This window comes from Myotis nattereri, assembly GCF_964212035.1.
Source record: "Myotis nattereri genome assembly, chromosome: 8".
NCBI classification, from domain to species: domain Eukaryota; kingdom Metazoa; phylum Chordata; class Mammalia; order Chiroptera; family Vespertilionidae; genus Myotis; species Myotis nattereri.
The window spans coordinates 25,427,948-25,545,708 of NC_138083.1; the positions used below are offsets into that span (position 1 = coordinate 25,427,948).

At 41.4% G+C, this 117,761-nt stretch overlaps 1 protein-coding gene across 4 annotated transcripts; it reads right to left on the reverse strand.

Moving 5' to 3' along the window:
- Positions 1-1,453: 1,453 nt before the first annotated feature.
- SNAP25 (synaptosome associated protein 25) lies at positions 1,454-83,659 on the reverse strand. 4 transcript variants are annotated; one of them, XM_081097382.1, is made up of 9 exons: positions 83,257-83,377; positions 74,391-74,483; positions 31,957-32,092; positions 30,010-30,051; positions 22,440-22,488; positions 15,742-15,859; positions 11,967-12,092; positions 9,392-9,536; positions 1,454-2,733 (listed from the first exon to the last, which is right to left on the reverse strand). In XM_081097382.1, exons 3-9 carry the CDS (start codon positions 32,026-32,028, stop codon positions 2,665-2,667), a joined length of 621 nt encoding a protein of 206 aa, XP_080953508.1. In that variant the 5' UTR covers positions 32,029-32,092; positions 74,391-74,483; positions 83,257-83,377; the 3' UTR covers positions 1,454-2,664. The 4 variants fall into 4 exon arrangements, with proteins under 4 accessions (XP_080953508.1, XP_080953510.1, XP_080953507.1 ...); XM_081097384.1 differs by lacking the exon at positions 15,742-15,859 and adding an exon at positions 16,024-16,141; XM_081097381.1 differs by lacking the exon at positions 74,391-74,483 and having other exon boundaries at positions 83,257-83,659.
- Positions 83,660-117,761: the final 34,102 nt, after the last annotated feature.

Consider the following 117,761-nt stretch of genomic DNA (forward strand, 5'->3'; position numbering starts at 1 on the left):
CTTACAGTGTTCCTCCTCATTATATTTCTAATGTACTTCCTGAGTTGGCACATTATGCAGAGCTGATTCATCCCCGGGGAATATGTTCTCCTTTAGCCAAAAGGAGCTGACTGCATTAGAGCTGGAGTTGAATGAACTCAATTATCTAAGAAATATGCTTCAGGATGAATTATGTGATGGATCTTCAAGCAGAATACCCATATCTTACCTTTCTTGTATCCAGTGTGGGATTTTAATTACTCAGACGATGAGGCGAAGGAGGTAATGGTGGTGTTGGTGAAGGTGGTGAAAGAGATGGAGGTGGAGGCAATGGTGGTGATGGCAATGGTGATGAAGGTGATAATGGTAATTGGGAAGGTAGCGGTGATAAAGGTGGAGGTGGTGAAGGTGCTATTTAAGATGGAAAGGTAGCAAGAGGCAGAAGAAAGGTGAAGGTGGTGGTAGTCGAGGCAGTGATTATGGTGGAGGTACAGGTGCTAAAGGTAATGGTGATGCTGGTGGAAGTGTTGGTGGTAGAGACAATGATGGTGGAAAAAATGATAGTGATGTTAAGAAAATTGAAAACACATGTCCACACAAAAACTTATATATATGAGTGCTCATAGCAGCACAATTCATAATAGCCAAAAAGCAAAAGTAATCCCAATGTCCATTGATGGATGAATGGATAAACAAAATGTGTTTTCCATATAATATTATTTGGCCATAAAAAGGAATGAAGCTCTGTTATATGTTTCAACGTGGATGAATTTGAAAACATTATGCTAAATATAAGAAGCTGGTCACAAAGGATCACATATTGTCTAATTCCATTATATGAAATGTTCAAAATAGGCAAATCTATAGAGACAGAACATAAAGTAGTGGTTGCCTACGGCTGGGGAAAGTGGGATGGGAGTGATGACTAATAGGAATCAGGTTTCTTTTTGGGATGACATTATTCTAAACTTAGATTGTACAACTCTGAGTATACTAAACACTATTGAATAATATACTTTAAATAGGTGACCTGTATCGTAGGTCAAAAAGCTGTTAAAAAGTTGGGGCAGCAGTGGTGGTAGTTGTGGAGGGCTCAGTTTTGGTGGGAGCATATTGGGTGGAGGAAGGAAGAGTAAGAGTTGATTGACAACTAATATTCCTAAATCTATGTAGGGCCAAGTCTGAGCACCGCAGATTTTTTTCCATTCTTTTTTCTGTTTTCTGGAAAACTATATATCCTCCCACAGCCAACACTGAATCTACACACACGGATTTCTGAAAAAGATTATAAAAATCAAGCCACATTCCAACTGCCATTGAAATTGTATCTAAAGGAGACACGTTTGTTTTTTCCTTGCAGTGTCCTCAGCACACAGAATTGGCTTTTTAGGAGCAATCGGACAGGGGAGCCAGGTCTCCTCTTCCTGTGTGAGTGCAAAGTCAGATGGGGTCCATGAAAAAGTGAAAGCAGACATTTGGTGTCTATAATTTTTAATAATTTTAAACTAGCTACAAAATGTCAATCACTTCACAAACTGACAGAGGAGACAGAAGGAATTTAATATTACATGCTATAATGATATTTATCTCACAGTTTATATTTCATTCATATATATTATTTTTTAAAGGTTTATCAGCTACTAAACATCTCAGCAATTTGGTGTGCATAGCTCTAGATTAAGCAACAGAGAACTGTACTGATAACAAATCACAGGGAAAACAGTGATTAGTAAGAGTCAGCCTTATAAAATTTACATCTCCACACTGTTTCACAGCAAGATTGCTTTCTCCAAAACACAGCCTTCAAAAGCAGAAAACAAACCCTATATTACAATCATTTGACATAGTTTCAGCCAAATGTTTATTTTGCTGGAAATGATAAAATGGTGAGTGTGTCAAATTCATCTTTTTAAAAAATTCTTTTTTTTAAAAAGGATGATGATGATTAATAAGTCTCTATATTGACAGAAAGAAAGTGACACTACTGCAGTTTTGCTGGTATAAATTAATCTTGACAGTCTCGATACTGAACATGCTTTGCTGTTTTGTTGTTGCTGTTGTTGCATGTGTGTGTGTGTTTTCATCAGTATGCTACTGTCATGGAAAGATTTTATTAAGTAGGAATCTAAACTCTATTTAGTTCTCATGCATAAATGCATAAATCACATCACTTTTAGTGCAATGCCTGTTATGTAATTCCACATTTGTCTAATCGTGAAATCATAAAGACAGATGACAGCCAGGAGGAATCAAAGACAGCAAATTTTGAGTTTCAGAGCCCAACACCCAAAGAAAGGACCGTGGCAGTAGCTCTGTGGAATGTCACAGTTTTACAAGAACAATACTCTGTATTGAAAGAATCAACAGCACATTGAGCATTCCTTAATTGTTGTCATTCAGCAAACGCCACTGAGGAGAAAAAAAGAAAAATGAAACCCAAGACATCTTACATTGGGAGTTAGAGCCACCAAATGACCACTATATACAACCTTTGGAAAGAGAGAGACTCAGAAAGAACAAAAGACACAATATTTTTGGGAAGTTGATGGATGAAACAAGACAACATTTACAATGGAGATGGACTTGTGTGTGTATGTATGTAGACCTACTAGGTAATACCATGAGAAAAGCATGAAGGTGCTATCTTGCCCGACAGCATTTGGAAGAGAACACAGGTGGGCACATTTAACCGCTCCCCAGCATCTTTGTTGCACGTTGGTTGGCCTCATCAATTCTGGTTTTGTTGGAATCAGCCTGGGAAAAAGAGAAAGAAAAGAAAATTGAGGTTACCCATGAACATTTCATTCATCCTTGTAGGGCTAGTTCAAATGCCCCCTTTTGGGTGAAGGCATCTTGAAACTTCAATCAGAATTGACGATCCCTTTGTTTGTGTTCCCAGTCATTGCTTATGACTGTAAATGGACATGATCATAGAAACTTGATCTTAGGTCTCATGACTGTTTTCCCCACCAGAGAGTGTCCTTTTGAATACGGAGTTATATCATTTATTTTTCTCTCCTGAAATGGTACCTGATGACTTCTACGGTAGGCAGTCACATCTGTTGGATTGAATTGGATTACTACCACTAGTGTTGTTCGGTTCAAATCATGGATAATTTATTAGTAGTGTCACTTTGAGTAAATTACTTAACATGATGGGGCCTCAGCTTTCTCATCTTTAAGCCAGGGGCAATAAAGACTACAGCTAATGAGAATGAGTGTCTACTATGTTTCATGCATCCAATTTTGGTAACATCAAGACTGACATCATCTATGAGGTGTATACAGTATTGTTATTAGCTCCTTTTTCCAAGTGAGAAAACCAGGAAGAGAAGATTTAGGCAGTTTGTCTAAAGTCATAAGTCCCCTTAAATGGGGACACCAGAGTCAAATGCAAGCAGCCTAGAGTCTGAATCCACACTGCCTATCACTATGTTGCTCATTTTACTTCTTAGGTTTGCTGTGAGGATGAACTGCATTTATACACATAATGTGCTCAGAACAAGGTTTTGCACGAATTAAGTCCTTGATACAGCTTATCTTGCTATTATTGTTATTTGGTGAAAATTTGGCTTGCTTTTGAGATGTCTAATAACTTTTCATCCCTATTTCTGAAGATTCACTCCTATGAGTTTGATAACTGACTTATTTAAAAATGGATACATTTACCATAATTTTGTACCCAGATAAATCTCCTCACTGCTTGAGTTAGCTTTGCTGAACAAACAGAATGAAACCCAGGGCTGCTACCAAGCTAGACCTTTAAACACCAGAAAATAAATTATTTCTAACGTCACTGAGAAACATATGAGGCAGCAAGTAGAAGCAAAGACAAAGATTCCAGGAAAACTGACCTGTTTTTCTATCAATAGTATTTATTCAATGATTACTGGTTTTGCATCTACTACTGTGTTTGGTGAGTTCCAATTTCTATCAAATTGGGTCTTCTTTATTCAGTTTAATTGTGAATTCCTAGGACACTAGAGTTATCCATATTCAAATAGCAGTTTGTGAGTGGAAATATAAATATTTCTAGGTTATTCATAACTCTGAATTATCTGGCAATGATTCCTTACCATATGTTTGGATTATCAAGAGTTGACTTTCAAAACAAGTGAGTGCATTAATTTTCCTTGATTGTTTTGATCTATAGAGTCATATTTTTGGCCTATGGTTCCTAATTTGGAAAATGATATTCTCTCCTATTTTACTTGGCTCTCAAATCTTCTTTCTTCAGCTACAAATCCTATCAGAAACAATGACACTTGGATACAAAGGAAAATTACAGGCTCAGACCAATGTGCAATGCTTCTGTAGGTTGAATTAAACTATTTTTCCCAGCCTGAACTCTGAGAAAAGCTCAAATGAAAAAAAAATTATCCATTTCAAAATAGGTAGCATTTCTAGAGGCAAATGTTCTAGGACCTCTTGCATTAAAAATGCACTAGTGAGCTTCACATGGTGGGGCAAGAGGATAATTTGAAGTAGAGGACAAGGCCACTCTGGATATCTTTAAAGGATTTGGAAGGATCTGGAACAGACCTGTGTTCAATGAGCATCTGAATTCCACTTAATTCTTTCTGAAACATATCAATATTCCAGCCCATATGATATCCGACACAAAGGGTACCATTTTATTATTGGTGTAACAGAAGTAGTACTTTCTCCAAAAAAATCTTGAGATAACCTTCGCTTAGGTGTCTTCCTGGTATTTGGAGAATGCCCTGTGTTTTTCTATTTATACTAGAGGCCCAATGCACAAAATTCATGTGAGGGGCTCGGCCCTCTCAGCCCCAGCTTCGTCCGGAAGGTTGTCCGGAAGGTTGTTCGGCTGTCTGGTCTAATTAGCATATTTTGCTTTTATTATTATAGATGCTTTAGAACTGTGTTTATGGAATCCAGCCCACTCATCTTCATATTTCTATTTAGAAGATCCTGAACTTGCTGGCATGCCCAAGATTTGCCTTTGTGGGAAAGCCAAGATGCCCACTGGAAAGCCAGTAAGAGAATTAGAAGGCGCTGTTTAGCCCACCCTTCTGAACACTCTGGAAATCTCAACTTCAGACCATGGCAGATAGTTTTTAGGCCACAGCTGAGACTTGCAGAACTGGAGGCTCATTACCCATCATGGCAGTCAGTTCTGATCCCAGGTTTGAAGTATTCTCTTATTATCTTTCAGAGGAGAAGACCAGGTCACAAAGCAGGAAAACCCTGTTGGACCCACGATCTTAGTTTTCAAACACTATGTTTGCTAGTTGATAGGAGAATCTGAGGAGTGCTGAGGCAGCCTCACTATATTTCACCGGGTGTGACATCTACCACTGACAACTTTATTTATTTATTTTTTAAAATATATTTTTATTGATTTCAGAGAGGAAGGGAGAGGGTGAGGGAGAGAGAGGTAGAAGCATCAATGATGAGAGAGAATCATTGACCAGCTGTCTCCTGCAAGCCCCCTACTGGGGATCAAGCCTGCAACCTGAGCATGTACTCTTAACGTAATCGAACCCGGGCCCCTTCAGTCTCCAGGCTGATGCTCTATCCACTGAGCCAGACTGGCTAGGGTTCACTGATAACTGTAAACTGAAGTTTGAATATAAGTTTTTCCTTGACAACAACTCCATAAAATATCTGATATAATCTTGCCCCATTTTAGTTTTCTGAAAGAATGGTACCTTTTTAACCTTATAATAGTTTATACAAGAGTGGGCAAAAGTAGGTTTACAGTTGTGAGTTCACATAACAGTTTATTCTTGTAGTATTTATTATTGTATTACTTTCCATACAAATGACTGTAAACCTACTTTTGCCTACCTGCATATATAAATATCCTAAATTAGAAAGCAAGGTTTTTTAAAAAGGCAAAGTAATTTCTTGACAGCCCTTGGGGATATAGTGAATATTGCTTTGTTTTGAATTCCCAAAATTTCATTATTAATCCAGATGATAAGAAAGGATCATTACGGATGGAATTGAATGAAGGTTGTTGTTGGGGTCATGAGAGAATATGAGAGAGATATCATAAAATTCTCTTTACTTCTACCATGTGATTTTAATTTAATCTTAGTTATGGGAGAGACCTTTGCACAACATTTCCTATTAACAGAAATTCAAACATACATGAGAAGGTGAAAGTCTGTTAATAATTGTGAAGCCCATATAACATGTATCATTTCAGGGCCATGCTGAGTTAAAGTGGGTTCTAACTAAGTCATGTCCAGATTGTAATTAGTTGGGGTTTGGGCGGGGGGGGGGGGAGCTAGTTATTCAAAGGCAACTAGACCCCTCCCCACTTCTTAAGCAATTCAGCATTCAAGGAACAATACAAACCATAATGGCTATTTCCCATCATGACTTTGGATTAAACCATGTAGCTTCATATGTCTTTGTCCTTGTGGTAAATTTGGCCCAGAATGACAGGGTTTCCCTGAAGAATAAAGCTAGAATTGCAAAGTAGCAGAATTAAAGTGCCACTTGCCTTTCCAGGAACACTTTTCCGTGCTTCAAGTCCAATTCTATCCATAAAGGTTGACCCCTCTCTCTTAGTATAAGTTCTCCTCTGGAACGCTAATTGAGTTAGAGATACATTATCCCCCTACATCTTTGAGTGAATTGAGTCCATGAATAGAAAATGACTACTTGTTTTTTCAAATCATTTTTCTGTTGGAAGGTAGTTCAGCAATTACTTCTTAGTTTATTTTTCTGGGCCATAATGGGTTAGGTCAGTTTGTGTTAGCTCCAGTGCTTTATGAAGCTCTCAATATCATTCTAAAATCTATTGATTTGCTCAGCCTTAAAAGCTTCAGCATATCAAAGGCTCTAAACAATGGTAAATATGTCATGACTTGTAAAAGTAAGTAAAGCACAAGAATTTTGCCAACCAGCACTGACATTTGTGTAGCTCAATATTGATCAGGCAAAATATTATGCAGTTAGATACTTTCAGTATGGAGCCCTTAGAATACAACAAGGCAGAGTGTTTCCTTTGTCTATGCATTCCTTTTTCAAATCAGTGGAGACTGCTGGGGTAGTAAGAAACTGAGTATTTAGCCTTATGATTCAAGAGATCTCAAAAACATCCTTCTCTGTTCATCAAAGTAGAATGACTTGTTAAAAGGAAATTCAGGGGCTCAGGTGGAAAACTTCAATATCTTCCAGGGAATAAACTTATGCATTTTAAGATCAGCCAACTAGAATTGACACACAATTATGATTAAACCTATAATGTGTCTATTTTTTTTCTTTTGAGTTCAGGTATTTTAAGAGATTTTAAGCATTAATCAAGATTCTACTGATTGGGGAGGGTTGAAATACAAGGATATAGAAACAATGTCAGATTTATATAATGTGGAATATTAGGTTTTGGTTTCCTTTTTTAAAAGCTTGTGGAATATTAGGTTTTGGTGTCCTTTTTATAAAGACTTTCCAATGTTTCTTTCTCTTCCCTTCTAATCTCAAGCCCCCAGACCCACCCCTTCCCATTCTACCCTTGCCGCTCTTCCTTAAGCCTCTTGGTGACCCTATGGGCTCAGTCATAGAGCCATATCTGGTGTCCTTGTGTGAATTCAATCTTGTCACATTATGTTCCTCACTTTGAAATCTGGACATGTTTATTGTTGGACTGGAAATGGAATCTGAGCCTTTTAGAACTATCATTAAAACTTTGGCATTTATAGCAACAAAATCTCAGACATATGCCAAAGCAATTTCTTCACTGATACAGCTCCTAGGGCACTTGAAACTAAAGAGAAAATGAACAAATGGGACCACATCAAAATAAAAACTTCTGCACAGCAAAAGAAACAATCAACAAAACAATAAGAAAGCCCACTGCGTGGGAAAACATATTTGCCAACGTCATATCTGATTAAGGGCCTAATCTCCAAAATTTATAGGGAACTCATACAACTTAACAAAAAGAAGATAAACAATCCAATCAAAAATGGGCAAAGGATCTAAATAGACACCTTTCAAAAGAGGACATTCAGAAAACCAAGAGACATATGAAAACATACTCAAAGTCACTAATCATCTGAGAGATGCAAATCAAAACAACAATGAGATACCATCTCACACCTGTCAGAATGGCTATCATCAACAAATCAACAAACGACAAGTGCTGATGAGGATGTGGAGAAAAAGGAACATTCGTGCACTGCTGGTGGGAATGTAGACTGGTGCAGCCACTGTGGAAGACAGTATGGAGTTTCCTCAAAAAACTAAAAATGGAACTCCCATTTGACCCCGTGATCCCACTTCTAGGAATATATCCCAAGAAACCAGAAACACCAATCAGAAAGGATATGTGCACCCATATGTTCATAGCAGCACAATTCACCATAGCTAAGATCTGGAAACAGCCTAAGTGCCCATCAGCAGATGAATGGATTAGAAAACTGTAGCACATCTACACGATGGAATACTATGCTGCTGTAAAAAAAGAAGGAACGCTTACCATTTGCAAAGGCATGGATGGAACTGGAGAGCATTATGCTAAGTGAAATAAGCCAGTCAATGAAGGAAAAATACCACATGATCTCACTCATTCATGGATAATAGAGACCATTATAAACTTATGAACAATAATAGATACAGAGGCAGAGCTGCCTCAAACTGATTGTCAAACTGCAGCGGGAAGGCTGGGGAGGGTTGGGGGGCAGGAGGGAGGGGGGTAAGAGATCAACCAAAGGACTTGTATGCATGCATATAAGCATAACCAATGGACATAAGACACTGGGGGGTAGGGGAGGCCAGGGGATTGTCAAGGGGGGGGGGAAGGACACATATGTAATACCCTTTGTAATACTTTAAGCAATAAAACAATAAAAAAATAATATTTAAAAAAACAAAAACCTTTGGCATTTATAAAAATCAAAGCTTATATTCATCTTCTGCCTAAACTAAAATAATTATTGTTTTCCTCATTTCCTGATTTTATTCCTAAATCATATCCACTGACTAGTTCCTAACCATCCTTTAAAACTCAGTTCAAGTTCAATTCTTTTTTTTCCCAGATTTTCCCATCCTCTGAACCTGGAAATCTTCCTTCATCTAACTTTCTTAGCATTCTATGCGTGGCGCTCTCAGTGAATTACATTTTCTGTGGCAGTAAATTCATCTGGAGGCTAACCGTCTCTCCTTGGCTGTGAGTTTCTTGGCAGATGGATGGTATCTTTCTCATCTTTATATGTTCTGTGATGCTGAGCACACTGCTGGAAATAGAGGTGCCCTGAGGAATATCTGCTAGATTAAATTCTATCTTCTACTTACTTATCTGTTGCTGAATTTTTGTCTACCAGTGTGTCTGAATCCAATGCCATGGTTTGAGGGTCTCATTATGCCCTTCACACTTTCTCAGTGTTTAGTTCAGAAGTAATGAACAATGAAAACTTGCTGACTGCCACATGCTTACCTTCTCCATGATCCTGTCGATCTGGCGATTCTGTGTATCGATTTCATTGCCCATATCCAGGGCCATGTGACGGAGGTTTCCAATGATGCCGCTCACCTGCTCCAGGTTTTCATCCATTTCATTTTCTCGGGCATCATTTGTTACCCTGGGAGTGAAACAGCAATTTTTAGTGGGTAAGGATGAGAAAAAAACACACCTTGAATATCAAGGATCCAAACCTTAGGAAAAAAATCTATCGACCTCTAGATATCAATCTTATCTACCTGAAATCTCCATTCAATATGATAACATGATTTAGCTTTTATACATTAGAAAGGAATTTTTATTTATTTTATTGTATTAGAAAACAATTTTAAAATGCATTTTAAACCCTTGAATTTCCATTTTTAAAGAATTTCGATTATTAAATAGATTACCTGTTAAATTTCCACCAACACATTATTTTCTCCCTTCAAATATTTACCCCAATTTTCATCTTTAAAAAAGAAAATTATTTTTAGTTGGGATGTTTCTTGGTCAGAGAATGAAGATGGAACTAGTTAGAAACTATATTTTTCTTTCTGAAATGTCAACCCAAATCTCCAAGAGTCAAATTCAAAATGAGAGAAAAGCTCATTGCATGAAATCAGTAAATTTCTCTGCTCATCTTCTTCCCTATTTGGGACCAACATCAATGGGAAGAGTAATGTCCATTTCAATCTGCCCCTTAATCCCACTTGCTCCCCAGAACTCCACAGGGAACTACTTGTTCAAGATGACTTTTATTTGCTCAGATTTCAATGCTATGGGTTTTTTGGTGGCATTGTGAATGGATGATTTCAAGCGAAAACAACTGTGCTAAAAGGTTTTGTTCCTGTTTGAGTGGGGAGAAATGAGTAAGTTCTCAAAGTGCCTTACCATCTTGCCATTTCTTTTTTCTATAGCTCAGCTTGAAAGTGAAAAAGCAGTGAAACAGTAACTCTTTATTGCAAATGGTAGGTACTTACTCCAGAATATTCTGGCTAAATAACATTTTCCCAGTACAGATGGTGATGGGCTAAAAATGATCAGAAGGCTTAAAATCCTCCCCCCATAACCACTCCCAATGCAGACTAGCCTGCTAAGTGTTTGAAAGCAACCCATCCCAGAGAAAATGAAAGGGGGGGCTTCCTAGCTTTTTTAGAAGAGAAGCTTATTTAAATGATCATCAACAGCTAAGGCATATTAGTACTTCCCATTCAGTGTTCTCAGCCCTGATTAGGCATTTTCTAAAAACCTGCAGATGCCTGGTTCCCATTTCTAGAGCTTCTGATTCAATTGGTGTGGATTAGGTCCAGGCACTTGTATTTTAAAAAAAAATCTCCTTCAGTCATTCTAATATGCAGCCAGGACTGAGACCTCCATCTAGTTTCCCTGGGAGCAGGGAGAAACAGGAATAGAATTGCCACCTGTGAGGCTCTAGGTAGATATCTAGACCTTATACCTAAGTGAGAGTGACCTGTCACTTGAACCTGGGTTACTGGTAGGCAACATTAGTGGCCTGGGTGAAGATAACTGTACAAGCAACTACCCTAGTTGCTGCTGAGTCCTGGTATAGTAGCCTATAAAAAGAGATCGTTTTGTTTTTTTCTTTGCAACACGTGGAATATTTGTTACTGTATTTGTTTTCTGGTCTCCTGAAAGCTGAGTTCTGTGTAATTGGCAGATCTGTGTAATTTAAGATTTTTAAAAATTGATATTTAAGTTGGCTTTTGCTTCCAGATCTCGAAGGAAATGATTAATAAGAAGCCAGGTATGCTCATTATTGTCTCTTTGCCCAGATCTGTTCCCTGACCATTTCTCTCTGCCCCAAGAGGCTGACCTCTCTACAATGGTATCACCCAGGTTTTCTCACCTTCTGACTTCCAGAGGGCTTTGAAAATGGCCAGTGAGTGACTGGAAGGCAAGAGGAGGGAGGGGTTGGCACATCTATTGCCTGGCAGTGGCTGCATGTCTCTACCCACAGCTATCACTCTTGTTGGGTTCTGATAACAGCTCTCTTCTGTCCTGTCAGGACTCTTCCTGCTATTGCTAATCCATAAGTGCTTTACCATTACTTGTCATTAACCTTGTCCACACCGCTGTAACCAACCTCTTTAATAAGCTCTGTTCGATTAAACTCATGGAATGAGGTGCCTGTTTGCTGCTCATGTGATCATGTGACTTGCTCTGTCTGGTGAGACTTTGGCAAACATGACACAAGCGAAGGCTTGATAAGTGCTTGTGAATTGGAGCCTGCCCCTTAAAATGCTTTCACCACCATGTGAGACGCCTGAGCTCTTCTGCTGGAGAGACGACCTGAGTACAGAGGCGCTCTGCTGACATCCCCTGCCAACCCTAGCAGATGTTGACAGCCACAAACAAACGAGTGGGCCATGTTGCATCATTCCACACCCAGTTGCCTATAATGAATGAACCTAGGCTCTTGAAGAAATACCCAACCAACATACAGATTCATAAGTAATAAAATGGGTGTTGTTTAAAGAACCATTCAGTTTGGGGTTGTTTGTTACTCATAAATAGACAACTGTTACAGTGTTGACTGTGCAAGGCTCACCTGCGAATAAAGCCACCGCTAATGGCCATCTGCTCCCGTTCGTCCACCACACGAGCAGGCTGGCTGGCCACCACTCCATCCTGATTGTTGCCCCAGGCTTTTTTGTAAGCATCACTTGACTTAAGCCTATGCAAAAAAGAGGGTGAGTGACAAGGCAAGATGGTGGAACGTCAAGCTCACAGCAACGGTTATCTCTTCAAGCCAAGAACCGAACCAAGCGAATGAGTTTTAAGTTGAGGCATTAGAGAATACCGATATATCATAATATGGACCCAAACAGTTGGCCACCACCATGCCTCAGCTACTCAGCATTTCATGTCCAATTGAGTCAATTGCAGTTGTCAAGACTGTAACCTTTGCCCGCAATTTGTTCTTGTTTTGGCATGTTTTGGTAGTTTAGTTAGATTTAAGACAAGGATTAAGGTAGCTGGAGGACATTCAGTTCTATTTCAGTGACATGGTTATATTTTGAGACACAAAACACACAGGAAAACATACTGGCAGACAGACACAAAACAAGACTGCCAAGTAGAGTGTGTACATCACACCACAGCAACACACTGTCATCAAGAAAAACATACTCAACCAAGTTTTTACACACTATCATGCAGAATTCCGTTTAATTTCTCCCCCCCTCCCCACCCCCAACACATGTGCGGAACTAACCATTCCAACTCTGCATGAAGGACATAAAGGATTGGTGGTTGGCCAAGGGTGACGGTCTCTGAGTTGCCTCTAGCATGATCTGAATTAGATAATATATCGGTACTTCCAAACAGTCACCATACATCCAGAGTTGATGTACAAACCTTTGTCCACAGAGACAAAAAGTAAAAGAGGCGTAGTGAAATGAATGCAGGAAAATAGAAGAGAGAACAAGCCATCTAGCACCAAAAAGGGAAATCCCTCTATGTCTTCTTCATGCACCAGCTACAGGCATGAGTAGAAAGTGAAGCATTCTCATTTAAGCCAAACTACTCCAGAAGTTGACCATTCTCGAAAAAGGCACTAGCAGGGCAGTAATAGCCTTCATGAGGATTTGAAACGCAGTTTCAATAGCTTCTTTGTTGGGCTCAAGGGCAGGGTGGGAGTGAGTACAAACTCCTACTTCAAACTATCCTGGGATGTGGCAGGGGAGTGGTCTGGAACTAGTGTGGCCTCCATGGGTCATATTTCACTGAGCTGCCTTGGAGAGAAACTTAAAATCCAGGCATACCTGTTGTGCCCAATAGGAACATGTGCAGCATATTTTGGTGGGTGTGTTGTTATTTAAGGCAATCAAAGATGTTTTTAGGTTCTTTGCATAGTAGAAACCACACTTTTTAGTCCAAAAAAACAAAAGAACTTCCTTTGGTCCCATTTTCACAATTTCTATTAAAGATATTTAATCCCCCACCCCCCATTTTTACTTCAGAGAACCACAGCCATCTGTAGCTCTAATATTAATATTTGTAGATTGGGGATCAAACAACCCTGGAGACAAATTAGAAAACCATACAAATGAACCCTCAGTAGCTCCCACAATCTAGCGTAGAGCCCTTAGAGCAGTCAAAATTTACTGCGCTAAAGAACCGTGGGCCCACTCAGTGGGACAGGATGAAAAAACTAATTTAATGGAGCTTAGCATCTGGTTTTGTTTTTTCCCCCACTCCCTATCCCCTCCCTCTTCACATTAAAAGAAGTTACATGGACCTGGTGATGTTTTCTGCTATGTAAATGTCTGGTATACCATCTTTGGCAAAGTCAAGAGGGTAGGAAGGTTTGCGTTTCTGAAAGAAGGCAAATCACTGCACTCACAATGCTGCACATAGACTCACATAACTGCCGTACATCTATCATAATCCTTCGAAACATGCCGAGACAGGGCGAAGCCCCCAGAGAGTCCAGGGCACCACCAGACACTGCATTGTGACACATGGTTTTTACAGCATTATTTACACACAATAGGGAACACTTCGGTCAAGCTTTGAAGCTCAGTGAGGGTCTCTTGTGCAATAAGGAATTGGTGCCAACTAATATGTGGAATTCACAGGGGCCATCATCTCATTCAAACATTAGAATACATCCTGGGGGTGGGGGCCTGCCTCCACCCTTTCTCCACACACAGTTAGTTGATGAATGGGAAAAATGCATCTTTTGCAATTATCACAAAACAGGTGTAAATCTCACCTGGTGGCAAGTAGCCACTAAAGACTATACAGTTAAATCTTGACTAACTGGAATGCTTTGAAATGAGTCATTTTTGTGAATTATATAACTTTCTTCATTAACAGTGGGCCATGGAGGAAAATTTTGTTTCAGGGGTGATTGTTGATTATCAGTTGGATTCTTGAGCCACTTTCCTGTCTTTGTCTTAGGGTAGTGAACGTGATTGAATCTTTTATTGATTATGCCTTCTCTTGATGTATCTGATGGCCTTTACTCTGAAGATCAATCAACTCATTGTTTGGTCTTCTTAGATGTGGAAGTTATAGAATGGAGACTGAGTGTGAGAATCCAAACTACCTAGATTGCCCATTTTCAATCCCTGTTGTGATCCCTCCCTCCCCTTGCCCCCCTCCCCCCAATTTGTTCATTTGTCTCTTTTTGCCAGATATGGAAGCAAAAATGTAAATACATTTGAGGGTTCCAGTTAGCTAGATTCCAGTTAATCAGGCTTTACTGTAAATCATTCTCTTTTTAAAAAGTTTTGAAATTATTTGTAAATTGAGCCCCTCCCCCTCCTAAACAGGAAGTGGGATATTTTAAATCAGCCTCAAAGTTTAAAGGATGTGAATGGTCATATAATCAACTAGAAATGACATCGATTTCTATTCTAAAAGTTAGGACCAGGAGAGTTTGTAGGAAAAAAGGTTTCTGTTCAAAGGGAAATGGGAGGGGTGAGGGAGATCAGGTAATGGGTTTAATTTTCCAAATGCATGTTGGACAACCCACTCATGCATTTTTTCCCACTGCTAGTCAAATGAAACTATCTTCCAGAACCCTCATTTTCAGGTTCCTTCTGTTGCAAACCTTTATAACCACATGTCACATTTCTGCTACATTCCAAAAAAGCGTTGCAGAACCTTGAGAACAGTTGAATGTTTTGTGATGTTGTGCATGCAAAATCTACACATTTCAACATTTTGGCCAGTGTACAGGTAGATCTTCCAAGAGGAGGAATTTGGGAGGGATGGGTCCAATTTGGGTAAGGCTTGAGCACTTCTTGCTGAAGGACTCCTCGCCTCTGCCTTGAATAAAACTGTGGCATCTCTTGTCCAATCGCTGATCAGGTTTGGCAACTGGTGGGCAGTTGAAAGGGTGAATCATTGTCATAGACTAATTTATAGAATGCTTACTTGGGCCAAATTACCTGTCTTTTGCTTCTGAAAAATCAACCCTTGATATATGTGCGTCTCTTCTCCAAATTTACCTCCAGTCTATTCTAAATCTGCAATTTTGGCTTTTGAGGTCGGGAGAAAAGAAAATTCATTGGGTCTCTCTTTCTTGAGGCTAGTCTCTGTGTCAAAGTACACTTTCTGGAAAATGTTGAAATGTTCGTCTATAAAAGTTGCTGACAGTGAAGCTTTCACTGTAGTATGCCTGATTTTTAATGCATAGACAGTAACTCCCACTAATATCATCTAGGCTATGAGATGAATGCATTGGAGACGGTATTGATCTGTTCTGCATGCCACATGCTCATCCTGCCTTTGTGCCTGGCGGGAATGAGCTTGTCAAGGCTTGGAGATGGGCCTTGGGAAACCAAAGCTTCAGGCAGGCAGGCAGCACCTACTTGTTACAGGGACACACACAAAGCCCGCAGAATTTTCCTAGGTCCGTCAAATTCTTTTCTGCTTCTTTCATGTCCTTATTGATTTGGTCCATCCCTTCCTCAATGCGTTCCAGTTGTTCTGATTAAATACAAGTATTTTATCCCCACAGAATGAAGCAGATGGAAAAGGACAAAGAAAAAAAAGACAAAACTTCAGACATTCACTTTGACATTAAAAAAAGGAAAAGAAAGAAAGAAAGAAAAACTGGACGCCACAGATTAGAGCTGGTACCCAGTACCTACTTGTTACAAGGACATATGAAAAGGCCACAGCATTTCCCTAAATCTTTTAAATTTTTCTCGGCCTCCTTCATGTCTTGGTTGATATGGTTCATGCCTTCTTCGACACGATCGAGTTGTTCTGGTTAGGACAAAGGGATGACAGTGTGGAATGAATTTTTTTGGGGGGTTTCCAACACAACATGAGAAATGACTACGTGAAACAGAATTTGAAAGAGAAAGATATTACAATGCATTGTCTGAGAGGATGCATTGCTGTCAACTGTTTCGGGCTGCCCTACACAGGCATGGGTGGAAGGAAACGAACAAAAAGAATGCTCAAAATAGTTTGCAATTCAGACATGACAGGATGGGGTAGGTAGGCCTGTTTGATTCTGAATATCCAGGAAAAAAAACACAGCGACTTACTCAGATGCCAGTGGAATCCAAGAGAATGAAAAACGGTGTTATGTTAGGCATTCAGATTTAATGCTACTAGACAAAGTATTTGTTTCAACCTTAAAAATGTCTCTATCTTGGTTTTAAGCACCCTCAACCAAATAAGGTTAGGAAGTAGGATCCATCTTTTTTCTTTGGGGAAAATAATAACTAAAGTGATAATTAGCAGTGGTTTCCAGATCTCCCCCCCCCCCCACCCCCCAGCAGTGGCCATCTAGCCAAAGGCAGCACATGGGAAGCTCTCAGTTTTGAATACTTAATTCATAGCAATTCACAGAAGATATAAAAATGGCACCATCAGCACACAATGTTACAAGTACTGGGACATTTCAATTCATCCTCTCTTCCTATGACTTACTTGCTATTAAGGCTTTGGAAGGCATTTCACATCTCTGCCCCCGGATCTCCCTTTCTCTACCATGGGGGACATGCTAGATCCCAATTGCTGGCAGAAAGCAGGGAAAATGAGTGCATGAGTCTTTGGAGGAGTGATGGATGGGAACATAGAACAGTACTGAGTCATCGCTGCCAGCAAAGCTGACCTTGGTGTATGAGAGACATAGATCAATAGCCATGGAAGCGAATTGTGCTTCTAGGTTGCCAGAGTTACATACACGAACTTGGTTAATTTTTCAAAAATTGTGTCACCAAATTGAGTCAACTACAAATTCAATGAAAGGATTTTTAAAACAGCTTTTAAGACCATTACAGGAAGGCAGAAATTGGTTGTCCAATTACAAAACCTAATTATCCTTCCTTTCCTCTTTTCATCTATACTTGCATGTAAGCATGCCTATGCTTCCGGGAATAAGGGCAGGATTAGAATTAAACTGATAAATACATTTCTGGTCTATAGGCATAAATACTCACTTAAAAACAATTTCACATTAAATGGTACAGTGGAATTATCATCCTGAAAAACAAAGGTTCATTAGTGACCCAAACTGAGGAGACTGTCCATTTGGAAAACAAGAGCCTGTTGTTTTCTCTTTTGTGAGGTTGAAGAACAGAATTCAGATGATTAGAGATGTGCTGTTTCTGCTATGCTTTTCACATGACCAATAAAAACAAAATTTCAATGTTCTTCAGCATTGAATAGTTGGAAGAATAACAGTGTAGTACTGGCGACCTTTTGCTGAATAAATACAGATATAGTAAGAAGGTCTTTAAGAAAATCCTAAAAAAAAAAGGCCAAAAAAGAAAAAAAGAAAAGCAATTCTGTACATCCCAGAAGATTTTGTACTGTTTAAAAGAATTCATTCCAATTTCCTTTTAAAAATGCAATAAATTAGTTTGTAGGTCAAATTAACTAATAAATGAAAAGATTGATGAGGGGGAACCAATCAACATCATCAAAAGAAAAGCCATGTTAAGTTCAGATGAAAACAGGGGTACCAAGTCCCAATGGGATACTTGCTAATGGCTTCCTGGTATGCCGGGTTGAGATGAGATTGAAGGAGAGTCTGGGCTCAGAGGGAAAAAAGCCTGTTGGACTCAATTAATGACAGCTGAAGTACATACAGATTTGTATTTGCTCTTAATCAAAATATTAACTCTCTGACTCTATTTCAGGAGCCCCACTCATTGTGCCTTCTGGGGTTGGGAGATAACAGAAAAATTGGTCCACCAGCATTGGGCTTCTGAAGTAAATAATTCAAAATAAAGATAAAAACAAGTGGGTCCAAATCTATATTCTGAGAGCTGGGTCCTGCCTTGGCTGCTGGCTTGCTCAGCAAGGTCATAGCTAAGAGAGGAATCTGAAGTGCTTTCAGAAAAGTTGATTCAGAAAACTATTTTATAACTAGCTATATTGGTTGAGTATATCTTTATACACAATTGTTAAGTCAAACACTTAATTTAAAAAATATTATGGAACCATTTTCTCACAGATGATTCTAATATTAATTTTTAGGGTGTACTGAATTATATTTCTGGATATGTTAGGCATATTGTGACTTCATAGCACACTAATACTTTCTATGAAGACATTTCTTGGGAAATTCTTGAAAATAACCAATATCCTCACTCCATTCTGAGGGGCACAGCAGCATCTCGGGAGCTGGTGCAATGCATTGTCCAGGGCTGACTGCTCCTTCCCTCCCTAAGTTTGCTTTCTGGCTTGTTTTTCTTTATTCTTAGAGCTGGGGAGGAGAATAACATTTTGGGTCAGAAGAGGTATTCCAGGAGATAACACTATTTAGATAACACTTGTTGGGGCAAGAATTTGAACTTTCTTCTGCCATGTTTGGATGACTGGTGATTTGTGATAGATCCACCGATGGCAGGATACTCAGGGATCCAAGTTTAGACATCTGTTCTACTAATCTTACTTAAGTAAGGCATTATGGGGCCTTTAGAACCCTCAACCTGATCAGAAATAGTGGAAGAACAGCAAACTATCAATGCTATTGGCCAGTATGCAAGCATTCATGAGTATATCCAGTTAGAAGATAGATGCTGCCTGTATGATTTTCATCTTGCATTGATGAGCATATGGAAACCATTTAAATAAATTTAAATAACCACATGTGGCTGCCGCATTGGACAGTTGCAGCTTTAGTCATTCATTACACATTTGTGAGTGGACTTTAGCAAGAGGAATGTTCTCACAAATGCTACCTTGTAGTGTCATGCATCTTTTCAGAAAGTCAGCAAGTGCTCGGAACGAGGCTTGACTTTGCCTTTACTCTTCCAGGCAGCGGTTAATAATTTTACTGTTTAGAGTTGACCCCATGGGATTTCCCCAAGAGCTGCAGCTTTAGCATTAAAACAAACATAGAACCTAGCAAAGACCACCAAAAAGAACAAGAGATAAGGAAGTGAAAGGTTAAGCCATCCCACATTAGTGTTAAGGTTGTTCCATGGGAATTTCTCTTGGAGAAAAGAAAAGTCCCAGGACTGAGGACATTTCCAGGGCCGTCTGTCATGCTCCTTGGTGACTTCTGATACCTGGGTATAAAACAAGAATCCAGTAAGGAATATCTGAGTGCAACCATATAACTGGACAACCTGGGATGGTTCTTCAGAAGGATGGCTGTTTCCAGAGACTCCTGTGCAGCTGCAGGATTGAAAGGGCAAACACCTTTGGTGTTCAGGCATAGACAGAAGTACTAGAGCATCACTGGAGAGAAATTTTAAAGCAGTTACTGATCTAAAAAACTAAACACAGCATATGCAGAATTAAAATGCATTTATGATGACAGTGAAGACAGTTGTTGCCTTATGCTCATTTGTCATTTTAAAAGGTGCTCATCTCCTATTATAGCATAAATGGAATGTGTGAAGTACATTAAACTGAGGAATTCAGCAGTTACTGTGGTATAGCCACATTACTAAGAACAATATATTTTTGCATTTGTATGACAATTTCGGCAACGTTTTTCTCTATATTTTTTTCATCAAAGTACAATGAACTTTGCAACTGAAGTAAGCATGCTATTACCTTTCTCTCTTGTTGACGCCAGATGTGTATATGTTATTTTCCATGTTTTTATGTCAGTGCTTTATAGTTAGAGGGATAAGAGAAATTTTCCTACACTTTTGCCCAACCTTTCCTCCTACTGCAATGCTCCCTTTCCCATCCCTTCACATACAAATTATTAACTATAGAGTTAATAAGGTGGAACTCCTAATTACTTAAATGTGTATGTATCACCTTAGCTCTGGAAATGAGGTACCATTCTTCTATATGAGCATCTACTGCTTAATTTAAAAACAAACAAACAGTGTTTTGATGCATCCCGAGTTTCAAAGTCTGGACCACTGTTACAGAGATCAAGCCAGTAAATCTTACAATTATAGCAAATTCATTGGGGTAGTTCTGAAGACTGCCACCATCATTTCCTCAAAATACAATCCCATTAGACTCCTTTATTTGCATATATATATTTTGACAATTTGTATATCAAAATTGGTGGGGTGGGGGGAGCTTTGGGGTTGATTTTCAGAAAACTTTTTTTCTTGATTTTTATGGATTGATTAGTGCATATTTATTGAAACACTTGAATACAAGTAAATAATATAGAACGTAAGTCCTTACATGACAGCCATGAGGGTTTGCCCCTCAGATGTCCCTTTACCAGGGACCCTGCTGGGAGGAGTGTAATTAGCTGACACCTCCAGCTGCTGCACCTTTGGAATCTGCCACAGCATTTACATGGAAGCCATGCTCTTCCCAGGATGCTTCTTGCCAATGGCTGAGCACAGTGGGTTTACTAGAGCTGAGGCATTCCTGCCCAACATGAGGCTGTTCTCTAGGGAGTCTTTGCTCCTGGGCTTCACATCCACCTGGCTGAGATGTTCTCAGAGCAGAACTGCATTTGAGACCCTTCCTACCCAATCCTGATTCCTTCCTTCTCTTCTCTTGTGTCAGATCCACACCATAATCAGAAGGCTCTCCCTGCCTACTCTTCCTCCCTCTTTCCTTGACCCATCTTCCCAGAGGACCCCAAAGATACACCTTTCCTCAGACCCTGCCTGTCCACCAGCCCTGTAATTAATGATTGCAGAATATGCATTTGTTATGGTCATACCGTGATTCATTTGGTTGGTCTCCTCACTGACAAAGAGTTGGGCTGTTTCCAGTTTTATACGATGACAGGTAAGGCATGTAAATTTTTCTTTATATATTTGTCAATGTATGCCGGTAGTGTACAATGCTGAGTGGAATGCTTTGGTCAAAGATGGGTGCACTTCACAATTTGAAGATATTATCAAATTACTCTTCCAACATTTGTTATTAGTCTGTAGTGCCCATCTGTAGAATGAGAGTTTTTGTTTTCCCAACATATTCACAGCATTGGTCATTATACATTTTAAATATTTGGTTCAGTCTGCTACAGAATGGTACCTCATTGTTGCTGTTGCATGAAGCATGGTTTCATATGTCTATTTGTAAACTGATGGTTTATAATTTACATCCATTTTTATTTTAGTTTTTGCTCTTTTCATTGATAATATGCAAAGGCTCTCTGATTTTAGAAAAATGCTTTATGTCTCTTACCAGCATGGCAAAATTTTTCCCAGCTTGAGCTTTATGCTTAGAGTTTATTTATAGTACCCCATAAACAAAGATAAAAATATAAAACATTCTTAACAACTTACTTACAAGTGTATTTATGATCTCCAAAACACACTTGTGAATAAGTTGTTGTGAGCTTTATATTTTTATCTTTGACACCATAAAGCATTTTTGTGGTTCTGAAGAATTTTCTAATTCTTTCATAAAGTATGAATAAAAATTTTCTTAAAAATTGCTTATTATGATAAGAATTCAGAATGAAATCAGGTAACTAACTTGTGGCTTAAATGAAACAAATCATCACTGTAAGACTACCCATATTGAGACAAAGAAAAAGTTTGGTATTATCCTTCTTCATTCCACCTTAGAGATGCTATACTAAAATGTTGGCCCTCTGATTTTCATTGTTTCTAGAATCCCCATAATTTTAAAAACAGGTCTAATATTTCAATTGGTTCAATTTTCCATTTTCCTATGATCTTCCCAGTTATTTAAAGCATCCCCATAATGATTTGGAAATCAAAACCGCCAGCTACTGAATTAGGATGGTCAAAGGAAATGGATGGTGTGATATATATATATAACGAATAATTAGAAGAAAATAAAATTTATCGAAAAGAGTGGGAATAAGGGGAATAAGAAAATTCTCACACTGTCCAAAATACTGTCATTTAAAAAATCAACCACACAAATAGTTTTTGCTTTAAAAAATCTGTTTCCCTACCATATATAACAGGGAGAGTAGTGCTATTCATTTAGTCATGAGGGCCTCAACATTTCCATACATTTACCTTTACAATCTTTTCAATAGAAAAGGAAGACAAGATGATGAAAACGCTAGAATCTTCACATTCATCTATGTGTTTAACATGTGAGAAAATGTCCACCTGTGTCTGCACAATTTTTTTAATGCACTTTATTCAGACGAGAAATTGTTCTTACTGAAGAAATCTCAACTTACCTCCTTGTTCATCCAACATAACCAAAGTCCTGATACCAGCATCTTTACTCTATATTCCAATAATGGTAGCAAAGTTGAAAAAGAGTTAGAGAGAAAAGAGAGAAAGATAAATCAGTAAAGGGGGTAATTAGCTTTATTAGAAATGGAGAATGAAGAAGGTCCCAAGAAAAAGAGGGAGGAAATGCGGCAAGAGTTTAGGGGCTCAGGAGGGACTCAGAGGAATGGGTTACCTATGGACTTGCTCTATCAGGGATCCTCAGGGTAGAAGAGGGAGATATAGTTCCATGTAGATAGGGCTTGGCACAAAATTGGAATACACATACTTAATATTATACTGGGATTTTATATTGGGAAATAAAAACACCTGCAGTTTTCATAACATCAACCACAGAAAGCTAATCTTACAAAATCTTCTAGACTAAATCTTCTTCTCTGGCCTGATGTATCAGAAAGTCTCCATCAGCGAATTGGGTTGGGTAGGGGGGAATGCCACATGGGGAAGATGTGTAAGAATCTTGAGGGCAGGATTTTTAGGTTTATCAAAGGAAAAAATTGCTTCACAGAGGTTGAGAAACACAGCTCATAAGGAAACCCACTCTTCTGTGAGATTTAGAAAAGGATTGGCAGATGAGAAATAAGGGTCATTCTCATTAAATAAGGATTTCAGAATAATCTAAAATAAATCTATTTCTTATTTCAGGTGAAATCCGAATTTCTTTATTCTGAAACACAATTCTGCACTGTAATGCAGTATGAGAAAATAATTCATTCATGAGCTTTCTTGCAGTTCTTTATTACAGCTCTCAATGGAAGTAAAGACCTTCCGTTCCACCGGGTAACTGTTAATAAGTATAAAATGGCATTGCTTACAGTTTGAATGAATTATTTTGTTTTGTTTTTCATGGAAAGCTCCTGTGTCTCCTAGAACATAATCTAAAATTAGCCATCTCTTATAGCCCCATTTATTTTCTACTGACTTATTTTAAATAAGAAAGAGAGAGATGTTAGTGGAGGTCAACAGAGGATTTTAAAAAATAGTATTTTAACAATTCTATTCTAATAGTGCTTCCAAAAATTAAATAAAACACTAAAAGTGATTTTTGTGAGCTTTTATAATTGCCCATCTCAGAGAATGGGTCCAGCTAACTCTCCCAGACACCGAAGCCTGCTTTGCTTTTAAAAATAGTTGGATAGGCTTCAGTTGTGAAATCAGGACGCAGGGGTCAGGATCAGCACAGATTCTAGAGCCAGACTCTGCCCTGGAAACCTACTGATTTCATTTCTTAGCTGTGAGACCTCAGGCAAATGCCTTAATTGCTCTGTGCTTTAGTTCTCTCATTTGTCATATATAATAATAGTTATTACGTCATTGAGTTGTTGTGGGAATTGAATGAGTTAATATGTGGCATGTGGTGGATTCAGGCCTGGTCTATATTTAGCATTACTGAAGTGTTTATAAAATAAATACCTTCAGAAGATTCATCTAGAGCAGGATATCTAGGCAACCTAAAAATAACATCATTACCCACTAGCATCAGAAGCTTCTAGACCACTACTTCTCACACTTAAATGTGCACATGAGTCCCCTGTTTAGGAAATACCTTGTTAAAATGTGGATCCTGATTCACTAGGACTGGAGAAAGCCTGAGATTTTTGCATTTCTAACAAGCTCGCCTGTGCTGATGCTGCTGGTGTGAGGATTGAGCAGAAGGATTCCAGGCCCCAGAAGACATTTCAAAATCTCTTTCTTAAATGTGCTGTGAATGGACATTCATCTGCACTAGCCTGTATTTGAATGATTTCTATGCCTTTTCCTGCAAATGTTAGCCATTATGTATGATAAAAAATTTTAAAAAGCAGATGGCTTATTCAGGCATATGGATGTGACAGTGCAAGTTCTGGTGAGCCGAAGAGGCATCTCAGAGCATCAACTCAAGGCTGTGCATAAGATCCTGGTTCCATTCTATTGGGGACAGTGGGTGGGAAATAGGTTAGTGATTTCAGTTTGGCCAGTTCTCATCTGTTTATACTTTTTTGATATGTTATTATACCCTTTATTTTATACTAGAGGCCCAGTGCACAAAAATTTGTGCACTCGGTGGAGGGGGGGGTGTCCCTCAGCCCAGCCTGCGCCCATTCACAGTCCAGGACCCCTTGGGGGATTTCCACCTGTCAACTTAGGCCCACTCCCTGGGGGATCAGGCCTAAGTAAGCTTGCAGTCAGATATCCTTCTGGCAGCCAGGGAGCCCTCAGGGGATGTCCGACTAAAGGCTTAGGCCCCCAAGGTCTCGGGTCTAAACCGTTAGTTGGACATTCTTAGTGCTGCCACGGAGGTGGGAGAGGCTCCTGCCACCACCACTGTGCTGGCCAGCCATGAGCCAGCTTCTGGCTGAGTGGCACTCCCCATATGGAAGTGCACTGACCACCAGGGGGCAGCTCCTACATTGAGTATCTGCCCCCTGGTGGCCAGTGCGCATCATAGCAACCGGTCATTTTGCCGTTCAGTCAATGTGCATATTAGCCTTTTATTATTATTATATAGGATGTCCCTATTTCCTCCCTTTTGCCCCCTCTACCCAGCTCTTGCCCCCCACTTCTCTCTGGCCATCACCATCCTGTTGTCTGGGTCCATGGGTTGTGCATATATTTTCTTTGGCTAATCCCTTCTTTAAATTCACTTCTTTAAATTTGTATTTTCAGATAAGTGCTTATAACTGCACTATTACATATTTTGTATTATATCATTTAGAATTAAGATAATTTTTAATTGAACCCTTGTAAATTTTAGCACAATTTAATAAATTATGCTAGAAGCAATTAGGAGATTTTTCATGTAATGCATACACATTTCAATTAATATTTTATTTATTTTTAATTTTTTAATATTTTAATTTGAAATAATCTCATACATGTAAAAAAACCCTATAGAATACTACAGCATATTATATGTACCCTTCACCCAATTTCTTAGGTGTTAATAATTTAAACATAACCATTATACAACTAACAAAATTTGGAATATATTTTTCTTATAATCTCTTTAATGTTACTTAATCCATTTACTTTGTTTTTGCTAATCTTCACCCAAGGATATTTTTCCATTGAATTTTAGAGAGAGTGAAGGGAAAGGGAGAGACACATTGTTTGGTTGCCTCCTGCACATGCTTTGATAGGGACTGGGGATCAAGCCAGCAACTGTGGTACATGCCCTTGACTGGAATCGAACCTGGGACCCTTCAGTTGTGCTCTTACTCAGCCAGCAGCTAGTTATGAGACTGAGAGAGTCGCCTGGCCTTTTGGGATGTTTCTCCATCTTTAAGATAAGGGTAGAGATGCCATGTAACATTGGTGATTAGTAGGTTGTTTCATTCACTCCCTTGCTCACTCATTCATTCATTCATTCACTCACTAAGAGTTTATTGAGCCTCCATTCTGCTCCAGGCACTAAGGATAAGAGGTAGGTAGACAAATGCATGGCTTCTCAATTGTGCTTCATAGTGAGAGACAATCTGGTCAGGTGGGAGGAGCGGGGATCTGGGAGTCAGTTACTCTGAATCTAGACTTACCTTTAAAATTTTGTTTCTAGAATCACCTATTCTGTTTCTCAGCTTTCCCAGCTTTTGATGGTAATAGCAATAGCTCCTTCACTTCCCAGACTACTCAGGAGGATAAAATGAGCTATGGAATGTAAAAGGCTTCTACAAATTCAACTCCATGGGAGACTGGTTCAAAAAGGAGTACATTAAGAAAAAGGAGCGTTTGTGTGACTCATGCAAGTTACATAAGCAGTGTGTACCTCCATTTCTTCCTTGGTAAAATGGAGATCAAAATGCTGTAGTTATACTCAGATTTTTGATAGCACAGGAGGTGGGTGCCTCTAACCTCGGCATTGTTCAAGGGTCAACTGTAGTCGTGAAAAGTGGCTACAGGGATTGAGTGAGATAATACATGCTTAATGATGATAGCTTTCAGCACAGTACCTGGCACATAGTAGGCTCTCAATAAATATTAGAGTGTACACGTGGCTTCACTGTTTTGCTGACAGCTTTTATCAAAATGACTGGATTGTTCTTTGCAAGAGAGAAGGGCAGGCCTGGGGGCAATATCTCAGGGGAGGCAGAACATTATTTTCTCCTCTTCCTTAGAGATTATTATGTTTTTTTAGCTGAGAATGAGAGGAGGCGGTTCTATTTTTGTCTTAGTTCAATTCTTGGTTTCTATTTGAAGTTACTGGGGTAATTGTCAAAAGCAGGGCAGTTTGAGATGTGGGGGATTTTTTTTTCCATTTTTTCCCCCCTCTATGTTTTTTTCCTCTTTTTGCAGATGAACTAAAATCATGTTTGTGGAACATTTAAAAGTCTTTCTTTTGTCATTCTGAGATGCTTTCCCCCAAATCCAATACATGCGAGCTGAAACTAGCAGAGGCCAGGCACTCTAACTGCCAGAATTCCCAAAGACCCACGTCTGCCTGACTGGCACAGCTTCCCAGCCTGAATTTTCCACCTTAGCAGAAAGTCTGCCCTAACACAGCCATCGCTGTGGAATGCTTATTCTCTTCTTGTGCCCAATGTGTCTCAAAATATAAATTGCCATAAAAAGAAAAGATGCTAAAACAGGCCTGAAATGTTGGGAAGCCCCGAGGCAGCACTCCGGGCTCTTGAACCAGCCTGCCTTAAAGCAGTGTGGCTTTTCCCAGGCTGAGTTTTCAGAGCCCAAGGCATTCATGTGTAGACTGCTTTTAGTGTTCGCAGAGTTAATATTTTTGTCTAGAATCAAATATTCTCTCCTTTAGGATGCATTCATGACTCTCCTACCAGAAGTAATCATTGCCTCCTCTATGCTCTTAAGGCAGGTATGACCTTGAATTTGAAGAGCTCTTTGTATAGCTCTTTTCCTGCACGACCTAAATTTTTTTCTTCTCTCTCACCCCCAGGGTTAGACATTCCATACATATTTGCTGAAATGCATCCATCAAAAGAGACAGTACCTCCAGGAGGGAACCAAGAGCTCTGTCATTTGTAACCTTTTTACTTGTGTATGGCACTCAGCTCTTCTGAACTTTCCCCACTGACCGCTGTGCAACTTTACATCATCCTTAATGCTAACGTGGCTTCTACTAAAAACCAAGCCACACAGCTCTGTTACACCCTCCCGCCTGTGAAAGATGGCACAGCCAGACATCCCACAGCAAGTGATACTGTTTGCCTTAGGGAGACATCATGAGCTTAGTAACCTTTCCTGTCTTTGAGACTGAATCTCAATAGAAATCCTGCTCAATTCAAATTAGATAGCATTGATGCATTTTGGGATCGTGGGCAAGATCCTGGTATTTTAATGCTAGGGTTTTCTAAATCATTTCTGCCCTTGATGAATATTTAATGCTGGTTCTCTTCAAAGAGAATTTCCTTTTTGATTGAAAAGCAGAAAATCATCTGAATAGCCAATGCCCTAGACATAAGAGGTGTTTGACATACACATAAAAGTAACCCAGGAGGAAGTAAGAACAAGTCAGTCTAGTCTAATCATGGCTTGCTTATCATTTTCCAAGGATGGAAAGGCTAAGAGCCTCCTATTGTTCATTGGAGGAGGGAGAGAGCTTCCATCTGTTTTGCTCCTTTGTTCTAAAGAATAACTTCATGCCTGATCAAGAAACACTTCAGGAGAAACAAACAGGTACGATTTGAGAATCTTACTTCAACCAATAGAGCTTTTAAGATTCGTTTCCCGCAGAGTAAATAGGAGCAGACACTCCTTTTTGAAAACTGGTGGACACTGTCTGCGATTTAAGACCCAAACAAGGTGTCTGCGGCCCAAACATTCTACTAGGTGAGGGGCAGGTTCAAAGTGGTGCGTTCTGATGCATTTGCTCCCGCACATCCCATGTTTTGGGAAGTGTCTTGACATTGCACGGGTAAGAAAGTTGGAGATAGTTCTGCTACTTTAGAGACTGACTTCATTGTGCATGCATGTAAGTAAAACATTAAAAAACGAGCTTAGAGGCTGTGGTTGAAGGTGATAAAGACATATCAGGATAGTTATGTCAGCAGACCTCAGGGCTCCCTTCAGGTCAATGTCAGAGCTCACACAGAAAATGTTCCTAAGGTTTGTCCTTTCGCTTGCTCTCAGATTGAGGAACAATCAGTCTATTCCGAAAGCCTCTTCAGCACTCCTGGATGTAGGTTATCTGCCTCCTCCTTGGTCTTCAAGTATTTCTGCATGAATGGTGTTCCCAGGAGAGAGCAAACAACAACTTCTCTTCATTTAGAGAGCAAAGGCTGCTTTCCTATGCTGATGAGGACCCCTTAAGGGCCTGCCTCCCTGTGGGTGCCAATTTGTGCTACACTGCAGGCTCTGTCATTTTTTGGTGATAACAGATTTTATTAAATCCACCTCCCTGCCCTTCCCAAGTGTCCTAGGAGCTCCTAGTTATCACCTCTCCCTGCTCCTCCGGTGGCAATTCACATCTAACCATGATATTTCATTCCTAGCTAAAGCTGAAGAAATAAGGGACAATGTTGGCTCCTTTGTTGTGACAGGAAGTTGCCCTTCCTGTTAGCCTGGGAAAATTTATCTTTTTTTCCCCTTTCATGTCATTGTATAAGCAATTTACAGTGGTATCAGGAGAGTTGGCTCATTTAATTATTCTGCTACAGAGCCTCCAAGATCTCTAAAAATGATAACCACACATGAATTTACACATTGCTTATCACTTTCAAACCATAGCTAAAGCAGCATCTTACTGAATAAAAACTATTAGGCTTATTTTATTTATTTAAATAAAAATAACCCACCCTATTCTTTTTCCATTTTATCTCTCCCAAAGGGCATGTTCAATTAATCCTTTTATTCTTCCTGGTTGACTGCTGCTCTCCCAGATTGGAACCAGTGAGTTTTATTGCAAATGGCCTTTTGATTCCATAATTGCTATCTGACCTATTTTACCCATTTAAGAATAGTTTTTGGGAATTCATTAACCATGCTTTGCAAATGGATGTTTAATCCAGAGTCAGGGATATAAAAAAAGCTTCTATATTTACATTATTGGTCTTAATATTTCACCCTTATTAAAGAATTACCCTTTAATTTCATGAATTTTATTTTCCCCCCTCTTATATCATGCATTTTAGTGCCTGAGTCCAAACATAAAAATTTCTGAAAATGTTATATGTATCGGGGGTACATATTTTAAAAAGTCACATATGTGGCTGAAGACAGAAGAGGATGTCAAGATTAGATGCAACTTAAAGGCATCAGAGTCATTACAAATAGTTTTTGATGTAGATCATTCCTTTGTATATTAAAAGTCACTCTGATTTGTTTTAATTGGGAGCATTTACTCAAAAATAACTGTCCATCTCTGCTTCTCAGATTGTAAAGGTAGTCTGGGCTGGGAGGTGGTACTTTGATGACTACCTGGCAACTTCAATATAGCATCTCCCTCATTATATGGCTTCCAGGTAGGCTCCGTTAACACCAGAATCAGTCAGCACAGGGGAAGGCAGGAGGGCCCAGGGAAAGAATATATCAGCCAGTGGGATCAGTTTATCATACAATATGGTCACTCCTTACCTCTTCAACCAGTTGCAGCATACGACGGGTGCTTTCGAGTGACTAAGACAAAAAAACAAAAAAACAAAAAACCACACAGAAATATTATAAGTGCAGGATCTAGAGGTCTTGGAAAATCAGAATTACATTCTTCCCTTGAGAAACACAAAGGATTACTATTACATATTCTTTTATATTTGTAACTGAAACACAAAAGGTCTTCCCATTTCCAATCTCTTTCCTTATTATGTAGGCATTCTACATAATAAGATTCCCTAAAGCAATTACATTGCAGCTGATCTTCATACAATCAAAACCATATGAAGCTGATCTTGATATCAGACAAAGTAATCTGGAAAAGATAATTTTTCATGTGCAGGCTGCATGAAAAGTGATCTCAAATACTCAGAGGACTAACTTGACCACCCTGGAATGGGAATATTGAATTTTAAGCACAAATATAATTCTTTCATGAATTGAGATGAATCTAACATTGAGGTTTTTGGTTTTTTTATAAAGCCCCTAGAAACACAATTGGAATTTCTTATCAATACAAATTAAACTGATGCCATAGGGTGAAAAAAATCAAGCATGTTTGAAATAACCAGCCCATAGGAGGCAGCTATAATAATTATCTTCATCCTCAGATAAGAAAAAAAATGAGCCGAAACCGGTTTGGCTCAGTGGATGGAGCGTCGGCCTGCGGACTGGGGGGTCCCAGGTTCGATTCCGGTCAAGGGCATGTACCTGGGTTGCGGGCACATCCCCAGTGGGAGATGTGCAGGAGGCAGCTGATCAATGGTTTCTCTCTCACCGATGTTTCTAGCTCTCTGTCTCTCTCCCTTCCTCTCTATAAAAAATCAATAAAATATATTTAAAAAAAAAAAAAAAAAAAAAAAAAAAAATGAGATGGGAAGTCTGGTCCCTCAGGCACAGTGTTGTCACTTTTTTCTCAGTTCCTTTCAGACTACTAGAATCTAACAGTCAGTGTGATGTCTCAAAGCGGTGCTTTTAACTGACAAACTTATTTTGGACAAGATTCTGTAGAAACGAAGAATGTTAACTTTCCTGGAAGAGCTGTGAGCAGCCTGCTTTTCAAAATAGAATGGCTGTAAGCAGTGCATGCTAGCAAATGTTTCACATCTGGCCCTCCAGGAAAAAAAAATGAATATATGTGATTTAAGTTTATAAAGATGAATAGCACAAAATTTACAAATAATAATAAAATGTACAATACTCTTTATTATAAATTCCACATAACCAATTGATTCTACAGAAAGCTTTTGTTGATTTGTGCCAAGCTCTGTGCCCATAACTAAGTACAGGTAGAACAAGTTGGTTCTGACATGAACGCTGGTTGATATTTTCATTTACCAATGATGCAAGAGACTTCTTTGCTGAAGAGAATCATAGTTCTCAAATACTAGAAGGTTTTTTTTAATCTTTTGTGGTATTCATCGTGTAATAGTTGCACATGTGCACATTTTTAAGTTTAATCTGCATTATTAAGATTTTCTTCCCTTTCTTAAATCTAGATAATCAACAAAACAATAAATCCATCCCTGATTTGTAGTGTTTGTAGATTCCCACAGTAGAAATACTCTCACGTGTCTGATTTCTAAGTACATCATGGTGTCACTGATGATGAACTTGGCAAAGATTATAGTAATGCACCATTACAGACCCCAAACATGTCAAGAACTTTGAAAGCATAGATAGTAGTAAAAAATAGTAAAATGATTAGGAAGTGATGAGTTTTGAGTATGACCTCTGATTTTAATATAATTTATTTAGTTGTCAGTTTATGCAATTCAATTTTAATACCAGCTTTCAAAGTTCCAGAAAATGTAACAATCAGCTCTCAGAATTGAGCCTGCTCCAGCAGACTAGTGGTGTGTGTGTGTGTGTGTGTGTGTGTGTGTGTGTGTTTATTTTAATTGAGATATTAGAATAAACCCCATCCCTCACCTCGTCAGCCAGCTGGTCGGCCCTTCTCTGCATCTCCTCCAGCTCATTGCGCATATCAGCGTCTTCGGCCATGGTAATGGTGAGGGATGGCTGGGCGCCTGGGACGGGGTGTCAGTGATGGGTTTGGCCACCCAACCTGGGAAAAAGCAGATTTTAACATGTGAGAGCTTATATGTGTATGTGCGGAAATAGACCATATAAATGCCCCACACTCTGTCTCTGTGACTCAGTCATCTTTTGAGCTGGAAGCCATATTCAAACAGGGGTCAAGAGAATTATGCTGTTTTCCCAAAAGAAGCCATAAATGCATACTTGCCAGCTTTACCATGGAGGTAGATACCTATCTACTTACAAGTATTTTTTGAGACACAGACCACGTAGGAGTTAGGAATGATTGGATGGAGGGAAGTGGTTCTGGGTTAATATACTTTTAAACTCACATCTATTTTTATTTTTAACAGTTTTATTGAAGTTTAATTGGCATACAATAAATTCCACATATTTCAAGTGTGTAATTTGAGAAGTTTTGACATACACACACACACACACACATATGTAACATATACGTGTGTGTGTGTGTGTGTGTGTGTGTGAATCATTACCACAATTAAGGAAATGAACATATCTATCACCCCCACTACCTTATCCCAGGCTGAAATAACTACATATATGCTTCTGTCACTAAAAGTTAGTTTGCATTTCCAAAAAATTTATATAAATGGAGTAATGCAGTATGCACTATTTTTTGTCTCATTTCTTTCACTTAGCATAAATATTTTGAGATTCATTCATGTTGTAGCATGTATTAATAGTTCATTCTTTTTTGTTGCTGAGTAGTATTCCATTGTATGTAGAGGCATTTAGAAGGGAAAAGACAGTCTTTTTCAATTTCTGTCAGAGATTTCCCAGAGGGATTATATGGGTGTGCGCAACTATTTTCCAAAGTGGGATGGGTTCTTGGCCCTGAAATGTGACCAGCCCATTTATTGGTCACTCTCTTGAAATCCTCTATGGTACAAATTACAGGTAGCCTGACTGAGCTACCTCCAAGCCAACCAGCCCACCTCCTTCCATTCCTACCTTCCTTAACCTTCCATCCTTCCTTCTGCACTTCCTTCCTTCTCAAATATATATTGTGTGTCTATAATATGCCAGCCAGGTCAGTGTTAAGCACTAAAAATATGGTGATGAATGAGACAGGCATTTCACTGCTGTCACAGAACTACAGTCTAATCGGGAAGATGGGAGTGAAATACGGAAATTAGATTATTCAGTGTGAAGCTAATTATATTTGGGGACATTCCATGGGTACCCATGGGTCACAGCAGGCCTCCCTAAGGCAGTCATGTCCCAGGAATGGTCATAAGACAGAAGGGTTCAAGAAGATAACTACTTGGTGTGATAAAAATGTCTCTGTGAGTAGCACAATTGTAGAAGGCATGGCTCCTGTCTTGTGGCTGAGATGGCCCACATGTAACAGAATTTACTCTCCCTCCTCCATGGTAGATCATAGCCTTTGGAAAATAGCTGCCCAGTTGGAAATTGCATTTCTAGTCCTCAATGTAAGGAAGTCGTGCCATGTGGCTAGAGATGGTTTATGAGTTGTAATCAAAATACTGTGTGTACCTGCCAGACTAAAGCAATCAGAAGCAGCCATCCCATCTACACTCTTGCTTTCCCCTTTTGCCAGCAAAAATAGGGCCCTGGAGGATGGCCAGGCCATGACTCAGCAGTAACTTGGGTCCTACAATCCACACCTCCAGGAAACTTGATAGTTGACCAAGAAGACCTGGACCTTCCTATGAGGTGACAAGGCACTTCTGTTGTGCTACACTGCTCAAATGTGAGGGTTTTGTTTTGTTATAGCAGCTGGAGTTGCACTAACTAACAAAGGCCTAGAGGAACTTAAAATGGAATAGAGGCATTGCCCAGAAATATGATTCCCTAACCAAAAAACACACTTATATTTGTCCTTCCATTGAAAACTGAAGCTGAGAGAGGAAATTAGATTTAGAGCTTTGGGGCAATACCATGTTTATCATTATTATTTTTATTATTGCTGTTATGATTTCTATGAGAAGCACTTGCAAAAATACAATGAAAACTCTTCATCAAAAAAAATCAGGAACATCCTCATTGGAAGGCAAGGAAGCCAACGTTCACAGAGAAAGGCCCTGGATGGGAGCCTCTCCCAGGCCTACTGATCCAGCGCTTTCCTGACAGCTCAGGTTGAATTTCTCTGGGATTTTAACCGAGAACATATTATTAAAATCTTTCACATTTATCACTCTTGTGAAGTAACTCAGACTATTCAGAATTCCTGGGTAGGAAGGATCCTAAAGTAAAACTTGTTTGGAAATGGTAGATTTCACATTCTTTTGTACCCAGCAATTCTTGGGCAGAGCATCAGATATAAAATCATAGTAAAAAAAAAAAAAGAAGAAGAAAAAAGCATCAGGGCTATAGTTTACTCGTGGTATTAAAAAAAAAGGAGTAAGTTTATGTTAGGTTAGTTTTATGGGTAGTCATTTAAAACATCGACTGAGCATCATACCGTGAGCCTGCTGATTTTGCACACCTATTCTGGTCACCAGATTATGTCGTTATGATGTGATGTAGAGCTTTAAGTGCTTTGTGTTTTGCTTAAATACAGTTCTCCATTTTAGAAATTGGGGATCTAGGAAAAAGAAACTGGAAAGAATTTACGCCAAATCATTCTTTGATCTTGAGATGAGCAGAAGCACAATTCCGATGTTCTCCTGCGTGACTGGGGTCTACTCTCCAGAAAGAAACGGTAGATCATGGAAACAATGATCAGACTGTGGGCTGGAACTTAGTGGAGTGGGTAAGGGCCCTGCATGTCAGAAAGTCCTACTTGGTGCTGTGGGCTCTGGCACTCAGTTGCTGGGTGACTCTGGGCAAGTCTATCACTGTCTCTGAGCTTCAGTTTTCGCAACAGGGCAAATAACACCAGTCTCACAGGCTTGTTGAGGGGAATGTATTATAGAAAGTTCTGATTTACCTTGTTTGTAAGGATGTGGGGGTTTAATATTTATAAAGCCTTGCTCATTCTGGACAAGCCTGTATTCTTTGCTAAGAGTGGAACAAATCCATTATTTATTAATTAGCTTTCCTTCACTAATGGCTGGGCAGGAAGCATGCTGAGTACCCATGGAAGCCTGAAACCAGGGAAACCAGCAGAGTGCCTGAGCCTCCAGTCCCCCCTCCTGGGATTAGCACGCGGAACAAGAGTGTCTTCTCGCCCTGTTCTCCAGCTTTGCATTTTGCTGCTAGTTCCTTGGTGGAACTTCTTCCTTCAGTAAACAGGTCAGGTTATTAGAAGGCAGAAGTCTGTGTGCTTTCAGACCTGTAATACTGTTGCAATTTCCCACTCTCCAGGTCTATCTGCTGATGGATGCTCCCTCACACACGCTCTCTTCTCTCTCATTCTCTCTGGTTTCATGTCTTTCCTTGGCAATCTCCTCTCAGAGTTGCTATTCTCAGATCTGAAGAACAGCTATGGGCCCCTTGGCTTCAAGCTGCAACACCCTGTGAGGATCTGGCTGATGGGCAGTTGGGGAGATGGCAGAGAAGCCACGTGGCAAATACCTTTGTTTTTACCATTTTCATGGTTCCCCCAGAGGCCCCCACACCTTTGTCCTGCTCTAAAGTGTGGGGGTATGTCTGAGATTTGGGAGGAAGGCTGATGAGTCTGGCAGATCTCAAATGCACAGCGTTTCAAAGCTAGAAAAGCAATATCCCCTCTCCTACTAAGAATGAGGGACAGCAGGCATGGAGCACACACCTGGACCCTCTGTTGGGATGTTTACCGCTAGTGTTGGGCAACTTGTCCCACAAAACCAAAACCCAAGCATATTAACATTCTCAGAGACAGCACTTAATGGTAATTTCAGTGGCTGAAAGGATCTTAGTAACGAATGGCATTTATTATCTAGGCGATGTGGAACAGTTGACTCATATAAAGTGCATTAAACCTCCTTCCTGTGTGTTGCCCAAGCTGGGAGTGTGGCCCCAGCCAGCAAAGCCTGCTGAGTAAACGAGGAAATAAGAAGCAGAGCCACTCAAAACTATCCCCCCGGGGCTCTGATGTAAGACAATCTCCCATCCATTAAGGGCCCAACAGTATTCTATTAATTATTTCAAATCACCATTGTTCAGGGGTCTGGCCCCTAGTAGGTGTTCAATTTATGCTAATTGGCTTATTGAATGAAGGCTGAATGAACTATTCTGACACCCCCCAGTGGCATTTAATGTTCCCACATCAGCAGTTTTCCTTGTGTGGTTTAGGGCAGTGCTTCTAAAACTTCAAGAGGCATCAGAGTCCTTGGAAACCTTGTGAGAATCGATTGCTGGGTCCCACTCCCAAAGACTTCGAGTCAGTGCTCTGATACAAGATGAGATTCGGCATTTCTAACAAGCTCCTAGATGCTGCTGATGCTGCTGGTCCATAGACCGCACGTTGAGAGGCTCCTACCTATAGGACCCCCTATCTCCTGGAATGTCAATGTGTCATCAGGTGAGATGGGAGAGATTCTGTGGTCAGATAGAGTGAGGAAACAGTGGGCTCTACTAGGAGTGCTTCAGGGAACCACGTCAAAAGCCAGCTCACTGCCTGTTTTTGTACTAGCCATGAGCAAAGGGTGGTTTTTACATTTTTAAGTGGTTAAAAAGACTCAAAGAAGAATACTTTGTACATGTGAAAATTATATCAAATTCCAGTTTCAGGGTCCATTGGAGCACACCCATGGCCATTGGCTTCACTATGGTCAATGGCTCCTTTTATTTTTGGTCAATTGATTTATTTTTATTTTTCTTTCAATTACAGTTGACATACAGTGTTATATTAATTTTTAGTGTACAACATAGTAATCAGACATTTATATAATTTATGAGGTGGTCACCCTGAGAAGTGTAGAAGCCATCTAACTTGTCAATAGCCCCTTTCAGGCTACAATGGCAGAGTTGAGTGGTTGCAAGAGACCAACATAACCCTCCAAGCTGAAATATTTACTCTCTGGTTCTATACAGAAAATGTTTACTGATCCCTGGGCTCAATACACTTAAACAGAAATCCTTAAAGCATTCCTTATCAGTCTTTCATATTCACGAAGCATCGAGTTTTTCCTGTAGACAGACACAATGGGTAGTATTTTTTTTCCCCTCTGTCTGGATTTGACTGTAGAATTCCCTTTTCATGGGGCTTTCCATGATGGAGCTTATGTTTCCTGAACCATATTGTAAAACAAGAAATGATGCATGGAGTAAAATATAAAAACAAATTTGCCTTTGATGGACTATTTCTACTTCAGGACTGCAAACCAGATCTAATCCATGTTATCAAAGGCAAGGTTCTGGGGTGCCCATACAGGCCTCACAAAGATCCCCAATTTCCATGACCAGCTGCATACCAAGGTTCTCAGCCCCAGACCTAGCACTGGACTGTTTGCATCACTCGCAGAAACATCTGAGGTCTGTCACTGTTGAGGTATGTGGTACAAAGTGAGCAGGCTTCAGTTACTCCTTGATGTCAGGCATAATTTGTAAAGCTCTTCATTCTCTAATGTTGCATCCAAATCCATTTGAGACCCACAATGAACACAGAGCAGATGGATTGCAGAGACGACCCTTTCTCCATCCTCAAGGGGCTTATTTATTTACATACTTTAGGCTTTCTCAGTGCAGAGTCTGAACTCAGACCTAGGAAGAAGTGGTGAGAGTGGCTACAAGAAGTGTGTGTTTTTGATATGTCAGGTGTACAGAGGCATAGATGGCTATTTTTCTGGGACATTGGCCTTTATCCCAAGCTCCATAGGGCAGGAAGTCTTGGGGAAGGTATAATTCTCTCTATATTTCACCTTTTAACTATGAAAACAAACCAACAAACCAATCTCCAGTTCTTTTTTTCTTATCTTTATTTTTATTTTTACTTCTCTTTTCTTCCTAAGAGGTATTATGGTGTTGTTCTTTTTATATCTTCTTGTATAAAAGATTAATTTTTTTGCATTTTTCTTGTTTTGGGTACAGTATTGCTATAAATTGTCTTCTATGTGTTACTGTAGCCCTATCAACAGTTTTGAAATATATTATGGCTTTTGTTATTTATTTTTAAATAGCTTTGCATTTTATTTTTAACTAGAGACCCATTGCACGAAGAGATTCGTGCAATAGGCCTTCCCTTCCCCTGGTTGCCAGCACCAGTTTTCCTCTGACACCCGGGCCCCAGGCCTTCGCTCTGGCCGCAGTGGAGAAGCCAAATCTCTTCAGCCTTCAGTCTTCGCTCCATGCCTGCGTATGCAAATTAACCGCCATCTTTGTTGGGCTAATTTACATACTCATCCGATTGGCTGGTGGGCATTGTGGAGTGACACCAATTTGCATGTTTCTCTTTTATTAGTGTAGACTTCCTTTTATTAACAGTGAAGATTAGTATTGCACCTGTATACCCCATTTCACTATGTTGTTATGTTACACAAATTTGGCCAAACTCAAGGGATGGAGATATACATCTTAGACCTATCCCTTTCATCTTCATAAAACAAACCCAAACAATAATACACCAGTATTATGCATCGAAGCTGTGGGAACTCTCATTTGCCTCATAACTAAGAATCTAACAACTGGGCAATGGCCTGATTACTCTGGGTTTTCATCCTCACCTTCTAGAAGGAGCCAGCACTTGGGTGTCTGGAGGCAGGAGCTAATTGTCTCTTTCCCTGACTGTAGTGCTATGAGAAATGTGATCAAGGATGGGCCTAGTGCTTTATTTTCACTGAACAAAATCTCTCCTTGAAGTTAATGGAGCTATAAGACCCAAAGTGCCTATTTTAAGAGAATAGTGAAGCACAGCAACAGCTGCTGAGACAAGTCCCGAAGATTCCCCAAGTGCACTGGGAGCATTTTCTATTCTGAAGAATAAGAATTCGCCCCAGGTTTGTAGCAGCTTTTCTCGACTAAGAAAAATCAGCTGCATTTGTTCCAACAGTCTATGTCACATATATTTTGTTGTCAAAATTTTATGCGCAATGAAAGTCATTTATTGAGAACTAGCTATTTAATAAGAATCAAACCAGGAGCTTTATATAAAACTGGGGGTTTGTATAGAACCCCAAACCTTTGCTGCTCCAAATGTGGTCACCAGACCAGCAGCGTCAGCCTCACCTGGGAGCTCAAGCTCCACTGCACACCTACTGGATCAGATCACCTTGCACGAGCATCAGAAGTTTGAGAACTGCTGCTCTAAGCCACATTATCTCCACAATAAGCAGGAAAAGAATGAAATACAACTTGACTTGATAACCAACCAAAGTCACAGGGCTGGTCAGCGGAACAGGCTGAGTGTCACCCCTTGGGGAGCCTGACTCTGTGCCTGTACACCCGCTACTGCACCGCAGGCCATTAGGTCACTCTGCCCACTCAACACGATGTGCAGGCTTCCAGCAGCATTTGCTTCTCAAGCAGCCTGAAAGCTCCATCGGCCATGGCTCTGAAGGTCTTGCAACAGTGTCCTGTTGTAGGGGGTGGACACACTGGTTGATTTTCATGAGACAAAGTCTTTCACCCGGAAAACAAAGGGAAGATGTTTATCAGAAAATGCATCCTGGAGATTTTCCATCTTCCCCAAATAGCTGTTTGTGAAGTCCAAGACTTGATGTTTAAGATCATCAGAGTTCAAAAGGGAGAAGACGCTGAGGACTTTGAGTATTGGACACTGGACAGACTGTGCTGATACATTTTTCTTCCTCTGAGAATGAGGATAATTGAAGGGCATGTCTTAATGCTAAACTAAGGTCCAGAGCAAAGGATCATTTTAGAAGGTAACAGGGAGCAAGGTTCTGTTTATGCTTCTGTTAAAAATGGCCATTTCTTAAATATGCTGTGTCTGTGGTTGTGTTAGACCTTTAACATGTGGGCTGGACTTAGCTTCCTGCTCTTCTGTTTGAACATTCTTGTGCATGAAATTCAACCTCCTTCTCTTTTCATAGTGGAAACTACTGGTTTTAATAATTTTCATGGTTGAATTAAAAGGTTATCTTTCAAATATGAAGACTAAATGGCTCATGAATGACTGATTTACCATCTTATATCTATGTTATGCCCATTGTCTGGTTTATGGATAAATCACAAGTGCTCACAGCAGGACTTCTCAGTAGCATGGTCTGAGGTGTCCTTGCATCTAAACCTTTTTAGTTGTCTGTTAAAATGCAGATACCCCATCACACCACCTATGGAAAGAGACCTATGAAGGTGGGACTGAAATTCACATTTTTAACAATGACCACAAGTCCTTCTTATGTCCCAGAATAGGAGGATTTGTGCACAGCATCATGTAGGGTGAAAGGGCTTTCCAAGTATCCTAAAGGAAACTGGTAATCCTATGATAAAATCATCAAGAAAAGCAAGCACATGGTTTTGTAGCATTTAGGAAGCTATCTTTAAAAAAGTTTTTATTGATTTTTTAGAGAGAGAGGAAGGGAGAGGGACAGAGAGATAGAAACATCACTGAGAAACATCAACGACAGGCTGCCTCCTGCATGACCCCCATAGGAGATCAAGCCCGCAACCTGGGCATGTGCCCTGACTAGGAATCAAACCAGTGGCCTTTTGGTTCCCGGGTCTATGCTCACCACTGAGCTACACCAGCCGGGCTAGGAGGCCATGTTGATCTGAGGTGGCAACCTTCTTTTCTCTCCACCATATACTTTTATTTGATGTCATAGTATGTACCATGTCAAATAGTACATACTCATTGATGTCATAGTATGTTTCATGTTAAAAACACCATGAATGCATTTCTCATAGGAAAATTAGGCTTAAGAACCATTACAAATGACAGGTATTTCAACCAGTGCACAGAAGTGTCATCATCGCCTTCAGTGTCTCCGAGGGGAGGCACTGACCACCATTAGAGCATAATTCCTTTCAAGCTTGGTTTATTTATTTTCTAAACCACCACACCCCACCCCATTCCTAAATGGGACTTTACATTTGGATATATAAACGTATACAGTCCTGATCTTGTTCCTTTTGAGAAGGGAAGTCTGACTTCCCCAAAGAGTCCCTGGGCTATTCTGGGATTGATGACAGCATAGCTGACAGGCGGCTTTGGCTTGGTTTTTGTGTTTTAGGGACCTGGGTCCAGGGTGGCCTGGCATTTCAATGCAGCTAGCTTTGGCATCTTGTAATTACAACAGGGCAGCCAGCCACAACCAACACTGATTATGCCTAAATTCCCCCTTTTCAAAAATGCCAATGTTGCCTTTGTCTGTTTTGCAAATGTGGCCAAATGGGTATTTAGCACTGAGGTTTGTATTATGCAACAGTTCCTGATTGTTTACTTGGAGCAGAAGCAAGGAGGACTCGCTGACCAGGAGAGAGGGAAGGGCAGAACCGAACCTCAGCTCATTTACCCTGATCATAGTCAAAGCAAGCAAGTAATCGCTTCATCCACTTAGACAATATTTACTGAGTGCTACTGTGAGTGCAGCCACATCTGGCTCACAACTGGAGTGGACTGGCTGCCCCTACAGGATGGCCGGAGGGAGGGGCTTTGGCTAGAAGCCTTTTGCTTTCGCGTCTCCTCCTCCAACTTGCCTAGGAGAGAACTGATAAAAATGTTTGTATTCCAAGGTTCCTGGGAGAAGAGAGATATTGTGTTGGACTAACACTCAGCCACATGAAAAACAAGTTTTTCATTGCTCCCTAAATACATGATTCCACACAGGAGTGCGTGAACAGACAGAATCCAAGACCAAGCAGAAAGACCCTCACTTTCATTGAAACAAATGCTTTCTGAGCCCACAGACCAAGTCAACAGCGAGAGGAAAGTGGCTATATGTTCAGTAGTGGGTGCTGTTGTGTTCTGCTCGCATCCTGGGATCTCCTCACTGCTCCATGCGGTCTTCCCCCGTTTCTGCATACTCTACTCCTGTCTTACACCCGTGATTCTCTTTGTAAGAACACCCTAGGGCCATGGTCGGCAAACTGTGGCTCGCGAGCCACATGCGGCTCTTTGGCCCCTTGAGTGTGGCTCTTCCTAATCCTTAGGAGTACCCTAATTAAGTTAATAACAGTGTATCTACCTATATAGTTTAGGTTTAAAAAATTTAGCTCTCAAAAGAAATTTCAATCATTGTACTGTTGATATTTGGCTCTGTTGACTAATGAGTTTGCCGACCACTGACCTAGGGCCACTTCACTGATCCATGGAGCGCTGCAAGTACTTGGGTTTCTCCAGGGCAGACCCATAGCTGGCAGCTAACTGGCACAGGAGTACAGAACCCAGATTTTTTTTTTTTTTTGGCCTTAAAGTGAGACACACCTTTGAGGTGTAATGGACACTCCAAAGGTCCTCTTGGAGTCATACCAAAGCTAGGACCTCACCCCCATTGCCCCATTGCCTGGCTTCCTCTCCATCTTGCAGTCCTACTTCTCTCTTCCCTTTTCTGTTTTTTCCTGGGAGCACATCCTTAATAAGTCACTTGCATGCGGATCATTACCTAATTGAGTTTTGGCATTTTTTGTTGTTTTTGCCTTTCTTCTGGAACATGATGAACAAACAGCATAACAGGTAAATGAGGTTGATAGCCATGACCTCTATTCTAGAAAATGTACACATGGTGAAGACACCCAAGGCCAGGTCCTCTATATCCTGGACCCATTATCTTTGTGAATAGTTTATCCAAAACCCTAGGCTCCTTGTGCCTTCATCACAATGCAAGCATAAATGCACACCAAGTTATTAATTTACTTAATCATTTAAAAATTGATTTCAATGAACTCATGATTCATGCTTAACCTCATTCTAAGTAATAATATCTATAAAATCAGATTTTTAAATGTTATATTTTCTTCAAATACATTAAAATAGATATACAACTGCCCTAGCCAGTTTGGCTCAGTGGATAGTGTTGGCCTGTGGGCTGAAGAGCCCTGGGTTCTATTCCAGTCAAGGGCACATGCCCAGGTTGCGGGCTCGATCCCCAGTAGGATGTGCCAGAGGCAGCCAATCAATGATTCCCTCTCATCATTGATGTTTCTATCTCTCTTTTCCTTTCCCTTCCTCTCTGAAATCAATAAAAATCTACAAAAAAATAGATAGATAACTAATAACTTTGAACAAACAAACTTTATTATCCTCTTAAATTCATTTGGTGAACCATCAAGGGTTTGTGTGTGTGCATGTGTGTGTGCGTGCGTGCGGGCGTGTGTATGTTGTTGGTCCAGGACTATGCCATTGGCCTAAGAATTAAATTTGGCTCTTCATTCTGTCAGGGTTAGGGAATTCTCTTGGCCACTGATTCTCACCTGGAGAGCTTGTTAAAACTCAGCTTGTGGTTGCAGTAAGTGATTCTGGGGTGGGGTCTGATATTTGCATTTCTAAAAAATTCTCAAGTGATTCAGGGAACACACTTTAAGAACCGTTACTCTTATCTTCTCTGGTTATGAGGTCACCTTAATTCTATAATATTGTATTTTCTCTGGATAAGCCTTTTATGCAAGCTGCTTCCCAGAATCCCCAAAGGAACAGAAAGCTGGAACTTCATTGTGTTGGTAGAACAGGTTGCCCAGCTAGGATTGTAATAAACACTTGCATGGAGAGAATTCATCCTGAACTTGTTTTCCTTATTAAAAAAAATACCTAATTTCAAAGTAATGGGAGAGGAGACCTACAAATGTCATCTACTGTAACTACTGGAGGCTGCAGATACCTACTAAGTAATTACTGAGATAAACAGCGGACAATTCGCAGCAGACTCCAAGGAACAAAGCCATCAACATGGGGAGAAAGTTGTATGAAAATAGAGTTTAGTTCAACAAAGAACCTTGATGAGATCTGTCCAAATTTGGGTTGGAAGCCTTAGATGGTGTGAGTTCCTGTTCTTGGAAATATCCAAGGAATGGCTAGTGGCCTCTAGTGGTTGAGATTTACTAACGAGAAGGACTCTGTGAAGGAAGTCAAGGTGTATTTATGGTGCTGATGCCACAAGTCTAGGTCCCCACATAAGAGTAGGTTCTTTGTAGCCATGGGAATTGAGATTTCCTGAGTAACTGGGGCAAATCCTTTAACACAACTCCTCAATATCTACTTCTCCCACAGGCAGATGTAGAGGTAAGAATCTTGATGGAGTTAACTCTGCCCTTTTGTCCCTTTTGGGAAAGGTCTGCTGTACAGGAAACAATGCCATCTGCTTCTTGATTTTCATTGTGGTTGGAAACAAGAAGAATATTCCCTAAGTGGACAAACTCCCAGGAACTAGTTGACTCACTTGCAAAGTCTGCTTCATAGAGGCGAGTGAACCAAAAATGCCACCCTACCATCATTTCTCAGATTCATCTAATGATCTCATATCAAGCAATGCAGGCATTCATCCTGGCCTTTATTTTCACTTTTGATGGAGATAATTATTATTTTTTGGCCTTAGATAACAGTTCTTCTATGTCTCTCATTGAAGCAACCAGGACCTACAAACACAATTCCACTCCAAAGAAACTCATCATGCACCAACTTACTAAGTAATTATGCTACAAAACTGACAAAAACATTACTTGCTCTAGAAATGAATTCCCTGCAGGGTTTCTTAAATAGCAAAGCTGCTAGCTTACATTCTAGCATTTTATAGATCATTAAATATTTGACAAAGAGAGTGGGAACAAAAAAATTTAAAAGTCTAGCCAAAGTGTCAGGAGTCCCAGCTGATGGCAGGAGAGCTCCAATTGATGTTAAAGGGTCTCTGAAGTGATTGTGTAGGTCAACGAGAACAGAAGACTGATTTGTAAAATTGGACTTACTCAACTCTCCAGTTGCTTAAGATGAGTAACTGGTGTGACTGTAACCACCCCAGTGTATAAATCTGGCTTCTCCAGTTACTCAGTTTGGCATTCGCTATCATTAATATGGAGTGGATTTAAAAAGCACTTTGGATTAGACTTTGTGCACAGAGGGCCTGGGGAATTTTACAAACCACACAGAGAGCATGTACTGAGAACATCAGAAAGAGGGAAGCTTTCTGTGGCCAAATGGTAAGGTGATCATGCTGGATAAATTTCCTCTCATTGTGAGTGTTCTGTGTTCTTCTAACATTGAATGTGTGTTTGATCATCGGGTAGTTTCAAGGTGCAATTACAAAAAAGTGAAAACATGACTGGTAAAAATATACAGTGAATACTAGGTATATGTCAAAGATTTAACTCATTACTGAGGAAACCAACAAATGATAAAGCTAGTTCAAAGAAAATCTCTCTATATAAAAGCCTAAGTAACCATTATGTCCGAACAACTGGTCGACCAGTCACTATGACATGCACTGACCACCAGGGGACAGATACTCAATGCAGGAGCTGCTCCCTGGTGGTCAGTGTGCTCCCACAACGGGAGTGCTGCTCAGCTGGCTGACCTATCCTGGCAGCCCACCAGCCCTGGGGCAGCCACTCACTCCCTCAGTAGTCATGCAGGTCCAAACATTCACTCCATCAGTAGTCATGCAGGTCCAATCTCCGGAGAACAGGCCAGGCACCGATGGACCAGCACTGCTGGCACAATCCTGATAGTGCCACTGGCCTCCTGGAGGTCGGCCTCAGGCACCACAGCTGCTTCCCCTCCCTAGAAGCTCCGCAAGGAAGAAACGATATAAAAGTGGCTGCCAGGTGGCTCCCGACAACTGGCATAAATGTCAGCAGGATGGATTCGGATCCCGGCCTGGCAAGGGCACCCTACTGCCTGCCTGGAGGGCTGATCGCATCCTGGCCCCTCATCCCCTCAGGACGGGCATCAGATGCAGAGCTCATGGCTGGCAAGTGCTGTTGCTGCACCAGCATGAGCCTCTCCCAATTAGGACTGACTGGGCACGAGCCTGTGGCAGGCACAGTGGGACCGGGATAAGGTGGAGTGGCATTGGACTGCCGGTTTTAGCCCAGTCCCCCACAGGCCACACTGAGGGACCCCACCTGTGCACAAATTCATGCACCGGGCCTCTAGTTCATATATAAAATAATAAAGATGTAATATGCAAATGGTCATTACGCTGTGAAGTGTAACGACTGACCACATAACGACTGGATCATGGATCAGCAGGAGGGTGGGGCAGTGAGCTACGAGCAGGCAGCAGAGAGATCCAGGAGGGGGCAGGGCAGTGGGCAGAGAGCTACAGGAGGGCAGTGGAGAGCTACAGGAGCGGGCAGGGCAGCAAGCTATGGGGGGTGCGGGGGTGCGGGGGGGGGCGTAGGGAGCTACAGGAGGTCAGGGCAGCAGGCGGAGAGCTACTGGAGGGCAACGCGAGCTACTGGCAAGATACTGGCGCACGGATTCATGTGCAGGGCTACTAGTATATAATAATTCTGAAATGAGATTGATAAATTAGATACAAAACTGCTTAATATTTTCTGGGACAAAAAAACCCCAACCCTATAACCTCTATAGTTATCTTTTCTACCAGACAGAAAGCACTTAAAATTTTAGCACACAAAAATCTCCAAGTTATCCAACATGTAACTTCACAGGGTCTGGAGCCTGATCAAAAGTGAATAGTTGCAGCTCTAACTGGTTTGGCTCAGTGGATAGAGCATGGACCCACAGCCTGAAGGGTCCTGGGTTTGACTCTGGTCAAGGGCATGTACCTTGGTTGTGGGCTCGATCCCCAATAGGGGCATGCAGGAGGTACTATTTTTTCATCAATGTTTCTAATTCTCTATCACTCTACTCTCCCATCCTCTCTGTAAAATCAAGAAAAAATTTATATATATATATATAATTTATAATGTGAATAGTTGCAAAATAAAGAGAATTATATAATTCTTGGATGAATCCCTTACACATGTATCCAGCCTTTTTGCTTTATTTTCAAGTTTAGGATAATTTTTCTTTTTTTAATAATATTTATTTTATTTTATTTTATATTTCCCCATCACCCTTTGGATAATTTCCTTAATAACAGAAACAGGTGAGATTTTCCCTGGACACTACGCCATGGAATTTGGTAACAGTCACCAGGCAAACTTCTGCTTTGGAAGGCTGAGTGGATATTCATGCTTCTCCTAGTGTGTTTAGTGAAGACTTAAGAAAACCTTATTCCCCAAGGAGGGGACACATTAAAAATCTCGTGGGGAGCTTTAAAAAATCTACATGGCCAGGTAACAGCCCAGACCAAATCAATGAAAACCTCTGAGAATGGGTCCCAGGCAGCAGTATATTTTAAAGTTCTTCAGGTGATTCTAATATGCACCAAGACTGAGAAGCATTGTACTACTTAGAATCATATATGTGTATATGTATGTATGTATGTACATAAATGTATTTTTATGTGTATATATATATATACACATACATACAGGGTATCCCAAAAAATATATATACACTTTAACAGCTGATAGTTCAATTTTGAAAATGAAATGTATTTTACTAAACACTGCCTTTATAATTATTCAAAATTTGTGTATACATTTTTTGAGAATATGTATATGTGTAATGTTTTTATTTTACTGTTAACTACGTTTAAAAATTTTCATTAATCATTAAACATTGCTCAGATGCCATTTTTAAAGACTGTTATGTTTGACCATGTAAAGATATTATGATTTATTTGGCTAATCTTATTCCTGGATTTTTAATTCTGTTTTCTTTTTCTTCTTTTTTCTGGCATTATAAGTTAACTGCCATGTACATGTTTATACAAAACCTTTATCTACATCTTGGATTGTTTCCTTACAATGCATTTCTGGGAGTGGAAATTTACAGGTCAAAGAAAATAATTGTTTTAATGACATCTGAGATATATTACTAAAATATATACTTTCTAACTAATGATTTCATCAATTTTTATTTATAAAATATTTGTATATCCCAAGAACAGTTAAAATTTATTTCTAGTCTTTCTCAGTGGTCATTTTTATGTAACATTTTAATCTAGCTTATATACATTTTAGATGTATATAAGGAAAGAGCTAAAACTCTAATTTGTTATTTTTCCAAACAGGCCCTTTTCTCAACATCATTTGTGGAATAATTCATAGCTTCTCCATTAGTTTGTGATGCAAAGAAGTTGACGATACAATATGTAGGTTAGTTAAGTGTACTTTGTAATAGTAAAGAGAATCACAGAAGCACATGAGAAAGGTTGAGACTAGAAAAAACTATGTTGAGCATATTCTTGTCATGACTTTTTTAACCACTACCATTTCCTAGAGCAGTGACGGCGAACCTTTTGAGCTCGGCGTGTCAGCATTTTGAAAAACCCTAACTTAACTCTGGTGTCGTGTCACATATAGAAATTTTTTGATATTTGCAGCCATAGTAAAACAAAGACTTATATTTTTGATATTTATTTTATATACTTAAATGCCATTTAACAAAGAAAAATCAACCAAAACAATGAGTTTGCGTGTCACCTCTGACACGCGTGTCATAGGTTCGCCATCACTGTCCTACAGCTTTCTAGTTCTGGTTTTAACTCTCACTCACTTAAAGAACTCTTAGGTGCTGGAAAACAACTCAAAGCTCATCCTCTCTAAGATGGCTTTAATCTTTCCTCAAGCAGCTTGTAGCTTTGCCAATAACAACCCTGCCTAAATCCGTCGGTTCTACTTTAAATATTCACCTCTGTAATATTGGTTATACCCTTGCATTACCTATGAGTAAAGATTTTTCTACATAATGTCCCAGATAGACTTATTATCAATTCTGAATTAGTGGGATCCATTTTTATATAAGTATATATTTAGTTTTTATATTATTTCCATAATTATTAAAGTCTCATAGTTCTGTGCTTAAAAGCCCTATTTAAAATCATTAAATGAAGCCTGAAGTTATCAAAGCCACATTATCCAAGGAAAAGGAGACCAGAAATTTTAATTATGCTCAAGGAAACAGAAACATTTTCAATGAACCTAGGACACAGTTCTTCTCCCTCCTACTAAGTTTTTTAATGAGTTGTGCTCCATTAGCACTACTACTCTTTATCCGCTTTGTTGAGTCTGAGAAATTGTTATTGTGCCTCTCTGATTGCCAGGTATCATACAAACAGTAGTGATTGCGTGTTACAAAGAGGGACAGCTGACTTCAGTGAATTTCCACCCACAACCTTGAAAAGGCAGAGAAAGATGTGAGTGTGTGTGTGTGTGTGTGTTACTATTCCAGACACTGAGGGGAACTTATCCTGACTCCACCCCCTTCCACCCAGCCTGTCTTGGTTAAGGGGTTAACTTTTTACTTGAAGGATACATGCAAGGTGGTGGGCAAGAATTAAGGGTGTCATCTATGTCTAGGGGAGCAGGCATCACTTGATGGCCCTATAAGCAATCAAACTTTTAAGTGCTTTCCAGCACGAAAGAGTCCATGTGAAACCATTCTAACTTCTGAAAACCTGGCTGGTTGATGGTCACGGTCATTACACTCACTGAAAGGCTCACTTGGACTTTGTAATCCAGAAAACTCAAATAGGCAGACTTTTAGATTTTCTCTTACCTTTCTCAAAGGCCAGCCTATGGGTTGCCCTGATACCTCTGGGGAAACGATGCCTTGATGTCTAGAAGCCCAGTCCCTGCCATGGCTGAGCTGGAGGAAGAAGCTGAGGGTACCTTTCCTGAGGTCAGTGAGGCACAGAGCAGGCTGCCTCTGTTTTGGGAGAAGTTTCTGAGGCTTTAGGACAGCCCAGTGCTTGGAAAAAAGCTTCCAGACTCCAGGCAGGCCTGACTGGATCACACCACATTTTGGGGCCATGATTACTTCCCTTGGAAGATTCTAAATGCTTCTTCCTCCACCCCCTGCAAGTGTCTGGGCTTCCTATCCTGCTTCTTTTGCCCCCGCAGTGCTCACAGAGCAAGTAGCTCAAGATGGGGCCAATGGCTCAGCGCAAGCCCTGGCTGTATAGGAACTTCAAAGCAGGAGCCTCCTCCTCCGTTGAGAGCCCCACAAGCTCTCGGCAGAGACACAGGTCTCTCCCGGCTGTGAGAACGGAGGGAAAAGGAGGTGGTCCTAGGCTGGCCTCTCCCAGGATCCAACTCTGAGCCAAGAATCTGTGTGCAGCGTGTTTCTTAGGGAGACCAGGGAGGGAGTGGAGGAAGTAGGTAAACAAAGAAGAAGCCAAGCAAACCACGCTTACGCTGCAGGGAGCTCTGGAGTGTAAAACGCACCTTAAGGCTGGAGAGCTGGGATTTTAGACTCCCTCCCACATCAGTCAGTTATTGGTGAAAGCCACTGACTGTGGCAAGGGCACAAAAACTCCCAGGCATCGCTGATTGTTCGTACGGGTGATGCAATCTGCCATGGTGCTACACACAGGCAGGCCTCTGTGTGAACACCTGCGGAAGCTGTGCAAGGGGCTGGTAAAAGGGACCCAAGGGGACCTCATGGGGGTCCCGCAGTGCCTGTTATAGAAACTCTCTGGGGACAGATTTTCTTGTAGCTCTGGGCTGAGCATACTCCAGAACTAGAGAGGAGCCATCTTGCCAAAAGCAGGTGGTAAGCCATCTGTGGGCTCCGTGGGAACACAAGGGCACATCCTGCTTAGGGAACACTGCCAGTCAGCAGGGTGGAAGGCCTGGCCAGGTCACCCTGAAACCTGCCTGGTCAGGCCCTTTGTGGGCATCCACACCTTTTCTCCAAGGTATGTGTGTGACATGCTGATCACAGGACGTTTTTGTCATAAACTGTACAGGCAGCTGTCAGACAACTCGTGTAAGTACCCCAGATACACCTTTAGAGTTACCATTGAATGACACCCAGAGAGGGATTATTCTGCAAATACAAATCACATTCTCCACCCTCATCACTCTGAGAAGTTTAACAACACCCCTTAGTCTTGCTAAATGTCCGAGACCTTCGGCTGCTCAGCCACTCATTCAAAGACACTAATAATAATAAAATGATCAGAGCGTTTAGTGTCTGCCAAAGTTGGGATCTGAAGTCAGAAAACCTGAATCCAGGGTCTTCACCACTGACCACAAAGTTAGAGTATGGTGGACATGCAGCCCTTAGCACTCAGGAATGGATTCTGGATGTGAAGAAGCCAGATTTCCCCCAGGATTTGGTTCAGGCCTGCTGGTGAGTGAATTCTAGTTTAAGAGTTAGATCCTATTTTGGTCCTCACTTACTCTTCTCACAGTTTATAGGTGAGGATTGAAATACAAGGCAAAGAAAAGTGACTTGGCCAAGATCACACAGTTCTTAGAATCCTTAGCACCTCATTCTTGGTCAATGGTCTTTCTACCCACCATATTGTCTCATTGACCTCATTCTTGGTCAATGGTCTTTCTACCCACCATATTGTCTATCTTCTTCCTTAGAAACAACAATGAAAAAGTTAACACTTACTAGATCCTTAGTATAATATGCATCAGGTGCTTTGCTAAGCACTCCATATGCATTATTTTATTTAATCCTAGTTATATGCCTATGACATAGGAATATACTGTTATCTTCTTTTTCTCTTTTTCAGATGGAGAATCTGAGCTTCAGGGAGATTTAAATATTTTGCCCAATGCTATATAGTTAGCTGTGGCCAAAACCTAAATCTCTTTTATTTTAGATTCAATTGCTTTAATTAGTGTCAAAAAATTATCCCAAACTGGGAACTAAAGCAAAAGAATGACAGCGTCCTTTTATACCGTACTGGATCATTGTCTAATTGGCTCCAATGATTATGCAATTTCTAGGGGAAAGTGCTTTTGTTTGGCTTACTATTCTCTCTCTCTCTCTCTCTCTCTCTCTCTCTCTCTCTCTCTCTCTCTCTTTCTCTCTCTCTCTCTCTTTCTCTCTCTCTCTCTCTCTCTCTCTCTCTCTCTCTCTCTCTCTCAGCTTTATTGAGTCATCATTGATAGACAATAAACGAACATTTTAACATGTATAATCTGATACATTTTGTCATATGTACATCACCATGAAACCATAACCACAATCAAGGTAAGAAATATATCCATCACCTCTAAAGTTGTTACTATTTACTCTTAATTAGAGGCCAGGTTGTCAAGTCTGATGTTACTTTATAGGAGATTGAGTATATATGGTTTTTGTCCAGTGCAGATGCAAATGATTTCTCTTTGGTAGAAAAGATAATCCCAAGTGTTACAGTTTTATTGCCTTATAGAACATTAATCAGTTTCATACTTAGCTGAACAAGCTTATTTTAACATTCCTTTCCTATTATCTATATAAATCTTTGTTCCTTAATACTCTGTGGATGAGCTTGACCAGCCTACTGGTTTTCTCACTAACAGTGTAAATGAACCTTTGACATATACTCACTATATGTTGATAGGAGAATCATGTTTTAACTCTTTGGAAATTCAACTTTGCCGATACCGAGTTTGTGGGTGTGTCTCAGAATGTGTTGATATATCCCTGTGTCCCCAATCTCTTCCAGAGAGCAAATCAGGGCACATATTGTCTTACCCACCTAAGGATGGTAAAGCTCTAGAATATGGTTCTAGAAGGTCATGGCAGCCATGTTAGAAAGCAAGTTTGTGATTCTTACTCTTTCTTACTCGGCACGTACTGGTGGAGGGCCCTGGCAAACAAGAGTAAACAGAGAATTTGCGCCTCGAGTCTCTCCAGGTTCCTGTTGTTTCCATTCCCTCAGATTTGAGATTTCTTTTTTTTCTAGCTGCACAAATATCTAAAATTTCCATAAATTCGCTTTCTAGGGGGCAGGTATTATAGGCAAACAGGCTTTTCTTGCCTGAAGTTCACTTAAGCTAGAACCTTACGGGGATTGATGAAAATGGAAGATTTCATGAATAACAAAATGGAAAGACAAAGGCAGCCGGGAAAGGTTAACCTGCTTTAATCACAAGTGCAAACACGGCTCCTTCAAATAAATTTCCGTGTTCTTCTTTGGAGGTAGCAGCAGGTTTATTTAACATTTTCCAAGGATTCAGATTCATGCCTATTAATCACTGCTCCCTCAGGAGCAAAGCTGATGAAAATTCGTATCTACTTACTTTTACTGTAATCCTCCAAATCCCTGTTATTTCGTTTGCCATAATATCACCTCTCAACTCTTCCCTGCCTTCTTTTTCTGGCCAGCTTCCACCTAGCCTTCCAAAGTCAGCACAAGTATCATCTCCTGGAAGATGCTGGTGGCCTGGGCCAAGGCACCCCCTGGGCCCTGTGTGCTCTCAAATGTCTTTCCTAGTAATTTTCAACTCATGCTACACGGACCTCTTTATGTATGGACATCCTCCTCCCCCATCTTGTGACAGGTCCTTACAGGGTACCCTTTTGGTCCCAGGGGCTAGCACACAGAGACACTGAGTAAATATTTCTGAGGACAAGAATCATAGATCACACTTCTTTAGATTATTTTTTGTTTGACTTGATGTTAGGTCTCAAACTTGAGTAGGCACTCATGTATATGGTGCTTAATCATTTCCTGGAGTTTTCAGCTTCAGTCTTCCTTTGACCATTTAAGGCAATACATTCTCAATTAATACGAACATGTTAATATATATATACTGAAGAGTCCAATAGCAATTTAAGAAAACACACACACACTTAATCACTGGCCTCAGTATCATAGAAGGTGAAGTACTGAGGCTTAAGAGTAAAGATAAGTGTTGGAGAAAAGCATTAAGGTTTCCTTTACCGAGAATCTGGAGACCACTCTTGGCTGGTTAGGTGTCACTTTTGTGGGCCTGACTGTAGCCCCATGCAATGTTTACCAGGGAGCTCTGGTTCTAAGCAGATGGAAGGTGATCAAAGTCTCCCGAACATGAAATCATGCACCTGTACCACACATACCTCTACTTTTATAGTCTCAACTAACTCTTTCACGACCTGGACACAGAACCAGCTCTCTTTAAAACCGTTTGTAAATGCTGGTTGCAAAATAAGTTTTAGAAGTGGTTTTCTGAAGAAAATGAGTTCCCTAATTAAGAAACTATTGTTTCTAAGAATAACTATAGAATTAGAGATCTTGAAAAGGTCATATAAGTGGAAGTCAGTATTTTGTTTTGCCTTCTTCAAGAAGAATGTTGATGCCCTAGCCAGTGGTCGGCAAACTTATTAGTCAACAGAGCCAAATATCAACAGTACAACGATTGAAATTTCTTTTGAGAGCCAGATTTTTTATACTTAAACTATATAGGTAGGTACATTGTTATTAACTTAATTAGGGTACTCCTAAGGCTTAGGAAGAGCCACACTCAAGGGGCCAAAGAGCCACATGTGGCTTTCGAGCTGCAGGTTGCCGACCACGGTAGCCAGTTTGGCTCAGTAGTTAGAGTGTCGGCCGGTGGACTGAAGGGTCGTGGGTTTGATTCCAGTCAAGGGCATGTACCTGGATTGCAGGCTCGATCCCTGACCAGGGCCATGCGGGAGGCAACCAATCAATGTTTCTCCCTCTCTCTGACTCTCCCTCTCCCTTCCACTCTCTGAAAATCAATGGGAAAAAGTATCTTCTGGTGAGGATTAAAAAAAAAGAAGAAGAAGGATGTTAGCTAAAGGAGTGCTGGTTGGAGTGTGGTCCAGGACTCACAGCATCCTTTGGCTTCCCCAGGAAACTGGTTAGACATGGAAATTCATGAGCACCACCCTAGATCTGCTGAACTGGAGGCCCTGAGGGTGTAGCCCAGGAATTTATGTTGTAACAGGCTTTCCATGTGATTCCAATGATCAGTAGATTGAGAACATGCAGATTTAAAATTTTCCAGAGGGCCAGCTGTCCTTGAAAGCAACATATTTATCTCCACAGAGTTCTCAGTAGACTAGGCTTCTAAAAATTTAGCCCATAAAAATCACCAGGATAACTTGTTAAAACACAGATTCTTGGGCTTCAACCTTAGAGATTCTAGGTTTGGTGGGGCTTACAAATCAGCATTTCTATCAAGTGATTCTATTGGTCCCTCGACCACAATTAAAGCAATGATGACAGACATCCAGAAGCTGTGAGCTAACCCTACATGGCTACAAAGCTACACCGCATCTGGTCAGAACATCATGAAGGCTTGCTGATCACAAGGAGGTTTACCTTTTCCTTGTATGAAACCCAGCGAAATATTAGCAGCCTCTTTGCTGTTTAAAATAGCATAGAGTCCTTTACAGCAGGTTCCTTTCTGAAGCTTCAAAAGGCAAAATCTTTGTGTATTTTTTCTTTAAGATCTTTTTTTGATGAGGACAATCACTTATATATCAGTATGCAGAGGCTCCTGGGTGCAGGGCTTATAACACTGCCCATCCCAGGGCTTCCCAGTGAGAGCCCCTCCCCAGGAAGTAAATGAATGAATGAGCGAGTGAGTGGGTGAATGACTGCTATCTCACAGGAGTGCCCAACTCTCAGAGAGGCTGCATCTAAATTTTGAACGGCCTTCTTAAGCAGCAGAGCCACACCAGAAGAAAAGCATGGGCTACAAAATGAGGTGAAAATTGCCCGTGCTCACTGTTTTCCATGAGAGCAAACTGGAAAAGGGGTATAACACAAAACTGGCCAGCAGTGTGTCCATAGCCTACTCACTGAAGCTCCCCGAACCTCTGTCCTTTCATCTGTGAAGCAGAATTAACGGTACATACCTAATGCTGCTGTGAACACAGCTACTCAGTGTAGTTCACAAACGAGCAGCATAGGTATCACCTGGGAGTCTGTTAGAAATGCAAACTCTCAGGCCTCACCCAGACCGACTGGATCGTGCTATTTGGAGGTGGACTTCAGAAGTCTGTGTTTGAATAAGCCCTCTGGGAGATTCTCACAAACACTAGAGTTTGAGTAACACAGAATATGAGGGCTGATAGTCGATTTTCATGGTCAAGATCTGTTTGAGGAATAAGTTTGCACTGCTTTAAATGCTGGCTCCACTACTAACCTGCTGTGTGACCTCAGGTTTGATGTTTATCCTCTCTGTGCCTCATTTTCCTCGTCTCAAAAATGATTGTTGTTGTAAGGGTTAGATGAGTCAATACATGTAAAGCAGTTAGCAGAAGGCTTGCCATGTAGAGCTCCACAGATGATACTGGTTATTTAAATATACATAGAAACAAAGCCAATGTTATATCATCTATAATAATAAAGGCATAATATGCAAATTAGACCGGACAGCCAAATGTCCTTCCTGACGTCCTTCTGAACAAAGACGTGGCAGCTGCGAGGGCTGAAGGCAGGCAGCCATGGCAACTGGCAGCAGCTACGGTGACTTCCCCTGATCGGCCCGGTCACCTCCCACAGAGGGAGGCCAGACTACAGCTTAGGACAGGGGTCCTCAAACTATGGCCCGCGGGCCACATGCAAATACAAATATTGTATTTGTTTCTATTTTGTTTTTTTACTTCAAAATAAGATATGTGCAGTGTGCATAGGAATTTGTTCAGTTTTTTTTTAAACTATAGTCCGGCCCTCCAGTGGTCTGAGGGACAGTGAACTGGCCCCCTGTTTAAAAAGTTTGAGGACCCCTGACTTAGGATCTGGCTTAAGCTGTCAGAAAGACATCCCCTGAGGGCTCCTGGACTGTAGAGGGGGCAGGCTGGACTGAGGGACCCCAAACCCCATGCACAAATATTCATGCACCAGGCCTCTAGTATGTATAATAATTATCTATAATTATTGCCTCTGGGCCATAAGATCAGGATTGATTATTTTTTCTTTTTTATACTTTACACACTTCTTTGTCAATTACTACATAAATTGCTTTAATGACCAGAAGAAACACTATCAAATTATTTGCATTGAAAAAGGGAAAGTATTAACTGTTAGATGAGGTACTGTGATTGGCTATGGAATATTTTATGGATCCTCATGGGTCTCCCTGCATCCATGCCCTTATCCTTACAGTAAGCATACCTTTTATTGGCTTCTGTATATACATGTGTGTTTGTTCATTCCCATGCAATCAATCCCCATGGGCCTCATTACCTATGGGCATAGGCTCAGGATGATCGCCTGAATGGAGGTGTTCTCCATCCCTCCTTGATCCAGGCAACCACTAGGTGTACAAACCCAGGCTACCATCATTGATCCTGAGACAGACAATGTGGAACAGAAATAAGTCATCTTAGTTAAGGCCACTCTAGACCAACTAGCTCCCAGCTAACCCACCATCTGACCACGGAGTGAACTCAACCAAGACTGGAAAACCTGCCCAGCTGAGCTCAGCCAAATTGCTGATTTGCAGACTCAAGAGCTAAATAAATGAATGTTATCTGAAGCTTACTAAGGTGGGTTATTTGTTACCTAGCAAAAGCTAACTGATATAGTGGGTATACTTTAGGAGTGCTGTAGTGCTATTATCCTGTTCTTTTCTACACATCCAGCAGTGAAATTTCTTTTCACTCTTTTATGTTAAGCATTTTACAGACAGCTGGACTATCAGTGTGAGTAAGCAGCAGGCAGCAAGTAGAGCAGAAGCAAAGCATGCTTGGAAGGCACGTCCGTAATAAAAGGTGCTGCCTCCCCATCCTTTAATAAAAGAAGATAGGCCCAGAGGGGAAGAAAAACCTGACTTAATACAAATGCTTCATATAGCATCTCCAGAACAGCCAGCAATCCTGTTCTTAGTTTGTTTCTCTGTTGAAGCTGAAATTTATTTCCAGTTTAATGTCTATCTTGGTCTGAACCGGAATGCTAAAGATGTGGGCTGGGACTGGAAGAGTGTAGTTGGTAAACAAGTGTTGTCATCCATTTCATTTAAGGATCCTGAGAGAAATTGATGTAGGGCTGGACCCACTGATCTGACCAAGTGATTACTGATGATACTACTGTCTACTCTGCTAATGGCCATCAATTAATGAGAGCCCAGATGCAAAACTAAGGTGTTCTCTGGAACTCTAAAGAGTAAGAAAGACCCTAGCCTTAGCCATTGAGAAAATTATCTATTCTTTTCTAACTTGTGGGATATATGGGTTTAAATGAGATGAATTAGCACCATGGCTAATACACAACAACCTTATTATCATTACCTCTGTTTCATACATGAAGAAACTGAGGAAAAGAAACGTTGCATAGCTTCCCCCTAGATCTGAGGCCTGAGTTCCCCCCATTAACCTTTAAGATAGAACTCAACCAGGTGTCAGGACAGTGCCTGGGACATGGTAGGTGCTCAATAAATACCGTCTACCTGACCAGGTGAGCTCTAGCAAGGATGCTGCCCCTGGGGGGTTATGAACACTCCCAGAGAATCAATATTAGTGATAAGTATTTATGTTTTCTCCTCTTCTGTTCCTATTTCCACTTCAAGGGACACTTTCTGGATTTCAAAGGGACCATAAAATTCTTTACAGCTTAAAAGTGGCCATTAGGTAGGAAGTTTAGGAGACTGTGTGGCAAGTGAGTTTTCCCAGAAAACGTGCAGTTTTCACTCAGGTTCTGTGGGTGAAGGGTGGTTGAGTATTGATGGACATTCTGCAGAAGGTGGCTGGTAAAATCACCACCCTCACCTGCCATTGTCACAGTGGCTTGCCTTTCTTTCTTTCTTCTGTATAAGATGTTTTAGCCAAACATCAACCTTTCGTGCGCTTATTCAGTCTTTGTTGCTAAGAAGAATCTTGCAAGTGCAATTTGGTCTCCTTCCCTCTCAATAAATAGGTCAGCCCTTTTTATCTCTTTCCTTCCATGTCCTATCCCTACCCCCACATAATGTACAGATGTGCACAGAACACACGTGCCCACTATCTTTTATTTGCTCTATACCAGGAAAATACAATATGGCACTCTGAAATAGAATGGGTCAGAATCAGCTCCGAACCACATGCCCAGTGAAACTGTTGGGATTCTGAGTTTTCCCAGCAGGCTTCAGACAGAAGTGGGGTCAATATATTCAAGTGTACGATGAGTTCCAGTGAGCGTCACTAACCACACCGATGGTCAAGGACACTTGTTCCCTGGGCTTTGAACTCACAGGTGTCGGTAATGGTATGTTTAAAATTTGAATCATGATGTAAATTAACACACCCTTATTCCTCCTCAAGTTTGGAAGCAGAAAAATGCTTTTATATGGGGACGAGATGAAGCAAAGGAAAGGACATAGCTGATGACTTGCAGGTGCTCTTGAACTCTCAAATTTGGATGCAATTTCAAATATGTAATAAGTCACAGCACATTACCATGAGTCTGTTTAATTATAAGTTCATTTAAAAATACATACCGAACATCTACTGTGTGGGAATTTTCAGTGTGTGTACATGTAAAAGAGGGATAAGGTAGCACTCCTGTCACCAAGAAGTTTGAAGTTGAGTTCAGATGCAAGAATATGGATCTAGGGCCTGGCTGGTGTTGCTCAGTGGTTGAGCGTTGACCTATAAACCAGGAGGTCATAGTTCAATTCCGGGTCAGGGCACATGTTGGGTTGTGGGTTTGATCCCCAGAAGGGGGCATTCAGGAGGCAGGTGATCAGTGATTTTCTCTCATCATTGATGTTCCTATCTCTCTTTCCCTCTCCAGTCCTCTCTCTGAAATCAATAAAACATATTAAATAAAAAAGAATATGGATTTGCAAACCTAAATGCAATACTTTGAAACCCACACTGTCAGAAACAATATTTATTTTAGACTCCTAAATCCCAGTGAACATTCATCCTCCCGAAACATAATTGGATAGCATCTAAATCCTCACAATCAGAATCTTCTTTTGCATTACCAACCCCGGACAAAAAAGCGAAGGAGGGTGAATTGCTTCAGTTTTGAAGAGAAAGCACGAGGATGTATTTGGTCCAGATCCTCTTACGCTGACCTTCAGTTCCAATTGTTGAAAGAGGTGTCCTACCCCTTCCATCTCCCTATAATCAAAGACACGGTCCATTTTCCCAAGGACACGTTCAGAAACTGAAAACACTAGAGACAAATGAGAGAGAGAGCTTTCTGTGGAAAGGATAGATAATGTCTGCTGGCTTTGGGGGAACCAGGAGGTTCTTTAATTTTTCCAAACACTCCAGTTCTCTTCCCCCTACCCCTGTCCCCAACTTGCCTTGTATAAGCTTGCCCAAGATTTCACAGCTGTTTGCCCTACTGGGCTTCTCTACCCTGACCAGGCAAAGCCCCCTTTCAAAGACTCTCCCAGTACCGGACCACTTGGTGTAGCATAGTGGTTATGAGCATGGACTCTGAAGTCAGACTGGCTCAGTTCAAATCTTGGCTCTGCCAATTCACTGGCTGTGTGCATTTAGGCAAGTTACTATGCCTCAGTTTCCTTGTCAGGAAAATGAGGACAATAATAGTTCCTACCTCACAGGCTTTTTGTAAAGAGTAAGTAAGTACTCTCTGATTAGAACACAGCCTAATACAGAGTAAATGCTAATTAAGTGTTCACTTACTAAATAAACACTGTGGAGTGAGTTGCTCAATATGCCCCTCTCAAATCTAAGTTCCAACTTTCTGCTTTATGACATTAGGTGCATTACTGAGGCAGTAGATACCTCATACACAAGGCTGGAGTAAGGAAGGCACTACTGCTACTACTATTGTTACTATTATTGGTAGTTAACATGTATAGACTGTTTGTTCTCTGTCCAGCAATGTGTTCAAAACTTTGTAGACATTAACTAATTTAATCCTTGCAATCATGCTTAGCAATAGGTTCTCTATTGATACCCATTTCTTAGGTGAGGAAACTGAGGCTCAGAAGGAACTAAATAACCTGCCCAACATAACATAGTTTGGATGTGCTGGTTCATTCCCAGGGGATCTGAAGAGTATTCAAAAGTCCTGGATCATTTGAGAAAGTTTGCACAAAAGTGACTGGGAACTAAGGCAAAGAGATCAGGTCAGAATGGTGGCTGTAAAAATGTGTCCCTCAGATTGAGCTTGATTATGACCTCCTTACACACACACACACACACACACACACACACACACACACACACCTTGAGGGTGGGCTAGACTCAGTGACACACCTCCAAAGTTTAGAGTATGGAAGAGAAAAGTAACTTCACAGTAGAGAGACCTGGTGAACACCAGTCCTACCCTGGACAAGTAGTAAACTAGAACATCACCAGTGATGTCATATGACTTTGCTGTTTCCCCTGACATGAGGTGACAAGTAGGGCACTTCACTTCTGCCATATCCTTTCTAAAAAACCATAGCCCTACTGATAAGAATAACGATAGGCAAACCCCGATGGGGAGACATTCTATAGGGCCCCAAGCCAAAGCTCCTCGGTAATGTCAAGGTCATGAAAGAGAAAGATGGAAAAACTGCCACAGGCCACAGGAGATGGGGGGACATAACAACTAAATGCAATGTGGTACCTGAATTGGAACCAGAAGCAGGAATAGATCACCAATGGAAAAGCTGGTGGAACCCAAATAAAAACTGGACTTTGATAATAGTAATAAACTAATGTCGATTTCCTAGTTGTGACAAATGAACCATGATAATTTAAGGTGTTAACCATGGGGGAAATTGGATGAGAGGTATACTGTCTTTGGATGAAAGGTATATCATCTTTGCAACTTTGATGCAAACCTAAAATTACTCAAAAACAAAAAGCTTAGTAAAAAATGCCCTCAGGCTCAGCTGGCATGGCTCAGTGGTTGAACATTGACCTATGAACCAAGAGGTCATGGTTCAATTCTGATCAAGGGCACATGCCTGGGTTGTGGGCTCAATCCCCAGTATGGGTCCTGCAGGCGGCATCCGATCAGTGATTCTCTCTCATCATTGATGTTTCTATCTCTCTTTCCCTCTCCCTTCCTCTCTGAAATCAATAAATATACATATATTTTAAATGCCCTCAGAAATAGAGATTTGATTGGTTTAGGATATGGCCTGGGCTTTGGAATTTTTATAAGATCCTAGGAGACTCTGATGTATTGACAAATCTTGGAAACCACTGATCTACATTCTTAAGAGCTACACAGCTGAGAAGGGCACCAGGGGCCACTTTGTTCAGGTGGTCTGTCCGAGCCACGGTTCCTTCTTGTGGTCGCAGTGCAGAGGTTCCTCCTGGGGCAGCTCTCCCTGGGAATAGGCCACATTTACTCTCAGAATCAGAATCAGATCTCTTTGGTGGGACACTCTAAAGCACTGGTTAGGTGGGCCTAATCCTAATTCCCTTTTATGTTGGCTAAATAGATATCCAGATGTAACCTTTATGGAATCAAACTAAACCGGAGTCACTTATGTCAGGGACAAAGGAGAGGGTCAACACAGGCACATAAAGGAAACTTAACCTAACCTTTTGCGAAGGTACAGCTCTTCTCAAAATTCAGAAAAGGACACCAGCCAGTCCCCAAACTCCACATCTGTTCACACCATCTCTGAACACCCCCGCTCCCCTGACTCAGCTACTCTGATCCAAATAGAGAAGAAAACCACTTGGCAACCAATCAGGTGAAAAACCCAAATAAAATATCCCTTAGTCTGTAAGCAACTCTGAACTTGTTGCTCCCATAGCCTCGAGTTTCCCGACTTGCAGGCTGAATACCTTGAAATAAACTCCTCTTGCTGCTGTTTTATTCAGAGTGCAGAGCTTGGGTGTTGACACCTTCCAGCACGCAATGAATTTATTCCTGAGAAGCTGAGTGAATGGAACACCCATAAATCAATTCCTATTTTCAGTGCATAGTGGGAGCTATTTAAAGGTGTTTTGAAGAGAACCTGTGGGCAATGAAGTTCCTCCTGTAACAGACCTCCCATGTTAGCTCATTTAATTTATTTTTAAAATTTTGGATCCAATGTTTTCTTGCAATGGGGCATTGCATAGTCTAGTCATCCCTCTTCCCTCACTCAGGAAGGTCATGACTACTATAAAGGATGCTGGAGATGCCCAGACCGCTGTTACACTGTGCTGGCAGGTGCACCAGTTCCCCAGATGCTGGGCTTGCTCTGGCTCAGTGTATACCTGTGACTTTTCCTGACACCTGCCCTTGGTTGACAGGCCCACTGCCACTGAGATCCCTGGGAGTTTACATGCCCGTGCACTCCAGGCTGGCCAACGACAGACAGATACAGGGCTACCTCCTTCTCTCAAGGCAGGACGAACTGTGAGCCAATTTGTAGTCCGGAGCTCCTCCTGGGATCAGGCTGAGGCTGGTCCCCAACTGAGTCCACATCCTTGCTGGGATTTCCCCTGCCCCATCCTGCTTTGGTCACGTTTTTATTGGCTGACCTGCGAATCCTTCCTCAGGGAATCACTTGCACACGAATCCCACTGCAATCAGGGAATGTGACTTAAGTCAGCGTAGGGTTCTCTGATGGCCCCACCTGATGCTGCTCACCCACTGGCCACCCCTTACTAGCTAGGAGCCCCTGAGTAAGTCACATCATCTCCCCTGGTCCACATTTATTCATTCATAGCCAAACTCAGAAGCTGCAATTTCTCCTACTGGGCTCCCGGTTTCCGCTCTTGCTCCACCACAATCCAGAGTGACCTTGTGAAATGATTAAAGTAGATCATACCAATCCCCTTCTTAAAACCCTCCTCCCAGCCTGGCCAGCATGGCTCAGTGGTTGAGTGTTGACCTATGAACCAGGAGGTCACAGTTTGATTCCTGGTCAGGGTACATGCCCAGGTTGCAGGTTTGATCCCCAGTGTGGGACGTGCAGGAAGCAGCCGATCAATGATTCTTTCATCATTGATGTTTCTACCTCTCTCCCTCAACGTTCTTCTCTGAAATTAATAGAAACATTAAAAAAACAAAAACAAAACAAAACCCTCCTGCAATGCTCTTCAAACAAAAGCCAGCCTCTCCAGGCCATGCCGATCTGGTCCTCCCTAACTTTCTGGTCTCATTTCACACCACCTTTCTCCTGTCCACTTCCCTCCAACAACATGGGCCCACTGCATCCTGAAAACACACCAACTTCGCTCCCTTGGTCCCTTCCCTTCAGGTGCTCACCTGTCATCTCCTCAGATGCCTGCTTTGATCTCGTCTCCCATTCACACATTGCCTTAGTTTAATCTCCTGCTTAGCCTCATCCCCATCTGATATTGTTCTTGTCTGTCTTTTGGTTTGTTCGATATCTGTCTCCTCCCACTAAAATGTTATCTCCACAAAAGGAGTTCTTGCCCGACAAGGTCACCCCTGTTATCTCAGTGAGTAGAGCAGCACTAAGCATGGAGTAGAATCTACTCAGTAGATGCTCAGTTAGTACGTGGTAAATGACAGAGGAGGGAGGGAGAATCGACGGCCGCTTCAGGCTTCAACTCTGCATGATGAGGATCCAGTGTTGAACCCACCTGCTGCCTTCTGAGTCAGGAGGCATTGCCAGGCTGCCTGTGATGCACAGAACAAAGACACCACCCTTGCCCCCTGATTGCTCCTCCAACCCTGGCAGCCTGCTCCCTTGAGGTCTGCCTCAATCCCTGTCTTTCTGGCCAAGGCCTTTGCTGCTCCTTTTTGGCTCAAGGCAGCCCAGCTTTGTCAGGGCTCAGTATGCTGAGGGCCCCGCTGTCCACACTGGCCTCCCTTGAGCTGGGTGGGCAGCCCCAGCCCTTTTGCTGGGCTCCATGAAAGCTCAGGGAGCCTTAGGGCATCCCCAGTACCCCCAGCAGCTGCTTCACAGCAGTGTTTCTGTAGCTCATGTCAGGGACCCCCCAGAGTCCGCAGTGATTGCTGGCTGCACACAGTGATGGCTGGCTGCACACAGTGATGAGGCCACTCGCCTCGCTCCCTGGGACACTAACTGCAAACACTGGAAGCTGAATGCTCTAGAGGCTCCTGCCTGCTCTTCCCGAGCTCTGCGGGCCTCCTCTCTTCTGGGACAATGATTGTGGATTGAGGCAATCAGGCTAGAAAAATGCCCACGGGCACCAACTCAGGCTGGTGGGTGGATCTGCAAACATCAAAATTACCCAGTTCAGAAGGAGGCCAGGCCAATGAGAAATAGTCATTATGGAGGCCTCTGATTGTGGGACGTGGATCCAGGTGCCCTCTAGGGTCGGAGCACCTGGATAGCTGAAGGAGGCAGAACTGGGCTTTCTCCAGTGTGGGGGACGAATTCTAAGATAGCTCCTAAGGTTCCCACCCCTGGGGCCCAAGCTCTGTGTGTAATCTCCTCCCCTGGAGAGTGGGTGACACCTATGAATGTGACAGGATGTGATGAGGTTATGTTATGAGAAAAGATGATGGGATTCCGCATGTGTAATTAAGGTCTCTAATTAGTTGATTTTGAGATAATCAAAAGGGAGATTCCCTGGGGTGGGCCTGACCTAATCAGGAGGGACCTGGCCCTTCTTGCAAAAATCAGTGGGGCATTTGACAAGAAACTGAAGGGGTCCATGGCTGAGAGTCGGCCAGGAAACGGCCCTCAGTCCTTCCATGCGAGGAACTGAACTCTGCCAACAACCTGAATGAACTTGGAAGTGAACCTCAGGCTCCAGATGAGAAAGCAGCCCTGCTGGCCCCTGGAGTCCAACCTGTGAGCCCCTGAGCAGAGAGCCCTGCCAGGCTGTGCCCAGACGCACAACCCATGGAAATTGTGAGACAATAAATGTGTGATGCTTTACGCTACTAGGTCTGCAGTAATATTGTTGCATAGCAATAGAGAGGGAATACACCTGGGTTCCAGAACGGCCCCTGTGGGTTCCCGGTGCTGCCTCTCTGAAATCCGAGGGCTCCTACCCGCCTTGTCTCCCTCTGCTCCTCTACTTCAGGAAGGCCAATGGGTATTGTGAGTAGCGTGGGGGCTTTATCTAACAAGCGCTTATTTAACAAGGTCGCAGCAGTGTCCTTACATGTGAGTAAGAGCTTTGAGTTGGAGGCTTCCCAACATTTCTTGCAGCTCAACATTCCATGATTCCAGGATGTAGCCTCACACATGAGGGCACAGAGATGGCTGAGTAGATCAAAGCACCTAGAGTTGGGATCTAAGAAGGAATCAAAACTAGGTGTGAATGACAGATGACCCCTACTCTTCCGTCTCCATTAAAACACTGTGGACTTTGTCCCTGGGTATTTGGACCCATGGTATAAAACATACTCTCTCTGATCTTTACCGGGGCATTTCCATCGAAGACTTCAGCCCCATTCTTTTAGTTCTTCCCATTACAGCTTTATTTTCCGTTTTGTCCTGGGAGAGCTGGAGAGAATTGGCCACTCACCGATGCTGGCTTCAGAGCACCAGAGGTGGCATCGATGTTCTATTGATATTCTTGTTCAAAATGACAGTATGATGCTCATGAAGTCAGTTCTATCGTCTGTAAAGTGGAGCTGTGCAGCACTGCTTTGCGCCCCACCCACTCCCTTTGATATATATGGTTTTGCCACCTGGCAGCTGAAGTTCTGTGTTTACTGCTGCGGTACCTTCTCTGAGACTGTGAGAGCTGCCGCCTCCCTCCCACTCCTCTGGAACTAATTATTCCTTCTCTTGGTCCTTACCGTGTGCCACTTTATTTTAAAAATACTCACGCCGGGACCAGTTTGGCTCAGTGGATGGAGCGTCGGCCTGCAGACTGAAGGGTCCCGGGTTCGATTCCGGTCAAGGGCATGTGCCTGGGTTGCGGGCGCATCCCCAGTGGGGGATGTGCAGGAGGCAGCTGATCGATGTTTCTCTCTCATTGATGTTTCCGGCTCTCTATCTCTCTCCCTTCCTCTCTGTGAAAAATCAATGGAGTGTATTAAAAAAAAAAATACAACAGTAAATTGGGACTTCCATTTTGTTCTGATGCTTAAACACAAATCATTGGGTTCTATTTCCTTTGAGCTCACAGGTGAAATCAGCCTTAACGTCACAAGATGCCACAAAGAGATAGTTCTCTGATTCCTTCAGGAGGATACCTAGGTGGCAGGACCTGCCAAAGCGCCTGACAGATGCTGGCTGGAGGAGCACAGCTCATGGTTGGGTGTGAGTTGGAGGATGTTTAAGGACCCAGCGATTCAAAGATGCAGAGCTTGGAGAAAGTGGTCATAGCGCCCAGGGTATTGGGGCCTGGAGGACGTGAGGGACAACCCACTGCCCTGAGAGAGTGTTCGGACACCAAAGGGACAGAAGTTAATTCTCTGGATCCAACGTGAGAACCACAGATACAGGGACAAGAGAAACAAAGAGGAGGGGGGTTCTAGAGAGATGGTGGGGCAGGGGCTGGGCATGGTTGGCCTTTCTCTCAAGTCAGCAGAATAGACTCTCCACCTAATTGGGGTGGCGATTACAGTGGACGGAACTTGGTCTTGACGATGGGTCTAGATGAGAATCTCAGCTCTGCCTTTCCAAGCTGAGGGACTTAGGTAATTTACTTAACCTCCATCTTAGTTTTCTCAGCTGCAAAATAAAACTATGTTGCAGGTTGTCATGGGGGTCAAATGAGACAATATACTCCAAAACCTTAGCTTAGTGCCTGGCACATGGGTGCTGAATAAATGGTACCTAGTAGGAGCCCAGTGAACATGTGTTGGAACATATGCTGACATATATGAATGCACCAAAGCTGGAGACAGCTATTGTGATGCTCAGAGTGTCTGGAGATGACAGTTTGCAAAATTGTAGCAGCCATTCTCGAAGCTCTACCTACATCTCCTTGACACCCACCTTTCCTGTATATTCTGAGGGCCTCTACTGCAAGCACCTACCACTCACTCACTGCCTTAGGGAGTTCTCCAATCTCGGGCCTTACACAGGGCTGGGTACCAGTTTACACCTCTTAGCCACTGAAGGATGGAAGTTGGTGAATAAATAGCCCGGATTCCCTTGGGGTGGGGGAAATTCAGGAGTGAGCTTCAGCAGGTGGTAACCTGCTCAAGAATGCCCCCTGTATTGGCTTCCTTCCCATCCGTGTAGCTTCCCTGCTTACCTACCAGAGCTTCCTCGGATCATCTCTCAAATAAAACAAGTGCATTCATCCTTCTCTCAGGTCTGCTTCTGGGAGGACCCAACTAAAGGATAATTTAGAAGCCTTTAATTTCATTTGCTTTGGGAGCTCAGTAAACTGAAGCTGGTGCAGTGTCTGAAAGAGTGGACAGTTCTTCTGCCCAGGTTCTGACCTTAAGGGGTCTGCTCACTGATATCTAAAGTGAGTTGAGAAAATATACAGCTAGGATTCAGAATGTTCTTTGGAAGTGCCCAGCTAGGCAGCGGGGTGAGTCAGACATCCCCTGCTAATCTGTGGAAGACCTAAGACGGAGGCTCTGGTGGGGCCTGCCGCAAGGCCCCAGTACCAGTGCCTGGCTTGTTATCCATGGCCCAGCAGCACAGTTGAAAAGCCTTCAGGGTTTTTTCCACTGCCTCCTCCCTTGGGCTCCCATTTCCAAAGTGCTCACTGGGCAGAGAGCTGGCAGAGAATTGTTTCTGCCATTATGGGGAGCTCTTGCAACTAGAGGACAAAACAGGGTTTGCTTAAACAGTGGGCACTTCTGCAAGGACAGAGAAAAAATTCAAATAAAGTTGTCCTCACTAAGACAAGTCCAAGTGAAATTTCATATAAAGAAACATCATCACAAAGCAGTAAGAAGCTGACGTGTGTTTTTTCCCAGTTTGAATCTAGAAAGGCTTATTCACTTTCAATATTCAAAGAAAAAAATTTCTCTTTGACTCTCTCCTGAATTTACCAGACATCTGGATCTGTGATTGCTTAGCTTGGAGAGATGCAGAGAGGTATTCCTCTTGACCCAAGGATACCTTAAACTTAGACCCTAAGTCTGCAAGTTTGGCTGGAAAAGAAATTGGAAGGCCTATGGCAGTACGGTAATGAAAACCCATCCTCAGTCCCCTGGGTTGTGGAATTTAGTGGAAGTTATGATGCACCAGGATGGACAACCAGAGTCTAGTCCCCAGCCTGTGGTATGTGGAGGGGCTTTCTCTGACTTAAGCTTCCAAGATCATTGGGGGCTGTGGTAGATTTCTTTTTTTCTTTCTTTCTTTCTTTCTTTCTTTCTTTCTTTCTTTCTTTCTTTTTTTTTTTTTTTTTGCAAAAATGGCCCTAATAATTCCTCTCTCAGTATTCATAATCTTGGGTGGCCCCTCCCACACTGACTATGTACTTGGCCATGTGACTTACTTTGGCCAATGAGACAATAGCAAATGTGACCTAAATAGACTTGAAAGTGCTTACACATTGGAGAGTGCCCTCTCTTGCTGTTCTTGGATGATGAGAGACATGCGGTCTAATCACTCCTGTCACCCTAGCCGAAAGCCAGCACCAATCTCCATTCATGGACCAAGAAGACCCCAGCCAACCTATCAACTGACTGAAGAACCACCTACTGAATTCATAGAACCAGTAGCAATAAGAAATTGAATGGTAGCTATTCAAGCCACTAAGTTTTAGGGTAATAGCTAGGAAATCCGGATGCAGTTTTTTTTTGTTATATAACAAGTGATGTATTTTACTTCATACATTAAAAATATCACTATGAAAAGAGACCTATAGGCTTTACCAAACTGCCAGTAGGGTCCATTGGAAAAAGCAAAAAGCTAACTATATTCAGATAAAAATATTTTAAACTTGGTTGATTTATTTTAGTGCCTATTTGCCCAATTCTGTCTCTCAAAATATTAACATAACTTATGAAGACAACTGTAGAAAAAAGTTGTGTCAAAATAACCCAGGAAACTTCTAGTTGTATCTGATTCTAGTTGTATCTGATTGTTTGGTAAGTGATCTGATAAAAATTCAGTCTCTGTATATAAGACTTTTTTTAAGTCACCAGCTTGTTACATCCAAAAGAGGCACCTCAATTATGATCAAGGGGTCCTTGCCTGCTCCACCCAGAGGCCAACTCTGATCTATTTGGTCAGGGCTGTGAGTAGATCTAGGAGGAAAACAAACAAAAAAACATAAAGGAGACACTCATGTGAGACTTATTTCTAATTTAATAATACACAAAAGCTTTATTCAGGAAACCAAAGTTAAAAACAAGCTCAAATAGCACAAACAAAAGAAAGAAAATCAGACTCCCGGAATGCTAGAGAAAGAAGGGACTAGAGCTAGTGGAATGAGATCATGGCCTTGAACCTGAATTTTCTGGTCTAGAAAAAAGATCTTGTAGCCTAACAGCTTCTTTGTGCCCACTTCCTCTTTTAGGGTTTGTGTGCCTTCCTGCATCCCGTCATTCAATCAGATGCCAACTCTTCATGTTTACCTCCTCATTGGATCAAAAATGACTTGGCTTTCTCCTGGGTCTTTTTGGTGATTGATGGAAAGAGGAACTCCAGTCAATGAATGCAGAGGTGGGAGGCTCTCCTTTTATTCCCTCTCCTTACTTCACTCCTTTTCCCATCCCTTCTTGTGTCTAAGGAAATTCGTAGCAAATTCAATATTATGGTTGGCTGAGGCAAGGACTTACTGGTACACTCATATTTCCCCCCAGTGGGCCACATACCAGTATGTCCTTATAAAGCCCACATGGAACACAGCCTAATAGCTATAGTAGGAACTAGATAGAAGGACGAGTTACAGGCTTAAAGGGAACTTCACCACTTAGTTAACTATCCTGTATCAGTATCCTTGGTTTGGCTCTCATTTTTGAGTTCATCAGCCTAAAGAGGCCATAAGTGCTCAGCTCATCAGGATATCCGTGCATATAGCAAGGTCAAGCTAAGAGGCAAAGTGAGCCAAAGGAGGAAAAACTTGGACCAGAGGACCATAATCCTCAATTTCTGCCACTGTGGGCTGTTTGGGTTTCATAGAGTCACTTTCTCTTACTGTACCCTGAAGCTATAAGTGCTCCAGGTTTTGAAATCTGAGAGAAAAATGAGAAGATAATGGGAAATCATACCTGTATTATTTAGACCAAGGTCCAATTTATGTTTCTTGCTGATACACAATAGAATCAAGTGCCAAGGTTCTAATAAAGGTACAGAGTGAGTGGGAAATCAAAATCACTGGGCCTTCAGGTGATTTGGTCTCTGCTTAAATGCCATTTCTCAGAAAGGCCTTCTCCCAGGACCCTCTCTAAGTCAGCACTCTACTCTCTTGAGGTCATTACTTATCCCCTCTGTCCTATATTATTTTATTGACAGTACTTTCTGTCACTCTCCACTAAAATGTACGCTTTGTGACCTCAGGGCTTGATCAGTTGTTCTCTGCTTATTCCCATTGCTTACAACAGTGCCTAACATCTGGTAGAGGACAATACATATTTGATGAATGAATGAATTATAATGAGGAGAGAACATCCTACAAAATCAGGAAAGTCTGAGCCCAGAAAGATGTGAAAGAGCCATCCTTCACTTCAGTTAAGTTATTCTATGTTCTTTAGGTCAAGCGAGTTTCTTCTTCTAAAGAAGCAGGCATTTCACCTATGGTTTGTTACCCATCCCAAGCTTTTGAAGCAGAGAAGGGAGGATGACTTATTACATCTGCTTTGAAACTGATTCTTCCCCCAATTGAATTGTGGGGTTCCAGCATGTAAATATACTATTCCATGACACACCGTGCCCACAATTGATTGGTGTAAGCTGGGCAGCAAGCCCAGCTGGACCAATCAGAGCCCTTCTCTGAGATTTTGAGCATGGGATATAGACAACAAATGGCAGTCCTTTTTCCATAGTGGACGTGTTGGAAGTACAAATTGGGTGTTCATGTTTCTGGTGTATGCAGGGAGTAACTGGCTTTTTAGCCAGAGAAGTGAAGTCTGTGTAATGAAAGAAAAAGGGACAGGTGCAGAGACAATGCATCGGCAGTATTTAAACACTGGGCTTGAGTTGTTTCTGAATTCTAGCTACCTCTTTGTCCTTTCAATGGTTTGACTGTTCAATATTTATTCAGATTTTTTTGAGCCAATCGATCTCCAGTTTTGCCAGGACAATTTATATTTTTATTTCTGTCATGCGCAAAATCCAAATAGATATAAGCAACATAGCTAACTTTTTCAGGAAGCTCTGCCTGGCAGTGCAGAATTATAGGAATGTTCATACCCCACTTTTATAGATGGTGTGTCACCATTTGAGGCCAAAGTTCTCTGAGGATAACAACAGCCTGAGAGGTTTCCCGATCGGAGTGTGACACTGTGCTGGAGAGAAAATTTGGAAGAGATGGAGGCAGAAATGGCAAGGCAGCACAGGGCAGTGGGAGAGCACTGAACTGTGAGTCAGCAGCCCTGGCTGCAATGCTCACCTTGCAAGTTTAGCAAGTAATTTATCTTTGTGTCTAGTTATCTGTCATTTATTTATTTATTTATTTATTTATTTATTTATTTATTTATAGAGAAAGTGGAAGGGAAGGGGAGAGACACAGAGAGAGAAACATCTATGTGAAAGAGACACATCTATTGGTTGCCTCCCACACAAGCCTCATCTAGGGCTGGGGGTAGAGCTTGTGTGCACCCTTGACTAGAATTGAACCTAGGACCTTCAGTCCACTGGCCAGCACTCTATCCACTGAGCCAACCGGCTAGGGCTATTTGTCATTTTTTAAAAATTCCATTAACAAGGTCTGTCCAAGCAACCCAAATCTCTGGTTCTACTAGTACATGAGAGGAGGGCAGAAAAGGAGGGTGATGTGAGGATCCTTTTTCCAAGGTCAGTTGGAGCTCTGATCCAGGGAAGAAACAAGAAAATGGAGGGATGCATGGAAAAGGGGCAGGCTGCTTCCTTGCCACTGAGGCAGTTTACTAAGGGGCCCAGAGGAGAAGCAATGGAAGCTGCTTTATCCTTTGTACAGTGGGTATCCTTCAGAGGCTGCAAGCTGGGACTTTAGACAGAAGGAAGGGGCTATTGTATCGTCTGGTGAGATTTTAAATTTTGGTAGGTTTTTGGGTGGGGAATTCTGGGAGCCATATTTATTGTTGCAGGGGGAAAAGGCATAACAAAGGAGTCCTCTGTTCCCCTCCCAAGACCCCATCCTTATTCAGTGGACTCTCACCTTCCTCATCCTTCCAACTCATTCTGATAAACAATAGCATCTTTATTACTAAGTCTAGAAAGGTGAGCGGAAACTCTATGCAGTGGCCCAGGACAGCTTTTCTTCCTCCAAGAACCTAGTCACAGCTTTTGCAAGGCAGAGAACAGTGGAAACGCCACACGTCCTCATCAGACCCAGTTCAAGATCAATGTGAACACTTGAAGGAACAGCTAAAATCTCTAGGACACTGGCTCTCGAACTTGAGCACACACCAAAATCCCCTGGAGGTGATGAAAACAGAACAACCTGGCCCCACCCGTAGTTTCAGACTCAATAGGTGTGGAGTGGGGACTGAGAAATGTCTTTCTCACAAACTCTTGGGTGATGCTGACGCTGCTGGTCCAAAGGCCCCAGCTTGAGAGTGTGGACTAGAATAATGCATCACTGCCTGTGGAGGGTCAGTAGCATGGCACTTGGGATCTTAAATTCAAACTCAAGTTCTCTCTCTTATTAGCTGTGCGAAAGATAAGGAACCATTTTCTCCTTCTCAAAGACTCATCAATTTCCACCTTGTCCCTTAGGATGGGAACCCCCACTCTTTGGGAAGACCAGTATTGGGAAGATAGCTTCCACCATCCCCTCCACCCCTTCCTTTATTTGGCCCTCCCACCCCCAACGGAAGTGCTCTGTGAGATGGGAAATAGGTAGTAAGCAAGCATAGCTCGGCCCTCCACTTGGCTTTTTCTCTAGGATCTGTGTGCCCACAGCAAGCTAACCTTTCCTGCTCTTCCAAGCCACACACCTCGGAGGCAGGTTCTGCACCTTGGGAAAGATGGTGGAGGAAGGAAGCAGGACCTAAGGCAGGGGTGGGAAACCCCTGGCATGCATGCCAAACATGGCACGCCAGTAACTTTTGCTGGCATGCGAAACCCTCTCTTATAATCTTCCATTTACAATTTTTTTCTTAATATCAACTTTTTTATTTTTCAGATAAATTCAGTGTAGGTGCATCTTAGATAAATAAATAATTTTACATAAAAAGTTATCTTAAAGACCATAGACATGGATTGACGAGAGAGGGGAAGAGCAATTTCTATGCCTCTGCCTTAACTCTCCCTGCCTTCCTAGATCTGACCAGTGTTTTGGTTTCATCCACATACACTTGTGAATCTTTGTTCTCAGTGATGAATTTTGTTAAGTCTCGTAATAGGAGTAGCCTGACGGATGAAAGTAGTAGCTCGTGCATATCTCTGAAGGTCATGAAATATAAACCTGATGTAAAATCTGTCATCAGTGATGCAGCAGCAAAAGTCCTACTGATAATGTCAAACGGAGTCATAAAGTTTTCTGTCGGACTATTAGTGTACATGTATACACTAAAAAATAAAGGTATTTTTCATCATCATATACTGTGTTTTTGTTGCTCGGATGAATTTTATTATTTCTTTAAGGTTCTTCACATACATACACCTTAAGAGATATCAAGTAGGCATAACATGTTCTCAAAAAATTAGGGTTGGCACGCAGAAGAATTTTGAGTCAGAGATTTTGCTGGTTTTGGCACGCACTCACAAAAAGGTTGCCCACCCCTAACCTAAGGTGCTCTAGCTCTTCTGTCTTACTGAATATATCTCTGTAGCCCTTTCTCCTTTGGTGAATCCCAATGTCTAGGTATGAAGTAGGATTAGGAGTAGGAAGAGCAGGCTGATTCTGGCTGCTGGTCGCAACCTTTTTTTTCCAATCAGGCTTTAACAAAAAGCCTAATTTTCTTCTTCTTTTTATCACTTACCGCGTCTATGTATCAGTAGGTTCAAGGAGGGAGTAGCAGTGGTGATTATCTCCTTGGAATCTTTGGTAGAACCTTGACCAAGTAGTATCCTCTCTAGTCAAGTGTGGAAAATAACAGTCACCACTTAGGAGGTTGCTGTAGAAATTAAATATAACACTAGCCACAATAGACAGTAATATAATAACTAGCACATGGTCGATGCTCAAAAGTGCTCTCTTGTCTTGTAGGCCTGGATTTGCATGAAATGTCCCCAAAGCAGAATTTTAGGTCACTGCTGCAAACAGAATTCTTTTCTGTTTGCTTCAGAATTCTTTTCCAACTATGAAGTGAAATCATTCTGTAAATGTGGCTTAGGAGCGTACATTTTTCAGTTCATATAGCTAGCCGATGCAGGTTTTATATTTTATATTTATATAAATAAAGCTAAAGGCTCTGAATGACATGATGCATGTAGGAGACTGACTGTGAGAAAGTCTGTGTTTGCACCTCTCTGTCTGCATACTGTATGCAGGTACAAGAACACGCATGTGCATACACAATATTTAATAAGGAACCCAACCCTCCCCCACAAACCTTAACACAAAGCTGAATACAAAATGAAGCTAACAGATGCAGCTTTAATAATGCTTCACTAAATAGCTTACGGAAAATTTATTTTTCTTAAGCTAAAGAATAGCAGGAAATTTTGCATATCATCTCTTAACTACTCGAGGGCCTTAAAAACCCAAGGCATTGAGCAAAAGGAGGCTAGTGTTTAGTTGAACAATAACCAAGCCTCTTTGGTCTCCAAATGTTATCCTGAGAACTATGAGGCCATTCCCAGAGATACTATTCAAAGGCATTTTAAAAATCCTTCCTCAAATAGAAAAATCAGAGACTATTAACACATTTTCCCATTTTATCATGCATGCTGCTCAAGCTAAAAAAGTAATGTGATTCCAAGACTTGTTGTTTCTTAAAGCAAAGTCAATATCAGAAAATGAAGCATCGAGCCCCCATGTAACCTGTAATGAGGAACATTGGAAATCTGGCAAATGGCAGATAATGACACATGATAGCAACAGTCCCTTCCTCTCTCTCAGAATGGGGCAGGTAACAGTACTTCACTAGCATCAGCTCATTTAGGTTTCATGACAACCATGGACATATGCGTGACAGCTACTTTCTTTTTTACAGATGTGAAAACCTGAGACTTGGTTCAGGTTAGGGTGATATTGTTGAAGTGGCAGAGATGAGCTAAGTATTCACTCATCTGACTCTCAATTTAGGGCTCATTGAGCTTGTCTGGATATTGAGTCACTCATACTATCATATCTGACCTGACTTTTCAGCCCAGAGGACCAAGTTCTTTGGATTTTGCCATCACATGTTCTACATGCTAGGGGTATGCTTTCTATTAGAAAATCTCAATGGATTATGCACACCTCACTGAAAAACTCATGGGGTAGTGGGGAACAACATGGATGTTGTAGTCGGAAAGACAAGAATTCCAAACTCTTTTAAGGTTGCCATAAAAATTAAATGAGATAATGTATGTGAAGGGCCTAGTAGGGCATACCATAGACATTCAAAAAGTTAATTACTTTCTTTCTTATGGTTATAAGTAATATCTTCATTCTAAGCTGAGAAAGCAGGGTGCAGAATAACCGACCAGTGGTTTTAGACTTGGTTCAAGAGAAGAACCGGGAAAAAGAAATGCAGAATTCAATGTTTACTTGGTGATAGCTTTTTCTTAAGGCTAAATGGATCTATAAAGGAACTGTTAAACATACGTAGTTTAAAAAAGATAAATGGGACTGACTTAGCATATCAACTAGGTTTATTTTTCTCTCCTAGGCAAAGAGGCACTGGATATTTTTTGGGGAAAAAGTTGGAGATTGATGTGTTTGGAAAGCAGGGTGACTCTGGTCTCAGGGGGGCACGTAAGAGACTCTTTTTCTTACATGCTGTCATCAGTAAAGGACAGAAGCACTAATCCAAGCCTACAGGCATGAAAAATCATCTCCCAAGTTCAAAATGTGTGACTAGTTTGGATATAGGAAGTGATGTGGAGGCTGAGACCAGATGGTCATTTGCTAGAATCTACCATTTTAGCAGGAAAATAAGCTTATTCTTCAAGTATAAAATGGGCCATCTTGGAGGACAAGGTGAGGTGAGTCAGCAAAAAGTGCAAACTCTCCATTTAAGATACGAGAAATAGGCAACTTTGTGAGGAAACAAAATCAGTTCAACAACAAAACCCAAACACAGAAGTAAAGATCAGTGAATTGTTGTAAGTTTCCCCTTCGATGGATCAGAATTCGACTTTTATTGCCTAAGATGATCGAATGTATTTTTTCCAGACCAAAGAAAACAATTCATAAACCCTAGTGCAGCTGTCACTCAGCATCAATTTGGTGCAGACATGGGAATGCACTTTGAGTTCCTCTGAATGGTTGTTAAAACATTTAAAAGGAAACATTACTGGAATGTCCTTTAAAAAGGATTTTCTCCCATCCCTTTTTGGGCATACAGATTTGTTCTTATCAGTTCGTCACTAGTGACGCCAACCTCTATGAGTCAGCAGGAAGAAAATCAGCTAGGATCTCCTCTGGTAACATCAAGCCATACTCTGGAAAAGATGCTGACATCTGCAGTAGAAATGGAGCTGTAGCAACAAGAACATGGCTTTTTGGAAACATGTGAATTAATTCACATGGGACGATGAATCTAATTAATATCATGCTGCCGGTTGCTAGCCTCTGACCTTTAAAACTCCTAGTCTTTAAAACTTCCTCCTCTCCTCATCCTTTGTGCTTAAAGCTGTTTTGAAATGTTATTTTGCAACACACCCTCATCCTCCAGATTTGATTAGTTTTTGAGCTGGCTACTAATATCATGTAATTCAGGTCATATGGAAATGTTACTTTTTAAGTATGTAAGGGCTCACAGATTCTATAAAAGCTTCTGTTTTCTCTTTTCTAAAGTAACAGAGGAAGGAAAAGGAGTGAGGAAATAGCAGCTAGTAAATTACTTTAATTCAGACTTAAAGTGGCTATAGGAGATGATCAAAGGGGGTACAGAAAGGAATAAAAAAAGAGTTAATTAGATGAAAAAAAGAATGATACAATGTTTAGGAAAGTTGTAGAGAAAGGTCTGTGCCAGACAGCAATGAATCTGATTGAGAAGGGTGGGAGATCCCCAAAGCACTGATGACTCAGGGCAGGGCTGTGGGGGAAAAGACAGGACTTCTTAGGGTCGACCAGAAAGAAGACTCCAGAGAGATGATGGCAAAGCAATTATTGCGGGGGGGGGGGGGGGGGAGAGAAAGAGAGAGAGAGAGAGAGAGAGAGAGAGAGAGAGAGAGAGAGACTTTGAGTAAGAGAGAGGCTGTGGGTGTAATTAATATTATGTTGGGGGAGGGAGTCTGGTCAGTTCCGAAAGCAGTACTAAGGCAGTGCCAGATGAGACCATCAGGGCACCGGACCTAGGCCTATCCGTTTTCAGCACTGATTTCCCTGACTTCTGAATGGTAGGAATACTAGAAACCATTAGTCCAGTTCTGCCATTCCACAGATGAAGAAACTGAGTTCAACAGTGGTTGAGTGACTTATTTAAAGATGGTGTAATTCCAAAACAGGAAATTACAAGCAGTTGCTTCAGCACTAGAACCAGTCTCCTGACTCTTGATCAGCATCCTTTGCCATCACACCCTGCTGCCCAATTGAGGGAGAAAAGATGCTGCAAAAAATAAATAAATAAAATAAAATCACGTCCATTCTCTGTGCCTCCTTTTACCAAACTGGAAAATGTGAATGATGCAAGAGGTAGCACAGTATGTAGTTAAAAGCTTAGCCTCTGGAGTCAGAGTGGTTGCATTTAAATCCTGGCTCCACTCTGTGATGAGGCTCTACATAGCCTTTCTCTGCCTCAGCTTCCCTATCTGTAAAATAAAAATAATAACAGTACCCTGACTACAAGGTTGTTATGAGATTCAGTGAGCTAGTACAGGTAAAAGCTTTCAGAATTAGGGCTCGCTCTTCTCCCCCACAGGCCTACTCTGATTAGTCACTGCTTTAGATATATCTGTCCTTCTAAATCAGATTTATGGCTTACTAAATGTTACCTGATATTATATATAAACTCATACAACTATAGTTGGCATCATTCATTTAGGTATCAGAAACTGCTTTGTCTTTTATATTGAGTGAAGTGCTATGAGATCCCTGAGGAAAAAATGATGTAGAAATGAGTTGCTACAATCATTACAGTAATAACAGCAATTTTGAAGAGCTCAAAGTGAAGTTGGGGATCTCTGGAAATTTCTCTTAAGTCTCTTTCCTCCTGTAGGACTAACTAAAAAAACAACAACACACACACCTCTTTGTCTACTCTTCATGTCCTAGCTTCCTCATTGCTATGCCACATCTCCTCCCTCCCTCTTAACTAGATTTGAAAAGCCCTCTGCACTCAGTATAACACCACCAGTGTGACCTCCTATAAAGCATCAAAGGTCACTACCTCCAGATTTCCCCCAGGGAGTCACTTGAAAATCACAACGTTATCCTAAGGATGTCTTTTCTGCAAGCATTTTGGTAAAGAACAGATGAGTATAGTCCCTTGACACTTGAGAGCCAGAATTGAAATAGGAACAAGATTTATGTCTGCAATTGCCATTTCTTCCTCTACACAAAGTCATTGACTATTTTGGCTCAGCAGTTCCATCAGCATTTGGAATTCTGAAGCTCTGCTGTGAGAGTAAAAGATTAAAAGGGAAATGGGTACGGTTCAGACCTCACGCTAGCCCTTAAGAAAGGGTAATCAGCCAATGTCAGCAAGGATGGTAGGAAAAGAAATAGTATAAATGCTCATTTCACCTCTGTCTTCCCAAATTTTACTATAGTATCTAATTTTTTTTCCAGTTTTAGCCACTTGGGGCTGTTTCTATGTATCATGATGCCTGAAACATACACAGGAAAACTGGTATATATTTTTTATCCATCCAGTCAGTGTGGCATACTCAGAAGGTACGAGAGTGTTATGCATAATTATTATTCAAGCGCACCTTCTGGGTACCCCTTATCACTAGATTCCTGACCTGCTTTTAAGTCTCTTTGGTAGGTGCTCATCTTGAATAATTTGTTTTAGTTAGTAATGGAAAATTGAAACTTATAATTAACTTCTGGGAAGGACATATAAGTCTATCTGCATATCCTGAAGAATGATCCTAAAAGATGCCTAAATGAGGACCGATTATTTTTTAAAATTAATTATCCCTTATGATTGCTTCCCTCTATTTCTGGAAGAATGCCAAGTTAATCCACTCTCTCAGTAACAACTCCTAGATATTAAAAAAGAGCTGGTTACTTTGTTACATCAGCTTCTGCTCAGGAATCAACTTTAGAGGATAAAGTACCAAATCCTGAGCTTGGCATTCAAGGCCTTCCACAGAAGGCTCCAGCTTTTCATTCCAGCATATTCCCCTACACAAGCTTCACACTCCACCCAAATGGATGGGCATTTTTAGGGTTTGCTGACCATAACTTGGGCTTGCCTAACTTTAGCTCTGTCTATGATGTAACTTTTACTTAGCAGACCTCCTCCTCCTCTCTTTAGTTTCCAAAAGCCAGCTTAAGTCCTGCCTCCTTTCTCACATCACAGTAGTCATCTGTCCATATAAACATGAGACTTTATATCCTCCAGGGGGTTCATTTATGTATCTGGTGCTCACTGACTGATCAATAGCTTCCTATCAGGTTGGTCCCTGCTGACAAGGGATGACATTGCAGAAACGTATCTAGCACAGAGGCTGTAAACACCAATTTTCTTATCTTTATAGCATTGCAAAGCAGTTCCATGATGTGAGAAAAATAGTTCATTCATAGTACATCATCCAAAAATCAGGTTTATCTATTTTATCCTTCATCTCTCTCAACTTATTTCTCAAATTATCTCTCATTTCTACTAATCATCAAAACCTAATGTTCTGCTAAGGCCAGTTGCTACAGGAAGAGGTTCTATTGGCAGAAACATCAATCTTTTGGTTGATAACCATCACTCCAGGCTTAACTCTCAGAGCTTAGCAATGTCTTTAGACAAGCTAATTAAGGGGCAGTTTATATTGTGTTTGTGCATGTGTGGTTGCACAAGTTTAACAAAGTAAAAATAAAATTGTGAATTCTTGGGAGATTTTATTATGGAGAGGTTAAGGAGATTATTGTTTTGTATTCTGAATGCTAAGGTGGTAGTGCAGAAAATGCCAATAAACAAAAAAGCAGGTACCATTCGAGGGTCTGCGTGAATGTTTCCTGGCATATCCCTATGTCCATCTGCCCCTGCCTCTTCTCTTCATATTGCTCAGAATTTTAAAAATTTAAAACAAGAAATCTCTTGATTTTTTCCCCTGAATTTTATCAATAATGTAAATGTTAAATTGATGCTTCAATTATGTTTTCCTTTAATTTCTCAGTAAGCTATTCTAGAACTAGCTCGATAATTGTGCACATCGCCACTTCCTCCCAGATCTGTGCCCTTTGCCAGCTTCACTGCAGTCTTCTACCTTCGCACCCCCTCCTGCCCCCGCACTCCAGTCCTCCACTAGCAAACAAACCCAGTGGTAATTACTAATGTCCAAGCACGTAATTCCGGCAGCACTAGGCTTCTTCATTTGACACAACTACGCAGGGAGCTGTCTGGACATGCAGCATAAAGTCGAAGCTTTCTGATAACTCCTACCCACCTTCTCTCCCCTCTTCCCATCACTAAGGCACAGTTGTTTATTTCATCTGCATACTGAAGAGTTATAAAAACGATTCCATGTAGTTATATACTGTTGAATAATAATTTTACACCCATTTATAATCACAAATCAATACATACATGGAAGCACATGGTTACTCATAAAAATAATTATAAAACACTAGGAAATAAATAGCCAAGAGAAAGTACCTTCTCTATGTGGACAGGGCATTTGAGCATTTCTAGTATACAAATAAATGGAGTTATAACTAACCAAACACAATCCAAGACCTTGAAGCTTTTCAGGAGATCATAATGGCATTTCTTCAATGCGTTGTATATGTCCTTACATAATATACTATTACTCTTATTTAACAACTACTCACATAGTCCAATTTTGCTCCTGATCATTATATGCACACTTTAACTGTATAAAACAGCTGGAAATATCCCTGTGATAATTTGTGTTCACTAAGAGGCTCCAAGTCTCAGAGTAGACAATGGTTAAAGTACTTATCACCGGCCTCAGCAAAACCCCGCAGTGCTATAACAGAAACTGCAGTAGATCTGTAGGTCAGAGTACAATTTCAGTCTAACACCATGGTCCTTTCACATTACCATGAAGGACACAGTTAGATTCTCCCAAGGAAAACCAGACTTAGTGTTGTCAAAATCAGAAACTATCACCTGAGATAACCAATGTCCATAGGAAATACTTCCACTCACTCTGAAACCATGGCCAAAGAGGTTCAATGTATATCCTCTAAGATCTGCAATATTTCTCAGAGATGTATTTTTTGGCTATGTGATTGGGTTCATGCCTACGTATAAGCATGGGGGAGAAGGAAAAGGATGAGGGGTTCATTCTTAAAGTTGATTCTGCTTAGTTAAACTACCCCCATATTTTTGTCAAATAGAAATATGTATGGAGATACAGCTCTCCTATAAGCAAATCCTATTGGCATCTTCCTGTATCCCTCATTTATGCCTACCAAAGTCTATACACAGATCTACTCTGTGCTAACACAAAAACAAACGAAAACCTTGATATTTAACTGGATAAATGAAGATTTTTTTTTTCAAAATGTGTTTATTTCATATCTAAAAAAGGGAAACAGGGCCACACATAAAATTTCCATAAGTGGACTATTTATTTATTTATTTATTTATGAAGCTATGCAGGAACTGAGGGGATGAGAGAGCAGGTAATTGACTGCAAAGGAGTACCTGTGGGCAGGATTTATTTTTTCTTTCTTTCTTTTTACCTACTATGTCTGCTTTATTAGGGAGTCTCTGTAAGACACAGGTCTGAGAGAGGCAATTTGGCCCGCAGCCCAGGAATCTAGCGCTGCCTGGCCAGGCATCTCTGCAGTAGATGCAACACTGAGGCCGGATCGCTGTCCGCGGTGCTGAAAGGTCGAGGGACCCAGAGCCGTCCCTTGGTGTTGCTGTCCAGGGTACTGAGTGAGGTCGTCCGCAGTCCCCAAGGCAGCCCACCCCCGCCAGCTCTCCGAAGAACCCTCCCACCCAGCACGACCCGCCCGCCTCCCGCCAGCCCGCAGCTGACAAGGAGCAGGCGGCATAAATCAAGTCCGTAGGGCATGGAGGCTGCTGCGGCTGCTGCTGCTGCGGCTCAGCTTGCCCGGGGCGGGAACTCCCCTTTCTGCTTTCGCCTCCTCAGCGTCCACACCCTGCCTTTCCCCCAATTCGTCCCTGGGTAATAGCGCCCTAACATCAACAGTCATACTAATAGGGTCAAAACGACAGGGTTTGTTTATTTTGGCCTACAGAAAAGAAGAAAAAAAACCCCAACAGCCTAAACATCTCTGAAAACTGCATCGCAAAATGGAAGAGAGGACCCTACTGCTGTTTCAAAAGAGTAAGTTATTATTTAGTACGTATCCTTGCGCTTCCTCCGAATCGCTCCATCAGCAGTGTCTCCATTCATCTCTTCCCCAAGCAGCTCACCTAGAAAACACTTTAAAAAGCCCCAGGCAGGAGTCTTGCCAGACGCGCACACACGGAATACCGCACCCTAGGTGCACAAATACTTGTATTTGCCCAAGTTCACTTGGTCTGCCCAGCTACAGACCCCTGTGGGTCTGCCGCCATCCAGCCAGGTCCACGACCTGGGGAGTGGGCTCCTTACCTTGGCTTCTCCCGAGGGTGGTGTTCTCCCGGACCCTGCAGGTTTCGAGTGTGGAGGAGCCACCAGGCTGGGAGAGAAGGAAAGACAGCGCCTGACCTCCCTGAGGTTTCGTCTTCAGTGCAACGTGAGCTCTGCCCTCATCAAAGATGGCCGTCCCTTTTGACGTCAGCAGCTTTTAATAGCCACCTCCTGGAGGGGCGGGGGAGCGTGTTAGGGGGAGGGCGGGGGGAGGGCCGAGCCTGGGGGCGGGAGGAGGGGAGCCGCACGGTGCCCAGCGCTAGACTCAGCTCCCCGTGCACTGTACTGCAAACCTTTGTATTTTAGTCTTTTATAAACAACCGAATGGGAGATTCTTATAAGTCCATTTTAACAGCCGGTCTCCGGACAAACACGTTTATCTCGCGGCTGGTTTTCTGATATTCTTTGTGCATGTGCTATTTATGTATGCGTATGTAATGTGTGTATATGAGATATATGTATGTACGTATGCGATATATATGTGATTATATATAAAAAATTTCCCGTGGTGAGTTGAGTCTTTGGTTGAGTCACAGAAGCGGGGCGGCGGGGGGGGGGGGGTGGGGGGGGGGAGGTGGGCGCAGAAGAGGAGTAGAAGGCGAGGGCTGGTGGGGGGTGGCGGGTGGAGGGCGGAGGTGTGAACATTTCCACTGCAATTTCTTTTTTCTAAAAGAGAGGGTCCAAAGGGGCATTCCTGTCAACCATCACCAGCTCCAAATATGGACAGGCTACGTAGGTTGCTATTTTTATGAGTGATTTTTTTTCTTGTTATCAAAGCAGCATCGGGGGCTTGGAGTTCGTGTTAATGTAGTCAGTAAGGGAGGGAGACTCGCGCACGTTATTTTAAAGTACGTCAGAGCAGTTATCACTGGGCGATGTCAAATGAGTTGGGGGGAGGGAGAGGGAAGAGTAGTTAACCCCAACAAAGTGTGTTTGCTGGAGTTCAAGGACGAAGAGTTGAGAGTTGTTTGCGGAGGGCAAAACAGATGACGCTGTTTTCGGTTGAATTTGCAATCAGAACCTGGGTTTTAATGTGAGGTTTCTTAGGAATAGTCTACAGAGGCGCGTACACGCCTAATAGAACCGTCCAGACTTCCGGGGGAATGCTGAGGGCTGCGGGTGCAAGGATCGCTGGGACGCTACAAAATTCTGGTAGTTCGTTCAAACCTGGGTACTAGTTGAGGCTGGCTTGGGGACCCCCAGATGCTCAAAACAGGGCGTGGGGAGAAAGCCTACTTGCGTGGTCATATGACAGATTAAAATAATAATCATAAAGCAATAATCCTAACTGCCCTTCCTTGTTGCGCCCTAGGCGCCTAGGGAGAGGGGGTTATGCAAATAGTTCCCCTGTGGCAGCCTCTCGGATGAGTCACAGGTGTTTGGGAGGCTGCCGCGGGGTTCTCCACGGGGAGGGCGGGCTGGGAAGCGCGTGGGAGGTGGGGGACCTCGGCTGAGGAACTGCTTGTACTTTTCCCGGAAGGATGTGATTAGAAGTCGTGTCTTGCAGTGTTGAAACTTGGACTCTTTTAGGCAATGGAAAATCCTTGTCTCCACCCCTCCCTTCTCCATCCCCAACTCTCTCTCTCTCTCTCTCTCTCTCTCTCTCTCTCTCTCTCTCTCCCTACACACACACACACACACACACACACACACACACACACACACTTGCTGGCTTGAGAACCAAGCTTAGCCTTTTAATTGCTCACTATAAGAGGGAGAGGGAGTAGAGTGGGAGGGAAGGAGGGAGGGGGAGAGGGAGAGAGACAATAAGAATAAATCTCAGGAAAGGAGGAAAGCAGAGTTGTAAAAGGGTTGGGGAGGATAGAGCAAGCAGATCTATAAAAATTTAATAAAGGATGCCTTTAATTGAAATAAATAGAAGGCATTGTTTCATAAAGATTCCCTGACCCAAAGGGTATTTGAAATATTAATGTTTTCAATAATAATTAACAAATAATGTTTGAATTTTTATTAAAACTGGATTCCTAAAATAAGGCATGCTGCTGAAATTTGTTTGCTTAAATATTCATTAAACATTTAAGATTCTTAGACAATAAAGAACAAAACCTGCAAGGTCCTTAGACACGTAATAGCTAATAAAACTTCTAGTTATAGTTCTTACTTTCATTATGAAGCAAACTGGAATGGGTGAAGTGGCCAATACAATGTTACTACATCCTTTGTAGACAGGATTTTTTCCCCCTAAAATTTGTCACTTTTTTTTGACATGTGGAAGCTTGGGGGGAATAAGCCTGCAGTGGGGGAGAAATAAAACATATTTATGGCCCTCAGATTGAAAGCTTTGTGAAGGAATGGAGGAGGTGGGGGATTTTCCAGAATTAAAAAAAAAGTAACTACGTCAGTGATGTATTTTCATCCTGCAGGCAAAAGATGTATGGCAGCCACCGGGGAGAACTGGCTCGGTATTCTGAGTTTTTAACTGCTGATGCCCCACACTGACATCTTTAAAAATTACAGATAAGAGGAGAGAGGCGGATTCAAAGCATCACAGAAAATACTACAGGCCTTACAGGATTATCTCATGGTGGCTGCAGCATTTTGCATCCTCCTGTGCTTGTGTTAAAAATGTGAGAGGTTCTTTATCTTGTTCTGGGAGAGGGAGCAGGCTAATTTGAGAAACATAAACATTGGATAAGTATAAGTCTACTAAGGATGGCAAGATAGCCCTAAATCTATTCTTTAATATAATAAGTCTTTATTATATTTAATATAATGAGTCTTTCTCTTGCCTTGGAGAGAATGCTTGTTTTTTTAAAAAAAATCCATAGTCATTCTTGCCATTAGGGAACCAGCAGATTCATGTTATTCAGGGTCTATAAATCCCTAAATCCTACAGAGAAAGAAGGTGATGAAAAATTTGCTCAGAAATGATTCAGCTGCCTGTGAGTTATTTCTACAAAGAACCAGCATGCAGAGTAACTAATGCTTAGGAACTCATTTGATGAGTAATGAGAAAATTACCTGCTCTGCTGGATGGATATTTACACTATGCTAATTCAATCTCTGAAAGCTTTTTCTGGTATACCATGCCCCAAAGTAATATAGTTCTAGGTCCAAAATATTTAATTGGTATTTCCCAGGTAAGGTGCAAGGTTCACAGTTGAATAAATAATTACATCTTTATGAAGAAGAACAATAAAATATATAATTTGTAAAATACTGTACGATCTCTCCAAAGTCAATTTGAAAGTAGTTTAGAAAGAGCCCAACTCAGAAACCCCCTCTCCAAGGCCCTCCTTTGGAGCATGCCTGGTACCCTGTGACAATATTTCAACACTGTGAGGGCACAGGACGTGGGCAGAAGGATATAAAATTTAACAGATCAATTGTTTTGATTCCTTGGTTTGCTTTCCACATGGCTTGTTTGCCTCTTTCTCTTTATAGTTCTTCCATCCTTTACCCCAGTCCCCACCCCATTTATTGATAATGACCTAATAGCACCCATCAAAAGCATAAATGCTTTAGATACAAACTCCCCAGGTTGTCTCTGTTCCCTGAAGCCTCTGAGGTAGGGACATATCTTGTGAGAGGTAGAACGACCACCAGGAATATTTGTTTCTGTTTCTGGCTTGTTGTGTTGAGGGGAAAAAAATAAGATGGCACACCCAGAATTTTAAATAACACTTCGTTCTTTACTAAGAACTGCATGGTAGGAAGGAAGGGGAAGAGTGCTCAGCAGCCAGGTGCTTCCACATTCCTGTTCCTTAATGCATCAAATGATAGGCTTTTATACAGGAATGCATCTGAGGACCACTGTGATGCTGAGACATGCCTGCGGTCAAGTAGGAGGGAAGAACCGTGTGACATTTAGGGATAGAGGGAAGGAGGAAATAGTAGCCAAAATGAGCAAACCTCAAAAAGGCTCTTTGAAAGGGATCACAGCATTCCTTCAATAAGTCTTTTGGAATATTATTAGCTCTGTATCCTCTCTGTACCTCAGTTATCTCAGAGGTAAAATGAGGACAAGGAAACTGTGAAGTAATTTAGATCATCATGTCTGTCATGATGAAATATTGGTTAAGGTAAATATATCAATTTGATGAGATTTTTAACATTCTCTAAGCAATGACGTGTGACTGCTTTAATATGGAGGGTAATTTTTGTTGTTGTTAGCTACTAACTAGATATGTATCACTTCATGGCTCTGGACCTTGGTTTCTTCATCTGTATGAACTTAGCTGCCATTTGCTTGGCACTGGAATATATTGGAATTTAGGTGAAACAGAGGAGGGCATACAGAAGTAGGTTAAACAACCTGACCAAGGGCACAGCTAATATATGGTATGGCTGGAATTTGAACAGCAGTGTCCAAGTTCATAATCACTATGCTTTAGTGCGGACTCTTCCAGCCCCTCAGACTCATCCCCTCTATATTAGCTAGAATTCTCCAGGGAAACAGAACCAATAAAATTTCTCTCCCCCTCTTTTCTCTCTGTATATACAAAGAGGTTTATTGTAAGGAATTGGCTCATGTGATTATGGAGACAGGCAAGTCTCAAGATCTGCAGGGTGAGTGGGCAAGCTGGAGACCCAGGAGAGCTGATGGTGGTGTCGTTCCAGTCCAAAGGCCAGCAGGCTCAAGACCCGGGAAGTGCATTTGTTTCAATTTGAATCTGAAGGAAAAAGCCAGTGTTCCAGTTTAAAGGCTGTCAGGCAAGAGGAACTTTCTCTTGCCTTGGGGAGAATCAGCCTTTTTATTCTATTTAGGCCTTTAGCTGACTGGATGAGGCCCACCATATTAGGGAGGGCAATCTGCTTTACTCACTCTACTGATTTAAATATTAACCCATCCAAAGACACCCTCACAGAAGCACCCAGAATAATTTTTGACCAAATATCTGGGCAGCTGGCCCAGTCAAGTTGACATAAAATTAACTATCACAGCTTCACATTACAGTTAACCTCTCTGCTTCAACATATTGTGGTTTGTGTATGACTTTTTTCATTAGTAGCTTTAGGGGTCCTTTGTTAATGGGATGAGTTTATAGGACACTGACCACAAGGCTTTGTTGAGGTGGATTCCAAGAGAGGGATCTATTCTGGAAACGTGGTTACCTGGAGTAAACAGAAGCATCATATTCAAAGGAAAAGAGTTCCATGTGTAATCAAGGAGGGAATTCAGAGATCAATACCTAATAAGGAGCATAAATAAGAATTGGGTCAGCAATTGCACGAAAAAATATCCGAGGGACTCAACCAGGAGTCATAACAGAACAACCATGTTGACCACTGGTTTTGAGGGAATGATATGAGATCTTAAGTAGGAATTGATTCCAAGGGCCAACAACTGCAGCAGTGAAAACCAGGCTGAGATGGGTTGACGTGAATAGTTCAGGATTTTGGCTGGAAATCAAGCAAGGATATCTGGGACTATTCTATTAGTGTTGGCTATGAAGGGCAGGACAGTTCTGCCAGCTAACAGGCACCAGGCTGGGCAAGGCACACTCTAATATCTCAGCAGATAGCATCAATGATTTCATGGTCCCATTCAATGAGCTTTCATCTATTTTAACCTCTGGCTTCACCTGACACTCTGTACCAATCATTCCATTTCTTATTACTCTATCAGGTGTCCTCACTTCTCTTTCTCTCTATTATTGTTGGATCTTCATTTTCCATAGCAGATGGGTTGAAGCAGAAAAATTGTGATGCTTAGCAGGTTAAGTTAGACATTTCCCTGAGCCAACAAGCCCTCTGAGAGTTCCATATGTCCATGGAACAGGTCCTGACTGTCCACCATGAAACTTCTGTACTCTAAGCCAAAGGGAAGAGTATCGAACAGCTCATAATTATACAGCCCTGTACAGATTCTAAAGCACTGTCATACACATGATCTCATTTTATTCTCACAATTCTCTGAGGTATGTATAAAAATAATCATTATTTTAAATTCCAATTAATATGTGAACATTCTGATTAATTTTCCAGACTCCTGTACTGACCAGATACACCAAGGGAACCAATGTCCCATTCCTTCCTTCACATTGTTGCCTTAAAAGAACCTGCCCTAGCCAGTTTGGCTCAGTGGATAGAATGTCGGCCTGGGGACTGAAGGGTCCCAGGTTCAATTCTGGTCAAGGGCATGTACCTTGGTTGTGGGCACATCCCCAGTAGGGAGTGTGCAGGAGGCAGCTGGTCACTGTTTCTCTTTCATTGATGTTTCTCTCTATCCCTCTCCCTTCGTCTCTGTAAAAAATCAATAAAATATAGTTTTTTAAAAAATTGAAAGAACCTGATCCAGGCCCTTGAGTTTAACCATCATTTATATATGTATGATTGTTAATTATATATTTCCACTCCCATCTTCTCTCATGAGCTTCAGAATCATATTCCTAGCTTCTTACTAAGTACTGTCATCTGAAGGCTCAAGGCATCTCAGTTGATTTCCTCTACTCTTCTCTTCTTACATTTGCAATGAACAATCTCACTAGGAGTCCCATTTACTAAACTAGAGCTTAAAAACATCTTAGTTTCATTCTCTCTTTTTTTGGCTTCTCTTCATCTCCATACTCTCATTTCATGGTGATTTCATCCAAATCTAGAACCTCAAATAGCATCTATGTGTTAATCTATAATAATAAAAGTGTAATATGCTAATTAGACTGGACATCCTTCTGGACGTCCTTCCGGATGAAGCGGTGGCTGGGAGGGAAGCCCGTGCTGGCAGCTGGGGGAAGGAAGGCCTACTCTTGCAAGTATTTCATGCATCGGGCCTCTAGTAATCTCACACTTACATATTCAGTCCTGATTTATCTCCTGAACTCAGCTTGTATATCCAAGTTCCTACTCAATAACTGCACTGAAATATAAAGCAAATATGGATGTGCAACCTACCATATATGAAGTAGAATTTGTGACTTTTAACTCCAAAATGGCTCCCCTTCCCAGTATTACCTACATTAGTAAATGGCAGCTAGTTCCTCAGGGTGAAAATCTTGTCTTATTTCACTGATCTCTTTCACATGCACATCCAACCCTTAACAAAATTGCTCTATTTCAATACATTTTTCTAAGTCTAACCACTTCTCTACCTTAGTTTAAGTCACCGTTATGTCTTATTTGGGCTATAATAGTAGCCTCTGAATTTGTCTTCTATTTCCTATTTTGCCATGTAGCTGCCACAATAATGCTTTAAAAAGACAAGTCTTCCTCAAAAATGTTTAATGGCTCTTATAACATGTAGAAATCCTTGTCTTAACCTACAAGCTCAGGCTCCTGGCCACCTCTCCAAACTCATTTCCTAATACCTACTTACCTCTGTAATGATCACGTTGGCCTGTGTTGTTAATTGTACAATCAATCTCACTCCCACCTCAGGACCTTGGCATTTTTATTAACTTTACCTGAAACATTGTTCCCCAGACTTCTCATGTCTCACTTTCTCAAATGCTACTCTTTTCAAAGGAGTCTTCTGCAATCTAAACTAGCTAAACCTGATCATTTCTCTTACCGGAATTACTTTTTTTCATAGAACTTTTCTCATTTTGAGATTATATATTTGTTTATATATTTTATCTATAGCTTATTCCAAAGGCAACAATTTTCAATGACATTAGCTTTTCCTTTTGGGTAAATCCTTTTCGTTTCTAAATAATATGCTGACATTGCTAATTCTTGACTTATAAAACAGACTATCATTTAACTTCCTATTATGGTAGATGATAATCAAGCTTTCCTATATCATTTCTTTTTCTTTGAATCATCCTTTTTAATACCAGGACTTGTTAAATAATCACTCAGCCATTAATATGATGCAGTTAAGTATTTTTCACTGATGAGTTAGTACCACATAATAAATGTTTCTTCTTTTGAATGATTTTCCACTTTCTTTGGGGAAGATTTAAGAACCTCTATAGAGGAGAAGAGGATGGTTGCTTACAAAGAAACATGAATCACACCAATATCAGACTTCTCATCAGCAAATCCAGATGGTAGAGGGCAATGGAATAAGTCTTCAAACATTGGAAGAAAAATAAATTTTAGTCTATACATTTATACCCAGCCAAAATGTTAATAAAGAATGAAGGACAAAATAAAGACATGTCCAAACATACACAGACTCAGAAGGTTTACTTTTTATGCATTCTGTCTGCAAATAAAAACATTTTCCGTGGATTGTATCTCAGCAAAGACAATAACTCACAAAAGACTCCACAAAATGTAGGGAGACAAGGAATTTAGTAAATATTAGAACTAATGTAGAATTTCTTTCCTAAAATAAAAACCAGGAAGCAAGCATGAAAATAAATCAGTTCAGCCCTTGCCGGTTTGGCTCAGTGGATAGAGCATGGGCCTGTGGACTGAAGGGACTCGGGTTTGATTCCAGTCAAGGGCATGTAACTCGGTTGCAGGCTCCTCCCCAGCCGGGCCTTGGTTGGACTGCGTGCAGGAGGCAACCAATTGATGTGTTTTCCTCACATCAATATTTCTCTCTGTCTTTCCACTCTCTCTGAAAAAATCAATGGAAAATCGTCCTTGGGTGAGGATTAAATAAATAAATAAGTTTGAATTAGAGTAGTATTTATATAATCATAATGCTGTAAATGCGATTTATTGATTTTTAAAGTTTACAGTCAAGCTGAGGATAAGCACAAAAGATAATGACCTTTACCTAATGTAATCTAAATGTTATGAGGCCTAACATATAAAAGTGGTGGTAGAATTCTCATAATGTGCTAGTTAAAAGAGGTTGCTGGGGAGGGTTCAAAGTGAACAGGCGTTATTTAATGTAAACACACAATTTACTCATTAGACATGGTAAAGGTTTAAGAGAATTGGCATAAAGTTGATAGAAGAAACAAATAAAGTTTAATTATATTATGTGACTATAATAAAGTTATATATATTATTATAAAATTAGCCAACTGAAAACCAAAGGTTTGTGCCTTCAAATAAGAGAGAAATAGTCAATTAGATCATGTTCTAATCTTTAAAAGAGAGCTAATACATATTACCTAAAGTTGGCAAATCAAGAAATAGAAGTATACCATTTAAAATTAAAATTATAAACACCAAGAAGAACCTAAAACTGAAATGTTTAAAGATGGTCACTTTGGGGAAGGATAAAGACTAAAATGCATGATTTTATTAATTTTTTTCATGAAACTGTATTAATCTTCTAAAAAAAATAAAACAAGAAAAACATGAGAAAAAATGAATCACCAAATAGAGAATACCAATAAAGAGATTGATATTATTTTAACAAATTGAATAGGAATGAAAGAGAGCTCAGCCAGGACTTGTGTGGGGTCAGCAAAATTGAGACATGGGGCAGCTTTGTATTTTAAGACTATTTTGCTTGTAAGTTATAGAAATCCAAATCATAATAATTTAGCCACAAAGGGAACATAATGGCTCACATAATTAAAAGTCTGGGATCAGGTCTGGCTTCAAGAAAGTTTGGATTTAGGTGTTCAAACAATGTCATTGAAAATTTATCTCTTGTCATCTATGTGTTGACTTCACTCTCAGATAGATTCCACCAGCTGTGCTCAACAGCAGAAAAAAATGCCACTTTCCCAATAGTGGGAAATTCCTGACTACTTTTTACATTGGCCAGGACTGGGCCCTGTGCTCCTTCCATAACCAATCACTGTGGCTTGAAGGCTACTGTGCTCTAATTGGCTAGCCTGGGTCAGAACCATGATAAGTCCCATCCAAAATACATGGACTGGGAGTGGGAGAAGGAGTTCTCTCAAACAAAATTCAGAATGAGCTAAACAAGAAGGGGAATGAATTCTGAACAAGAAAAAAAAATAACAAATGCTCATTCCAGACAGTGGGCCAATTGATCAACTGAAGGTATTTAAAGCTTGGGTGGGAAGTCAGAGGCTCAGCAAGGAGCTGAGACCTGAAGGATTAACTAACCTGTGAGAGCAAGTCTGACTGCAGATGCTATTCCAACGCTGTTTCCCTATTGTGTTTCTTGCTAAAGTAGTGCTTCTCAAATTCTGGTTTGGGATACCTGGGGAAGAGTTCAAGAGCCTGCATTCCTAACAAGCATGGAAGTGATACTGATGCTGCTGGCTCATGGACCACATTCTGATGTGGGGTTGTGCTGAAGTATCAGGCCATTGCCATTCAATCATCTCCAGCTGTGGTGAATTCACCATCTTGATCGCCCTTCTCTTGAAATGGTGGGGTTGGAAGGCTCTGTGTGCCCTTAGTAGGCTCTGTCCTGCTAGCAATCACCTCTCTCGGGATAGCATGGGGATGGAGGCAGCCTTTCCATCAGAATAATGGACCTCCCCATTTCCCTACTCCAGGCCTGCACTGGTTTAAAGTATTGGACCAAAGGAGATTCTGGCTTAGGATTCAGGGAATATCAGTTAGCAGGCCGATAATCACCATTTTGCTCAATAAAGAACCAGAGAGTACTCTACTTCTTGCTACTTATTTATAGCTCTTTGGCTATAAACTAGAGAGTTTTGCCAATCCCCTGATGACTGCAGTTTCATGAGTGGGCCATGCTCAGGCCAATTCAAATCAGCAGAACTGCTCAGTTGACCCACAGGTTAATGAGCCATACCAAATGGCTATTGTTATGATCCACTGAGTTTTGAAGAGGTGTATAATACTGCATTATTGTGACAATAGATTACTAAAAGATTCTGTATGTAAATTTGGACAACTTTTTAATTCCCTCTAAGCCTCTGTTTCCTCTGTAAAATGCTGGTAAATTTACAGAATTATGTGAATAGTAAATGATGAGGAAGGTAAAGAACTTAACAGAATATTCCAATAAATGGCAGAATTAGGACTGCAATTTGACCTTCTACAGCTAGTCTTCAAGAAGCTTTATGGAGAAAGAAACTTTCTGGTAGAATTAAGCATTGGTGTGAGTTACAGAAGAGAGAAACATCTTGTGATTTCTGCTTGGTGTCCTATTTTATATTTTCCCTACCAACTTGTAAGTTTCATTTTTCCCTTTTTATAAATGAGGAAACCATGACTCAGAAACATTAGCTGACTTTGTCAGAATCAGACAGTTAATAGAGGAGGCCCTGGAATAAGAAACAACTTAGGTCTTTTCACCCTAATGACCTTGCTCTTTCCTCCAATAAAATCCAGTTCAAACCTTACTGTTTTTATGAAAATATTACATTCAAGACTCCTACTACAGAATAAGAAAATATATGTCACAGCCAAAATTTTCAAAGGTTGTTTTTTTATTTTTTCCATTTGATTTAATATTTCTTTTTTCTTTCTAGAATGAGTATCCCCCCCGCCCCCACCGCCCCCGCCTCCCCCGCTGCTGCCTTCAGATGCTTGTAGTTAAAATTCAAGCAGAAGGCAAGTGACTCAGCAAGTTGGATATTAATCTTGGTGGTTTATTTATTCTTAAAGGACAAAAGATTATCTTAGCATATCTAGAAAGAAGACAATGAAAATGTTAAGGTTTTTATGGGAAAAGCATCTTAGAAACACACAGCTTATTCTTCCTTCCTTCCTTCCTTCCTTCCTTCCTTCCTTCCTTCCTTCCTTCCTTCCTTCCTTTCTCTCTCTCTCTCTCTCTCTCTCTCTCTCTCTCTCTCTCTCTCTCTCTTTCCCTCTCTCCATTTCTCTCTCTCCCTTTCTTTCTTTTTCTTCCTTCCTTCCTTCCTTCCTTCCTTCCTTCCTTCCTTCCTTCCTTCCTTCCTTCCTTTCTCTCTCTCTCTCTCTCTCTCTCTCTCTCTCTCTCTCTCTCTCTCTTTCTTTCTTTCTTTCTTTCTTCCTTCTTTCTTTTCCTCAGGGCAGGAGAAGAGGCCCAAGCTTAGAGCAGACTTTAAATGAACCTCTCTACATATTTTTCTACTCACATGGACAAGGTATTATTTCTTCCTGCATTTAATGCCTATAGGAAATCAGGCCTAGAATAGACTTTCTCAAATTTGATCCCTTGCCTCTAAATCTTGGTCTGACTAGACATAGCATTTCTATTTTTAGTCATAGGAACAAAATACTCAAAACCCATTGTTTCCATTTTGAACCACATGACCTGGATTTGGATGATGTATTGGTCAGAATCGGCAAGATTATACTGCAATAATAAACACCCTCATGTTCATAATGGCTTAACCTAACAAAAATTTATTATTTTTCAAGCTATTTGTCCAGTTATGATAAGCATGGACTTTCTTCATTATAATCACTGACAGATTTCTACTGATGAGACTCTAGAATGGGCTTCCACGATTGTCAGTGTTGGAAGAAAGAAGGAATCAGCCAAGCCCAGAAACTTAAATGCTTCCACTGGAAGAGACATATGTCACTCCTGCTCATATTTAATTGTGAAAATCAAGTTATCTGGCCTCTCTTACTTTATAGCAGTGGTTCTCAACCTTCCTAATGCCACGACCCTTTAATACAGTTCCTCATGTTGTGGTGACCCCCAACCATAAAATTATTTTCGTTGCTACTTCATAACTGTAATTTTGCTACTGTTATGAATCGTAATGTAAATATCTGATATGCAGGATGTATTTTCATTGTTACAAATTGAACATAATTAAAGCGTAGTGATTAATCACAAAAACAATATATAATTATATATGTGTTTTCCGATGATCTTAGGCGACCCCTGTGAAAGGGTCATTTGACCCCCAAAGGGGTCGCGGCCCACAGGTTGAGAACCGCTGCTTTATAGGGTGGGAAAGTGGAGTCCCCAGTAGAAGTAGAACTAGAGGTTTTACAAACAGTTCTAATAACCAGCCCAGATGTCCTTTCTGATGGTCAAGTATGGTCCTTGCCTCTCCTGGGCTAATGATGAAATAGAATCCTGGCCAACTCACTTTCTTCTTGGGTTGACTAACTTCTTCCCTTAGAAAAAAATGCAGTATCTTAGAGGTGAACATGTATAAGATGGCCATGAGACAGTCTTATGGAGATGTCAAGTTGGTAATGGAATGTATGTCTATTTATAAGTCCAAGATAGTGCATCAGTTAGCTATTACTGTGTAACAAAGCACATCAAAAGTCAGTAGCTTAAAATAATAACTGTTTTATTAGTTTATATCTCTTCAGGTTGGTGAATTATCCTGGGCCATGCTGGTAGTCCTATTTGGTCCCACCTTTCCCAAATACTTCAGTACTCAGCTGTGAGTTGTCTATGTGGCTTTGCGTCTGGGGGTTGGTTAATTGTCAGATAGTATAATGACCTACGTGCTTTTTAAATTCTTTAGTGGGCTGCCTTAAGCTTGCACATATGATAGACAGAAAGTTTCAAGATTAAGCAGATGTTTAAGCTAACAATTTCTACACCATCACTCCCCCAGCATTCTATTGTCCAAAGAAAGTTATAAGACCAGTCCAGATTCAGTGGGCAGAGAAACAAACTCCACTTAATAATGGGACCTCTTGCAAAGTCACATTGCAAAGGGGTATGGACACAGAGGGCCATTACTTGGGCCATCAATGCAATTAATTGACTATAGTACAGGTTATAATTTGAGTCTTCAGCATATAGATATATAAGTGAGAACAAATAAGCTTAACTAAAGAGAAAGTGTAGATAAAGAAGAGTCTTAAGAAACTCCAGCATTTGGCCAATGAAATTGGGACCAGAAAAAATGCCTTGGAAAGTGAAACAGGAAGTAAAAGTTGTAGAGCACGAATAAATGTTTAATAAAATGTTTCTTGGAGGGATAGCCTCATCCTATATAATAAAAGGCTAATATGCAAATAGACCGAATGGCAGAACAACTGGAACAACTGAACAATCAGTCGCTATGACATGCGTTGAACACCAGGGGGTGTGCAGAATATGGCCGGTGGCGGCAGCGGTGGGATGGTGGAGCAGTTGAACGGGGGCACCAGACCAAGGCAGGGCATGATCGCTGTCATTGGGGTGAGCCTCTGGTGGTTACTGAAAATTCTTTGCTCCCACACACCGAGGTCCCACCCAGCACTCTCGGTGCCATCAGCATGTGTGGGGGGCAGCCGCTGGCCCCAATTGCCCCTCAGGGATTCTCCACCTCCTCCTGTTCCTAAGGGGAGATCAGGGCTGGCAGCTGGCTCTTGCACCCACTGCCAGCGCCTGCCCCTCTCACACCCACTGCTAGCGCCTGCCCCGCTCACACCCACTGCTGGTGCCCCCGCCAGTTCTTATCACTTGACGCCATCAGCAGGTGCAAGCAGCGGCTGCCAGCCCTGATCGCCCCTGAGGGCTTCTCCACCTACCCTTGCTCCTGATGGGAGATTGGGGCAGCAGTTGCTACTTGCATCTGTTGATGGCACCAGTCCCACTCACACCCACTGCCAGTGTCCAGTGCCGATCCTGATCACTTGGCGCCATCAGCAGGTGTGAGTGGGTCTGGCACCATCAGTGCTTGGGAGTGAGGCAGCAGTGGGAGGGGCGGGGGGGAGCTCAGAAAATGGCCCAAGACTTGCCCCTGTGCCCACCACAGCCTCGTGACCCACAGTTACTTTTAAGGTGCACGAATTCGTGCGCTGGGCCCCTAGTACTTATATAAAGCTAATAACAAAGTATGACAACTATACAGGTCTTTCTCAAGAGTCCATCACTGAGAATCCTTCAGAAAGATTTAAAAAAGTCAACCCTTTGGTTGGTTACATTGGTGTTTTCAGTTTTTGAAAAAAAAATAATCAAATCATATCTTTATTATTTGTGTAATATTCCATGTGCATATTGTATTGCAAAAATGATGTTTAAAAAATGCTCACCTCAATTCTCTGGGTTGATACCTGATAATTATTTAGTTTGATTAAAAATACTAAATGTCTTTTCTTAAGAACTTACTTTTTTATACTAATTTACATATATGTAATATAGTTACATATATTTCTGGACCAAAATTTAGAAAAAGAAGTTTGAGAATAAACAAAATAAATTCTTTCTCCTTATAAACAATTTAATCACAATGGATTTTAAAAACGTTAAGTAGTTTTGAAAAACAAATATAATCTTTGTCTTCTATCCCAGCTTAAATGAACCCACAATATGTAAAAAAGGGACTTTAGTTCTCTGCTTTAGCATACACTGTACTTTATCATAGAACAAAAGAAAATTCAAACAGAGAAATTGCTTTTTGTTATAAATTTATGCTAACAAAAGGTAAGAAGTTTCTTTTGAATAAGGCAATTGAAGAAAAAAGAAACGGAAGAGTTAGAAAGAAAAGAAGACCTTGCAGGAATTTAAAGAAAGGTCAGATCAGATAGGAGTGTGCTTGCTAAACTGGAATGGGAACAAATTGGCTGGGTCAAAAAAGACCAAGTAGCTTTTAGAAAATTGGCTGTAGCAATAATCATAGCATCTAAAGTTGGTTTGGGTGATTTAGGGTTGCTGGGGAGGAGGGATGGCAAGAAAACCCAAATCTTCTTGAAACTTATCTCATACTTTAAGAAAAGTTAAAATAGAAACAGTCCTCATATAACTTATGCAACTAAAGATTTATTATAAACTATATATTCAAGGCCTGTGAGCCTAGTCAATGACTGAACTCTTATAGAGTTGACTAAATTGTCAGGCACTTACGAGGATGCAGTACAAGGACCCTTAATTCAGATAAGGAAACTGAGGGTCAGAGTGATGAAATAATTTGCTGAAGGCTATCTAAACTAACAATAAAGGGGTACAGGGCTGGTCTGAGTTAATCACCTCAAAGTCTAAAGAGACAGGCTTGTGTTTTTGTAGATAAACCATGGGAAATTTGACCTTGTGGAAGATACAGTTGGTATGGATTTTTTTTTTTTTCATATTGGACAAGGCCTGTGGCCAGAAACAGTGGGAATGCCAAAGGAAGAGTTTTACAATGGGTGCCAATTTCTGTAAGGATGAGTGCAGCAGTTTTTTGTTTTTTTTCCCAATGGCCACAAATTCTTTGACACCTCTTTCATTGAGAGCTTGAGTTCTACATTGCCTCTCCTAGATCTGGGCTGGCTTGTAACTGTCATCTTAAGCACAGATTGGGGGGTTGGGGAGCAAGAATAGAAGCCAGGCCCCCAGTTCAGAGGCTGTTGCTGTCATACAGAATGATGGCAGCTTGGACTGGAGGGGTGACTCTGGAAATAGAAGTAAAGAAATTCTAACTATATTTTGGAGGTAGAATTAACTGGACTTGGTTATAGAGTAGATGTGGGAAGTGATGGCTTGAGCAATTAAATGTTGCTAATTTCCCTAGATGGGAAAAACTACGCATAGAAATAACAAGTCTTATTTCAGCCATGTTCCGTTTGAAATGACTGTGAGATGTGCTAATTTCTACTGGTGTTTGGATATCCAGTGGACAATTGGACCTACAAACCTGGAGCTCATGGGAGTGATCTGAGCTGGATATAGAACTTCTCTTATGATACAAAAATGAGTTTTTGCAACCTGAATTATTTTTATTTTTGACACAGCTCTGCTGGCCTTTCTCCAAACCCATGAATCTCAGCATGCTCTTGGACTTCCCAATCACTTCAGATTTGGGCTTCTTCTTGCAAAACAGGGTCATCTTCCTGCATCTCTGTTTTTGTACCTATGGAGATATTTTTTTAGCTTTCTCCTTTTGTGAACGAAAGCAAATGCTTACCAGATTTCTGGGCTCTTAGCCACAGCATCAGAAAAAAAAAAAATCAAGGTCTGTAGCTTATTTAAGCACCATACATTTGCAACTTCACAGCAGCCCTGAGTACTGAGACCCAAAGTCTGAGAAAAAGGTAGTGTCTCTCATGAGCTTCGACTGTTAAGTTCTGTAACCCAATTTGGTGGATTGCATCCATTTTTCAGTCTATAAAGGCCTTAAGGAATGACTGCTCCTCAAGGTCTATTAATTAACTCCCATTGGACTGTAGTGCTGGCTGGTACCCTGCTCCAAAATTCACATTGTCCATCTCAGAATCGCCATTATTTTCCTATTAGGTCATTTCTAGTCCCTCAAACTTGTTAGCCTGACCCCATTAAGTCACAGTTTTGGAAAGATACACCTGTCTAACTCCTTTCCTCAGAAATCATTTCCATAATTTCTGCAATCTTTGTAATTGGTCCTTGTCATAGAAAATAAAGAAGGCTTAAAAGAGTAGAAAAGGATGCTTTCCTCCAAGATGCACCACAAACCTACATGGATCATTCTGGATTCTTCCTTTAGGAATCTTAACTGTGACATGCCCCACTGATAACATGTTGAGGTAGGTTCTATATAATTGGGCAGGAGGAAGTCAGTTAGATAGTGTCAACAATTTTGTTTTTTAGAAGACTAGGACAAAATTATTACTAGAGGGAAAAGTAGCATCTTTCACGAATAGTTAAGATCATAAGCTCTGGGGACAGACCAATCTGAGTATATAATCCTAGCCTGACTCTTGACTGACTATCTGACCTTGAGCACAACCATTTAATATTTTCATAAAATGCTCTTTTTATCTAGATTGTTGCACTTCTAGCTCATCTTTGTCTTCAAGTCTTAACTGAAATGTTCCTCTGTCTGCTCTCTCACCTAAGGAAACCGTCCCCATCTCTGGCTAATAATATCCTTCTTCATTCCTCTGTTTCCTTCCTTGTACTCATGATATTATTTATAATTGTCTTATTTACAAAGTTTGTTTGTGTGCTTTTATATTTTTCAGTTGCTACTTTATTTCTAGCTCAGAATAGGTGCTCAATTAATGGAATGTCTGAGCAAGACTAAAATTGCCAGCTAGTCTGGTAAGAAAACTCAACCTGATTATTTGCTGTCCTCTGCTGAGCACTATTTGATAGAAATATAATGCAAGCCATTTATGTCATTTTAAATTTTCTAGTCATCACATTAAATAAGTAAAAAAAATCACAGATGAAATTAATTTTATAATGTGTTCTATTTCACCCAATACATACAACACATTTTAACATATACTCAATAAAAATTATGAATGTAAAAATTATTAAGAAAAATTATATTAGCTTTTTTTTGTAGTAAGTCTTTGAAATCTGGTATTTGATACTTAGAGTACATCTTAATTCAAATGTTAGATTTTCATAGGAAATCCCTGATCTGTATTTCAATTTCAAAAACTTTATAGTTCAAAAAGTGATTCACATACTGCTATTGTTACAAATAAGCTTAAACATTTTCCAATACTTGAATTAAGCATTTAATGTATGTTTCGATAAATTAAAATGAAATAAAATTTAAAATTCAGTTTCTAATCGTGGTAGACACATTTCAAGTACTTAATGGTCACCAAGTGGTCGGTGGCTGGCTAGCATATTGCAGCTCTAGTCATCTTTGCCAAACTTTTCTCATCGTGTTATCTTATGAAAATGTTTCAGCTTATGTTGTTCCAAAAGGAAGAAGAGGAAGGAACTTGTACACATTCAGTGGTGGTGAATGCCAGATAATTTGGCAAATATTTCCTGAATAACACTTTATAATGAGCTTAAGAGGCTGGTTTCCTTGTCCCCATTTCATACATTGGGAAATGGAAAGCTGAGAGAGAGAGAGAAATTGCTGCAAACACATGGCATCTTTCTCTCTCTCCAGTGGTATCCAAAAGAGAAAAAAGTAAGCACACCTTCAGTTTTCTGCCCTGCCCTCCTCATCTCATTCTACACATGACCCCAAACCCCTGAGAGCACGCTCAACTTCTTCTGCTCAGGTGCAGGCAACACAATGCAGGCTTTCTGCTTCCCACTCCTTGCAGAGCAGGGGAAGGCTGGTCACAGGTGAGGTTCTATGCCCAAGGAATAAAACTAACTTCCCTCCTTCCCCCTTGAAGGGCACTTGAAGTAGTACTCCTCTTTGAAGGTAAGAAGAGCCTTGCCTTGCCTAATAGCAAAAACTCTCCAGAAAATTAAGATCTTCCCCACTGTTCTATGGGAAAGACAATTCCTTGGGTTGGGCTGGCCTCTGGGAGTGTGGAGACCAATTGGACTTCAATCATTTGAAATCTGCATTCTTCAACTTGCACAACATTCCTTCTCTTCTCTTTTGAAGAAGATAAATTGTATGTTTAAAACAAGTTTAAGGTGACCAGTCATCATCTGTATTCATGTTCTCAGTTTCTCAAAAGAGTTCAGGTGGTAAAAATAATTTTAATGACCTTATAGTCTAAGTTTACTAGTTGCCTCTCAATATACCCTTTTCTCTCTTCCTCAGTGACAGAATACCTTATTATTTTTTAATATATTTTTTATTTTTTTCAGAGAGGAAGTAAGAGGAAGAGATGGAAACATCAATGATAAGAGAGAATGATTGATCGGCTGCCTCCTGCATACCCCCTCTGTGGGATCAAGCCAGCAACCCGGGCATGTGCCCTTGACTAGAATTGAACCCAGGACCCTTCAGTCCATGGGCCAATGCTCTGATGCTCTATCCACTGAGATAAACAGAATATATTATGTTTAGTTGGCACATGCCCCTCCCATGAGAACAAAGACTATACTTTTTAGCTTTTCTGGCAGTTAACCATGATCATGTGACTACATTTTGGGCAATGCAGTAAAGGAAGACATGTGACATGAGGTGGATGGAGTTTCCTGAAAGAAAAAGTCTCTACCCTTCTTCACTTCTTTCTCCAATGCACAGGCTTGAATGCAGAGTTGATGGATGGAATTTTGGTAGCCAGGTTGGATCAGGTGGTAGAGGCCATACAACAAAGATAATGAAGCAGCAAGATAAAAGGAACTTGGGTACTTGGTATCATGGAGTGCCAAACCTGTCCTAAGCTATCTAAATCTAGATTCTCTTTATGCAAGTGTGTATAAACGTGTATCTTCCTTGAGTCACTATTATTTTTCATTTTTTGTCACATGCATCTGCATCTAAATTAAGTCCTAAGTGAAACACACACACATTGAAAGTAGAAGGCATTTATGGAGGTGAGACTTCTGCAATTTAAAAGGCCCAATTAATAAGACTAAACATGGACTAAAAATTAAATGGGAAGTTTGAGGCCCCACTTGCCGTGCTCACTGTTAAGAGGTAGCTGACCTCTAGGCTCATCACCCATATTTATCCAGGATGCAATCAATATACATCCATTAGGTCCTTAGATTCAATTTTGTACCTGAGGATCTCCTTAGCATTTTCCAGAATTTTTATTATTTTATCTTTTTTCCATCTTGATTTCTTTTCTTCCCCTTGTCTCACTCTCACCCACTTTTCTGGGTTCATTTCTACATTAGATTTTCCTGTGTTATTCTTCACAGAGGTGCAGAATGGGACTAATTACCAGGGCGAGTATTTTTCTGGTTAGAGAAGGATGGCACAAGAGTTGAACAGAGAGACAAAAAGACTGGCTTCCTGGACTGTCAGAAAGTGATGTGGAATGTTGGTCTCACTATCCCAGCCTGTTTAATAATGCATAAAAGACACATGCAAAACGTGAGTGTGTAGGAAAAAGAGCGAAAGAAGTGCCCAAATTGAAAGCAGTGGTTATCCCTGCGGGATGGGGTAGAAGATATAATACAATTTTTTCTTCTTATATATTTTTGAATTATTTGCTGTTTTCCCCTTAGGATGAGAGTATCTTATTCTACAGTTTGAGAAATGGAAATGACAACATCTCCACAGTCAAGAGGTGCTAAAGATTATAAGGTCATAGAAGCCAAGAAATGTTAAACTTTGCCTCCATCTAAAGGCATGCACAGGCCAAGACCACACTTGAAAACCTTTGCTCCTACTGGATCTGCCCTTGGGCCTTTTAGGAGCTTCTCTTCTGTTTAGTCAATATGAAGGAGTTGTTGCTAGGTAAACAGTCGGAGGAGATCTGGGCCAGGCTGGGGCCACCTACAGACTAAATATCCACAGACTTATACCTACATACTTATGTCAGGTACTGATTCATGAACTCATTTTCACTTTATTATCACACTGTTTTCTGAGCTACCTGAAATACCCAATTCCTCTTAATGGCAGGTATTTTGCTGTTCTTTCTAAGAACCCATTTCTCTGTATGGCTTCATGGTTATTGGATTATTATTGGAGACTGATTGTATTAATACACAGAGATTACCATGCCTCTCTTTCTCCACAGCTTTGGTGAGCAACCGTCCACATTGGTCCTGGGCCTCACCATGAGGTGTGTTTGATTAATGAGACAGTAGCCATCTTATTGAAAGAAAATGCTTGAAAAAGTACATTTGCATTTTTGCTTTTTCTCTTGGACCCTTGCACCATGAAGAGAATGTGTCTGAGCTAGCCTGCTGGAGGGATGTGAGAGATGCATGGAGCAGAGCCAAGTCATCCCAGCTGAGGCCATCTTAGATCAGCCAGCTGACAGCCATAGTGGATACCTGAGCAAGCCCTGCCAAGATCAGTCAAAGCTATCCAGACTTGCTGAACTTGCTAGTGGGACCAGAGGCTGATGAAAAATAATAATTGATTGTTGTTTTATGCCACTAAGTTTTGAGGTGGCTTATTGCATAGCAATAACCAATTGATTCAGTTGCATTCTTCCTCCCCCACCTGCCCCCCTCCCACCTCCTTACCACAACCAGCTCTGCAATTTACCATTTATAGAACTTTATCAGTTAGTTTTCTCTGTGTAACAAACAATCCCAATTTTTTTGGCGGGGGGCTTAAAGCACAACCATTTATGCATGATTACTCATGAATCTGTGGGTCAGCTATGGGTTCTGCTGATTTGAGTTGAGCTCATCTGATCTAGTGGGTCTTGCTCATGCATTTGTCATCAACTAGGGGTTTGGAAGGTGCAAGCTGATTTATTTGGAATGATGGGGTCTCTTTTCACATGGTCACACATCATCCAGCAGGCTAGTCTGAGCTTATTCACACGATGGTCAGAGTTCCAGAAGTATGCAACAGTAGCGTGAAAGCACTTTTCAAACCTCTGTTTACATCACGTTTATTCTATCCCATTGACCAAAACAAAACATGGCCAAGCCCAGAGTCAGTATGGAATAGCACTACCAAAAGATGTAGATACAGAGGGGCATGAAAAATTAGGGCCACTAGTACAACTGATCAACCATAGCGACATCACACAAATCAGTTAGTTTTTCTGAGTCTTAGCTTCTTCCTCCAAAAAATGGAGACAGTGATAGTGATAGGTTGAGTTAACCCCTGGTACCTGTGAATGGTACCAGATATAATCGTTAAGATGAGGTCATTAGGGTGAGCCCCAATCCAATATGGCTGGTGTCCTTATAAGAAGAGGAAAACACCATGCGAAAACAGAGACACACAGGGAGAACACCATCTAATGATGAGGGCAGATATTGGCATGATACAGCTGCAAGCTGATGAATGCTGAAGATTGACAGCCACAACTAGTAGCTAAGGAGAGGCAAGGAAGAATTCTATCCAGAGTCTCAGAGAGAACATTGTCCTGCCAACACCTGGATTTTAGACTTCTAGCCTCCAGAACTGTGAGACAATACATTTCTGTTGTTTTAAGCCACATCATTTGTAGCCCTTTGTTACAGCAGCCCTAAGAAACTAATACAGAGTTCCATAGGACCTCTGGCATAGCTTTTTTCAAGGACCAGTGAGAACAGAGACTGCTGATGGTTGGGCTCTAGCCTTATCATAGGTAATATATTCTGAGATAAAGCCAATCCCATTTCATATCGGAGGAAGCTCTGGGAGCAGGGATGAGGTTGTACAGCTGCTGCAGCATCATCAGAACTACCTCACATCTCTGGTTTTAGAGGCCTTGGGGTTTCCAAGGGAGGAAAAAGCCAGCATCCCTTGTGTTGCTGTCAGCCTCCTCCTGGTCAGTGGTCAGCTCTCCAGGCTCCTGATAGATACGGGCCTCCACGGATCCCTGAGCATGGAATGGGGCATGCCAGCAGGGCCTGGGATGTTGCCTTTTGCTGAAGGAGAAGCCCTGAGCTCTGATGGCTGGCTTTGTTCCCAAGTAGCTCCAGCTCCGGAAGACAGAGGCTAAAATTAATCTCCCTTACCTTGTGATTTCTATACTGTGTCCTTCATTCAGACTCATTTATTATACAGGGATCTTGGCCTGGGCATTGCTAGAGGCAATAGTAGCTGCTTTTGCAGCCAAACACGCTGGAGAACGGCTCTCTTCTCCTCTCTTGTAGGAAGTCTCATATCTCCCCAGGCATTTTATGGGGCTAAGAACATGAAAGTGCTCCCAGAATGCACCACCAGATTTCTCCCAGAATTCTCCCTGTTGCCTCGCAGTTCCATAACATTGCTCACTCGGTTCTCTTTGACCAGAGAGGGCTTTCCTACCTTCTCTACCTATAGTAGTGGTTCTTTAAACTTGGAGAACCCTTAAAGTGTGGGTCAGAATAGAGAGAGCACAAAGCTTGAGACAACAGACCCAAGTGTGATAGTCATATGGAACACTTAATGTGTGTCTTTGAGCAAGTCACTCAACATCTCTGTACCCTAATATTACTATCAATATTATCTGGTGGAGAGAGTAACTTCATTCTTAGAATCAACTAAGACAGTGAACCTGAAAGTGCTAAATTGTGTAAGTGGCTATTCTACTTAGAAAGAAAATAATTCATTAATTTATTCCTCCAACTAATAAATATTGGAAGCCTATTTTTTCCCAGGTCTCTGCTAGGTGCTGAGAGTAAGGTAGTGAACAACATAGTTGAGGTTTCTACGCTCATAGGTCTTATATTCTAGTAGCAAAAAATAGGCATAATTGCAAATAAATAGATAATTACATGTTATAATGATTGCTAGAAAGAAAGCCAACATACCAACGAACTGGAGAATAATTGAGAAAAGCCATTTGGACTGCTTATTAAACAACATGACAGAGTTAACATCATCTGAGATTGGAAGGCTCTAGTCCTCGATGCCTGGAGTAAAAAAGTAGGCAAGTAGAAGTGTGATAGAGGAAAATGTTTTTTGTTTGTTTGTTTGTTTTACTATATTTCTATAGTATCTTCTGAATTTTCAGTAGATCTATTTGTCTTTCTGTCTTGCTACTCTCTATTCATTGGACAACTGGTATCTACTGGTATATCTTCATGGGAAAGGCAGCCACCCATTAGACAAATGTTGAGGGTCATTGAATTACAAAGGGGGCCTTCTTAAGTCTAAGGAAACAAACATTTAGAAAGCTTGTTTTGGTTGGCAAAAAGAAAAAAATAAATTTAAAAATGTTAAGCATTTCCTTTACATATTAAGAGCAACTGGAGTCTGAACACAGGGTTTCACAATAAAGCAGATGTAGAGATAATTTAGTTTATATTTAAAGAGAAGTTCAATGACAGAAGGGAGAAGATATTTTTCCACCACTAAAAGAGGGGGAGAGAGAGGAACTGAAGGACAAGTGGTCAAATATAAATATACTGGTTCATTTTAGTAGATATAAAAACCTTTTGAAATATGGTTTTAGGGACATTATTATTGAACCGCAAGCATCCATAATTGCCTGCCTCCTTATTGATGATTTTGTTAGGTGTTCATCATTACCTCACACAGTGCATGTGACTAGAGAAACTGAACTGCCCTCCAGTTACAGGGTGGGGCTTAGTCGAAGCAAACTATGGAACTGTAATCTCAACCCTCTTGATGGCAATTGGTTCAGAAATCCAGGCTTTAACCAATCAGGATATGACATTCTCTGTCCACTCATTTGTATTGAGTTGGTCCAATCAGACTGAAGGAAAGAACCTTTTAATACAAGTTTACAGAGAAGTTTTCTCCTCTCCCCCATCGATGATGAAGAAAGTAGGCTCCCAGTAGTATTTACAGCCAATTCCTTCCCACGTAGGAAACCAGCTTTGGCATTAGACCAACAATGTGGCTCTCAGAGTGAAGAGACAGAAGGGACTCAAGTCCCAGCTGATATTGCTGAGGTCTTGAACCAACCACCTGTAATACTAAACTTCCTGTTTTGTGATATAATTTTATTTCTTGTTTAATCAGTTAGAGTTAGGCTTTCTGTTATTAAGAGCTAAAAGCGTCCAAGATTATACAGTGGTAGAAATAACCAGACTGTTTTGGAGGAATGCCAGAACAGGGGGAAATTTTTCTCACTTTTCCTAGTAAGAACAGACCTTAGGAAAATTTCAAGATTATAAGAGTCCTATGCCAACATGGGGAGATGAAGGCAGAAAAGACATGGGCACATGGCATGATGTAGTTAATCGTCAAGAAAGCTTATGACACTTGCTTTAGTCTGAAAATGCTTTATAAGGAATTCAGAATTTCCTGGGTGACCTAGGGGGTAGTGGACACAGGGACTTGTAAGATAGCTGAGGAAGCTGGGTTGTTACACCATTAGGGGACTCTTGCAGTAAAGGGTATGTATATTTTGTAGTAGGGGGCAGCAGGCTGGACCCGTTAGACTAAGGTTGAATGGAAATCATTGCCATGTCCCAGAGGGGAAATATAACAACCAAGACCCAAAGAGAAGGACAATTCAGTAAGGGCAGACTGTGTATTATACAGGACCCATCAGCATTGATTAGAATTTTACCAGGTGAGGTGAGGTATACCTGAACTTGAGTTCACTGGGAATCAGCAGAGATAAGAATGTAAATTTTTTACCTATATCCAAATTACATACTAGAAAGGATGACCAGGCTGTGAAACTCATGGAGAAAGAAGAGATATATATATATACAGTATAGTCTTGATAGGGCATCTGGAATTGGAAGTGATTAATCATTTACCCAAATGAGACTAGATTAATCTGAAAGAGACTAAATTAAACTCATTGTGGTATATTGTAAAATTTGCCCTAATTCTTTCCCCAGGCTGTATCCATTTCCTTTGTCATGTGACCTCATAACTCCTCTTTCTAACAAGGTAGAGTCTGGGGTAAACTCTACTTCCTCACTCCAGGATCCGGAGTTGGTCGTGTGACTTGCTATAGTGAACAGAATGAAACTGAAGAATATGTCCTTGTTCTAAGTCTGCGTCTCAAAGACCTGTGTGTTTCCATTTCCTTGCACTCAGTGTCTGCCATCAACATGAAAACCCGCCCAGGGTTAAGAGTTGTGTGGAGGAGAGCTAAGTCACCCTGGTCATGCCAGCTGAAGTCATCTTAGATCAGCTGACAGCCCATATGTATTCATATTCTATTGCCACTGCAACAAATTACCACAATTTTAGTGACTTAAAACAATGCACATTTATTGTTACAGATCTGGAGATCATAAGTCTAAAAGGGGTCCACAGAGCTACATTCCTTCAGGAGCCTATAGATCTTTTCCAGCTTTTAGAGGCTGCCCATATTCTTTGATTTATGGACTCTTTCTCTATCTTCAAAGCCAGCAACAAAGCATCTTCTCTCCTGTGTGACCTTCTGCCAATCTATACTAATAAAAGGGTAATATGTTAATTATACTGGGAGACCTTCCAGGAGACCTTCTGGACGTCCTTCCGGACAAAGCCATGGTGGCAGGGCCGAGGCAGAGGCAGTTAGGGATGATCAGGACAGGAGGAGAGTGCAGTTGGGGGCGAGCAGGCCAACAGGGGAGGCAGTTGGGGCAATCAGGCTGGCAAGCAGAGTGGTTAAGGGTGATCAGGCAGGCAGGTGAGCGGTTAGGAGCCAGTGGTCCCGGATTGTGAGAGGGTGCAGGCCAGACTGAGGGACACCCCCCCCCCATGCACGAATTTCATGCACTGGGCCACTAGTCTTTTATAAAAGCTTGCCCAGATAATAAAAAATAATCTCTTCATCTGAAATCTGTAAATTAATTAGATTTGCAAAGTTCCCTTAGCAGTGGTTCTCAACCTTCCTAATGCCACGACCCTTTAATACAGTTCCTCATGTTGTGGTGACCCCCAACCATAAAATTATTTTTGTTGCTACTTTATAACTGTAATTTTGCTACTGTTATGAATCATAATGTAAATATCTGATATACTATATGTATTTTCCGATGGTCGCGACCCACAGGTTGAGAACCGCTAAGGTAATATACTCACAGGTTCTGGGGATTAGGACATGGATATTTTTTGTTACCATTATTCTGTCTACCATTCCAGGTATATGACGAAGGTAGACCAAGATCATCAGATACAGATGTGAGAGAAATAAATGCTCGTTGTGTGTGACTGGGGTTTTGAGATCATTTGTGATATGGCATTGTCATATAAATTGATAACTGAAACACAGTAGAGATTGAGCTACCTTTAATAGGCAAGTTTCAAATGATATCCTCTCAGTTAAATGAAAACTACAGTATGAGAACAAAAGAGCAAAGCAAGTTACTTTCCTTTTCTTTTTTCCTTCTACTTTTTTTCATTGTAGAAAAAAAAATAAGAAAAATAAAAAGTACTTCTAATCATATTATTCTGAGATAATTATTATCAATATTTTTGTGCATGTCTATCCAAAAATTTTCAAATATTCAACCCTAAAAATTTCTATTCTGGGACTCTCAATTGAAGATTGACCTGAACTAAGAAATTTCTCCTCCTACCTTAAACATCTAGAAATACCAAAAAAAACATATTGGAAAATAATAAGTAAAAGAAGGTCAGAGTTAGTACATTCTAAAATATTGTACTGTTTGGAAGAAGAAGTTTATTTGGAAGAATAAACTGAGATTTCTTTATATTCAACGAAATTCAAAGACAGGAAAAAGAAGCAAAAGAAAATCTCCCCAATGGAATGCACCAAACCAGATGGCAGAGAGAACTCCAAACATCAATAATACAAACAGATTATGTAAAAGGCAGAGATAATCAAATTGGTTTTAAAAAAAATCCACCTATCTGCTCCATCAATTTGCTAGTTTCCAGAGAGGCACTGAGAGTAGCAAGACTTAGGAAGGTTAAAAACAAATGGATGGAAAAGCTTTTGATGTATCAGGCCAATACTAGAAGTCTGCTGGCATTGCACATTGCCAATATGGATATGAACAAAGTTACATATACACTGCAGTACTGTTTATACTGGAGACAATTTAAAAATAACCTAAACAGCTATAAAAATGGAAAGGATAAACAGATTATATAATCACATGATGAAATGCTATATAGCAGTTACAATGAATGAATTAGAAGCATATGAATCAGCATAGATTTTTTAAAATGTCGACTGGAAAAATAAATGAAAAAATGTTACATTCAGTCTGATAACATTTGTCCATATAAAAACCCAACTCTCTATATTTCTTATATGTATGTGGCAAAATATAAAAATGTGGAGTGGGTTATATAAACCATAGTTATAACAGTCAGTTTGAGAGGGGAAAAGATGAGATGGAGAAATAGAATAAATGAGACATTAGCTTTATCTGTGATATCCTAGTTATTTTCATTAAAAATTCTGAAGGGGTTATAATTAATTAATGTTTGTTTCATCATCCTGTCTAATTTTCTGTTCTAAAAAAAAAATGTTAAAGAACAGTTCCTTAAAACAAAGTGAGAGATATTCTCTGTAAGGTCTCCTTCAGTGCCAAAATTCTGATTCTACTGAAATATCTAATTATATAAAGGAAAGAAAAAGAAATCCATAGTGCTTTGGAACTTGCAGAAAAATATTGAGCATTGTCTACTATAGAAAAAATTGGGAAAACCTTAAATGTCTGGAAATAAAATTGACACCTACCTTGGGGGAAAATATTAAAGAACTGTTAAATTCATGTTCTTGAAAAATAGTTCATGACATGGCAAAATGTTCACAATAAACTATCAAATTACGTAAGCAAGGTGCAAAAGTACATATACATATATTTACATATGTGCAGATAAAATTGATCTGCTTTGTGTTTGCTGGCGTTATGGGTAGTATAGCTATATTTTCTACAATAAGCATGTGTTACATTTAACTTAAATTTGTGTTTAATTAAAGGGGTTAGCCCTAGCTGGTTTGGCTCAGTGGATAGAGTGTTGGCTTGCGAACTGAAGGGTCCCAGGTTTGATTCCAGTCAGGGGCACATTCCTGGGTTGTGGGCTCAATCCTCAGAAGAGGGCATTCAGGAGGCAATTGATCAATGATTCCCTCTCATCATTGATGTTTCTATCTCTCTCTCCCTCTCCCTGCCTCTCAGAAATCAATAAAAATATATTTTTTAAAAAAGAAGCCTTTAAAAAAATAAAAATAAAGGGGCTGCTTTCATTGCAATCATGTAAACATAAACATTATGTAGTTAAAAATAATAAAAAGACTGCCTTTTAAAAATGTACTAAGTGGCAAGTGTTAATATTCCAGCTCATTAGAAATGATTCAGATTCGAGTGTTATTATGTCATTTTCTGCCTCTGCCTTTTCACCTACGGACCCATTAGCTGTGGATTCAGGGCAGAGAAAGATAAACCGGCTGATTAAGACAGTTGATGAACCCCGATGTGGCATGTACAGTCCGCACTGCACTCACCTGCCACCAGGATAAGAAGGGTACGGGCCAGTATAGACATTTTTATCTGACAGAGATGTAGATGCTTTTGGGGACTGGTACCGCTTGGTCTCACAGAACATTGTCATCGAGACCACTGTGGGCAGCATGGCATTCGGCCCACGGAGTGCCTCCTCCTGGCTAAGCATCACTGTTTCTGGCCTCGGAATAGGCTTTTCTCAGGGATAGTCTTCCTCTCTGGTTTATTTCCTGCCCCACTCAAGATTTTGACATGGGAGCAAAGAATGTTATTTTCATTCAAGGGAAACCACTTGCTGAGTTTGATGATGCTTCAGCCATCCTGAATAGCAAGCCTGGAACGCTGAGGGCCCAAGAGGTACCGAGGTGAGGCCCCCGTGAAGTTTGGATGTAGGTGATCAACATATTTCAGACAAGAACTCAGTGTGTGGACTGACAACCTTTCTCCATCTCACAGCGCAGATGGTCCCAGGAACCAGTGAAAACAAGTGAAGAGAGGAATCCTGTCTTCTGGCACACAGGCGGCAACCTCTACGTGGTTTGCTCCATTGCTATTGATGACATTTTGGACACTGGTATGTAGATAACAAACAGTATTCAGTGTCTTCATCCTAATAAGCCAGCAGAAAACAAACAGATAACAAGCTGCATTTGGCACCACCGTGCCACTTGGAAACTGGCTTTTGCATCAGAGGAATTGTCTGAATCACTAAGAGGTTGGCTTGTCCCAGGCTTATCACTAGTTCTAGCTCTTTAAAAACTATCAGCATTTCTTTTTGTCCTTTAGAGACTACGTTTCTTAAATTTGCATGATTAGTACACAGAGGTACAGAGGACTTTTGGGATAAAACAAAGCTTGGCTGATTTGCTGCATTTCCTGCGGCCACAGCTTGGGCTGGAAATGAGACTCTGTGCCCAGGAATAGTGGAAAGGGGCACCTGTTCAGTGTCCTGCTTCGGCCTCTCAGCCAAACATCTCTGTGGATACCTGCCAGACTGTTAATTGGTGCCCTCGGAGGGTCCAGCAGCACATGCCCAGGGGCTCTGGCAATTCTTTATTTTTTTAAAATATATTTTTATTGATTTCAGAGAGGAAGGGAGAGGAAGAGAGAGACAGAAACATTAATGATGAGAGGGAATCATCGATTGGCTGCCTCCCACATGCCCCCCACTGGGGACCAAGCCCGCAATCCGGGCATATGCCCCTGACCAGAATCAAACGTGGGACCCCTGAGTCTGCAGGCCGATGCTCTATACACTGAGCCAAACCAGCCAGAGCTCTGGCAATTCTCAAGAAAGGACGCATTTACCACGCACCTTGTTAAGGCTGACAGCAAGGTTGTTGTTGGAACATCATTATTTCTTCCCTAAGCATTCAAATCATCTTTCTAATGGAAGACTAGATGTTTGGTCTCCTGCAACATGCTGGGCTGCTCAGTATAAGTCATGAGGCTTTATCCTTGGGCACAGATGCACATAACGTGCTGGAAACAATAACCACAAAGCAACCAATCAGTTAAGAGGCTGTCGAGTAGGGACCAATCTTGTTCTCTGTGGTTAAGTCTTAGTATGTTTCCTCAAAGATGTAGTACAGAGGCTTCTCACTGTGTGTGGCCCAGAAAACATAGGTCACATCCTCTCCAGATACTTCTCCGAAGTTTCCTGGTAAGAACAACAGTTAACAGTTTCTCCCTCTCTTCCCACACATCCCTTTGGGTGTCATGTGACTCACCAATTCCTGATTTCAGACTCTCCAGTATGCCTGCCCACCATGCTGAACATGGGAACTCCCTAGCCAACAGCCAGTCAATTCCAGAAACAGAGCGGTTTAGCTGACCAGAGCTGACTGCAGATACACGAGTGAGCCCAGATGACAGCAGAAGAACCATCCAGTAGACCATAACTCCAATTGCTGATTTATTGCTGAGCCAAATAAATCATTTTTTAGCCATCAAGTTGAGGGGTAATTTGTTATGCAGCAATTGCTAGCTGATATAACTTTCAAAGGAAAAAAAAAATCCAGTGAGTCAATTACTCTTTATTCACTTGTACCTGCAGACATGGGGCCTGTTTTTCAGGGAACTTTCCTTGACCAAGAAAGCATCGAGTGCATTGTCTTGATGATCTGTTGCCTGCTTTTGTTTGGCCAAATAACTTTTTGTATTATTGTTAAACTGGCTACTTAAAAAACCTCTAAGGACCTGGCTAAAATTTAGTCCAGACATTGTCCCTGTAGCGTATTCATTTATGCCTCGAGCTCTTTCTTATTTAGCTAAGACCGAGGTACTCCTGGTGTTCACTGAAGGAAATAATGAAGCAGGACGTGTCTGCCTTTCACGTCTGCAGCCCTCTCCTCTGAGAACTACCGTCCTTGAGGGTGGACCGCATCCTTCCGCTGTCTTTGGATACATTCACCATGAACACCGAAACTCACTTGTTTGGTGACCCTTTGGATCAGAACCTTGTTCTCTACATTTCAAGGTAACACCTGGTTATGTAACAGATTAATTCTGCTATAATGTAGCTCTTCATAGAAAACTCAGCTCAGAGTGCCTTGAGAGGAAAGGGGTTGGGGGTTTGTTTCTGTTACTGAAGGGTATCTGGCTTCACACGTGATTTTTATTTTTTATTGTTTAAAGTATTAAAAATAGTAGTACACATGTCTCTCCCTCCCCCCCCCCCCCCACACACATCGTTTTAATTAGGTTTCAAGTCTTTTTCACTCCATCAGTAATCTCTCTTTTCCTCAGCGTTGTCTTAATTTACAGGCAGTTTTCTCCATGTGGTGACAAAAATGGCCGCTGGGAGCCCAAGACTCCCACGTTTTCTGCTGAGTAACTGCAACCCAAAGAGACGTTTCCCTTCCCGGTAGTTTCATGAGAAGTCTGGAGGCAGATTCTCATTGGATCTCCTTGTACATAAACTGGTAACCTGCTAGCCCCCGGTTAAGTGTGGTGTGGGAGGTGATGGTGGGGTTAACGTCACTCAATCCAGAGAGAATGAGGCTTTCGAAGTAACATTGGGTGCTGTTACTAGAAAGGAGAACAGATGTGGGCAGGCAAAACCAGCAGTTACCAGGGAAGCAGGGGGTTTTCAATCTTTTTGTACATTATGGCCACCTGGGAGGACTTCTAGACAACACCTGCAGAAGTAGGGATTTATTTGGTCAGAGGTGTGGCCTGGGCATCAGTATTAGTTCAAACTCTCCAGGTGGTTCTAGAGCAGCCACGGCAGAGAATCTCAGCATTAGGGATATTAATAGTGAAGTAAGCCTTAACCCCGGGGAATGCCTTGGAGGGCCATGGGCCATGTGGAGGGCGCTGGGTCCAGGGTCCCCGCCTGACAGACTGCATCTCATAGGCAGGGACACTGGAGAAAGCTGGGAGTCAGTGTGGTGCAGTAGCTGTGGCAGCAGACTGGGGTGGGCAGACAGGAAGCTCTAATTGTCCCCCATTCTAAGTATGCTAGCTACCCCCTTCTGTGTGTACAAGCTGCCGGCCCTGATAGCTTTTAGAATTCAATTTTGAGAAACTGTTTGCTCCAGAATGCCAAAAATATCCACTATGACACCCCCAGTTACAGAATGAAAGGTATAAGGTTAGCTACCCTCTCCTCCAAGGTCAAGTGTAGAGACCCTTGGGGGGTCCCTGGCATCATTCTGCCTGATGAGCCCACACCTGACTCCCCTGTACCCATCAGAAGGGTGGGAACAACCATTTCCTTCTTTGCTACTGCAGTGTTTTCTTCCAGCTGGTTGTAGGAGGCAGATGCTCCTCATCTTGCTAGCGAGGAAAAGTTCTGGCCAATCACAAGAAGCCAACTGGAGACTGCAAATGTGGGCATGAGATGGCAAAATCTGTTTTTGGAGCTTCAAGAGACACCCCTCTCCGTGCAGAGCTGCCCCAGAAAGCTCGTTTTTCAGGCAGGCGCTGGCAGCAGCTCAGAGCCCAGGGGTGGGTGGGGGTGTCAGAAGCTGCTGGCTGCCTGGATCTCTGCACCCAGAATTCCACATCTTCCATTACCAGGGTCCAGGCCCTGAACAAACACAAGGTGGGGCTTCTCCCAGAATTTCCCTTTTGGAGAAGCCAGCAGGGGAGAACGCTCAGGGACAGGCAGGGGCTGCAGTAGGCAAGGTAATGGATTGGTCCAACCCCTAACATTGATTCCTGCCCTGTCTTCCTTGATTTAGGCCTGTGACAGAGCCTCCCTGAATCTCAGTTTCCTACTCTGTAAAATGGGGTTCCGGCTACCGGCTGAGAGTCCTCCAGGCTCTGCAAATTCTGAGGTTTTGATAAGAAAGGGTGGGGCCGCTGCTTTGCTTTGGGACCAACTGGTCTTTTGAGGCCAACGGAGTGTTGATGGCCCCCCCTCATTTTGTTTTAATTTTAAAATGTCTTTATTCACAATAATCACGTTGTTCATTCCTCTTTGCCCTCCTCCTCTTTGGCTTCCTGGACACAGTTCACCTTGACACTTCCTCAACCCAGCGAGTTGTGGCTTTCCCTCTTGTTTGCCTCATGCTATTGGTGCCTGGAGAACAAATATAAGCACCCTCATTTTTGAGAGCAAGAGACACCCCTTTTTCTTCCTGTCCTCGGCCCCCCATTATTGTCATTGTAGGAGCATACACACTGGGGAGGATGTCGGACTTGTGTGAGGGGCAGCCATCTCCTTCGTCGGGCTTTCATTCCGGTGCATTACACATTGGGGCTTATTCTGCACTTAGCAGATATGGAGGCTGAGCTCGCTTCCGTTTTTTGTGTTTTTTTTTGTTCTTTTCTCCTACCCTGTCTCCCTCCTCCGGGTCCTCCCCCTTCCTTCCACTGCGACTGACTGATCCCCCAAGTCACGATGACGTGCCAGGCAGTGTGCCAAGTGCCAGGGCCCCCGACTTCATCAAGGGGTGGATTAGAAAGCTCCGCTCTGAAGGAGTCTCCAGGGGGCAGATGTGGAAATACACAAACAGGGACCACCCAGCGCCCCGAGGGCTCCCGGGGAAATGAGCACCGGCTGTTTGGAAAGCGCGCAGGAGGACCCTGCCCCAGGGGATGCCTGGCGGGCGCCCCGCGCCCCTGGAACAGATGGCGGGGGGAGGAGGGTGCGGGGGAGGCACAGCTACAGCCAGCCCGCCAGCCCGCAGCCCCTCCCGGGCCACAGTGAGTCAGGATCCCCGCCTCCCAGCCCGCGTCCGCGGACGAATCAGCGACACGCAACTCACTGCGGCAGAGCCTGCCCGCCCACGCCCGCCCCGCCCCCCCCTCCCGCTCCCCGCCTCCCCCTCCT

Excerpts from the sequence above, each read along its gene's own strand:
- SNAP25 (XM_081097381.1), bottom strand. The coding sequence starts at position 32,028 with ATGGCCGAAGACGCTGATATGCGCAATGAGCTGGAGGAGATGCAGAGA. Across the intron at positions 15,860-22,439 it reads TATGTTGGATGAACAAGGAG|AACAACTGGAACGCATTGAG; the intron begins GTAAGTTGAGAT and ends GTATTTAATCAG. Across the intron at positions 9,537-11,966 it reads AGCGGTGGCTTTATTCGCAG|GGTAACAAATGATGCCCGAG; the intron begins GTGAGCCTTGCA and ends TTTCACTCCCAG.